Below are 144,179 nucleotides of genomic sequence, written 5' to 3' on the forward strand. Positions count from 1 at the left end.
TTTTGTTGTGTGTTTTATTTTTTATTTTTTAAATGTGTACATTGTTTTAATTAATATTCATTTATGTGAATTTTTTTACGTGGCAAGAAAGAGTATTATTTCTTTTCAGAAAAAAAGATATTTGGAAAAATGTCAGTAACCAAACAGATCTCGCCCCCCATTTACATAAATACTATGTGGGGCGAGATCTGTTTCTATTAGTTACTAACTTTTTTCCAAATATCTTCCTTTGTGTTCAGCAGAACAAAGAAATTCATACAGGTTTGGAACTACTTGAGGGTGAATAAATGATGATACAATTTTCATTTTTGGGTGAACTGTCCCTTTAAGAGAATATTTCAAAACCTTTATAGATGAGGAAGTACACATCATAGGTACAGACAGCAACAGGATTTGAGATGACCATAAAGACCTACTGGTCTGATGGTAAGAAAGAAGATCAGATGTGGTGCCAATCCATTCAAGGACCTTTATACACATAATAAAGTCTTCAACTGGATTCAATACTCAACAGGAAGCCAATGCAAACTAGCTAGTACAGGTGTAATACTTTCCCTCTTTCTTTAGTACCCTGCTAAAAGTCTGGCTGCAACATTTTGGACGAGAAAGTCAATATTGAGAGACTCCTAAATACAATGAATTGCAATAGTCCAGTCTTGATTAAATAAATGCATTTAACAGTTTTTAAGTCCTTGAATGAAAGGAGAGATTTAATTTTGGCAATCGTTGCTTTCTTGAAAACTTACAGTGCTAATTATAGGGCCAAGATTTTTAGAAAGGATATTGGTAAGTTCAGATGGACCAGAGACTACGTGCCCTATTTCATCGATCTAAGTGCATGGTCTGAAGCACACGGCGCAGGTGCACTTAGGGCGTGTCTAAATCCAGTTTAACAGTGGAAAAAATGGTCGGTGTGCCAGGCACATGGTCCAAGAGTAATGGGTGTGTTTTGGATGTAACATACAATAAACCAATCAGAGTCTCATCTCTCATTCCCTTTAAAAGCCAGCTGTGCTTGCACCATGGAGGAATCCTTTTATTTTCAATATTTAAAAATGTTTGTGTGCTGCTGTGCATCCCTGTGCGTGTAACAAGCAGAGTGTACGCACCCTAAAAAGTTACATAAATAAATAAATACTGCGCCATTGATTTTAGAGCAGGTTTCAGTTAGTCAATGGCGCAGTCGTTATCAGTTGCCTCAAAATAGCAACACGCCAACAACGCACCCGAACACACCTCATTTTTAGAACAGCACGCAAATGGGTCAACAAATCAGCATGAGTGCATTTGCTATTTAAACAACTTGGGTGCTGGATGTGAAAATGACAACTGCGTCTAGCTGAAACTAGCAAAAAACACTTGCTTCGCACCTGGCATCGCATTGAGCCGGGTGTATGATAGGGCCCTGAAACTTCAGTTTTGAAGTCATTCAAGTGACGATAATATTCCAACATACCAGCTTTTAAAGAGTCAAACAATGACTGATTTTGACAGAAGCTAGAGCTTAATATCATCTGCATAACCATGATATGAAATCTGATGGTTAAATATTGGCTAATGGAAGCAGATATAAGGAGAAAAAACAGGGCCTAGAACAGAACCCCGTGGCACACCACATGTCCAAGCTACAGAAAAGGAGGAGAAGAAGTTTTCAATAGCTTCTGAAAAATGTTATCCCCTTAAGAGAGGATGAAAACCAATTTAAAGCTGATCTCCTAATGCCAACATGCTCAAAATGTTTCAAAAAAATTTAATGATCAGTCGCGTCGAATGCTGCACTTCGCAAGGAAGACACATTTACCGGAATACTTTATTGAAAGAGCAGATTCTGTACTGTGCTCTAAAAAAACCTGTCTAATATTTTATTTTTCTTTAAAAAGGAGGAGATTTGATTAAAAAAAAAAAAACAACCTTCTCCAGTACCAGTACAAGTGCATGGTCCTTACTGCGTAAACATGCCTCAAACAGGCAAAAAGAGCCAGAGGAAGTCAGAAAGAGCTGCGTAAAAGCCCTGGGCCAATCGTGGCATTTCAGCCCACCGTGATGCAACAGAAAGAGCGACAAAAACAGAAAGGAAGAAAGAGGAAACAGTTGAAAAGGGATGAAGAGAGGGAGAATGAAAAGCTGCACCGCTCTGTCAGGAAAGGTCAATTACGACCCTAAACCACAGGGGACGTGTGTTGCCCAGGAAGTGCCTTCCGACCCCCAGCCCAGGGACGGTGCACCACAACAGTCACACACCTCCCGTTGTCATGGCAGCATGACATTTGTCACCATTCAAATGAGGCCCGGACCTGACTTAAACAAGCCAGGCCAAAAGCCCCGTCTCGTTTTGCCTAAATAAACCTACAGCAGAATTATGAAAACATTAAAGTAACCTGTAACACATTATGATCAGGCAGCAGCAGGTAATGTGCTTACAGGAATGGAAGTGATATTCATAAACTGCCTTCGAATAAAAAGCAATTAGTGAGATTTGTATTGTAAAGTTCAAGCATTTATAGAGCTAACAGACAAAACAAAACCAAACCCACATAGACTCCCAATGAGCCATTAGAGAGGGGCCAGAAACACAGAGACATAAACAAAAGAGTCCGTCAGGTCATAAACACCCAAATTAAACTAATCACTGCAGTAAATATCTCATTACATTGATTATACTAACATTAGATGCCACATAAATATGATTAGTTAAACAAAGGTAAACAATTTGTAGGTCTTCCTTCTTCATGCTAATTGAGCTGGTCGAAGTTTGAATTTATTTTTCAGGTTGTCATTTTATTATGGCATGTTTATGAAGGGTTGTCGAGATGACCATGTATTATCTTTAGTTTGAAATGTTTCAATTAGAATGTTTTAATTCTATACAAATATGCATAACAGGACACAAAACAGTCAGGATTTTACTCGCATGTGATCAAAAAGTGTTCCGAATTCAAATGAAGACCAATTAACAGAAATGTGGTTTGTAAAATTAGACAGAGACAGGTCATGCAAACCCCTGTCCTCACCTTTTATATCAGGACAAAGCAATGTTGCCATCTAGTGGTGAGGAAATATTATTATATTATATATTATATTATATTATATTATATTATATTATATTATATTATATTATATTATATTATATTATATTATATTATATTATATTATATTATATTATATTATATTATATTATAATTTTATATTTAAATACATTCAAATTTGTTATCTCAAAAAAAGGAAAACAAATATAAAGTCAATTCTAAGCCAGTTTTTGCACAGATTTAGTTTTTAATTTGTCCTCAATGGCAAAAATAGCAAAAAAAAAAAAAAACAACAACAAAAAAACATTTTGCAGTTTTGTGCAGTCAGAGAGAAAGAAAGACTTAATAACTTGAACAGATTACATGAATGCAGTAGTATGGTAGATATCCAGTAACATTATGTGATTATAGAAAACAATGAAACCTATATTTGTCCAAAAACATAATCACAGATTTCATACGTGCATATATTACATATATCTGAATATGGAAATGATAAAATGCTAATATGACTATTATGTATTGTATTTTAAAATGTGGGAGTATAATTTACAAAGCTATGAAACCGTAATCACAACATTAGAAAGTTTACATTAGAACTTTTTTTGAAATTTTAAACAGGAATACAATAATGCTCTCCATACTGTAATTGTAAGCTCTTCCAGTAATTCATTCATGTTTTACACAACAGAGATCAGGCCTGCATTAGTCAGTCAGATTGCATGTTATTTGGAGAAGCATTCATGAATGAAAAACCTCATTTGCAGACAAATAAATGCCAGACAAACTGCCAGATGAGGGTTTACTGAAATTTGATCAGAGATGAGGCTGTTTTCCTGATGCTTAAGATTTCTACAAACATGTAATATTAGGTTAGAGCCTGAAAACAAACTGTCACAAAATACTGTTCATGTGAGCATATGTTATGTCTTTTAACTATGAAGAAGTTTAACAACCACATACTTTTAAAGAAACCACACGATGACGCCGCTCATTCACCACTGTTATACATTCAGCATGGACTCAAACTCATCTATTCTCTGCATTGTGTTTCCTTTCTTAATCTTCCTGTAGCAGACAGTGTTGTACCTGCAAACAGGACGGTTGTTTTCATCCTTCTTGTATTCCTGGCCTGACATCTCAACCGAAGGCTGAAAATCATCCTGATGTAATTCAGACAATCCGTCCTCCTCTTCCTCTTTTTCTTCCTCGTCATTCTCATCTGTTTTACTTACACTTATTTCTTCTTCATTCCTGTCTGAATTATTCTCACTTATATTCGCCGGCTCTTCAGATGCCGTTGTCTCTTGAGGTACTTCTTCGGTTTGACCATTCATTTGCTCTGTCTCAGCTCCTAATGTGTCCTTGCCGTTCTGCTCCATTGATGTCACTTCCTGTCCTGTGATTGCAGTAGTTATTGTAAACTGATAAAGGAAAAGATACACAATTCTCTCAGACTTTCAAATCACATGAGCCACTATTTTATTCACAATAGAACATAGATAACATAACAATTGTTTAAACAGAAATTTTACAATTTTATGCACAAAATGAACCCATTCCAAATTTGATGCCTGCTACAGGTCTCAAAAAAGTTGGGACGGGGGCATGTTTACCATGGTGTAGCATCTCCTCTTCTTTTCAAAACAGTTTGAAGATGCCTGGGCAGAGATGCTGGCTTTCGAACTGGACGCTGATAACAAGCTGTAAGGTCTCCCTCCTCTTTAGCCCGGAGGACACGGCATCCGTGATTTCCAACAAGAATGTCAAATTTTACTTTGAAACAGTCCATTTTAAATGAGCCTTGGCCCACAGGACACGACGGCACTTCTGGACCTTGTTCACATATGGCTTCCTTTTTGCATGATAGAGCTTTAGTTGGCATCTGCAGATGGCACAGCGGATTGTGTCTACCGGCAGTGGTTTCTGGAAGTATTCCTGGGCCCATTTAGTAATGTCATTGACACAATCATGCCGATGAGTGATGCAGTGTCGTCTGAGGGCCAGAAGACCACGGGCATCCAGTAAAGGTCTTCGGCCTTGTCCCTTACGCAAAGAGATTTCTCCAGTTTCTCTGAATCTTTTGATGCTGTTATGAACTGTAGATGATGAGATTTGCAAAGCCTTTGCAATTTGACATTGAGGAACGTTGTTTTTCACAATCATTTTACGCACTCTTTCACAGCTCTGCCCATCTTTACTTCTGAGAGACTCTGCCTCTCTAAGACATCCCTTTTATAGCTTATATATAGATGTACTTAATTAGTTGCTAGATGTTCTCTCAGCTGAATCTTTTCAAAATTTCTTGCTTTTTCAGCCTTTTGTTGCCCCCGTCCCAACTTTTTTGAGACCTGTAGCAGGCATCAAATTTGAAATGAGCTCATTTAGTGGATAAAAGTGTAACATTTCTCTGTTTAAACATTTGTTATGTTATCTACAGGTGCTGGTCATATAATTAGAATATCGTGAAAAAGTTCATTTTTTTATTGTAAATTATTTTTAAAAATGAAACTTTCATATATTCTAGATTCCCTACATATAAAGTAAAATATTTCAAAAGTTTTTTTTTTTTTTTTTAATTTTGATGTTTAGAGCGTACAGCTCTTGAAAGTCCAAAATCCAGTATCTCAAAATATTAGAATATTTCCTAAGATCAATCAAAAAATGGATTTGCAAAACAGAAAAGTTCAAGTTCTTTAAAGTATGTTCATTTGTACACTCAATACTTGGTGGGCAGCACATATTACATCAAATGACTTGCTCCTAGCACAAAATACAGCATCAGTGAAGTGTGGCATGGAAGTGATCAGCCTGTGGCACTGCTGAGGCACTATCGAGCCTTCAGATCATCTGTATATTGTTGGATATTGGGATATTGAAAATATCCCATAGATTCAGGGGTCAGGCATGTTGGCTGGCCGATAAAACACAGTAATATCATGGTCAGCAAACCACTTGGAAGTGGTTTTTGCACTGTGGGCAGGTGCTAAAGCCCTGCTGGAAAAGGAAATCAGCATCTCCATAAAGCTTGTCAGCAGATGGAAGCATAAAGTGCTCCAAAATCTCCTGGAAGATGGCTGCATTGACTTTGCACTTGATAAAACACAATGGACCAACACCAGCAGATGTCACGGCCCCCCAAATCATTACTGACTTCAGAAACTTCCCACTAGACTTCAAGCAGCTTGGATTCTGGGTCCCACTTTATATTAAGTGGCCTTAACTACTATGCACTTACATAAAAAAAAAATAAGTACAATATACTTATTGGGTTCATATTGAATTGCAAAAAAACTTTTGCTGCTATTGAGGTGGGATACGGATAAGGTTAGGGAAAGCTTTGGTGGTATGGGCAGGTTTAAGGGTAGGGGTAAGGTGTAAGGGATGGGTTAACAGTGTAATTATAAATGTAATTAAAGAAAATAATTACATATGTAATTACATGCTGTTACAGATCCCTTGTTTCCCTGGACTCCATTTCCCAGTATCCTCCTGTTCTCCACACCTGCACCCACTTCCCTCGTCATCTCCCTATCATCACGGATCACCTGCACCTAGGACTCTATTGTTAGCACTCCCTTTATATGACACTCACTCCCTTCACTCCTGGTCCGTTCTGAATGTTGTTTACTGTATATGTTGGCGTTCCTTACCTTTGTTTGATTAAAGTTCTATGTTCATTGTGGAAATCCGTATCAGCCTCATCTCTACACCAGCATATCATAACAGAAGAACGGACCAGGAAACTTTGGATTTCCACAGTATGGAGACTTCCACCAGCTCCCTGGCTCCTGCTCCTCCAGCGCCTCTCACTCTTCTAACAGCCAGCGAACGCATTATCGGGCTCCTGCAGGTAGGACGTTCGCTGGAGAGGTATGTGGAGGAGTTCGTGGAGCTTGCTTTCTTGTCTGACTGGCCTGATGCTCAGTTGATCTCCTTGTTTTTGGATGGATTGGATGACGACACTATCCGTTTTGATGAACCTGTTTTTTGTTTCTCCTTAAGCGACACTATCAATTTAATTTTGTGGTTGAATGGCTCCAATTTCTTAGTAGAAGAGGTTCAGGATCAGTGTTGTCGTCCGGTCCATCCAGAAACACGGTTGGCCGGGCCAGTCAGTCAACCTCCGGCTTCCTCCGCATACCGCTCCAGCGAACTCCCTGCCTGCCCCAGGCTGGACCCATATTCCGCTACTGGGCCCAGTAAGCGGAGGAGGAGGAAGAAAGCGGCCCCAATGTCTCCAGAGCCCGCTCCAGTATCTCCAGAGCCCGCTCCAGTATCTCCAGAGCCCGCTCCAGTATCTCCAGAGCCCGCTCCAGTATCTCCAGAGCCCGCTCCAGTATCTCCAGAGCCCGCTCCAGGATCTCCAGAGCCCGCTCCAGTATCTCCAGAGCCCGCTCCAGTATCTCCAGAGCCAGCTCCAGTATCTCCAGAGCCAGCTCCAGTATCTCCAGAGCCAGCTCCAGTCCCCACAGAGCCAGCTCCAGTGCCTGTGGGGATTTTAATTGTATTTGAGGGGATGAAATGGCCCTCAACCCCAGTCTCCGCCGAGCCAAGTTCTCCAGTCTCCTCCGAGCCAAGTTCTCCAGTCTCCTCCGAGCCAAGTTCTCCAGTCTCCTCCGAGCCAAGTTCTCCAGTCTCCTCCGAGCCAAGTTCTCCAGTCTCCGCCGCCGAGCAAAGTTCTCCAGTCTCCGCCGCCGAGCAAAGTTCTCCAGTCTCCGCCGCCGAGCAAAGTTCTCCAGTCTCCGCCGCCGAGCAAAGTTCTCCAGTCTCCGCCTCCGAGCCAAGTTCTCCAGTCTCCGCCGCCGAGCCAAGTTCTCCAGTCTCCGCCGCCGAGCAAAGTTCTCCAGTCTCCGCCGCCGAGCAAAGTTCTCCAGTCTCCGCCGCCGAGCAAAGTTCTCCAGTCTCCGCCGCCGAGCAAAGTTCTCCAGTCTCCGCCGCCGAGCAAAGTTCTCCAGTCTCCGCCGCCTACGAGCCCTCAGCTCCAGCCGCCGCCGCCGAGCCCTCAGCTCCAGCCGCCGCCGAGCCTGCCGCTCCAGCCGCCGCCGCCGAGCCTGCCGCTCCAGCCGCCGCCGCCGAGCCAGCCGCTCCAGCCGCCGCCGCCGAGCCAGCCGCTCCAGCCGCCGCCGCCGCCGAGCCAGCCGCTCCAGCCGCCGCCGCCGAGCCAGCCGCTCCAGCCGCCGCCGCCGAGCCAGCCGCTCCAGCCGCCGCCGCCGCCGAACCTACTGCCCCTATGAACTGTGTTTTTGAACCCTCCAGCCCAAAGACTGTTTTCCCTCCCTGCCTCCCTCTACCACCTCCATCCAGTTATGTTTGCACTGAACCTTCACCTCAAGCCCCCTCGCCCAGATCTCCACCTCGGACCTCTGGGCGATTACCTACACCCTGGCTCCAACCTCCCTCTGCTCCACCGTTGCCCATCAGTCCTCCAGCCTCACAAGTCTCCATCCTGCCCCCGTTCACACCTTGGTCCCTTGTCAGCCTGCCCTCCCCTCTGGACTGCACTCCTCCGTCTCCGCTCCGTCCCTCCATCCCTCGTTTCCAGTTGGCTTCCTCACTCCCCCTGGTGTTCACTTTGTTGTCTGTCGTCTGTGTTCAACTGCGGCCTTCTGGAGCACCGGCTGCGCTTCGGTCGGCAGAGCCTTTCGTTCCGCCATCTCCCGCCGGTCCTTCTGCGCCGACTGGGCTTGACGGCGTGAGGACTTCAGCTCCTGACCCACCATGGCGGCCCGCTGCACCTGACCCGCCATGTCTGCCCGCTGCACCTGACCCGCCATGTCTGCCCGCTGCATGTCTGCCCGCTGCACCTGACCCGCCATGGCTGCCCGCTGCACCTGACCCGCCATGGCTGCCTTCAGCCCCTGACCCGCCATGGCTGCCCACGGCTCCTGACCCGCCATGGCTGCCCACGGCTCCTGACCCGCCATGGCTGCCCACGGCTCCTGACCCCCCATGGCTGCCCACGGCTCCTGACCCCCCATGGCTGCCCACGGCTCCTGACCCGCCATGGTTTTTGGACCTGCCCTGGAGACCTCCACTCCAGTTTACTCCTCCCCCTGCTCCGGTTTGAGGTCTCCAGGGCGCCCACCGGGAGGGGGAGGTACTGTTACAGATCCCTTGTTTCCCTGGACTCCATTTCCCAGTATCCTCCTGTTCTCCACACCTGCACCCACTTCCCTCGTCATCTCCCTATCATCACGGATCACCTGCACCTAGGACTCTATTGTTAGCACTCCCTTTATATGACACTCACTCCCTTCACTCCTGGTCCGTTCTGAATGTTGTTTACTGTATATGTTGGCGTTCCTTACCTTTGTTTGATTAAAGTTCTATGTTCATTGTGGAAATCCGTATCAGCCTCATCTCTACACCAGCATATCATAACACATGCAGGTGTTTTTAAAATATAAGTACAATGTAAAAACATGTATGTACACAATAAGTGCATTGTATCAAATGATTAATTTAAATGTAAGTACATAGTAGACAAGGCCACTTAATATAAAGTGGGACCGGATTCTGTGCCTCTCCAGTCTTCTTTCAGACTCTGGGACCATGATTTCAACATGGTCCCACTTTCGACCACTGTTCACTGTCCAGTTCTTTTTCATCTTAGCCCAGGTAAGATGCTTCTGACGTTGTTTCTGTTTCAGAAGTGGCTTGGTAGTCCTTTTCCTGAAGATGTCTGAGTGTGGTGGCTCTTGATGCGCTGACTCCGGCTTCATTTGACTCATTGTGAAGCTCTCCCAAGTGTCTGAATCGGCTTTACTTGACAGTATTCTTAAGCTTGTGGTCATCCCTGTTGCTTGTGCACCTTTGCCTACCCAATTTCTTCCTTCTAGTCAACAATATGCTTTGATACATCACTCTGTAAACAGCCACCCCATTCAGTAATGACCTTCTGTGACTTACTCTCTTTGTGGAGAGTGTCAGTGATTGTCTCCTGGAACATTGCCAAGTCAGCAGTCTTCCCCATTAGTGTGGTTTCAAAGAACAAGAGATACCCGGATTTTATACTGTAAGGATGGTCATTTTAATAAAACTCAAATGTAAATATTCTAATATTTTGAGATACTGGATTTTGGACTTTCATTAGCTGTACGCTCTTATCAACAAATTAAAAAAAAAACTAAATGTTTTACTTTACATGTGAATCTAGTATAAATGAAAGTTTAATTTTTTTTAAATAATTTACAATAAAAAAATGAACTTTTTCACAATATTCTAATTATATGACCAGCACCTGTATATTGTATTGTGAATAAAAAATTGGCTCATGTGATTCGAAAGTCTTTTAGTTTTTATTTTATTCAAATTTAAAAAACATCCCAACATTTCCAGAATTCGGGTTGTAGATCACTTTCTGTATAATTAACAAATAAACAACTTTTCCTGTGCTGTAATTTCACCAGTTCAACCGATATCAGTATTCAGCTGACAATCAGTGTCTGTCTTTTCATTAGTCACTATGGTTTGTCATGTCCAAGTTATGAAAGAACTTGAGACTTGGCAAAAGATGCAAAGTTGTTTTGAGGAATTTTAATTTGATTTGACTAAACAAAGTGACCAACTGCTGGAATGAGAACTGCATGTACAGTCCACAATTCTTCCTGTATGTTTCAACAATGAGAGGCCTTACATAATATGCAAGAATTAGGAAATTGTGCCATGTGGTTACATAAATACAGAAAAATGTTTTAAGTAACCACGTCTAGACTCTTAAAAATTACATTTTTAAAGTACTTTTGCTGTTCTCTTCATTGTTATGTAAATTTATCTTAGTAATACCTTATCAAAACTAGATTTTCCTCAACATAAAACAACATCGAACAAGTAACCAAAACCACCTGAATGTGAAAAGTGAAGTTGTACCTTTCAAAACCAATGAACACGGAAAAGATTTGCATTTTCTGTACAAACGCAGAAACCATTGACACAAACTCTAAAATCTCACTGTACTCATTTAATAATGTATCTTACCTTGTTCTTGTTGGCTCAGCAGTACTGTCTGACTCCGGTTCCTGGGGTTTTTGAAGGAGAGTGGACCCTGAAGGAGGAGGATGCTCAGAAGTAGTCTCTTGTGGCGAGCAGTCTGTGCATGGCTGTGTCCGTGTCCCTCCCTTTACGACTCAGTGGAATCTGTCTGGCATTGGGTGACGCAGCCTCATTCTCATTCCCAGTGGTGGAGCTGATGAGATTCTCATCCCCATTGTTTGGAAAACAGTGTTGTTTCAGTGTTTGGTTTCTAATTCTGGGCGTGACATTCAGTTTGAAAAGTAGCACCCTTTTTTTTTGAGCTTCTTTATTTTGAGATTTCTTGGTTTTCTTCTACTGCAAAGTTGTGTTTAAGGATACACTTTCTAAAAGGGTGGATATTAGTTTTGCACAGTCTAACATCTCACTGAAATGCTAAATAGTCATCCTCCTTGGAAGCTGTTTTTATCTATTCTGATTTTTGCCAGCTTAATTGAATTAAATGGGAACTTGTATATTTAAAAAAACTGTACTTGCAAATAATATAATTAGAAATAAAAGGCCACTTAAGTGTACATTAAAGTATTTTATAAAGTAAACATAAACGTTGCGCGGGGACCACCGTAAAGTGTATTACTTCCCTAATAAGTATTCTTTTTAAAAGTAAGCTAAAGTGTACTTCTTTTCCCACAAGTGTTTATACTCTTAATTCTCTTTAGTCTATGAAAGTACTCAAATAATATCCTAAATCAGCACAGGTAAGTATTCTAAATAAATTAATATTCTAAATAAAGACCCATGATTGGATCAACATTCTTTGGATGATCCAATGAATCTGCAAAATCTTACATTTATAGTGTACATCAGTTTAGGTAAGCTTTATATGATTTCCGTACTGTAAAGACATTGCAACAACTTTACAAAGTCTTTTAAAAAGCTAAAAATGATGTCAAAAACAGAATGAGGCATCAGACAATCAATCAACTGTCAGTTAAGCCTTATAAAAGTGATGAGAAAGCTTAGGTTTTGTCTTTGGGACAGGATGTATCATCAATGACGTGTCATTTCCTGCCAAGCTTAAGATCTATGTGGTGAATGAGAACTGCATCTGGTAATTTACCACTGACAGAGATGATATCTGGGAAACCTATGATCAGCAGAAGCAAACAGCAGACAAATCAACTTAAGCAAACCACATTCATCAAGATTAAGTGTTGGAATTTATACAGTCAAAGCAAAACCAGCTTATGCTACAAAACACCAGTTTATTAAAGAGGCATTCTATAATAAATATAAAAAAAAATAAATATAAAAAAAAATAAATATATCAAATCACTTTGTATACAACAAATACACAAATCATTTAGACAATATATATATTTGATAAAAATACAGTGAATTAAATAAATTGACAACGCTTAATTGTGCAAAATACATAAATACAGTATAGATAATACAAGAATACAAAATAATTAAAATAAATTATTAAATAATTCGATTTCATACATCAATATTTAGCATTTCATGCTTTCAATCCTGTCTTAACAAGGTGTCTTTGACCATATGGCCATACATCTTGTAACTTTAAAATGATTCAGGAGGGTGCCTAGTCTACTTTACTACAGCCCTGCTCTAATGCACCAGCTTGTATTTTTCAAGTGATTAGGTGCATTTGATTATATTGTAAGTGAAACAAAACTATCTATCCATACTGTCAGCAAGCAGTAGCAGAGGATTCTGGAAGAAGGGCACATGGCTTCTGGATGTCTTCCAAGGCACCTGAAAACAAAGGAAAAGTTTAATTTAATCTACTGGCACTAAAGTGTTTTTGTGAGCATAAGAGAAGATCTCTGAAATGAATAACAATGGTTTAACTGAAAATATTTCATTTAGTATAATTTTCTAATGTATTATTACAAATTAGCATTATATATGTAATATTATTTTGGTCTTGTTTAGTCTTGGGGTATGTTTAAAAAAAAAAAAAAGAACTTTCACTGTTGTTAGTTTAACTCAAACCATCCTTGTTCACATTACTTAAAAACTCATGTAACTACATGAACTTAAGTTGTTTCTACTAAAAATTAGTATTGTCAGCTTTACTTAAGTGTTTGTTCAGTCAGTGAGTTATTTTTTAAGTGCATTTTGTAAAGCAAAAAAATAGTTAACATTTTCCAAAAAATAACCAAAAATTATTCAGACATTTTTTATATATTTTTACTAGTGTGTGCAGGACACTATAGTTCATTTCTGTAAGTGAGGATAGCAAAATAAAGTGAACTGTGACATTTTATACCCAAAAATTCTTCATACAGTGGACCACAGGTAAAATTTATAAAAGTTTGGAACCAAAAAGTATTCAGACACTTTGACCTGGCCATGTTTTACTTAAGTGTTATCGGACATAATAAAGATTTCTGACACAGTTTAACTCTGAGATCTTGTCAAATTTTATTACCATTTTTTTTAAACTATAAGTGAATAAACATATTAAGTAAAATGTGCATATAAATATTATGTACCAGATAAATTCAAATGATTTGTATTTACTGAAAGAAATTTTGTCAGCTTTACTTGAATTGATTTTGTTCATACAACTAAATTGTTATTTGTATAAATTACTCAATAAAGTTGTGTGGAACCACTTGACACTGTTTTTTTAAAGTAAATCCAACAATTCATTTTTGAGTGCACGCCAACAATGTGCTAAAACCAGAAAGGTTTTTACAGACGGCAACGTTGTCAAAATGATCCCCGTTCACACGGATCCGCAAAACGACTACAAACGCTCTATTCTGCTGCCAGGCCAGTAGATGGCAATGCCTCTTTGTAAATAAACACTACGCACCAATAGATTCAACATGTGATACACATGCACATGACATCACCGTTTTCACGAATTTGCAATTTTGTAGTTTAAACTGAGATGATAACGGTATCATTTTCAAAATCTGTACTTTGAAAAGTTCACATTTTCAGGTCCCCAAAATCCGTGTACATGAACAGCATAAACGCATAAAAAGTTTTTTGGTTTTAAACGGCCCCTTAGTTTTCTTTGTCACCTTTTGCCTTAGTTCTAGTAACTCATCTATTGTCATGGTTTCTATTTAGTTCCACACCTGTTCCCTGTTCCGTTGATTATCTTCCCTCTGTGTATTTAAGCCCTCCTTCTCCTCTGTTTGTGGTATCGTGTTAATGTTACGTGGCTTGTGTTTGTGAGATCTCTCTCTGTTCATTCTGTGTCATGCATTGTCTTTTGGATTATGCTACAGCTAACCCATTGACATAAGGTTTGTTTCTGTCATGGAGTAAAAAAATAATAAAGGTAATTATGACTTTTTAACTTAGAATTCTGGAATTTTTCTGGAAATTTGAGTTGCAAGAGAATATCTCAAAATTCGAACTGTATAACGCACAACTGTGAGTATATATCTCACAATTCTGAGGAAAAAGTCAGAATTTTGAGATAAAAACATGTAATTCTGAATTTTTTTTTCCAGAATTGAGAAACATAAAATTGCAATTCTGAGAAAAAAGTCAGAATTGTGAAATATAAACTCGCAATTGCCTTTGTTTATTTTTTTTATGTGGCAGAAACTGCTTTCATATACTGTATGTAGTTGATACCACATGATGAACTGACAACATTTTTTTTTTCACAGTGTAGACTCAAAGTTTCACTTCAGAACAGTGATAAGAATTGTCAGCAAAGTATCTTCCGGTAAAAGTAGAATTTCTTTAAGCACACACACACACACACTCCCCACATAGCGCCCACACACACACACACACACAGATATCTTTTGTTGGTGTCTTGAGGTCAGACCGTGGCTTTATGGGGAAATGATGCATTTCTTTTGTGGGTAGTGTAAGCCCACATCTCTCTGCCTCGGTCTCACACACAAACACATATTTACACACCTCCTATTAGACGCACTTCCTCTGAGATGAGTGTCTGAAGCTCTTCGCATTTCTCTGTAAACTGTCTCTGTTGTGTGGTGTAAATGTGAGGGGGAAACACAGAGAAAGAAAAAAAACTGTTAAGCAAGAGGAAACCTACTTTATTCACGATTCAAAACAGTTCCCCAATACAACATAATTACGGTAAATAAGTATTGATACGCAAATTACACAAAACAGCATTAGGACAAGAATGATTATGAAGTGTTATAAAAATACATAATAAGGACACAAATTGACTCATGTTATTAAAAAATCTTCAATATTTTTTGAAGATAATCACCTGCAGGAGATGAAGCTTGTTAAGCAATTGTCTCTGCTTTTCTGTAGCACCTCTGATAATGTCTATCCTACAGTCCACAAAAGAGAAGACAAAGAGATTACATTCAGATCAAAAGGCATTTACAACAAAAACTAGGGTTTCTAGGTTTTAAATGGGATGTTAGAGTCTTTTTTTTTCATGGAATATTGCAATATTTATTATAAATGATATATCTTGAACATCATTTTGTTTAATGTGTCCTCATAATCTTGAATCAAAATAACTTCCGCTCCCTCTTGCACTGACATCTCTTCTCTGATGAAGTGTTTACTGGCATTAGGGTGGGACAACCTGTCACTCACATGAGATCCACCAATAGCAAACCACAATCAATTCCCACTGGACAAAATCACCATTTTTTCTTGTTTGCGAAGCCATTTCACTCGGATATACATCACAATAGGGAAGAAAAGACTACTTCTCTAAGCAATTTCTGTTTCATTCCAACTTTAAGTAATAACAATAAAAGTACAACTATTCATTTAATTACTACTGCTTCTGGATTGTGCCATTATACACCCACTGGTGGCAGCTTTTGTGACAGAATAAATACAAATATTGTAAGATTGTAAAAACATTGTAATACAATCCTGTTGGCTAAAACTATTTAAATAAAATAAAAACTATAATAGCTCAATTAAAACATACAATTCACTTTACATCAAAGGATAATTTAAATAGTTATTTGATCTGTTGAATCTAAATCAATTTTAAATAGATTTTTCGATTTTTCAAATAACAGATTTTAACCATAAATGATGGTGTTTCATACTTTTATTTTACTTAAAACATATATTTTTTACACTGCATATGGTATAATTAAGTTAACAGGTTCTTTTCAATTAAAAATACAATGTATTTAACTTTTATTTAAGGTTGAACATACTGTATAAAAAAAATGTACCAATAGTGTATAGTCTTACATTAAGAGGGAGGACTTCTGAACCAGATCTTTGATCTGCTGATGAGTGAATCCAGCAATGTGCACACTGTTGACTGTGATAATAACATCACCTGAGGTGAGAGACAAAGAGATTTTAGCAATGAGTAAGTATGACACTGGTTCTTTACCGAAAGTGAGTAGGTGTCTTGATAACTCACCTGTCATTAACCCACTACTCTCTGCGAGACTGTTCTCCTTCACCCAACACACACACAAGCCCAAATCCTGCTCAGCGCTGATGCTTCTCTCAACACTGCCTGTCTATGGACAAGGAGTAAAGATCCAATCAATTCATCATCCAAAATCCAATTATACCCTGACAGATAATAAGCCATCGGGCCACAGGCATGTAATGCTTGAATGAATGGAGAAAAAAGGATGAGGAGAGAGAGAGGGATAGACGGCGGGCGGGTAATGAGGTTACCTGGATGTCAAACCCAAAAGTTTCATTTTCTTTTCTTCTTAAAACAACAGTTTTCCTGTTAACCAAGAGAGAGACATGAGTAAGAAAGAGACAGAGATAAACAGTCCAAATCTGAGTTGTGCATGTGGGTTGACTTTGTGTAGGTCTACTTAAAGCGACAGTTCGCCCAAAAAATTATGAGTAAATGTTGACAGAATTTTCATTTTTGGGTGAACTGTCCCTTTAAGATGTAAATCAGGATTATTTATTTATTTATTTTTACCGTATGCACTGCTCCGTTGTCTTGTCTTGGGACGGCACAACCTAAAAAAAATAACACACCACAATTGATAATTATTAAAATAAGTAATTCTCCCACATGAAAAAATACTATAGTAATTTATAGTAAATACTATAGTATTTTTTAACCATACTATAGTAAATTGTAGTATACTGTACAGTATTTACAACACTTTGTTAATGCTACAGCATACTGAAGTATTAATTATAGTGAACTGATAAACTGTAATGAATTAATAATACTAATTATACTACAAATACACTACAGTTTACTGTAATAAAAACTAAAGTAGTGTATTTGTAGTATATACTACAAATGCACTACTTTAGTTTTTATTACAGTAATTATATAATACACCCTATAGTTGTAGAAAACTTAGTACGGTATTGGTTAAAGTAATTTGTTTATATTACAATAGTTGTTATATTATCACAGCAACTATAGAATTACCACGACAAATTAATTTAAGTACTTTACTATAGTATGGTTCAAAAACACTAGTATTTACTATAAATTACTATAGTATTTTTTCATGTGGTTAGATAATAGATTAATATATTATTCATATAGACTAAATATTATAAATCATAATACAAAATGTCAAAAATAAAATGAGAAATAAATCAAATAAAAAATTAATAGTCACTTACGTTTCTTTTATGGCTTTTCCCATCTTTGTTCTTGGTTGTTTTATAATCACTAGTGTTCTTCTGTGTTTTGTGTCCAGTGTTCAGCAGGTTGTTTGTCGCGCAGCTGCTTTTTCCTAACAGCTTTCTGATGTATTGAACAGAAGCTGTCATCTTCAGAGTGTGTGTTGACATCTCTGCTGTTGAGAGCGTCGCTCCTCCGGCTTTTACTCTGAACGGATGTCACGTGACAACAGTAAAGTCCCCGGGGGCTTCACTACAAACTTTTGAATTTACTGTAAGTCTGCCAGCGCGCAATTATGGAGAATCGTGTTTAAAATCACCTCTGCGGTTTGTTTAAAAACAAACTAAATGTTTACATACATTAACATGAAAGGTACATTTTTAAATAAATTAATTAAATGATAAAATTGAACCTGTAAACTAAATAATTTCATTTTATTTTTAATTTTGGCATATGTTTTGCGTGCCATTATCATTTAAAATTGACAGAAAATGTCTTCCATACATTAAAACAGAAATAGATAATTAATAAACATGAAAAACACATTGCAATTCACAAATAAATAACTTAATATAGCTAAATTCAGCTTAAAGGGTTAGTTCACCCCAAAATGTAAATAATGTCATTTATTACTCACCCTCATGTCGTTCTACTCCCGTAAGACCTTCATTCATCTTCGGAGGAATTCACAAATTAAGGTATTTTAATTAAATCCGATGGCTCAGTGAGGCCTGCATTCACAGCAATTACATTTCCTCTCTCAAGATCCATTAATGTACTAAAAGCATATTTAAATCAGTTCATGTGAGTTCAGTAGTTCTACCTTAATATTATAAAGCGATGAGAATATTTTTGTGCGCCAAAAAAACAAAACAAAACAACAAAAAAACGACTTTTCAACAATAGTGATGGGCCGATTTCAAAACACTGCTTCGAAGCTTTACGAATCGAATCAGTGACTCTGAGCGCCAAAGTCACGTGATTTCAACAGTTTAGCCGTTTGATAGGAGATCCGAGTCACTGATTCGATTCATAAAGCTCCGAAGCAGTGTTTTGAAATCACTATAATTGTTGAGAAGTCGGTTTTTTTTTTTTTTTTGGCGCACAAAAATATTCTCGTTGCTTTATAATATTAAGGTAGAACTACTGAACTCGCATGAACTGATTTAAATATGTTTTTAGTACCTTTATGGATCTTGAGAGAGGAAATGTAATTTCTGTGAATGCAGGATGCTAACTAAGCCATCGGATTTAATCAAAAAATATCTTTATTTGTGTTCCGAAGATGAATGAATGTCTTACTGGTGTAGAACGACATGAGGGTGAGTAATAAACGACATTATTTTCATTTTTCGGTGAACTAACCCTTTAAATTATTAATTCATGACCACGGCTTTAAACTGCCTTTAACAAATAAAGAAATAAATGAATGATTTTTTTTTTTTTTTTAAATAATACATTTTATGAAAAACTCATTAAATCAGCTGACATCCCATTACTACATGGGATGTCATTCAAACTCTTGTGTTTCAGACCGTGTGTAGTCCTTCCCGATCCAGTAGGTGGCAGGAAAGGCGCCTCCGTCCCGGTTCAATGCGCAGTTCAGTCTGATGAAGAAGAAGAAGAGAATCTAGGCGTCCCCCTCCTGCGTGCTGCTAGTTAACACGACGTAAGCTTTGTCTTTTCCTCATCTTTTAGTAGCCTCATCTAAATAATAACGATGTAATTTAACATTTAAATATTGCTCTACATTTTATCTTTTATCCGTGATGTCTGTAATTTCTGTTTTTAAAAACTGCGTTGATAATTGGCTTGTCATGTACGTTATATATGATGCTTATGGTGGTCCTGATGCTGCTTTTGTTACTAGGCGACCAGGTTAACTCGCAAGCTAACAGATAAATAAGAATAATCCTAAGATAATTGCCTGAAAAAACCACAGTGTTTAAAATCGTAATATAATAGCCGCGTTTGTTCGCTGTAGATGTCTACACAATGAAGAAATGATTCGCGCTCAATATGTCGAGATGACGCCGATAGTAATTAGCGGTTTATTTGGATGTTTTAAGAATGCGTTAAAGTGTAAAAGTTCAGGTGACCTTCTATTTAGAATAATTCTCAATACTTAAATGTCCTCTTTCTGCAATTGCAGTGCTATCTACCCACCACTGAACACTAAGACACCAGTCATGGCTGCCGAGCCCAACTATCGTCGGACAAAACCGGGTAATGGGCCTTCTGAGCAACACATTATACTGCTGTTATTTATTTATCTACTTTTTACAGACCACTGTAGCGTGTAGGCTTTTGTTACTGTCTCATAATACATATAAATATTGTTGAAGATTAAGGCCTGTAGTTGGAAAGGCTGCTCACTGCAGAGCGTGAAGTCCAGCTCCCCCTATCTGGATGTAATTTGGGCATAATAAATGGAGCTAGAAGCTCTAACCACACCCTAACCCTGCCAATAACTCTGTCCCTCCACCCGATAAATCAACAGAGGTGGACTAGGTCAAACTCAATCCAGGACATCCAGACAGAGGGGTGGGGCAGGATGTCATTTAGCTCTGCATTGAGCACCACTTGAATAATTGTGCAAATATTATAATTTCATTGTAGGTGTTAGATCAACTCAACAATCAGCTTCAAATGGAGCTGCTGGACCTACATCACAGATTCCAGGTTTGTCTCAGACTGCTGACATCACTCCTGAAGAAAGAACTAAAGGACGCCGTGTAGGAATTCAGGCCTCTGACTCGGATTATGTTAAACTTGCAAAACAAGGAGGACAGAAGGGTAAATGTGTCACACCTGTATAGAATATCTTTTATCATCAACCTTGCTGTGGTTCATGACAATAGAATCCTATATACTAGTCTTGCTATTTATGAAAGGAACGAAGTGTAGTGGTTATATGCAGAATGACCTACGGAAAACTTAATAGGCAGGATGTTACCAGTTGATTTGATTTGAAAGATACCAATAATTAGGGCACTGCTAATCTTTAAATTCTCCTGTAGGTTTGCTGCGGCATGATGATCCTGTGGAAGCAAAACCTAATACCTACAAACCCTCTAATTGGTTCTCTGGCTCACCTGATGATGATGAGGAGGAGAGGTGAGAATCTGTCGGCCCAATAGACCAGTTTGGAGCAGACGTCATAGTTACGTCACTTGCAGATGTATAGTGGTGGCAGAAAAATAGCAGTACAAATGGAGGAAAATGGGCAAAATCCACAGAATAAGAGAAAAATGTTTTGTCAGAATCGGAATGCAAAAAATATAGTCTTCATTTTTATAGAATACCGTCATTGAAAACGCCCCTTTAAAGCTAAATGCAGACGTTTATGTTGCAAGTCACAGACTGGACTGATAAAACCTGCAATGATTAATCTACTAATGAAGCATGACTTTGATGTAAACAGTAAGTCTAAATAATATTCATATGCAGTTTAAACCTATAACCCAATTTAAACCTATAACATTTTTATCTCACAATTCTTACTTTTTTCTTGCATTTGTGTTTATATATCCCAGTTCTGACTTTATAACTCACAATTGTGGGTTTATATCACAATTCTAAGGGTCAGAATTGTGCAATATAAACTCACAATATAAGAGTATATCTCACAATTTTGTTTTTCCTTCTAAGAGTTCTTTCTAATGAGATATAAACTTGGATTTGCTAGAAAAAAAAGTCAGAATTGTGAGATATAAACTCGAAATTAGCTATTTTTATTCTTTTATTCCGTGGCTTCATTGCTGTTTGCGAACACAAAATAGGTCTATAAGGTGTTCCAAGGCCTCTGCAATACATAATTATGATTTGAAGAATGATCCCACATGCATTATAAGCAGGGGTTGACATTGACTTTTCTGATCACCACCAGCCAATGTGGCTAGTGGTTTTCCAAAGTTACTAGCCGTTCAGCATTTTCACTGGCCACAATTTTGCTGTTGGAAAATAATGTTTTATATGATTAAAGTTGACTTTGGCATGCTTAAATTACTTGATTTTGAGTCATTTTAATTGATTTACAAGATTTAACACCCTTTCAAACTTTCAAATGCAGATTGACCACCCAATCAATTGTTTATCAAAGTTGTACAGGTGGGCAATATAAGTATAATATGAGAAATTTTATAAGCTGTTTTTGTTAGGCTATATAAAAAAACAAAGAAGCAAATTACAAATAGTAAATAATAACACATTTATTTAATGTGTATACATTTATTTAACATCATTTGTCAATTGATTAACGTTAATGACAGGTATATAATAGGGCTGCTGAATGCATGTATGTAATGTACTGACACATATTTAGTTTTTACCCACCTGTTTACGTAGACTTAAGCCATAGCCACGATGGGCATTTTGACATCTGTGTGTATGTGTGTGTATTTGACTATTCAGGCGCAACGAGAACTGATCGCGCTTCTGTTGTGTGTCATTCAGCGCGATTCTGCTTATCCAGCTTTCGCTAACAGCAAGTTAATCAATAAAGAATTGTGATTGATTTGTAATTTTGTGATACGACGAGCTTGGCTACCTTTCGTTTTGGCTGTAGGCTGAAATTATATTCAACCTGCCAAAGTGGCTAGTGGGAGTGGCTGTCTCACCCGCTACAGCTGAAATCTACCCACATTTGGCGGGTGTTAATGTCAAGCGCTGGTTATAAAAGACCATCACAACTCTGTGGGCTGAAGAAAGTTTTGGTATTTAAGGCTTTCTAAATCTAGCATGGCATGTTCAAGCAGTTCAAGAATATTCTGGTCCATGTCAGTAAGGTGACATGGAGGACCTGCATTCATCTCTCAGAAGAAACATAGGGGTTTGTAGAGACATAAAAGGGTAAACCCCAATCCATCCGCTATGGTGGTGTAAACTGGGGTTCAATCTTGTGATCTTATGCTTGCAGCAGAAGTAAAGCAACTACCCCTGATGGAATCAGCAAGAGTGAGTCTAAAGGGGCCTTACAGCAACTGGAGCCCCCATTTGGAACTGATAACTGTTCAGCCTGGGACAGGGATTCTGATAAAGACAAGGTGAATGGATTAGCACAGACCGTGACAGCCATCATGTATTTAAACCTCCCATACTTCCTCCTGCTGCCATATTATAAACATTTCAGTTGCCATCTTGCCATCTTTTTATTTTATTTTTTTGCCATGCAAAATAAGTTTCTACAAAAACTGAAATCCAATCATTTTTGTTTTCCATTGTTGCGATTATGCTTTTTATTTTCTTGGCTGGTTGACATGATCAGACCTTTCTCTCACAGGAAAACAGGACTTTTGCAAATTACCATCTGTGTTTTCGTGGTGATTTTTTTTTTATGCATGCTCATTTGATAACATTGCTTGATATGTGGCTACTCACTTGGGAACTCTAAATACTGTAAATATTTGAGAATCATTATTTTAAATCATTTGCTTTTAGTAACGGTTGCCTACTATAAAAACAGGTGCTTAAAAGGATTAAGTTTACTGAACAAAGAAACTCCATGGTAAAAACCAGTCGGACATATTTAACTATACAGAACTGGTTCTTTCAGAACGCTGACTCAAATGACTGTTGCTACAGCTGTGTAACATTAGATCTGCGGTTCTGCCCTATCATGTTCATCATATGCACAGGAAACTGAATCATCTTGTTGCATTATTAGTCATTTGTTATTATTGCATGCTTGTGTATGTATGTATGTATATACAATATGCATGATTTTCTTTTTATTAATGATTTGGTATATTTGAGTTATCTTTTTTTATAGCTGGATGTGATTATTAATTGTACATTTTAAATTAATCACTTGTTATGAAATTCATTTGCAGTGTTTATATCATTATATCAAATTGTGAATTAATATTAAAAATCTAATGTCATCACACAGAATGCCAGCCATGCTACATCAGAGATGCAGAAACTCTCCCTAAGCCAAAAAGATATTGACGAGGCCAACAAGTTCAAAAAGACGTATGTGTTTTTAAGCTCCTACATTATTTTCCAGATGCTCATTAAAAATAAAATCTAAACTCTTGAAATGTTTTCAGTCTAATATAAGTATTTGATAATTGTTTCCACACTGCAGTTCCCATGATAAGAAGAAGGCAGCTCCAGTTAGCATGTCCAAACTTCTAAGCTTTGGCTATGCCCAGGATGAGAATAAATCTCCCAATGATGATGATGCTTCAAGTGAGACTTACGTTTTTTTTATTATATCATGAGTAGTTTGAGCTTTGCGTTGTTAACCACATATACAAATTTGAAATGCTTTAAGGTGCGGTAAGCAGTTTCTGACAAACACTGTTAAAGGGATAGTTCACCCAAAAATGAAAATTTGATGTTTATCTGCTTACCCCCAGTGCATCCAAGATGTAGAGGACTTTTTTTCTTTAGTCGAACGCAAATTATGATTTTTAACTGCAACCGCTGCCGTCTGTCAGTCAAATAATAGCAGTGATTGGGAACTTGAACAATAAGAGTCAAAAAAACTTCCATAGACAAATCCAAATTAAACCCTGCGGCTCGTGACGGCACATTGATGTCCTAAGAGACGAAACGATCGGTTTGTGCGAGAAACTGAACAGTATTTATATCATTTTTTACCTCTAATACACCACTATGTCCAACTTCGTTCAGCTTCCGGCTAGTGAGGTCTGATCGCGCTCTGACAACGGAAGTGATGTCTCGCGCTCATTGAAGTATATGGGCGAGACATCACTTCCGTCATCACAACGCGTTTTTTGACCTCACTAACAGGAAGCTGAACGAAGTTGGACATAGTGGTGTATTAGAGGTAAAAATTATATAAATAATGTTCGGTTTCTCGCACAAACCGATCGTTTCGTGTCTTAGGACATTAATGTGTCGTCACGAGCCGCAGGTTTTAATTTTGATTTGTCTAAGCAAGTTTTATTTACTGTTATAGTTGAAGTTCCCATCTACTGCTATTATTTGACTGACAGACGGCAGCGGTTGCAGTTAAAAATCATAATAACGACTGAAGAAAAAAAGTCATCTACATCTTGGATGCACTGGGGGTAAGCAGATAAACATCAAATTTTCATTTTTGGGTGAACTATCCCTTTAATATTTGAAATCAACACCGTAACAAACAACCCTTCGCTTCATTGCTCTGCCCCAAAATAACGAATATGCTATGCAACACAGGCAACTCTACTAACAGCTGGCACATCACACAGCTTACGCACGTATGGATGAATCAGCTGTGATTCAATAAATACAGCAGCAAGTCTTGGTTCTGTGAAACATAGCACAACCAAAGTTATGTATTGAGCAGAAACATAGAAACCTCAGCATCAGTTTTCAGGCCTTCCTGCTCTCTAACATCTCTCCAGGGCTAGTCTCAGCCTCAGACGTCGTGCTCATGGACTGCTGGCTGAACATCTGATGCATAAAAGCCCGTTCACATCAAGAACAATAACGATATAGTTCTAAAAGTCATTCTGAATATACAAGAATATCACTGTCCACACCACAGATATAACAATAACGATATAGAGAAACAATATCGTTGGGATTTTTAGAATGATTTTTTTCCAGTTGTTGAATGATCTAACAGTTAATCAGAATCCATTCTAATTTAAGCGCTCGCACACTTAAAATGGCAGGCGACATTGCGGAGAAGTTCATCATCGAGGTCCAGAAAAATCCACCTCTGTTTGACAATTCAAATCCCATTTTTAAGGATAATTTAAAGAAAATGGATATATGAAAAACAATTGGTCATACCCTCGGTCATCATTATGCCAGGCTAGCAAACAGTGTAACATAAAATTACCTCAGATATCCAGTGCTAGATTCGACAACATTGTCTTGCTTCCTTTGAAGTTGCATTGAAAAAGACTAGGCGTTGTTTTTATTCCACTGTTGACTTCTTCAGCTAAATTCACTGTTAGATCAGATCGATTACACTAGACATTCACTCGAAACAGCATTCTGAGGACATCTGCTGGTTAAAGCCTGTAAATGCAACAAGAACTGCAAAACATGTTGTACACACTTTCAAACCGCAGCGCGTGAGCTTAGAATAAAAGGATCGTTTTCGTTCGTTGGTGTGGATACAACATAGTTATCTTTATAGTTACCATTCTTGATGTGAATGGGCTTTAAAACCTACAAAATGGGAAAAAATTTGGGAGTTTCAAGGTGGTCATCTGATTGATTGAATTCTCCAGGATTGAATTCAGGCGTGTGTGTGCGCCTGAAAACACAGCCAGCATGACGCCAAACCAGAGATGGTCTTATTGTGAGATATGAGGGAACGTGGCTCTACCATTGGAGAAAACGTAACGTAACTTGGATCACGTGTGCATTGATAACCAATCGCATTACAGCCGTGACATCATTGAATTTCGTGCAGAGTTGTGCGACAGTCAATCACTGATTGCAGATACCATAGAAATGTATGAGAAGTGCTGTAAACTGATTCATACCTGTCGCGCAATTGTCCGTGGCTTCTCTTATAAAACAGCTTTTTTTTTTTTGGTGTGAAAATAGATCAATCCAACATGAATGTTAAAGTGGAGTGTTCCTTTATTTTTGAAAATAGGCTAATTTTCCATCTCCCCTAGAGTTAAACAGTTGAGTTTTACCATTTTCGAATCCATTCAGCCGATCTCCGGTTCTGGCGGTACCACTTTTAGCATAGCTTAGCATAGTTCATTGAATCTGATTAGACAGTTAGCATCGCGCTTAAAAATGACCAAAGAGTTTAGATATTTTCCTATTTAAAACTCTACTATACTGTAATTACATCGTGTACTGAGACCGACGGAAAATGAAAAGTTGCGATTTTCTAGGCTGATATGGCTAGGAACTACAATCTCATTCCGGCGTAATAATCAAGGAACTTTGCTGCCTTAGCATGGGTGCAGCAGTGCAATGATATTACGCATCGTCTCTCACAAATGTCTCCATGGTTGCAAGGCACGCTCCCTGTGCAAGCAGGGGGTCACAGACGCTGCGTAATATCAGCCATCTCTTTTTCTCAGTCTTTCTATAAATGTCCCTCTTGTTTACTCTCTCCTCCACCATCATGTGCGCAAATGCCCCCTATTGCCGATTGGCTGCAAGAGTGTTGTGGTGCTCGGTCTAATTGGTCCAATCCACATTGTTTTTTTCTTCTACAGCCAGGACAAACACTATACATGTTTGTATATATATTTCAGCACACACAAAGCAGATATTCACAAAATTGTTTGTTTGTGTGTTGATTTTGTTTTTTAACAGCATTTCTTAAAAATCACTTACTGCACCTTTTTAAAGGGTTAGTTCACCCAAAAATATTTTTTTTTATCATTAATTACTCACCCTCATGTCGTTCCACACTCATAAGACCTTCATTTATCTTCGAAACACAAACTAATATATTTTTGATGAAATCCGTGAAGTTTCTGATCCCCAAGAGAAAGCAACATAATTACCACATTCAAGGTTCAGAAAAGTAGTAAAGATGTCGTTAAAATAGTCCATGTGACTATAATGGTTCAGCCTTAATGTTATGAAGCGACGAGAATACTTTTTTTGCGCAAAAACAAAACAAAAATAACAAGTTTATTCAACAATTTCTTATTCGCAAAAAAAATGATCATCGCTTCATAACATTAAGGTTGAACCACTGTAGTCACATGGACAATTTTAACGAATGTGTAATTGCTTTCTATGGAGAAAAAAAAACCTCGAATTTCATCAAAAATATCTTAATTTGTGTTCCGAAGATGAACGAAGGTCTTACGGTTTGGAATGACACGAGGATGAGTAATTAATGACAGAAATCTATTTTTTGGGTGAACTAACCCTTTAATGCATATCAAATTATGTATATAATTGAAAAATTAATTTGTGTCATTTGATATTTTAGGCATTACCTCTGAGCAGACAAGCACCATTGCACCAGAGGATGAATTGGAATAAAAGACGATGCCCCGCAAAACCCTTCTTCATGAATTGTTGTTCTCTTGTATCCAATAGCTCCTCTGCATCAACCATTCACTCTGCTTTACGCAAAAACACTTTTTTTCTTAATTGACTAGTTTGTGTCAGGCTCACATATTTATGGTGCTTGTGATCAGGATAACTGTAACCCTAGAAGGAAGGAAGTCGTTAAATGAAAACTACAGTTTATGTGCACCACAAAATACATCTTAAGATGCATTGAGCATTGATGCCAAGGTAGAGCTGATTTCATGATATTCAGTTTTCACTTACACATTAGTGCTCATGGCACAATAATGTGCCAAAACCTTAGGAACACTAAAGATAACACACATGTAGGCAGATAGGATGTACTTACTGTATGCCACGTTAAACAGCTCTTTCTCAACTCACAGTGTCAGTGAATATGACAAGTGTAAGCTGCAAACTCTTATTATACACTTCAGCAAATCTCTGATTTGAACACTATAACACGGTATCCTTATGGTCCAGTAGTTAACTAGTTGAGTGCATGGTGAGCACACAAGAAGACCACCTTACAATGAATGATTACATGAAGTAAGGAGATGCTCTTGGGAGGGATTTGAGAACTGGAAGAGGGTTTAGGGAGTTCGTGATTGTGAATGTCTGTTGTTGTTAGAATTAATGTGATGGTAAATAATAATCTCAGTTTTGGTGTTAAATGCTGTATAATTTATGTTTATTCCTTCTAAAACGATGTTTACACTTGCTGTCAGTTCATGTCTATAAATGATAACTGAATAAATTTGCATGTGCATGAAATGCTTGCTGTTTGTGGTCATTGTTTTGAAGGTCATCCTCACAGGATGAATGCACTGTTATCCTTGCAAACATTTTAAAACTAAAAAGAGGATAAAATGGGTAAAAACAACCATATTAATGAATAACATTTCTATTTAATATAATTTGACATACACTAATGATTTAGTATAAATTAGTTAGTGTATACTAATTAATAAATAAGACAGGCTGCGCTACTGTTCAAAAGTCGGGTTGGTTAGATTTTTTTATTTTTTATATGTTTTGAGAAGTATGCGCATTCAAGGCTGCAGTTATTTGATTTAAACTGCAATAAAAACAGTAATATGGTGAAATATTAATACAATTTAAAATGTAATTTCTATTTTAATACATTTTAAGATTTCCTGTGATGGTAAAGCTGAATTTTCAGCATCATTACTCCAGTCTTCAGTGTCACATGATCCTTCAGAACTCATTCTAATAAGCTGATTCGGTGCTCAAGAAACATTTATGATTATTATCAATGTTGAAAAAAAAGTTGTGCTTTTTTTTGTAAACCATGATAGATTTATTTCTGGATTCTTTAATAAATAGACAGTTCAAAAGAACAGCGTTTATTTAAAATAACAATATTTTGTAACATTATAAATGTCTTTACTGTCACTGAAGAAAAAATTATATATATATATATATATATATATATATATATATATATATGTATGTGTGTGTGACCCAGTCATAAGTAACAGGTATATTTGTAGCAATAGCCAACAATACATTGTATGGGTCAAAATGATAGATTTTTCTTTTATGACAAAAATCATTAGGATATTAAGTAAAGATCATGTTCCATGAAGATATTTTGTACATTTCCTACCGTAAATATATATAAAAAATTATTTTTGTAAGTAATATGCATTGCTAAGGACTTCATTTGAACAACTTTAAAGGCGATTTTCTCAATATTTTGATGTTTTTGCACCCTTAAATTCCAGATTTTCAAATAGTTGTATCTCGGCCAAATATTGTCCTATTCTAACAAAATCAAAATTCAGCTTTCAGATTATGTATAAATCAAAAATCTGACCCCTATGACTGGATTTGTGGTGGAGGGTTACACATGTATAGAAATAGGAGTTTCTATGTTTCTGAATTCAAGATGTTTCATTTTAAAATCAAAACAAGTGAAAGTGGGTGAATTAAGGAGCGTTACAGTAAAGACTTCAGGTTCAGTTCCAGGTAGCGCTGACCCAGTACTGCTTATGACAGGCCTACTCAATCATCACACCACCCTTGACTTGGCCATTTAACTTTCAGGCTGTGCAATTAGTCTATTCTGCATGTCAAATGGTTGTTAAACATCTTCTAAATGCCACATGTGGACATTGTTAGAAGCTGAAAAGGATGCACTGCCCTTATATGAGCTGAAGAGATCTGCCTTTTGTACAGAATCACATTTTCTATAAACCCTTCTGTGGATTTTTGCTAATGATTTTGAAATCATATCAGTGCATGCATGATGTGCATATTTTGAATGCATAACACTGGGATCCTTTTGGATGGACTGGATTGGACCTGGAGTGTCCTGAGATACCTGAAAAGTAACTAATAGTCCCACAGGTTTGTAACAGCCCTAGATGTTGAACCAAGACTCAGTATGTGTGACTGGTTGGCAGAACATGAGAGGAGGCTAAAAGATGCGGTCCAAAAACCTGATGGGTGAAGCAGAAGGTGAGCTGAACTGAGCTCAAAAAGGCTTTAGTGCTCCATCTGGCAGAAAGGGTATTTTGCTTACCTTGCACCTCCTTAACTCTTATGTAATTGTGTGGGAATTTATTGTTGTTGTTTTTTATGAATTGTGTAAAAAAAAACAAAAAAAAACTTAATAGCAAAGTCTGTTTTCTTAACCCTCTGCACACATGTTGATTGCACAAAAAAATCAAAATATTCCACATAATGTTTTGGTTCATTTGGGAACATTTTATTGATAAAAAAATGACCCCCTCCCCAACCCCAAAATATTTTGTTGTGCAAAAAATGGTACAGAATCATAGAGAAAATTATCATCAAAATCATAATTTTTAAAAACAAAGATTTAAGAAATCACCAAGTAAAAAGAGAAAAACACTTGAAAGATATTGATATATTGAATTTGTTACATGCATAGGTCTGTATCATGTAGTGCCATATAATGTACTTCATGTAATAAGATTTCACTCCATACAAAGCTTCAAAAAGCACTTCTTCTCTGCTGTGAAATAGAGGCACATGTTACAATTTTTGCACATCACTTTGGGTGTTCCTGCACACCCAGGAACCCTGCATCTTCCCTTCTTATAACACATTATGGCCAATGTGAGGTATTGTCCAAACAAACCCTTGAAAAGTACCCCTTATTGCACAAAGAAAAACTGAATTTCTGAACATGCAAAATAAAATAAAAAACTTCATAAAACCTGACCTTCATACACACACACACACAAATGTACATGTTTTATGTACAGTTCATGTCATATTAAATAAGATTACTAAAGCAAATAATCTTGCCTTTTTCTCACACCATGTGCTCCTGTGACTATTATGTGTCAAAACAGGACGTCCCAGATTGATGATGTGACTCCCACACCTTACTGGACTGTTCTTTGGTACTTTATCAACCTTTCTAATTGGTTGCAATCATTTAAAGAAAAAAAATGACTAAGCATAGGGCTTAATATAATATAATATAATATAATATAATATAATATAATATAATATAATATAATATAATATAATATAATATAATATAATATAATATATGATTGGTAAATGAAACATCATCTGACAGAAGCAGTTAGATCACTCCCAATGGGAGATGTCCTTTTATCCACACGATGGCAATGTTGCCTAATGTTCAATTTGAAAAAGCCTTGAGAAAAACGTCTTTTTATTATCATACAAAATATTTATGACGCGCTGGCTAGTCTTCGCCAAAGTTATGTGGACTTTGTTTAACCCGAATACTAATAAACCCGACCAGTAGAAGACTAAACACATATATAAAGCAATTCAAAGTAACGAATTTGTGGGCGTTAATGCGCACAACGAGCAGATGGTCACTCATGTGACCATTTAGAGGTTGTTGTTTTCGCTCTGTAACCATATTTTCCCCGTGCTACTTCGATGGGAACTCCATTTTTCCGAATCAACTCCTGTTCGACTACATGGCAACACATTCAAATGCCCTGAAACAGCATCTCTCTCTATGTGGAGCGTCTACGTCACGCGCTCTGACCCTCTTGCCCATGGAAGCGCGCGAGACCCAGCCGGAGCCGCCCGTTCATCGCGTGAAAACACCTCTGGAAAGAATGTCATCCTGTGATTCTTTTGCAAATGGATTTGTCGGTGTCCGCGAATAATTTGCATTTCGGCGGTTTTGCGGTAAGTACTGGGGATTTCGCGCAGGTCCAATGGAGCGTTGCTAACATCTGGCGCGCGCACTGGCGGCGGGAATTCATCGCTGCTTTATCGGTAGATCTCGTGCATATCTCCTTCAGTCATTTTCAAAACTGAGCTGTAATAGACGCTGTGGTTAGTGAACAAACTGTTTGCATTTCTGTCGATGCCTGCTTTAAAGCTCATTCCATCTGTCTCTCTTCATTGCAGTGATTAAATGTGCAGACAATATGCATTTGTACTGTAGTTATGCTTACATAAATGGACTGATGGCCTTGTTCAATGCATTACAGCTGAATAACTTGATCAGGTGTAGTGTCGCGTCCACCTCTCTGATCGACATACCTACACCTCCCATCATCATCTCTGGTCCATCATCTGACCCTGCATGGCGCATTTAGACCAGCTGCTCATCAGCTCCTAACCTGGGCAATGCATTGCATGTTGCATTAGTTAGTTGCATTAATTCGAATCCTTGATGACATGTGTTATGGCAGCCCTTCACTGTGAAGTAGGCTGGTCTCCATTATGACTGGTAGATGCTGTCACTGGGACTGAGGCTGGACCACCTTTTAGACACTTTTCTTTTTTGCATAATTGAGCATCCATCTCTGTCCTCGCTCTCAACTCCTGCGCTAATTATCAGAATCGAGAAGAATTCTGTTTCTGTTTTGGACTGTAATGACAGCGTGCATGCAGTTTCAGCTGCCTCATCATATTGACCAGAGTTTAGATTGAATGCAGGTTTGCTGCTGTGCACCATGTAATTGCTGCTGTGCGGTGATTTGCTTTGAGCAGTCCACAATTACAGTATGTAAAGATTGCAGGGACAATGCATCATGATGCAGTAAGACGTGTTCCTCAGAGACTGAGCTGCATGTCTTTACACTGCATTGGCATGTTATGTGGTCTGAAAAAGCATCCCAGGGACTTTTGTGTGTGCGTGTGCATTTAAAATGGCCAAGGCCGAGTTTTGCAATTCATCAGAAGTGGTAGAATGATCTCTCTGACGGAGCTATGTGGTGGTAGTGGTAACTACACAATGTCAGATGATTCCAATAAGTAACAATTTATCATTGTGTTTCTTGGTCATCACACCGTTAATAGGATGTCTCTCCTCTTGTCTGCTCTGTATATAAACCCTGTGCTCTGACTGACAGCAGACTCCTGGTAAATCCAGTGTGGAGGTGGGTGGGGATTTTAAGGACTTCTAAAGTGGATTTTGGATTTTATTCTTGTAAATGCCAGCGCAGTGGGCTACTACCGTTTATGAAGTTTATCAGCTTTAAATGATTGGATTATGTAAGGTTGTGTGTGTTTTGCTCAAGACGGTTCAGTTCCGTGAACCGGTTCCCCTGCCGGTTAGTTTCAATGAAAAAAACAAAAAACATTGTGCAATGACATCACTCTACATATTTAAAAATTTATACTAATATATCAGTTGTTCTTCAAACATGGTTGTGGACAATGCGGGCCTTGAAGTCAAAAACGTTGAGATCCACTAGTAAAATTTATTTACTTCTTGAAAGAAAGGTTTTTGCATTCATTAAAGTTTAACTTATTTTCAACTCACATTGTATTTATACAATTCCGGTGGTATATATAAATTAACAATGTTTAAACTTTATCCTTGTTACCTGAACTGAGAAATTAACATTTATTTTTCAGCGAAAGTCTGATTTGTTTTACGTCATGATTTTGAAAGCTCCAGACCATTTGTGAAAATGACAGATTGTACTTCCTCATTTTTGTATCCCCGCCCACAGGCCGTCAGATTGACAGAGGATTATTAACAACAGTTATTGTAAGGGTAGGTTTATCACCGAAAACACATGGCAACAGTTTTCTTACCTGCATGCGACTGCGTTTTTCTTCTGGGAATTTGGCAGAACTGACAGAGTGGCAGTTTATTTCAGTTTTTTCCTCTGTTTGGCCTAAAACACTGTGCTTTAGTCATCCAGTTTGAAATGTTGACTACAAACATGGAAGTTTGCGGTGTTCTCTCCATATTTACGATTATTTGCAGCCTTTAGCCTACAGTGCACTGGATCCTTCCCCGCTAAACATTTACTCTTTGAATTCTTGCACCTGGGAGAAATAATTATGATTAAAAGTTTGCTATGAAGTATTTCCTACTAAAGCAAGGCGGTATTTGTCTTTGGTCAAGCGTATCCATAGCAAACTGGAAGTGGCTTTGGATGGCAACATGTCCAATGCATTTTGGGTGTTGAAATTGTCCTACCTATTTGGCAAACAGGAAGATAATAGCCTTTTTTTCTCATTTTTTTCTAGTCAGGTAGCACCAATTTCATTTTTCCCCGTCTTTCTATGGAATAGGCAGCAAAGTTTTATTGAATGCCCATTTTGCCAGAGGTAAAGTACCCATGTATATTGAGATAGTTTCTCATAATAATGAGAAACGTTCTCGTAATAATGACTTAACATCACATAATAACGGGAAACGTTCTCTTAATAAATAGAAACTTTCTCGTAATAATGATTTAGTTTCTCATAATAATGAGAAGCTTTCTTGTAATAATGACTTAACATCTCATAATAATGGGAAACTTTTTCATAATAATGAGAAACTTTTGTAATAATGATTTAGTTCCTCATAATAATGAGACATCTTCGTAATAATGATTTATTTCCTTATAATAATGAGAAACTTATTCCACTCGTGCGCAAAGCAGCGGAGCTTGCTTTGTCGAACTTTGTTATTATTTTATAAAGGAAAATTATACAGCAATAATTATCTTTATCGTTTTATCACCCAGTCCTAGTTGAACATGACCAAAATGCTGACTTTCAACTCTGCCTGTAGGTTAAATTTGTTCATTTCGAAGCAGTTTGCCATGAATATTATGTTTTCAAGATGATATCTCGAAACTTTTTGAAAACCCCAAACTCAAAAAAATCCTGTGTTGAGCTTTGTTGTTCTCCATCCAGCTGGTTTTGAACACAGGAACGCCCACAATAAACACAAGAATGATCAGTGTCCGGTGAACCCTTAAAACCGGTTAGTCGACTAGTCAGTTTTAAAATATGTAGTTTTGCACTTCTAATCTTATATTAGATCTATTCTCATTCCGACTAATAATACTCCAAAACATCCTGTCAAAAGGCCACTCTTCAAAAAATCACTTTATGTTATCTGCATGATCTGCTTTTACATTAAAAATGCAGTTAGACCAAGCTGAAGAATAGGCTTGTTCTTTTTATCTTAAAAGCATCCAGGAAGAGAAAAATAAGTGCATCTGCTGATCATACTATTTTTTTGCTGTCAGTTGGGGGAGGGTACTGGAAAGGGAACAGGTTGTCTTGTCATGCTGTTGCATGCTGGGATGCTGGAACACACGTTGGAAAACATCCCTTGTTGCCCTGCCGTAATGCTGCCAAGAACTCCAGGCTTTCTTTGCCAGTCTAAAAAAAGTGCAACGGACAGAGATTTCCATGCAGTTTTCTTATACACCATCAACATGAAATCAAAAGTGTCCCTGTTTGCTCACTTTATATATGTTCTTGGTCCTTGTACACGATTCATCAGTGCACACTATTCCAAAGAAAAAATGTTTGTCTTCATAATATTTCATCAAATTGTAAATGATGATATGTCAAGATGCTCTTGAGGATGAACTTGACTTTCAGCCTCTACATCCCAGTCAAAAAGCCTCCTTAAAAGTGTTCAGCATGCATTTCATGATTAAATGAATTCTCAGTAGATAACATCACGTCCTGCCACATTAAAGAAGTAAAATGTGTACTGATTACTGTTTTATGTTGACTTCAGGGAAGTCACCTTCACTTATATATATCAGCTAAGTCAATTAGCCTACCGATATTTGGTCAATTTGAGGATCTGCATTCTAGTGTCAGTTCCACAAAGTACAGACTCTTTCACATTTTTTAATGTATTTTAATTAAATATTATCTAAAATATGCTCATTAAATTTTATATATTATAATTATTATAATAAATATATAAAATTTAATCAGCATATTTGAGATAATATTTAATTAAATATAATTAATATAATTTAATTTAAATATGATATATTTAAAATAACTGTCATGTTTTATTACCATTTTTAACTATAGTGAATAAACTGTATTAATGACTGAAATGTCTTTGACTACATATGTGTATATATATATATATATATATATATATATATATATATATATATATATATATATATATATATATATATATATATATATATGTATAATACATATGTATAGTCAAACCAAAATTTACGGGTTTTATGATATCTAAATAAATAGTATGATATTGAGTTGATGTTATATTGAACTGTCTTTCCAAAGCAAGATAATAATAGTGTATCAATGATGGTAATAGTTGTGTTTGTGTGTAGGGGGAATGCCTACTCCAAGGCAAAGCCCTGTGGAGGAAAGGGAGGTGCTGAGTGGTGAGGGAAGATCCAACAACAACAACATGGCGACTGATGCCACCACCACCAACCTGCTGGCCTCTGTTAAAGAGCAGGTATACCGCACCGTTTCCATCTGCTTGTGTCTTGCTGTAGGGTAGCTGTATTCTGAATAGCAGCTCGAACATGAGTGGCTGCAGATTGTAGACGTATTAAGTCAACATTATGCTCATTAGTCAAAAGTCATATTTGCATTATTAATTCTTGGGTGGGGAAAGCTTGCTTTGAGGACACAAATATCCAGCCTACACTGAATTTTAGAGCTGATAACCATGTTTACGTGGTTGTGTACAGAGTTATTTTTTTATTTATTTTTTTATTCACATCAGGTTTACACTGAATTTGAGAGCTGACTGATTAAATGATTTAAATTATATTATTTTTCACCATTTTTTGATTGTCTGTTTATATATTTTGTCTGATAAAAAAAAAAAAAAAAAAAAAATATATATATATATATATATATATATATATATATATATATATATATATATATATATATATATATATATATACAGTGGCATGAAAAAGTATGTGAACCCCTTGCAGAATCTATGAAAATAAGAATTATTTTAATAAAATAAGAGGGATAATAAAAAATGCATGTTATTTTTTTAGTACTGTCCTGAGTAAGATATTTTACATGAAAGATGTTTGCATTTAGTTCACAAGACAAAACAATAGCTGAATTTATTAACTCCATTCATAAGTATGTGAACCATTGATTCTCGATACTGTGTGTGGTTACCTGATGATCCACGACTGTTTTTGTGTTTTGTGATGGTTGTTCATGAGTCTCTTGTTTGTCCTGAGCAGTTAAACTGAGCTCTGTTCTTCAGAAAAAATCCTCCAGCTCCTGCAGATTCTTCAGTTTTCAAGCATTTTTGCATATTTGAACCCTTTCCAGCAGTGGCTGTATGATTTTTAGATTCATCTTTTCATACTGAGGACAACTGAGGGACTCAAACTCAACTATTAAAAAAGGTTCAAACATTCACTGATGCTCCAGAAGGAAACACGATGCATTAAGAGTCGAGGGGTGAAAACTTTTGAACAGGATGAAGATGTCACAATTTTTCTTATTTTGTTTAAATATCATTGTTTTTCATTTAGTACTGCCCTTCGGAACCAACAGAATACACTTGCATGTTTCCCGGCAGAAAAATTCAGTACAATTTACCTTGATATTTGAATTCAAAAGTTTTCACCCCTCGGAAAGGGTTCAAATATGCAAAAATGCTTGAAAACTGATGAATGTGCAGGAGCTGGAGGTTTTTTCTGAAGAACAGAGCTCAGTTTAACTGCTCAGGACAAACAAGAGACTCATGAACAACCATCACAAAACATAAAAAAAAAAACAGTCGTGGATCATCAGGTAACCACACACAGTATTGAGAATCAATGCTTCACATACTTATTAATGGGGTTATTTTAATAAATTCAGCTATGATTTTGTCTTGTGAACTAAATGCAAACATCTTTTATGTAAAATATCTTACTCAGGACAGTCCTAAACAAAAAATAACATGCATTTTTTATTATCCCTCTTATTTTATTAAAATAATAATTCTCATTTTCACAGATTCTGCAAGGGGTTCACATACTTTTTCATGCCACTGTATATAAAATATATATATATATATAAAATATATATATATATATATATAGATATATATATATATATATATATATATTTACCAGGCAAGTTTTGTTAAAGGGATAGTTCACTGTTCATCTGCTTACCCCCAGTGCATCCAAGATGTAGGTGACTTTGTTTCTTCAGTAAAACAACAAACATCAAAAAACATGCACAGACAAATCCAAATTAAACCCTGCGGCTCGTGACGACACATTGATGTCCTAAGACAGGAAATGATCGGTTTGTGCGAGAAACCGAACATTATTTATATCATTTTTACCTCTAAAACACCACTATGTCCGTTCTAACAACAGAAGTGATGTCTCGCGCTTATACTTCAATGATTGCCAGACATCACTGCCGTTGTCAGAGCGCGATCAGACCTCACTAAACGAATGCTGAATGCAGTTGGACATAGTGGTGTATTAGAGGTAAAAATGATATAAATAATGTTTGGTTTCTCGCACAAACCGATCGTTTCGTGTCTTAGGACATCAATGTGTCGTCACGAGCCGCAGGGTTTAATTTGGATTTGTCTGTGCATGTTTTTTGACTCTTATAAATTGTGTTACCATTCACTAGCATTATTTGACTGACAAACGGCAGCGGTTGCAGTTAAAAATCATAATTTGTGTTCTACTGAAGAAACAAAGTCACCTACATCTTGGATGCGCTGGGGGTAAGCAGATAAACATCAAATTTTCATTTTTGGGTGAACTATCCCTTTAAGAACAAAATTCTTATTTACGTTTTCTCGCATCAGGTCTGATGCTTCAGCCTTCAAATCTGTCTCACCGCTCAGTGTCATGAAAATTACTAATTAAACTGTTAGCTTAATCATTACAAACCTTGTTAGTGCTGATAGCGTTCATTAATGCTGCGAATCTCCGTTAACCGATTGACCCATTGCCAGGCTTAACGTGTTTCACCAGGACACCAGAAACTGCAGCATGGATTTCATTGCTTTGTGTGTGTGTGAGAGTGCAGTGATTTGTGTGGTCAAGTCTTGTCTTTTCTTTGTGCTCCTCTAGGACAGAATCAGGACATAGGCAAGTATTGTCACTCTGAACAATAGGTTGAATAGAAGATGCCTGGTACAGCTGGTAGCTCACAGCATGGCACAAGGCAGATAGCCATTGCCTGACTTATCTCACCAGGAGAACAACACTCAATAATCTCTCCTATTCATTGGCTACATTAATTGCAACCTCTTCTAGCGGCTTGATACATGCAATACTTTCTGAATTTAATATCTATTTCAGAGCAGATACAATGCTCCAGAATTGTTTCGTTGCAATGTAACAATGGCAGGCAATCATGAAAATACGGGGTGACACAACAGTGATATTTCTTCTCCTCAGAACACCATAACCAATACAGCAGCAGTGTGTGTCTCCTTTAAGGGCAGCTGCATCAACGAGTCTGTCTCTATCAGAGAGAGGCAGGCCAACAGTGCAGCCTTCTCGCCTTCCGCACACACACACATAAACAAACACGCATGCATTGCACACACACACACACGCACATAGGGACCGAGGTTTCAGAGACAGAACACGACGAGGGGAAGAGGCCACAGATTCAGAAGCAAAGAGCAGCGAGACAGGATGGAAGCTGAAAAGAAATGGGATTTAAAAGATGATGCATTTTGACGCTAAATTAACATTGTAACTGGAAACGGGTATGAAGTGTGTACTGCCTTCACGTTATGGATTTGTTTTTGATGATAGAAGACAGTGATGGTGACACTTTTGTCCCTCCTGTCTTTCTGAAGGAGCTCCAGTTCGAACGGCTTACCAGAGAACTCGAAGAAGAGAGACAGATTGTGGCCAATCAGCTGGAGCGATGCAGGTTGGGGGCGGAGTCTCCAGGTGCTGCGAGTGACAGGTAAGAGGCAGCTTTGAAAAATGATAAAACCTAAATTCATGTGCTCTGTGTTCTGTGAGTGGGATTTGAAGGAATAACTCATGATTTAAAGGAATATGTCATTCAAAAAGAAAAATTCTTGATTTCCAAATTGTTCCAAATGTTTTTTTTTTTTCATTTGAAAGTAAAGCCATGCGTCATTTTTGCTGCCGTACGAGCTTGCGGGCGTTTTTTTTCTTTCAGGTTATGATGGAAGTCACGTGGAAATTGTTGATGCTCGTATGGTTGCGGCTCGCATTGTGTGAGAAGAATTACGAGCCGAGCCGAGTACTCCCGATAATGTTAGGGCCTGTTTACACCTGGTCACTTTGTGCATTTTCTCTGATTGGATAGCTATGCGATCGTGAAAAGACAATGTCTAAATGCTCTACGAGACGGATTTAAATCTGATCGCTCAAACCACTTCAGGAGGTGGTCTGGGACGCATTCCAGTCAAAACTGAACAGGTCTAAATGCATCTGGTTGTTGAAACCACATATGTAAATTTAACTCCTCCCAAAAATACTAAAAAATAAACGTGTGAGGGCGTGTTATTGGCTAAATAACATGTTATAGCCAGATATGACAGCGCTTCTGCAGCACGCATCGCTGCATTAGAATAGCTGAGTATCTATTCAGCAAGTCAACGCGCAAACTGCCGCAAATCAAAATGAAAGTAAGTAGCAGGTGCTCAAAACACAATCATCTTCATTAAAAGTAATTAGACTAAATGATCTTACCAGTGCTGTTGCCATGCTCTCTCCTATTGCTGTCTTTGATTTTTAAATTAGCTGATGATCAAAAAAATGCAGCTCATATTTGTTGCTTTCGGTGACGTGAACTCCATGAAATCTGCATATAGTGCGGGAATTGAAGATCGGATTTATATCCGTTTTGCGGAGACACATTTATGTGGCCAAGTGTAAATGCAATCGTTTTTATGAATCAGATAGCACATGTATTGATTTTGACCAGTGTATAGGCTGTCCACTATTTCCAAATCATGCACAACCACGTCACATAGGCTAGATCTATGAATATTATTATTGCCCAGTGCCACACACACACACACACACACACACACACACACATTTATACTCTCTCTAGTTGTTTTTGTTGAAACTGTTCTATGCTTTTCACACTTTTTTAAAATTATTTTCTTTCTTTTTTCTATCCAAAGCTATAACAGCAACATTGAAATCTCCAGTCTCTGTGTTTAGCGCGAAAGCTCACATGATTGCCCCCGGCTCGCCGTGCAGTACAGTCGTGTCGTGTACCAGCTGCTTTGACACAATTATCATGTTAACTGACTCGTAACGCGTGCAATGGCTCACGGCTTCCTGAGTGTCCGGACTCACACAGTGTATGCCCACCTTAAAAGTATCATAAAAGTAACCCATATGGCTTTTTCACACCTCACAATAGCTCTGTGTTTTGGATATTCACAGAGAGTCTTCCATTTTGCTGTTGTTCTTGAAGCTAATTTGTATTCATAGACATTAAAATATGGCGCCTTGAGACGCATTAACCAGGTTTAACATCAGTGACTTCATACATCAGTCATACATGCTAGTCTTGTCATACAAGTTATGATGGCAGAATATATTTATGAAAAGAACATCTGTACTGCTTTTTCATTATTACCATGAGGCCTGCTCAGCATGTTTTTCTCTTCTAAACATGCACATGTTTGTAAATATTTGATCACTGTTGCTGATGCGGGTTTTAACGGCTTAATAGTTGGCAGTTATGGTACTGAAGGAAATGAAAACTGTCTTTTTACACACCTTACACATCATTTGATGTTTCTTTTTAATGGTACACAAAAGCAGATGTTTAAGGCTGAATGTCCAGGGTCTTTCTGCCTTAAACACAAGAACAAAAAGGAGGATACTGAGCAAATGGATAATTTTATATATACAACAAGCTGTATATATTAAATCCTGTATTTACGGCTAATGCTCACTGCTCACCTACCAGCATTCACCTTTATACTAATCAGTCACGGTTAATGTCACTTAAACGATTAGTTCACTTCAGAATTCAAATTTCCTGATAATTTACTCACCCCCATGTCATCCAAGATGTTTATGTCTTTCTTTCTTTAGTTGAAAAGAAATGATGATTTTTGAGGAAAACATTCCAGGATTTTTCTCCATATAGTGGACTTCACTGGGGTTCAACAGGTTGAAGGTCCAAATGTCAATTTCAGTGCAGCTTCAAAGAGCTCTACATGATCCCAGACGAGGAGTCTTAACTAGCGAAACGAATATACTTTTTAACCACTAATGCTCATCTTGCACTGCTCTGCGATGCACCGTGCATTACGTAATCACGTTGGAAAGGTCACGCATGATGTAGGCAAAAGTGATCCAGTGTCTACAAAGCGAATGTGCAAAGACTAAGTCAAACCTCCTTTACAAAAAAAGGTAAAACAAAGATCATTTGTGGTTAACAAGTATATAAATTGTATTTTTTTGAGAAAATGACCAATCGTTTCACTAGATAAGATTCTTATTCCTCGTCTGGGATCATGTAGAGCTCTTTGAAGCTGCACTGAAACTGACTTTTGGACCTTCAACCCGTTGAACCCCAGTGAAGTCCACTATATGGAGAAAAATCCTGGAACGTTTTCCTCAAAAACCTTCATTTCTTTTTGACTGAAGAAAGAAAGACATAAACATCTTGGATGACATGGGGGTGAGTAAATTATCAGGAAATGTTAATTCAAAAGTGAACTAATCCTTTAAGAGAATTATTATTCATGCCATAAACAACCAGAATATGCATTTTTACTTAATTGTCACAAGGAGGTTTTAGGCTTAATTATTAAACTTCTGATGTTTTAAGCTTTCAAATGTATCTCATATGAGTGTATCCGTGGCAACCACGCATTTAACCCCCCTCGCTCCACCCCCCACTTAATGGATCGCTCTTACGCCCCTGCCGACACGTGAAAAACACATTAAACTGCACGGTATATGTTGTCTGCGTACATACTGTACTATACAGGAACACAGCACTCACTGCTCTGTATTTCTCATGGTGTGTGACAGTATGAAGGACAAGTGTGCAGTGATGCACAAACTGTCATCTCTCTTTCCACACTGAATAATTACTTTTATGGAAAGTGGGTGTTTGTCAATTTACACTAAACACATTCAAGCTTTAGGGGTATTGTGAAAGTTTCTCGTTTAATGACTGTCATGGAAAGAGTGCTCCTGATAAATCAGAGTTGTTTGCTACAGCCATCACTTAAGGAAGATTTATTTACAATCTGGTCAAACTGCAGTAGTTCTTACTCATCCCTTGCTTTGCCACATTGAACTCTTTGTGACTGTGTGTGTGCAAGCACATGTCAGCTGCCTTGTTTGTTCTCCTCATCTGTGAAGGAGTGTCTGCTGTTCTGTTTTTTCAGATGGCTTGTGCTGTTTTGCCGCAGTATACAGGACATTTTTTCCTTTTGCTCGAAGAAGGTCCATGTGTGCACTCTTGCTACCATGCCCCTGCAACCCATTACCTTTAACCTTTCTCTATGTGGCATTCCTGCTGTCCCCCTTCAGCTGTCACTGTACCCTGATGACCGGTGTCCTTTGACCCCTCCTCTACAGACAGTTACACATTTTGGCAGGCATTAGCAGACACTCGTCTGCTGCTTTAAGACAGTGGCGTCTACATTCTGACGTTTATTCAGCCTGAACTTCTAATATTCTAAATCCCACCATTCTCTCTCTTTTTCAGTTCCTACAAATGCACAAGTAGGATCATTTCTTGTGTTTAACCCAACTGGATTTTAAAATTTCTGTCAGAGAGATGAACGTGACAGTCAGTAGACTAAGAATGTGATTGATGTTCACTGCTATTGGTTTTCTAATGCCAAGCAAATGGAGCAGATCTTCTTGCTTTTCATTTACTTGTTGGAAGATGAGATGGGTCATTCTACAAAACGGATGCCATTTGTGTCTCTCATAAGCATAAGCGTGAAAAATAACTATAAATATAAATAGCTAATGCCAACAGAATAACAGACCAACAAAACAATAGCATTTTTTAAAATAATTTTTTATGGTTTTTTGCCATGAGGATGCCGTTTGGGCCAAATGCCATATGCATGAAAATGCATGAACATATTTGTGCATTATATAAAGAAAGTAAAGACAACAAACTAGCTTTTAGATTTTAGTTAAATGTATTATTTAAAAGAGAGGCTGTTTCCAGGTTTCTAATTTTTTCAATTGCCCCTATTATTAAAGGGATAGTTCACCCAAAAATGAAAATCTGCTTACCCCCAGTGCATCCAAGATGTAGAGGACTTTTTTTCTTCAGTCGAACGCAAATTATGATTTTTAACTGCAACCGCTGCCGTCTGTCAGTCAAATAATAGCAGTGATTGGGAACTTGAACAATAAGAGTCGAAAAAACTTCCATAGACAAATCCAAATTAAACCCTGCGGCTCGTGACGACACATTGATGTCCTAAGAGACGAAACGATCGGTTTGTGCGAGAAACCGAACAGTATTTATATCATTTTTTACCTCTAATACACCACTATGTCCAACTTCGTTCAACTTCCGGTTAGTGAGGTCTGATCGTGCTCTGACAACGGAAGTGATGTCTCGTGCTCATTGAAGTATATGGGCGAGACATCACTTCCGTCATCACAATGCGTTATTTGACCTCACTAACAGGAAGCTGAACGAAGTTGGACATAGTGGTGTATTAGAGGTAAAAATTATATAAATACTGTTCGGTTTCTCGCACAAACCGATCGTTTCGTGTCTTAGGACATCAATGTGTCGTCACGAGCCGCAGGGTTTAATTTTGATTTGTCTAAGCAAGTTTTATTTACTGTTATAGTTGAAGTTCCCAATCACTGCTATTATTTGACTGACATACGGCAACGGTTGCAGTTAAAAATCATAATTTGCGTTCGACTGAAGAAAAAAAGTCACCTACATCTTGGATGCACTGGGGGTAAGCAGATAAACATCAAATTTTAATTTTTGGGTGAACTATCCCTTTAAGTGCATCCACGGTCAAAAACACTTTCATCACCTCTTTTTTCACAGTGTCTGAAATGGTTTGTTAAAGGATCCAGTCTCTCTAAACCCCTCCTTTTCGAGTGGCTGCTCTGCTCTCATTGGTCAGATGGCCCAGTCTGTTGTGATTGTTCTTAGAGCGGGACCAAACGTCCAGTACCATTTCTGAATTTCAGCTACGGAGGCTTCCTCAGTACTTGAGTGATATAATACCTCCATTTATCGTGCACTTTGATCTTTAAAACCATTTACATTCATAGACGGCTATATTATACACTACACGAAAGGAAAGGTTATATCCAAAAAAGCATAATACGAGCACTTAAAAGCAACAAACAAAAAGTTTACTTATTTAAAGGGATAGTTCACCCAAAAATTAAAATTATCCCATGATTTATTCACCCTCAAGCCATCTTAAGTGTATATGACTATCTTCTTTCAGACGAACACAATCAAAGGTATATTTCAAAATATCCTGGCACGATGTATGATGTAGGAGTAGGGTTGGGAATCGTGAGAAATTTTCCGGTTCCAGTTCCGATTCCAGTTCTGCCTAACGATTCCGGTTCCGGTTCCATTAAAATAATTAAACAAATTTGTCACACAGAAATAATGATAGCCTACTGTGCTTTTGAAAAGACTGTTTGTGAAGCTGTTTATATACACATGACATTACAACTCTCTTCAGATCAACGGCACAAAAAAACGCAGGTTTGAATGTCGCGATTTTACTTTTGTCAAAGGTTTAATATACAGGGGCGATCATGTGGGTGATGAAATCGAGAACGCGATCTTTTAAAGATTAATCGTGCAGGTTTGGGCACGTCTCTCTCTCTCTCTCTCTCTCTATTGAAATCTTGCGTATATGAGTAGCGCCACGCGAGGGCTTTTCAATGCATTCATTGCTATAATATTCATGATGTGAGACGTCTCTATGAAAGGATACGCTCCCCGCACTTCGACCACCCATCACACCAGAACCGTTTTCGGAACCGAAACTTAGAAATCTTGCACGGTTCCGGTTCTTTTCAAAAAACACTACCGGTTCCGGATGAGAACCGGTTCTCGGTTCCCAACCCTATGTAGGAGTATAAGCTTGGATGCCTCTCGCGGTTTAAACACATAGGGCTGGCCAACAAACTCAAGATCCTCTTCTCTCGAAATCCTTCAACATTTTTCATTAAAAATTCTCGTTTTAGACTTGTTTTGCTCTATCCTCTGCGCTTCTGTGTTCGTCATTACATCATGCATCGGGTCAGAGGTCACTCTTCCGACGCAAATCGATGAGTACAGCCGGAAGCTAGTTATTTTAGTTAATAAAGTTTTAAATATGGATATTTTTCTTTCAAAAATGCATCGCTTTGCTTCAGAAGGCTTTTATTAACCCCCTGGAGCCGTATGGATTATTTCTATGATGGATGGATGCACTTTTTTGGGCTTCAAAATTTTGAGCACCATACATTACCATACAAAGCTTGGAAGAGACAGGATATTTTATAAATATATTTCCGATTGTGTTTGTCTGAAAGAAGATAGTCATATACACTTAGGATGGCTTGAGGGTGAGTAAATCATGGGATAATTTTCTTTTTTGGGTGAACTATCCTATCTTTTAATTTAATATATCTTTAAATCTTCAAGAATAAGTTAAAGATGCATTCAGTAGTTTGGTGTCAGTTTAATAAGTTTAACATTTTAAGAAATAAATTGTGTTTTTGTGAAGAGTAATCTGAATGGTGTACAATCACATGAGATGGAGGCTGTACTGTACTTATTATAGTTTTCTATAAAAAGTGTTTAATTATGTATGGTACAGCTCACCCACCTCACTGTATTTTTCCATGTTGAAATGACGTGATCCGTGGTGTTTCAGTGAACATCAAAGAGAACCTCACACTCATTGGCTGCCACCTCTGTAGATACACTAGTAGCCTTGTGTTGTTTGAGATGTGAAGAGTGAAAATTAGACATTGGAACACACTTATTATCATGCTTTACCAGCAGAGAAGCACTTTATTTTACAGTCCTGTTCCACATGTACATTCTATGTACTTAATGCAATAATTACAATAACTGGGTAATAATTAGGTACTAAACCTGAACCTACACCTAAACCTAACCTTAACCCATGTAGTTACCTTATAAGTACACTGTAAGTACAAGTAAGTGAACATACTGTAACCAAACTACTCAATGAAATATCAGTATAAAATTGTCTCTCTAATAAACATCTTGTAGCTTCACAACCGTTGAATTAGAGCACAAGATTTCAAACTGAATTGTAAAAATGTCAACACTCTTACTTTTCTGAAGCCATAATTATACATGTATTAAAATTAATTAAAGGTACAATATGTAAAATTTTTGCAGTAAAATATCCAAAAACCACTAGGCTAGTGTTATATATTTTGTCCAGCTGATTACAAACAATATCTCTAATGTTTTCAACTACTTGTAAATCATGAGAAAATTCCCATTCTAAACAGTGACACGGGGCAGTGCAGTCGCCTGTCAATGACGTCAGTTACCTTTGTTACCGCCTTTACTGACGTAGAAACCACATGACAACAGTGCCGTGGACAAATGCGGAAGTAGTGTCTAGCGTCCAGCAAACCACTAGCTTGCTTCAAGCAGTTCCTTATTTACTTCTTGCACGTTTTATGGTGGATTGTGTTACTTATTTATGGAACATAATTACTGTTTACCATCTGCCGCTGGTTCTGTTCTAGGACAGCTCCCGTAAACTCATGACCGGAAAAGCGGAAGCGGCGCCGGTGACTGTTTCATAATAAAAGTCCCGCTGCTCGTGAGGCGTGTGTTGATCAATCGCTCCAGCTCCTCGTTTAGCTCCCGCAACACTCGGTCCTGCTCTGCTTCATACTACAGTAACGTTAATAATCGCATCCACGAACATGAGTTCTTCCAGACTCCAATCCCTATTCTTTTGCACCGTCCGTTGAGTTAGAGACCACATGTCCCAAGTTTCCGCTCTAAAACTTGGCGTCATCAAACTACGCCTTTGTTTTGAATAGGCTTCTAGCGACCTCTATCGGAAAAAAATATCACAAATTGTACCTTTAATTATACTTGAGATGGCACAATTTATTAACACTTAAACACAATTTTTAAAATAACTTACCAAACAGAAAAAGGCACTCATTTCATAAAATGCCCCAGGTACGTTGTGCACTACTGTGTATGTCTTTGTCCTCCTCTCATTTCATATTTTCTCATGTCTTCATTTTTTCCCCAGCTCCTCTGAGAAGTCTCTTCTGTGGAGATCTGCAGGTATTGTTGTCTATTTCTCTTCATGCTTGCTATTTTCCTTTGTCAACTGTTGTAAATACAAGTAAGCATAACAATGACATTTTAGACAGCTCTGCGGTCACATACGTACAGCACATCACATAGTCTTGCCTGGTACACTATTAGATGGTTGAGCTGGCTGATTTTTGTACTCTAAAGCATTTAGAGGACATTATGCTAAATTTGGTGAATTGACCCTACCTAATAGTACAGTGTATTATGTTCTTGCTGTAGTTACAGTATGCTAAAGTTGCACTGTAACTAATCAGTCCAGTCATGCTCCATTAATAAAACTAAAGTCATTGATGATGAGTTTGGTGACTTCAGTCACCAAAACATTTCCTATAAAAGTCCAATTTAATATCATTGCTCAGTATAATATTGTAATACTTTTAATCAAAAACTGCGGCAAGAGCTCTTTTAGTCTTACCAAGCACTGTGTTGTTGCGGCTTCTGGACATTTTCTTTTTATTCTGCTCTGAATAAGACAACAGACACTGAGGTCTTGTGATCTGCTCACCCAATATAATGAACAACATCCCATGAATTATTCCACTGAACTACACTTAGAATCTCTTTCCATCCCCAAATCCTCACTCGCTTCTCTCGTGGTCTGCTATCTATGGAAGCTTGTTTCCGTCACTAAAATTGCAAGATATAAAGTCGCAATTCTGACTTTTTTCACACAATTGTGAGTTTTTATCACGCAATTCTGACTTTTCTTCTCTGAAATGTGAGTTTATATCTCACAATTCTGACTTTATAACATGCAATTGTGTCATTGTGAAATATAAACACGTCGTAAAAAAAACGTCTGTCTTCTTCCCCCTCAGAATTGGACATTATAAGCACACAATTATGAGTTTATATCTCACAATTCTGAGAAAAAGTCAGATTTAAAGTCAAGATTTAAACTCACAGTTGTGAGTTATAAAGTCAGAATTGCGAGATATAACCTCGTAATTTTGACTTTTGTCTTGCAATTGTGAGTTTATATCATGCAATTCTGACTTTATAACTCAACTGTGAGTTTATATCTCGCAATTCTGAGGAAAAAAAAGTCAAAATTATGAGATTAAAAGTCACAATTCCCTTTTTTATTTTTATTTCATTGCAGAAACGAGCTTCCATAATTATCATAGAGCAGCTAAAATATTTAACTTTTTCTTAAGTTCTAATTCCTATTGTTGTCCCTTATTTTCAGAATGTTTGAAACACAATAGACAAGATACCTTATTTTTTATCTGTCAAAAAGACTGAAAGCATTTTAAATAATCTGTCGTCGTCTTTAAAATTGGGTAAGTGATGGAACATTTGAGGTTAATGAGGTTAAGTATGTATGGGATGAAGGTATCTGTTATCTTGATCATTCTTTTACTGAAATACCTAAACCTGCTCACCGTGTGTTAACCCTTTGGTAACCAGAATCCTCAGGTGCAGGTGTGTCTAAGCCGTCGGATGGTTGCCCCTCGCCCACATTTGGGGTCAGAGGTCAGGGTCCGCTTTACTCCCCTGAATTGGAACAGATCTCCCTGCGTGAAAGTGAGGGTCTGTTCATTCACTCTCCATATTGCTTTTTGGTACCTCTGTGTGAACAATTTACACTAATACTGATGCCTTAATGGAATATTCCAAATTAAACACAACTAAAGATCTATGGGAAGCATCTGCAGCCTGCTTCTCTAGCGTATGTGGCCTGCTGTTGATTACCACAGAAAACAGTGTTGTCTCACAATTTATACACTACTGTTAGAAAGTTTGTAGATGAAGTACAATCTTCAGTGTCACATGATTCTTCAGAAATCCTTCTAATATGCCGATTTGCTGCTTGAGAAACCCTTCTTCTTATTATTATGCTAAGTAAAAGTAAAAAGTGTTTGTGCTCCTACAGTGGAAACCTAGCTAGGTTGCACTTACATTTCATAAGCTAATTATGCTGGTGGACTGCTGTGGATGAAAGTCTGGTTGTGTTACTGATGTAATACTGACGTTTATAAAGTTTTTTTCCATGCAAAAAAATCGTATTATTATAAGTCTTATTACTGTTCATACAGTATGTCAAACAAAAGTAACCAGGTTTACTTTTTATTTTATCTGGTTGAAGGATTGGAGTAGGTAGTACCATGGCATTCTTTTAGATACTTTGGCTGGTCTGGTTTTTATTAGGCTGGTCTGCCTCAGCAGTGTAACAGCACTTGTCAACAAAGTGACTGAGATGGCCAATTAAATCAAAGTAGGCGGGGTTTAAGCGGAAGCGCAAATTCAGTGCAAACTGCGAAGCTTCCATTTTAACGTTGAAAGGGAGCGAGGTAAGATGGAAGTAGCAAAACATTTAATATTTGGTAACTGTTTTACATATTCGTTTTCAACATATTAGGCATACAAATACTTCCCTACTAGAATTAGACCTACCCTTTCCTTCACTGTTCTATTCCTTTATACATTATAAAAAAATGTTCAAGACATGGTTATGGCCTTGGTGTAAATACCATTTTCTTCATGGTATCATTGCATCATGTTACGGCTGCTGTTTGGCCAGGAAACATTTGTAATGTTTAATTGTTATGGCTATACTTAAAATACTATGATTTTGGCACTGCCAGCTGATCTTGTAAGAGCATTACTGTAGGGCTTTCAAGTGAAAACTAACAACTATTACTTCAAAAACTTATAAGCATACTTGTTTATTTAAATAATTAAACATGAATATTAACAAATTAAATTAAAACAATGGCCTGCAGCTTTCAATTATTTTTCAATTAGGTAAACATTACTTTTCAATATTTTCAAATAATTATGCGACTAAACAGTCCGTTTTAAACTACAAATAAGCAGTGATTATTTTTCTCTGATGTTTGATTCAAGTTTGGTGCTCATATTAAAGGGTTAGTTCACCCAAAAATGAAAATTCTGTCATTTATTACTCACCCTCATGCTGTTCCACACCCGTAAGATCTTTGTTAATCTTTGGAATGCAAATTAAGATATTTTTGATGAAATCCGATGGCTCCGTGAGGCCTGAATAGCCAGCAATGACATTTCCTCTCTCAAAATCCATTAATGTACTAAAAACATATCTAAATCAGTTCATGTGAGTATAGTGGTTCAATATTAATATTATAAAATAACGACTTATATAATGATGGCCAATTTCAAAACACTGCTTCAGGAAGCATCGGAGCATTATGAATCAGTGTATCAAATCAGTGGTTTGGAGCGCCAAAGTCACGTGATTTCAGCAGTTTGATGAGCAATCCGAATCATGATTCGACACGCTGATTAACGCTCAGAAGCTTCCTGAAGCAGTGTTTTGAAATCAGACATTTCTATACAAGTTGTTATATTTTTTTGCTGCACCAAAAATATTCTCGTCGCTTTATAATATTAATATTGAACCACTGTACTGTAGATATGTTTTTAGTACATTAATGGATCTTGAGAGAGGAAATGTCATTGCTAGCTATGCAGGCCTCACGGAGCCATTGGATTTCAACTAAAATATCTTAATTTGTGTTCCGAGTCTTACGGGTGTGGAGCGGCATGAGGGTGAGTAATTAATGACAGAATTTTAATTTTTGGGTGAACTAACCCTTTAAAAGTAAGTTATAGACATTAAGACATTAGCTGTATTTTTTGTGAAAAGCCATTCAATGATGTACATTGACATAAGACGAAGACTGTACTCATAATTACTTTAATAATATAAAAAGTGTATATATAAAATAAAATAAATAAAAAGTGTTTTAATCATACATGTTGCGGGCCGCCCCTGTCGATTCCGCCATCTTGAATGTTTCGCGGTGTTTCAGTAAACGTCGGAGAGAATCTTCACGCTCATTGGCTGCGCTGGTAGCGTTGTTTGGTGAGACGAATGCGAAAATAAAACAATGAAACACGCTTATTACAGTCCAAAAGGAGAATCAGTACCTGTACGACTGAAAAAGTAGAAAAGCCAGAAGACAGCAAGACTGACAAAGACAAAAAAGCATCAATAAGGCGTATACAAGATGGAAAGATCATATTTTGGACAGGTAAGTTAAGGGAATTAATTATTGTGCAGACCGCTCTCTAACTCACAAGTACCCGTGTAATTTACATAAACTTAAAAGATCGTGCTGAACCACGTCGATAGATGGCAGTACAGCTTGTAAGACCATTATTGTATCGGTACACGAAGAACAGCAATGCTAATACTAGCCAAATAACTTTTATGTCACATTTAACAACAGTTATGCTTCATTTATGAGCCACTGTTTACATAATGCAACTGTATAAGAACGATACTACAGTAAAACTGGTATCATAACATGTTTAATTTTAGTATTGCCTTAGTACCAAAGTATATTTTTCTCATTCATTTTACATCTTTACAAGTCGTCACTATTTGTTGTGGTAATCGACAACAGGCCACAGATTCATATTTAACCTAGCAATCCAAATGTTTTACCATTTCTGAACAGAAAATCTTTTGCCTGTCTCAGTATTTTTCTGGTTTGCCTTTTCTTGCTGTGTCCTTTGCTCAGGGTCTGCGGCAAACTCACGCAGCTCGACTCAAATGAATTCCTATTCGGACAGTGGATATCAGGAGGTGAGTGGTTACTATAGTAACACAGTGACGCCCAGACGATCAGAAGGGAGGTCTCAGTCGACAAGCTCCGCCCCCAGTGGGAGCCCCACCTTTGCCATGAGTTCTAGGGCTGAAGGACAGGCCTCAGCACAGGTATAAACATTCAAATAAACTGCTTGATTTAACTTTGCATGTTATTTTCGCTTTTTCGAATGTCATTAGTTCTGGATGATATTTGATCAGGGAGGCGGTTTTTCCATGTTTATGCGGATTTCCGCATACTTCTTGAGAAGTATGACGCACGTGAATCGCGAAATAGCCTTAAACAAACTAAACTCTGCGTTTTCAAATACTTCTCATTCACGGAATGCTTCCGACAGCACTGCAAGAGCGAGCGGCGCCATCTAGGGGATGTATGCAGGACACTCTTGGCATATCGGACAGGATCTAAAATTAACACTCGCTAAGCGGCAAATGCTAGTAAATTCAAGTTGTATGGAATACGATACGGTGTTTCTCGCCAGTCGGTGCGATTATCAAATGGCAAAGCATGTGGTTTACAGAGTTATATAGTTAGCATGTTTCAGAGTGAAGAGTGGTGTCCTGTTTGTTACACGTTTCCGGTGTTTTCAGAGCTGTAAAAGCTGCTCCACACGAGCTTGATCTCTGCAACTGTGAGTTTGCGTCGTTTATAACATGTATTTGAAAACGCAACATGCGCCAACCAAGTCCGCAGATTTGTAATGCTAATTATTTATTGTCAACAAAAGAAGCTTTATGAGCTTCCTGTTGTTTTTCGCCAAAATAAAAGCTCTGGTTTAACGTTTGAAAGGAAAGCATTTAAGACAGCCATATGATTGTAATTTTACTGTTAAAATTAAATACTATTAATTTATGTAATATTATTTTTTATTTAATACAGTGTGTTGTGTTTTATAGTATATTATACATATTATTAGCTATAAGAAACATAGCATTTTTATTAATGAGTTTCAGAAGCTTTAAATATGTGACCACAAAACCAGTCATGGTTTGAAAGCTGAATGAATAAGCTTTCCATTGATGTGTGGTTTGTTGGGACAATGTTTGGTCGAGATACAACTATTTGAAAATCTGGAATCTGAGGGTGCAGAAAAACAAAATATTGAGGAAAATCGCCTTTAAAGTTGTTCAAATGAAGTCCTTAGCAGTGCATATCCACTCACAAAAAATACATTTTTGATATATTTACAGTAGGAAATGTACAAAATATCTTAATGGAACATGATCTTTACTTAATATCCTTATGATTTTTGGCATAAAAGAAAAATCGATAATTTTGACCTATACAATGTATTGTTGGCTATTGCTACAAATATACCTGTGTGACTTATGACTGTTTTTTTGGTCCAGGGTCACATATTTTTGTGTGAAGTTGGATCATATCAAGATTGGTTTGACTTTTTGCTGTTGTATGAACATTCTTCAAAATTACATTTTGTGCTTAAAGGGTTAGTTCACCCAAAAATGAAAGTTCTGTCATCATTTACTCTCCCTCATGTCGTTCCAAACCCATAACACTTTCTATTCACTTATACTCTGACAGTTCAAAACGTTAATAAAGAGATCGTATGCGTCTCTTCAGAAGACTTTGATTTAACTGCTTGATTTATAAGGATTTATTTTACAATCTCTTTATGAACATTTGTATAGACTTTTAATGGAGGGACAGGAATATCTCAGATTTTATTAAAATACCTGGTTTGGAAGATGCTCAAAAGTCTTATGGTTTTGAGACAACATGAGAGTGAGTAATTGATAACAGAATTTAAATTTTTGGGTGAACTAACCTCTTTTTATTTTGAGGCTAAATGCCCATATAGGGGTTCAGGTTTTCCTTATTTTTTGTTCTTAGCTGATCACATGCCTAATTCTTCTAGTATTATTAAGAATTAAATGTTTTTTTGAATATTTTGGCGTTTATAACTGTATTATTACAGTGTAGTGTGTACAAATGATGGTTATAGTGTTTGTTTGTAATATGTTTCTCAGGTGGGCAGCAGTGGGCGTGTCATGAGGCGTGTCAGCTCTGTCCCCTCTCGAGCGCCATCCCCACTCTACACCCCGTCCCCACCTGCATCTCGCCAGCCTCTGCGTACTTCCCTTGGAAGCCCCTATGGCTCGCCTATAGTCTCAGAGCCCCGTCCTCTACCAAGCATATTTCCCGGCACCACCTTGCCTCCTTCCTCTAGCCACGCCCCTGAACCAGTTCACTCCAGCTACTTGGGACGGCATGGAAACGGGACGGGGTCGGAGTCTGGGTCGCCGACGCTCCTGCGGGCCGGTATGACCGCTCAGCCTCAGCAGTACGGAACCCTGGGGAAGCATGATACGCGTGCATATGACAGCACTCACTCTTCTTTTGGGTCTCGGGCCTATGACATCTTTGAGAGGATGGTTCTTTCAAGACCGGATAGCCTTACAGGTGGGTTACACATACAGTTGTCCTGTTTTACAGTTATTATTGTCAAGGTTAGGAGTTGTTCTAAAGGCTCAAAAGTGAACAGTAAAGACTTGTACATTTCAAGTAATGCTGTTCTTTTGAACTCCTATTCATCAAACAATCCTGAAAACAATGCATAATCATTAGCAGTACTTTTTCAACTTTGATAATAATAAGAAATGTTTCTTGAGCACCAAATCAGCATATTAAAACACTGGTGTAATGATGCTGAAAATTCAGCAGGAATAAATTTCATTTCACAAGGTTACTTTATTTTTGATTAAAATAAATGTAGAGGTGAACATAAGAGACTTTTAAAAAAATTGAATGATCCTATACTTTTAAGCACTAGTGTAAGTAGCAACCGATGATTTTCTAAACCATAAAACTTTATTCCATAAAGTTTAAATCCATAAAACGATTTTCTCTTCCATCCTGACCAAGCCAGAACTCTATCAAACACAATTTCTACACCACTTTTAAAAAGTTACGGATTTAAGGACACAGGTTTGATATGTGTGAAACTTTCTTAGCATTGTATATATTATACAAGGATTAGTAATGCTGTCACTTATCTGTGTTTGTATGCGTGTTTGGTTTGGATTATAAAATCTTCCCTGGCTTAGGAAGGTATTTCTTTCAGGAAAATCCCCTCATGAGGTGAATTTTCAAAACATGGAAAGAAATGTGAATAATTTAAGCATTTTTCAGTTTAATCTATGACATAGCTAGTGTATATTGTCTGTTAAAATTTCAAGATCCACGGAAAGAAATCTTTACACATTTCACAACATAAATGGGTCCAGAGATGACTCCGTACATGGTGATGGTGTAGGTGCGCACCGCAGTGTGTCTGACACAAATGGGTTCTCATAAAAGTGCAAAAAATGATTCTAGTAATTGCTCCTACCCGAATGATCATAACCCTCTGATTACAAGATGTTGTGCGTATATATGAGATTGTGAATCAAAAGTGCTGAGATTCATTAATATAGGGCCTGTATAGTATATTGTTTCAAAATCGCATTACAGTCTCAGTTCCATTTGCAATAAACATCCACATGAAACTGGAGCTGCATGGATATTGACTCTGTGTGTGTGTGTGTGTGTGTGTGTGTGTGTGTGTGTGTGTGTGTGTGTGTGTGTGTGTGTGTGTGTGTGTACGTACGTTTAGTCTTTATGCTTGTGTGCTCTTGTGTTTTGTAGGATTACTCTGATGATAATCTCACATTCTGACTCTGTGGGATACTTCCTCAGATGTGCCCCACTGCCCCATTTAGGCTGTATTTCTCTGTAGATCATGCATGATGTAAAACCTTTGAAAACGAAGCTTTTAACTCCAGGCTCTTCAGAAAGAACTATTGTTGAATTTGGAGATGTATGAAGTAATTCGAAATTTATGAAAGACAAACTCACTGAATTCTGCATGGCTGTTCCAAGCCAGCGAGCTGTGCAGCTTTTGTTCGGTTCACAGTTTGCTTTATGATATCGCCAGTGTCTGATTGACATGTGAGAAAAGTTTTGTAAGAACCCAGTTGAGGCATTTCTATGCTAATGTTATACTGACTCAACATTCAGTCACTGTATAAAGACAGAATAGAGATAGTTCCTTATTCTTTTAGACAGGAAGCTCAGTACCATGGTACTGTATTTGTTTAAGCCCCTTGGAGTACTACGTAAATTTTATAGTATTTGCATACGGTAATCATTCTTTACCATGGTATCGGGATTCTGATTCACAAGCTCTTCAGATTTAATTGGATTCTTATTCATTTAGTGTATTGCCCATTTTGCTTACATATAAAATAAATGATCTCTTTCCAAATGTAAATTTTACAGCATTGCAGTCTTTGAGACTGATTCAAATTGGTAACTTGTCTTTTTGAAATTCATGAAAAGAACCGGCTTAAAAGAGTCATTTGCTTCAGGAATTAGGCTACACTGGTCACGCTAGGGCTGCCCTCGTCTAAAGATTTTTCTGGTCAACTAGTAGTCGTTCTTTTTAAGCATTAGTCGACTAATCACACGTTTATTAATAAACCATATAAAATCATAATAATATCCTTTAATGCCTACATAGCCTAATCAAGCGCACGCATAATGCTTGCCACAGCACACCGGCAGAAGTAATGATTATGAATGCGTCAGGAAAAAACAGCAAGGAGACTGCTTTAACATTTAATAATTAATTGATAAACTGTTGTTTTCTGTATTATCGGCTGGAGTGATGAAGTTAACGCTGCTGACTCATCATCTCCACAGAAGTCGACACGCCTACATGCACATTTCATATGGATTACATAACCAAAGAATATTTATTTTCCATTTCAATTGGTTCATTTAAAAGTAGACATTTCATTTTCTATAGATATATTTTTCAAGTATGTGAAACAAGTTTACATGGAGTTTCGGTTCTTTCTTCTTCTTTCTTTTTTTGCGCTCTCAGTTCACAATTCACAGAGAGAGATGGCAGAATGCACCCTGTTTGCTTTCATTATTTTACAAAAACACAATGTTTTCTTGTTGTTGTGAGGGCACGCAACAAAAAGTAGACTCTTCACAGATTCCAAATATGTATTACTCTTATCTGTATGACCAAAAATGGAGTATTTTAAGTGCAAATGATCGCACCGGCGCCTCCATATTAGCTGTCTTGCAGCAAGCGCTACTATTTACCTTTCACACTCCGCACAAACACTTGAATAGCCCACATTTTTCTAGGTTAACGTTAAAGTGTATTCAAACTTAAGTTCTGACCGCATCGCGAGCAAAATACAAACACACGTGCTGTGCTGAAGGAAACAGCCTACGGCTCGCGTGTTTGAACGCAGCTAGAGCAGGCAGAGGTAAATGAGCCGTACTTTAGTGACATTTGAATTCTCCGCTGTAATGCGATCTCACGCAAACATATTTTTCATTTGTGCTGGTAGATTACAGCAAAACAATTCACATGCACACAAACCTCTGCTCTGGTCGCATCTCAGGAAAACACATTGTGTTGGAGCACTGAGGAAAGGAACACCAACGATATGTCTCTGAATGACAAGAGACCAAGGTGAGAGAAGTGATACTTCTTAATGCATAATACTGCAATTATAATCTTATGCATACTACAGTGCAGTGATTGGATTAAATTAGCTTATGTCATGAATATATATGTCGAGATTCGCTCGAAACAGTCTAGGTCAGCATGTTCGACCATGCCCATACTTGGGCTGAAAGTACACAATGACGTCAGATTTTGTGACGTTGCTCCATCTCAGCTTTTCAAACCAGAAGACAGAAATCGCTCTGAAAAATGCAAAAATAACTATTTTTCACTTATGAATAACATTAATGAGTACCTTTAGTGTTTTCAAAGATGTGCAGCCTATACATATCTGTTCACATCTCAAAAAAAGTGTTTTGGGGTTTCATGAACCTTTAAGAATAATAAAATCAGCCTACGTTATAGTTTAATGTTAAAGATATTAATATTACTAAAGTGAGTGAGTCTTAGTTTATTTTTATGTTTGTATGAAGGCTAAATGCAAATAAAAGCTGAACATAAATTTATTTGTACTGTTTTTTTATTTCTAAAATATTATATAGTTTTATAGGAAGAGATTTCATAGATTTGGCAAATTCATTTTTCAGACGTTTGTAGGTACAGACATCCGTTGTGGCCGTTCTTGGCAGTTTTTCTGAGGCTATTACACAGTTCATATCGATATCGGAATTATATCGTATCGACCGAAATTAAGAATTATATTGTGATATAAATTTTGGCCATATCGTCCAGCCCTACTCGTAAGAGTCATTTGTTACTGGTTACATTGTTTTTGTATGTAGCCTGCGAAGACCTTTCTATCCATTGATTCACAATACACTGTCCTTTCATTGCATCACTTTCAGCAAAGACTGCAATCCCACATTCACACTCATTCTTTGCCATGGTGCTGAAGATTCAGATTCGGCAGAACTAGATACATTTTTAAGCAGCCAGTGAAAGTATGCAATAAAAGATATTGAAGAATCTGTATCAGGATCATTCAAATGAATATCACGATTGATATTTGTACCCATGCATAGCAAATTATACATTTTGGTACTGACAGATGGAGGCTCTAACACTGTAGACCATGGTTATCAGCTAATGTGATAAACTCACAATGGCCAAATATGCCTCTATCTGACTGGAATTTCTGTTCCAGCAGATAGTTTGAAGGCAAAGATCAAAGTTGGTCTGCTTAGGTTGTGGGTCTGGTCAAATGTGTGCCATTGAAACTTCTGGTTTTGAATGTCAGTCTCACAAGGTTGCATGGGAATACATGCCCTACAGCTCTTAAAACTCTTGTACACTAATGAGCATACTCTACAATGTCAGAATATAAGCATTTTGGTTTGTCAGTAGTTTCAGTAATTATGCTCCAAGAGTTGGGTAATTGGGTATGCAATTTTGGGTAGGCGTTCATGAGCAAATCTATTGTGTCCTGTTTGCCATGAAATTATGTGTGGGAGAGACCTTTGGCTAATTTGTCTAAATTGCACAATTAATTGTATGCGTATCTCTGATTGTGTCAGGCAAACTGACATTCATGTCACCAACAGCAACACAACGTAGTGCCTTCTTTCAGTATAAAACTGCTTTTATCTAGCTGCTGCTGAATACGCCTCATACTTGTTCAAGGTCATTATCTTTCACAGATACATGTGAAGGTGTGAAAGTCCAGTGGAGTGGTTAATTAAAGCAAACCGTTTTTATAGAATACAACTTACATCTCCAGTTGAAGACTTGAGATTCGTTTGCCTAGTGAAGCACAACTTAATTCTTGAATATCTTGTTGTACAGCCCGATTTTGCTGATGAACAACATCTTCACCAGCTGGACTAGGTTCTTTCTTGACATCTATGGTTCCATGAAGAACTTGCCACTGTATAAAAGGTTCTTTATATGAAAAAAGGTTCTTTAGATTATTAAAATGTTCTTCACACTAAGAAAAAAAGGTTCTTTTTAAGAACTATTCAATGAAAACGAAAAGGTTGGCACACCGCAAATCCATAAATAGAATTTTTTTATTGCATGTTCTCACCAAAAGTGATGTTTTGAGCCATATGACTCTTCATCAGACAGTCAAACCATTCACAAGTAGGCCCTTATTTTTATCAGGGTCATGATAGACCACATGACTACATCACATGTTTAAAAAAATTCGACAAGCATACACATGTAGTACCATAATGATTTCAACAATGCCATCTAAACAAAAGAGCAAAAAACAAACAGCCATGAAAACATCAAATAGCTAGAACAGCCAAATCTAACAACAAACATCTAACTGCAACAAATTTACAATACTGCACCCAAACAGAACATCACAAAAAATGAATATCACAGTTTAAAAGGATAGTTCACCCAAAAATGAAAATTCTGTCACCCTCATGTCGTTCTAAACCTGTCAGACCTTCGTTCATCTTCGGAACACAAATTAAGATCTTTTTGATGAAATCCGTGAGCTTTCTGACCTCTCATACACTGCAACGTAAGCACTTTCAAGACCCAGAAAGGCAGTAATATAGTTAAAATAGTCCATGTGACTCCAGTGGTTCAACCTAATGTTATGAAGCGATGAGAATACCTTTTGGGTGTGCAAAAAGCAAAACAAAAATAACAACTTTATTCAACAATTTTTTCAACAGTACTACGTGAAGAGCATAGGAGACGGACAGGGAAGAGAAGAAATTGTTGAATAAAGTCATTATTTTTGTTTTGTTTTTGCACACAAAACCTATTCTCGTTGCTTCGTAAGATCAAGGTTGAACCACTGGAGTCACATGGACTATTTTAACGATGTCTTTACTACCTTTCTGGGCCTTGAAAAGTGGTACTTACGTTGCAGTCTATCGGAGGCCCGAAAGCTCATTGATTTCATCAAAAATATCTTAATTTGTGTTTTGAAGATGAACGAAGGTCTTAAGGTTTGAACGAAATGAGAGTAATTAATGACAGAATTTTCATTTTTGGGTGAACTAACCCTTTAAAGCAGTGGTTCCCAAAGTGGGGGTCGTGAGATGATTTCCAGAAATATATATATATTTTTTTTAATGATTAGAAATAGCAGATATTATCAATAACTGTAACCAAATACTAAAAATAGTAGTTAAATTTAAAAACAAAAACCATGCAAATAAAAAAAAGCCATCAACCTTTCGATTTTCCTTTCCCTCGACCGTGACTCCTGAGGTGATTGCGACAAATTAACAACATAGCAACAGTATCAGTTGCAGCAGGTCAATTTACAGCACCATGTTGAACATTCAGACATGTGTACGTATGCACATGCATGTGGTAATTCTTTAAGCTTTGGATATTATTTTTGTCGAAATGAAACGTTGTTTAATATAGGTTGGTGGTGGTTGAGGAGATTCCTCTTTCAATATGTAAGGTGCTTTGAGTGTCCAGAAAAGCGCTATATAAATGTAAGGAATTATTATTATTATTATCGACCAGAGACAACGCAGGGAGGCCAGCGGAGGAGAGCGGATAAGCACCAGTCATGCCTTTGCAGTAGATATGCGGAGCAGCACGCGCTATTGTGCTTTCACATACGCACTGCCGGACTGCATCCGTGTGCTGCAGTGTGAACACTCTAATCCGTTAATATGGGCACGGAAAAAAAATAAACACTGCATACGCACTGCAAACAGAGTAGGCCAAAAGTTTGGGAACTGTTTTTCTTTAAAGAACTGTTCACAGAAAGTTTCTTTGGGAACCCCAAAATGGTTCCATGGCATCACTGCAAAAAAAAAAAAACTTTATTTTTAAGAGTGTGTTGTAAGCTGATCTTTTCAGTAGAATATAATGTCTTGAGAAATATCGCACCGTTCAAAAGAGTAGATTTGTCAGTTGTTTATTGTTGTATAAACTCATGACATTGACTGACTGTGATCTCTTATGTTCAACTAGGCTTGCAAACCTCTTACAGTCAGAACAGCCAGTTAGGCCAAGAAGCCCGCTCCCCCGACTGCCACGTCACACCAATCTATGAGGACAGAACCTTCCAGAACCCTCTGTACCAGAGCCCTACACACGGCTCCCAGAGTGCTGTCTCCAGAAACAATACAGGTATGTGCCGGATGTCCTTCATGCACCACTGCTGTCTTTACAAACTCAGTGAATGAGGTCTGACGTTTCCACAGTGTTAATCTTAACAATGTCTGTATTGCCAACTCTCTCACTCAGGGTTTGGTACTTTACAAAGGACCACTAGTCAGTGTAGCACTCTGAGGTACCAGCGAGGGTTATTCTCAATGGGCTCCATGGCAACGCACACTGACACCTATCGCCCCGCCCATTACCGCCAAGCTGACTCGAACTACAACAGACACGCAGCTGCCGTCGACAACGCTGTCACACGCTCGCCTTCCATAGACAGTGCTCACAAAGATCCAAGGTGAAAATCCGAGTGATTCCATAAACGTTGCAGAGAGCTTTGAGAAAAGATTTAGAATGAGCTTTGAAATCATTGACATTTAAAACAAGGATAATTTGCTTGTAAATGAAACCCAGCTTGTCTTCCTGCATTATTCTAACTTATTTATTTGTTGATTCTCCACAATGTTTGTGCATATATTTCTTTGTAATCATTTTTCTAGGCATGTTTATTTTGCAGACAGAACATGACCTTGACAGAAAATGTAAACCAGATCGCCTCATATTTGCAGTGCATATTTTAATGACAAATGTGATTGGGGGAAAATAGAAACTGGACCGATTTAATGTATTTAGTTGTTTGCCCTGATGCTAACATGTAAACACTAGTATTTTGAGTGAAAAGATTGGAATATTTTATTAAAATCTGCAAAGATTAATTTGTCAATGTGGGATTTTTTTCATATTTGTTTGTGTGTTTGACATCTATATTCTGCATGCCTGTTAGGGAGTTTGCCTGGAGAGACCCTGAGCTGCCAGAGGTGATCCGGATGCTACAGCATCATTTCCCTTCTGTCCAGGCCAATGCTGCAGCGTACATACAGCACCTCTGCTACGGAGATAACCGCATAAAGGCGGAGGTATGGTTATACACACACACACACACACACACACACACACACACACACTTCTTAGTGAGGACATTGCATAGGCTTCCATTGGTTTTATATCAAGTCAATTATATTTTATGTCACTTAACCCAACCCCTACTCCTAAACCCACCCATCACAGAAACATGTGCAAAACATTTTATTTAGACTTAAATAAAAATGTATTTTGATTGATTTATAAGCCTTTTTAACTAGTGAGGACCGATCAAATACTTTCACATTATAAGTATGGCCAAAACAAGTACGCACGCACGCACGCACACACACACACACACACACACACACACATACACACACAATGCAAATAGGCACTTCCCATTTATGTCTTCCATTGTTCTCAAATAGAGCTGACTTATTATAACCCATAAGAATATAATAAAGCATTATTAGTTGTTTTATGCACATTTAATTGGAAATAAATCTTGGACATCTGTGTAGTGCAGGATGAGGCATCATCATTTATAATAACTGCAAAATTTAAATGTGTGTACACTACTGTTAAAAAGTTTGTGGTCTTTTTGAAAGAAATTTATCTTTTTATTAAGTACATTAATTTGATCAGTGACAGTAAAAACATTTATGATGATTTAAAATAAAAGATGTTCTTTGAACTTTCTATTTAAAAAAAAAAAAAAAAAAACTGAAATGTATCTCAGTTTCCACAAAATATTAAGAAACTGTTTTCAACTGTAATAATCAGAAATGTTTCTTGAACACCAAATCAGCATAATAAAATTATTTCTGTAGGATCACATGGCACTGAAGTCTGGAGTATTGATGCTGAAAATTCAATACAATAAAATGAATATATTTACATTTTAAAATATTAATTATTTTAAATAGTAGTGATGTAGTAGATAAATAGTAGTAGACATTTTTTTCTGTAATTAATCATGATTAAAAACATAGATATGTTTTCATAGTTTTTAATGTTTTTATATTGTAATAATTTCACAGTTACTCTCCAAATTAATGTAGAAAAAACTTAGTGTATTTGAAATTTTGTTTAATGGCATCTTTTTGTGAATGAAGGCCAGTATCACTGATGCTAATACTGCTACTGATGTCTCTATGAAACTCATTTTTTTAATTAATTATAGACATTCAGCATTACAGTACAACTAAAAGCTGTCAATTTCAACATTTATTAGGCTTTAAAAAATTACTTTTAATTTAAGTTAACTTAAAACAATCTTCACATAAACTCATTATAATAAATGTCATAATTACCTGTGGCCTTCTGTCAAATAGGTAGGAAATATACAAAAATTAAATAAAGTTATCAAACACTTTACAGTCTTCACTTAAATTATAAATGAAATATAGATTAATCCTTATTAAAACTACAGTTTTCTCTGTTACCTTTGTTCTTTTGATTAACATTAATGACAGACATCACAGCAACTGGTTTATTAGGCTGCTGTCACTTTAAGAGCTGCCGCTGCCGAACATGACGCGAACACAACTCTATAAGTTCATTTAAGACCTTATTTAACTCATTTAAGACAGCTCTTATGTGGACACTTCAACAAATCAGACATTTTGGCATAATTCTGTGTGTTGTTGTTCAAGCATGAAAGAGAACTTGATACTGGCGCGCGTCACATGTCACAGACATTCACAGAAAGCGTGTTCTCGTTTTTCTTGTGGTGCTTGAATGATTTAAAAGCATTTGCATGAATAAGAGCGTGATCATATAATGTAATGCTAGTCGAATTATGATGAAAAAAATGGATTCTGCATTAATTGCGTTAAATATTTTTAGCGTGTTAAACTGAAAAAAATGAATCATGCGTTAACATGCTAATTTTGCATGCACTAATAAACAGAAAATTGTTATTTTAAATTGTAACAATGTTTCACAATACTACTTTGTACTGTATTTTTATTCAAAGGAAGCCTTTGGGAGCATAAGAAACTTCTTTCACAAACAAAACTGACCCCCAAACATTTAAACGGGTACTGTATATCAGTGTTTAGGAGGACAATAGCATAAAGATGGCTCACAGGGACATCTGTGCATGAACTCAAACCAGTGATTTGGTTCCTTTTTAGTGAATCATTTCATTATCACAGATCATATAATGATTCACATGAATAAATTTCCACTCGGCTACCATGCTGCTTGTGCAGACAATGTGATAAATGTAGCGTTTTTACATTTCTTGTTGAATAATTTACTGGTCATTGCTGGAAAAGCTACAGTTTTTGAAATAGCAGTTAAATTACTAGTATGCTACTAAAAATGTTTCTATTTTCAGTTAGTTGGCAGAAAGAGAAGCACACCTTGGACACGTAAATGTGCACGCATATAAAACCTTGCACACTCTTACTGTATGCTTTCAGGTGTGTCGTCTTGGGGGAATCCGGCACCTGGTGGATCTGCTTGACCACAAAACCCTGGAAGTTCAGCGGAATGCCTGCGGAGCTCTGCGGAACCTAGTGTACGGAAAAGCCACAGATGATAATAAAGTGTGTGTGAGGAATGCCGGTGGAATCCCAGCTTTGGTTCGTCTGTTGAGAAAAACTCCAGACACTGAAGTGCGAGAGCTCGTAACCGGTGAGTGGGTGTGTGGGGTCACATGACTGACATAAGAGAGTCTTTCTTTTTGCTCTTTCATTCCCTCTGTCTGGTTCTTTCTAACTCGCTTTCTTTTGCTCCTGTGGTGAGATCAGTTTGAGCTGTGAAGCTCAGATCAGAGATTACAGTCAATGGAACTCGTGGCTGTGATTAATGTGGAGGAGACATAGTATTTGATTAAAAGCTGAGCTGACACAAACTTGCACGCACACACATTCTCTCCAAGCTGGATATCCTAAGTATCTCTAGATAGATACTGGGAAATTCTACCCTCTCAAGCAGTTTTCCTGGTGCATACAGTGAATTTTCACTGTCATTTCTCAAACAGAGGCAGCAGGTTTGTTCTGCAAAGCCGGATCTCTCTTCTATATGCAACCACAGAGATTATTTGGTGTTAATGATCTCTATCTGCAGGATTTTTCGTTGCACTCCCACTGTCTCTTTACAGTTTTACTGCACACCTCTGAATGTGTCTCTCATGGTTCTAATGAGCTTTGTTAAATGATCAAGTGTGTTTTTAATTACTTATACATAAAGTCGTTCATTAAATTAAACAATTACTTAAGAAATAATGAGTAATTTTACTAATACAAGCGTCTATATAAGTAAATCACTTGCACGTGTGACTAAATTTCACGCTAGGTGACTAAATAATGTCTGTCATTATGATTTCTAAAGGATCATGTGACACTTGAGTAATGTGTACTGATTTGCCATCACAGGAATAAGTACTCGACCGTGACATCGATGATCGATCATGTAAGCAAAGCAATTTATGGAATGGAATCACTTAATAATGTAGATAAAAATAAAGCACAAATCTGCCATAAACATAGCATTATAATGAGAACTTTATAGAAATCTATAGTAAATTCTGTCCTTGCCTGTGTTTTAGCACACTGTCATGAAAGCGGCATCATCACGGCGGGAGCTCTCTCTCTCTCATTCTCACTATAACGCGTAACTTAAAGTTCACTGGCATTTGCATCCTTTTATGCAGATACAAGTTGCAATGTTACGTCTGTTATGTATCTGAGTTATGTGATTAATATCATAGGATGTGTCATAGAATGGGCTTCAGTTTATTGGCATAAATTCACTCTTAACCTCAGGCAGCTATTCCTTTTAGATGCTTCTTAATAACAGCTGCATCATAATCATAATCTAACTGTGTTCTAATCACGTGTTCATGTTTTCATGTCATATTTTTATTTGTAACATTCATTTTCATAAGACTCTTCAGATATTTTCGTTATCTCCATGATGGCCATGCCCCACCCCCTGTACACGCCCCGTCCCCCGAGTACTTGATTACTCATTTTGAAAACTATCGATGATTGAAATGAAAAATTGCGAAAATCCCTTGTCCATATTACTGTGAGAATTTACTGAAAAGGCATGGACACAGTTATTTTTGTGGCTGACCTTATTGCGTATGCATTTGTAGGAGTTTTCCCTTTCAGATGCAAAATTTATCGGAGGAGAGTATTTAAATGATCACGTGCAGAACTTTCCACTCCCATCTGCTCTTTTTTTGGGAATGTAATGTGCTCTCACTAATTTGCCCTGTTTAGTAAATCTGGCCCTTAGTATTTTTTAATTAATAAATTTTTAAGTTTCCTTCATTTTATATTTAATTGGCTCTCCTAGTCTTTCTTATTTAATACTGTACTATTGCATTTTATGTTATTCTACTACATTTTGGGGTCTTGTCTTGACAGGTGTGTTGTGGAACCTGTCGTCATGTGATTCTGTGAAAATGACGATCGCTCGGGACGCTCTCGGGCCACTTACCAACACAGTGATTATCCCTCACTCCGGGTGGGGTGCGGCCCCTCAGCGAGAGGACCAGAAACTTAAACTGCACTCATCTTTGGTGCTGAGGAACACCACTGGATGCCTCAGGTAAGTCTTATGCTAATGTCCCCTTAGAAACGTCCGGTCATGTATACCAGCCTAATTACACAGGGCTTCCTGTTTAGATCGAATAATCAATAGTCGTTCAGATGACCTGCTGACTAGCTGATTTGGAAAAATATAGTTTTGCATATCCTTGGTGGTAGCAGTATCACTCCTCAGAGATGATCACTGTTTTCCATTTCTTTGTGACAATGACTGTATTCATCTAAATTAGATGAACATTGTATTGTTGACCACATGATGCTGATGTGTGTGTGTGTGTGTGTGTGTGTGTGTGTGTGTGTGTGTGTGTGTGTGTGTGTGTGTGTGTGTGTGTGTGTGTGTGTGTGTGTGTGTGTGTGTGTCTCAGGAACCTGAGCTCAGCTGGAGAAGAGGCCAGAAGGCAGATGCGTTGCTGTGAAGGGCTGATTGATTCCCTTCTCTATATAATCAAAACCTGTGTAAACACTTCTGATTATGACAGCAAGGTTAGAGATATTCTTGTGATTGCATACAGAATACATCTAGTTCTGATGTACAACATTATATTGCATTGTTGCTAATATTTAGAACATGTTTGATATATTCTTGCCAGATATTTGACTAATTTTCAGACTGTATATGCGATGACAGCTGGGAACTGGCAGAGGCTCTTGTTGCTTATAAAAAGGTGTTACATGTTTTCTATGCCACTCCTTGAAGGGCCAAACAGTATGGAGTGCCCCTAGTGGTGGACCACAGCATTGTTCAGCTTTGGGTCTTTCTTTACAAAATCTTAGTCATAGCATGCCATCTGCTGGAACAGGAAGCCCGGAAAAGAGTGTTTTTGAAAAAATAAAAATGTTTTTAATTTTATTATTACTTTTATTTACATTTATTATTATGAATAATTATAATTATAAGAAATATAATTATAAAAAATAGCTATTTGTTTATATTTTATTTACTAATTTAATTGAACCCATTTCACTTTCTTTTATACATGGAACACAGAGGGTGATTTTTGAAGAATATCCAGGACACTTTTCAATATAATGAAGATTGGGGCTGTCAAGCTCCAAAATGGCAAAATAGTACCATAAAACTAAATTACTTTTTCCCTTTTTCTCTTTTCCTGTGTTTTCAGATTGTGGAAAACTGTGTGTGCACTTTGAGGAACCTGTCATACCGTCTTGAGTTGGAGATGCCTCCGTCTCGGCTGATGGGAACCCAGGACTTGGACACGCTCCTGGGCCCGGACACCTCCAGTAAGCAGGCCGACTACAGCTGCTGGGGTCTCAGAAAGAAGAAGAAGAAGAGGTCATGGCAGGATCAGCAGGTGAACTGTCCCTACATAAACTAAGCTTGGATTCCATATTCTTAAAAGCTTAAAAAACTGCTTCTGTGCTCTTGAAAAATATCAAATGATAAGGGTTGTTGGGTAGGGAAATTCACTTTGCAAATAGCTTTGCACAATGTTTCATATGAGGCACTAAAAGCCGTACTTTTACAGGAGTTGTTTTTCAGCACAGAGTCATGTAAAACCTGAGAACATAGTGCATTTTAAAATTGAGATTTCCAGCACTGGAAATAATGGAAAGTATTAAAATATTAAAAGGTCATGGAAAGGCCAAGGACGTTTCTATGAGTAATTTTGATTTGCTCAGCTCTAAAATGTTTATAGAGTGCAATATGTATAAAATTAATTTTATAGATTCATTTTATCATTTCAAAATTATTTATAATATTAAATACATGCTATTATTTAAATTATATTTAAATCTGGTAATAATGAACTACTGGAAACAGAAATTTCATTGGTCAAAAAGTGAGTGAACCCATTCAAATATTTATGGATTGTTATTAAATGATTATAATTAGCATTGTAATGAATGATTACAATAAAATAAATAAATAATAAATTAAAATACTGTAAATGGATATTATCATCTAATTTTATGTTTGCTGGGGAGACTGGGAAATGTTGCAGCATGGGGCCAGTCAGTTGGTACACTGTCAGTTTGACAAGTCAGAGAAGAGCTGTGGTGATGCCATCAATATCATACACTTGCATCACCTTTTTGAGCTCACAGGAGAAGTGGCATGTGACTGTAATAACATTGTGCATTTTTTCAAGAAGGAAAGTTAAAAAAAAAATATCAAGAATTTTTTTTTTGCCCAGCAGTCATTGTATTATAGATACAGTTATTTTACTTGCATAATCTAAAGTAGCTGTTTCTCTAGTTTAATATGATGCTTTGCATTACTGCTAACTTCAAACCAAGTGCTATAACAGTTAGCTATTTTATGGCTGTTTGGGGGGGATAGTTGTAACAGTTAATTAAAAATGTTACAGCCAAGCCCTTATGATGATTCCAGATCAATCACAGACAGATTTTGTTAAGACAAAATCATGTGAGTTTTTTGTTGCATTGAGGGATTTGGTAAATATGTGGTAAATATGTTTCCATCATAGTTTATGCGCATGTCTTCTTATTGGATAAAAACCAGATTTTTTTTATATGCACATTTTTTTCCATCCTATAAAAGCTTGTTTCCACCACTGAATAAAAAAAAAGATTATTGTGACTTTTTATCTCACAATTCTGACTTTTTTTCTCAGAATTGCGACATGCAGTCGCGAGTTATAAAGTCAGAATTGTGAGATATAAAGTCAGAACTGCATGATATAAACTCGCAATTCTGAGAGAAAACGCCAGTCTTTTATAACTCGCAATCGTGAGTTTATATCTCACAATTGTGAGAGAAAAAAGTCAGAATTGTGAGAGAAAATTCGCAATTACCTTTTTTATTTTTTATTTAGTGGTGGAAACAAGCTTCCAAAATTCACATAAATTGATGATATTCCAAAATTCACATAAAAATAGGTGTATGGCAACATAGCTAGTGACCGGAATACAGTGCACACACAAACACATGGCAGTTGTTTTTGTGCTAAATTTAAAATCCTTGAAATACAGTACAATGTTTTTTGTCACTTAAAATTGTTCAGTTTATTCAAAACTGATTATTTTTGTTCTTCAATAACATTCTTGTAAAACTTTAGATGTGTGGATCTTATTTCAGCAAATTACCTCTCATTGTTACATTTATCCCCAGCTAGTGTTACAACTCACTCCAGTAGTGGGATAGGTTGTAACGGAACTCTTTGTGTTTGACATTAACTCACATAGTCTGTGATTGTGTTGTACATGTCCAAGTGAGTTATATTTGTAGCAGACAAATGTGGCTACCATGTATCAAAATGAAAGAGATATAACACACAACCACTGAGTTACCAATGCTCAAACAAAAGGTGTTAATTTTAACCCCGGACTTCCCCTATATACAGTATGTATCTATATGTTTGGGTTTTTTTAATGTTTTATTAATATAAGTTCAAAGCTGAAACTAACCTATCATTATTTGTGATTGTGATATCCTATGATGCAGTGGGATGGTGTGGGGCCTATTCCAGGATTTTCTGGAAGTCCAAAGGGGGCAGAAATGCTGTGGCATCCATCTGTGGTGAAGCCGTACCTCACTCTGCTGGCAGAGAGCTCCAACCCAGCCACGCTGGAAGGGGCGGCTGGGTCTCTGCAGAATCTTTCCGCTGGAACCTGGAGGGTAGGCTGCTTGTGGTCACTATACCATAAACTGAATTATACAGCCACAGTGCTCAGAATAGAGCTGAATTATATGAATGCCTATAATTGGCTGGTGGATGAATGATATGTCCTACACACACACACTATCTGACTAGATGTTGCTTCAAGGTTTTAATACAGCAACAGTTTTATTTTATTTAATTAATTTCCTGTCCCTTTTATCATCCTTTTGCATTTTTTCAGTCAAAACTAAGAAAAACGTTTTCATTTCTTTACTGTTTTTAAAAAAAAGGAAATGTTAATGCAACTTCTGGCTGCACTGAAAGGTGATAACCTTCTCTGAAATGTTAACCTTCTTCTTTTTCTCTCTCTCACCATTCAGTTTGCGGCCTACATCCGTGCTGCCGTACGTAAAGAGAAGGGTTTGCCCATTCTGGTGGAGCTACTGAGAATGGATAATGACAGGGTGGTCTGCTCTGTGGCCACTGCTCTACGTAACATGGCTCTGGACGCTAGGAACAAGGAGCTCATTGGTCAGTCACTCAAACTTATTGCTATGAACTCAGTGCGATGCCTTACATTCCGTTTTTATTATACGTCGGTTTTATGTGGCCATTAAAAACTGCATTTCGTCTTCAAAAATAAATGTTCGCTGAATTCGGTTGCTTTGAAAGGAAAATACGCCATGCGGGACCTAGTGACCCGTCTCCCTGGCAATGGGCCCTCCCTGCTGTCGGATGAGACGGTGGCGGCGGTGTGCTGTGCCCTGCACGAGGTCACCAGCAGGAATATGGAGAACGCCCGTGCACTCGCCCAGACAGGCGGCATCGACAAACTGGTTACAATCAGCCGAGGACGTGGGGAGAGGTACATACCTCTTTTTATGGGCTAGTTGAAGTGGGCAGTTTTATGTGTTCATTGGCGTTGCCGCACCGTTTCATAACAGCAACAAAAAAATCTATTGCTTTTCAAGTACATTCAATATGAATATATAGAGAGAGCCTCTGTTTTCCTTGGACCTCCTAGTCCAGGCAGGAGTGTTTGAGCTCTTGTTCTCTGTTGCAGGTACTCCATGAAGGTGGTCAAGGCAGCAGCTCAGGTGCTAAACACTCTGTGGCAGTACAGAGATCTGCGCACCTTCTACAAAAAGGTACATGTTCTCAACCATTGCTCTGTGGTTAGTAGGGGTGTGACGTCAAGGTGAAAAGCTGTCTCTCAATATTGCCATGACAGAGTGTGAGGGTAAAATTAGGATAGAATATGCCACCGCTACATTTACATTATGCCTCCACTGTCGTTTTGCTTTTTATAAAATAAAAACCATTTAATTAAGTTTGATAACGGTTGCTTCAATCCCATCCAGCAGCTTGTCATGTATGTTGTCAGAGAAGCTTGCAAATAGGTATCGACTTTTGTTGCAGTTTGACGGCACGTGTCCCCTGAAACAGAGCGTTATTCATTCCTATGGAAATTGAAAACGCTCGCTCTTCTCCTATTGCTCCATGCCATTTTTTTGACCCGAGGGAGACCAATCACAGCGCTTGTGGTCCACATAGAATTGACGCATTGTTACATTTGTGAAGAGGTGCACGTCAGGCTATGTCGTAGGCTACGCGTGGTACACACAGCCTACGCCATAGCTACGGTGTTCACGCGCCGCATAAGTATAAATCGGCCTTAAGCATCTGACAAATGTCTTATCTTGTAGCTCAGCACTACCGCTCCCCATTCACAGAGTACGTGTGATCAAGGAATCAAAAGCCAAAGTAAAACGCAAGCATGCATTCAAACACGATTTTTAATACCCCGCATTTTGAAAGCGGCTCCCTGATGCATGCAAATATCTCCCAATATGAAAGCTATCTTAGGCTGGGCTGTGTAGTTGTAACCATCTCTCAGCTCTGTATCATGCTTGAAGAAAAATTGGGTCTCTAGTTGCACTTTGAATATTGAGAGAGTGCTTTGATTATGGTTGCACTTACAGTTTGCCAAGAGAAAACTGTTATTCATTTTTATTTATACTGTTTTTATTTTGCGTTTTAGTTTCAATAAATGCAAACACTGCAAAAAATGTCCATAATCAGTTTTTTTGTCTTGCTTTTCAGTAAAAAATATATCTAAACATCCTTAAAACAACATACTTTTATTCAAGAAGAAAAATCGGCTTTCAGACAATATGTCTTGAATTAAGTTTTTAATTTTCTTACCCCATTGTGAAATTATTTTTTTGCTTTTAAACATCAAGCATTAGCATCAGTTTTGGCAGTTCACCTCAGTCAAGCTCGCATCAGCTGACTCCCAGGTGACTCACGTGACGTCTACCTATAAGAATATGACGCCTATCACAGCATCCATATATACGCTCCTCAGTATTATCAGCTATGGCATTTCTCAGGAGCTGATTACCCTCCTCCATCCCCAGCTCCTTCTCTCATCAGTCAGGACTGACCTTGTGATGATTGCTGCTCTCCCTGCTCTTATCAATGCTAGGCTGCATGGTTGCACAGGGAGTTCTTGCCCAGAATTGAACCATACCGCCAATACAAAATTATCAATCATATTTGATGATAGAGGTCCTGACAGAAATAAACTTCTCAATTTTGTTGAATTTATGCTTAAAAAAAGAAAAATATTGTTTAAAACGAATCTATTTTGTGCAGTTTTGCTTTTCAATTAAATGTATCTTGTTTTAGATGTTTAGATTTTTAAGTGGAAAACAAGACATTCTGATTAAGAAAATGCAGAATTTATAGCATCAACAGTGTCCAGAAGCTCTGATCTGATGACTCATTTGGAGGCAATGCATGTTGAAAATGCTGTATATAATTTATAGTGTATACACCAACGCCTTATGGAAAACGGCGAACAATTGCTTGTTCAAAGTACTGTAAATCAATAATTGCACTACAATAACAGTTTTAAACGTAGAAGAGAACAACAATAGGATCTACAAAATTACTTGAAATTGAATTAAATAAAAAAATACTCTGTGTCTGCTGACCACTTGTGATTGGATCACCTGAGACGGATAATAGTAGTAGGTGTAAACAGGGGCCTGTGTGTTCTGTGATTGAACAGGATGGATGGAACCAGAATCACTTTATCACCCCAGTGTCAACACTGGAACGAGACCGCTACCGTTCCCAACCTACTCTGCCAACCAGCAACGTACAGATGTCACCTGTTATCCAATCAGGTGGGTCATCATAACCACAGGGAATTGTAATTCTGTAGAAGCTACAGAGAAATAACTCAACTGCTTATAGGCTCATATTGATATTTATCAATATGGTTGTTTTATTTTTATTTTATTTTTCTTTGTATTCTGAAATGGTTTATGACAAGCGATTATTTGATTTTTTTTCTCCACATTTAGGAGGCAGTGCCACCTCTTCCCCTGCTATGTTGGGTATAAGAGGTCATCGTTTAAATCAGCGGAGGACCCAGTCGTCTATGCAACTTCATAATTATTATGGAGACGCCAACAGAAACACAAGTCAATATACAGGTGAGCTTTCCTAAAATCCACTTCTTAACAGGCAAAAGGCAATATTTTTAAGAAATACCCAAATTCTTATCATGTACACTTCATATTATTTGTAAGAAAAAAGGCTTTCATAATGATCCATCACAATGTAATAGAATTTTCTGCTTCTGAAATGACTTTTCTGTGTGGCCAAGAGTGGTGCAGTCAGGGAAAACAATATTAACCAATAATCTTAAGTTTCTTCTTGCCAGTATTCCGGTGGATGAAATTAAGTTCTTTCTTTCTGAATATTCTGTTTCATTCAGAAATATGCAGCATAGTTGGTAATGATTTATGGCACAGCCCTCTTGCAGAACAACAGAAGGACCTGTCTGCGAATTAGAAGCTAGACTGATGCACTAATAGATATTTCACCCATGCGCTCTTCAACTAATAGAGCAATCAGTTTTACTTCCCTGTCTGGTCGGAAGCCGTAATGGTCATTCATTTAAGAGCACTTGACCTCCGTAGTTACTCTTTATTGATTGGTGGTTCTTCAGCCTGGAGGGTCTGATTATGTCTCTGATTCAGAATGCAGGTTCAGTGTGAGTGAGGTCTTCATTAGGTCTGTTGAACCGTTTCCACCCATCTAACCCTCAGCCCTGCTCACCGTCCCAACTGTGGTTCACAGAAATAGTGTTACCACAGACTGTACTTTTTTTATAAAACATAAATCTAATTTAAACATTTAAAACATCACATTTAAACATCAAATTTTATAACATGGATGATCATAACTATATCTGGTATATACAAGTATTTATTCTACAGAAATCGTGTTGAGGTGTTTTAATATTTGTATTTATGTGTTTAGGGTCTGGAAAGCAGTCAGCCTATTTCATCAGTTCCTATCCCTCTCCTTCAGCAGAGGAGTCTCGCAGATCACAGGTGAGTTTAACTCTTGCTCCCCTCACAGAACAAAAAGGAAGAAATTGCTGAAGCCAGCTGAACATAGATGTATATGCCCACTGCAAATGATAACCATTGACGTAGATTTAATGCGTCTAATCCCAGCAGATAAAGGTTGCATAATCCATTGGCTTTTTCCCTTGACCATTCCTCACTGTGTGTGCCCACAAATATCTGCAGAACAAGCATCTGAGTTTAATGCTGCACTCTATGTGGGTCATTGTATGCAACTACCATATCAAATAATTTTTTTAATATAAAATGTTTGTTAGATTTCAAATCTCTTATTCTAGGTGCTAATAAATTGAATTGTGCCATCTCAAACTAAATGAATATATGTTTGGATATACAAAAGCATTAAGAAAAGAAACAGTTTTACACCTTGAGCTTAAAATCATGACCGTTAATGTTTATTGGAGTTTAAAGACCTGTTCACATCAAGATGAATATTCAGTGTGAAAATTCCGTTTACTAAATTTTGATTCATTTTTATTTTTTTTTTCATTTCAGATGTGTTTTAATCTCTTTTCCATCGCACTGCGAAAAATTCTGGCAAACAATAAAATTTGCACTTTTGGTCACATGCCCAGAGCTGCTCCTGTTACATAAAATTACAACTTTGACTTTCTTTCTTCCCCGTGACAAACGGTTGTCAGAAACTGAATGTTTCCGCAACTCTGCAGTTCTCTGAGGAGACTAATCCCGTCCGAATGTGAATGTCTGTGACTGCTGATCATGTATTATCCTAACGCTCATGCTCATGTGCTTTTTTGTTGTTGTTGTTGTTTTTTTTTTTTTGGTTATTTATATATTTTTGTTATATTTATGGGCTTTTTGTGCCTTTATTTGGAGAGGACAGTAGAGAGCAGACAGGAAAGCATTGGGCAGAGAGAGGGGGGGCAGGATCGGCAAAGGACCTCGAGACGGGACCGTGAACGCATTTGCGCCATATGTCAGCGCACTAACCACTAGGCTATCGGTACCGACCTCATGTGCTTTTTGACCTACATGAGCTATGTGCACCAATCTTCCCTATACTTTTATTTCATTTCAATATAGATAGTATCCGGCGAAACAATACATGATAAAATTACCAAATAGAGCCAAATCGTGGAAATTGTGAAGACTGCCCATTTTAATTTCAGTGTCAGGTAAGATTAAGATAGTTACTAGATTTCGCTGCTCAAAGTAAGATGTTTGTAACCTAGTGTTACCAAAATTTTGACTTTGATACAATACCCAACTTAAATATCACAATACCGATACTTAAACGATACTATGGCAAAAACCTAAAACAGCAGAAAAAGTAAATAACATATGACAGAACTTGTGCAGGCTGATAATTCTGGATTTGAGATTCATTACAATGAAGTTAGAGTTAGATTTAATATATATATTTTTTATTATTTTCATGCTCAATAAAATTGTAAATTATTTTTGGCTTTTTTTTTTGACTAAGATGATTGTAAAAATTATATTACTGTAAATAATTAGAGCAATGTTATTAAAGCATAAATTGGTTTAAAATAACTGTATATACACTTCACATATTTATATATTTTTAAATGAATTTTATTTTTGCAACCAGATATCACTTATTAAACTAAGACTCAATAAGACACCTCTTTGCAGAGTTCTGCTTGCACGAGTAAAATAAATAAAAAACACTCATTTAATGTTTGAGAGCAAAAACATAATGCTGGTATCACTTTCACTAACCCGTCGCTCTTTAATTCTTTGTACAAATCGGGATGTTTGACAGCAAGATGCTTTTGTCTCCCTTCGCTTGCGTTATTTTGTAACATCTTTTGCAGACGGGCTTTGTGGTGTCCGTGGGCTTGCCCTGGCTGTCTGCAATGTAAGCTCAATAATGCCATATTTCGCTTCGTGCATCTGCTTTCTCAACAATTTGTGGACGGTCTGCAAGAACACCTGTTTTTGCAACCACACCTCTCGTTTCGTCACCATAAAAGCCGTTGCGCAGTTGAGAGGAATAAAGACGCACACAATTTGCCTAAGAAGCAGCACGCTGCACACACACTGCCCCCTGCTGTCGCACATTAGGAAATACAGTTGGCACTCAAAGTACTGGTAATACTAATAAAATGAAGAACCGTACCGTTTTTAAAAGCAGGGTATCGCGATACCTTTCTAGTACCGGTATATCATGCAATACTATTGTAACCAAGCAAATCTCTAGTGTTTTTCCCCCTACTAGTCAATGGTGGGCGACATCTGCTTGGTTACAAACATTCTTCCAAATATCTTCCTTTGTGTTCAGCAGAACAAAGAAATTCATACTGGTTTGGAACAAATTGAGGGGGAGAAAATGATGACACAATTTTCATTTTTGGGTGAACTAACCCCGCGCTTAACCCCGGGTTATCGACGTATCAAACACCACTTTTAACCCCGGGTAAAGGAATGCTTTGCAGTTGAGTTAACCCCGCATTGTGTTGCCAAACTTGTACAGTATGAAACGATGCAGTAGAATGTAACAAGTCATTTCACTCGGCGGCCATCTTTGAAATGCCTCTCGGGCTTTCAAGTGCAGCTCCTATCTCTTTGAATGGAGAAACATCAAATTCGCAAACTCTTTGTCAAGTCATCATTGAAATCTGATAACATCTATCTCATAAATTTTGTTTCTAAATGCTCGAATCATGACAAAAAAACTATTTTTCCGGCTGGATCAAGCTCATGTGCAGTCCTAAGTGTCTGTCTCTATAGGAAGCACGCGTCTGACTGTTTCTATAGAAACCGGAGCTTCTAACGGCAGCTGCAGTGACGCGATGACTTTACCAATCGGCGATTGGCTCTTATTTAGAAGGCGGGACTTATTCCACAATATTGCGGGTTGCACTTTCTGCCATTCAAAACAATACAAGCGACTCATCTAGTGTTATTCTATAGTCTTTGACCAATAGCATACTCATATTTGCCTGCTTTGGACAGTCACGGAAACACCTCGCATTGTATATAAATGGTAAATTCAGTGTTTGAGACGAAAAATGTCAAATGCTGACAGAAAACGCAACAATTTGATTGAAGAAGAGATCGTTTCATTCTTACCTTTATAGTCTGAAATGTCCATTCAGTATTCAACTCGATAGTACAGTCAGCAATAGGAGGATGCGCAATGCTAGTGCATATGTAAACAGGTCACATGCTGCGTTCATCTAATCAATGACGCCGACACCGCAAATATGCAAGTAAGAACGTTAACCCAGGGTTAGGAATGTACAATGTGAAACGTCAGATTATGAATATTCAGGATTGATTGTTAACCCCAGGTCAATTATGAGCAGTGTGAAACGTGAAGCAAGATTTGTTGTCATTATTGATACACATGTAAATGATGGATTTCATTTTGTCTCTCTTTCAGCATGGCCGGCTCTACTACCCCGAGGACGCAAATCAAAGCACCTATGACACTTTTGGAATGTACCTGTCGTCTCCGATGGGCTACGAGGATGCCTACCTGGACGAGCCGGTTCGTTATCCCGTGGTGAGCGAGAGGCAGGTGCTCAAACCCAATACCAACTACGTGGACTTCTACTCCACCACACGAAGGCCTTCATACAGAACTCAGCCCTACCCGGCCTCACCTGACTCATGGGTGTAGGCGTGTACGTTTGTGCGTAATTGTTCATGTAACGTGTAGCCATAGATAGAATATTACAAGGACGTGTCACTCCTTAAGACATATCTGGATCAGTGGATTCCAAGACTGTTGTATGGACAAGCTGTTGCATTTGAAGTGACTGGTTCATTTTCATTCGGCAAAATTAATTTGTGTTTTGTGTGTCCGGTGCAGCGACATTCATTTTGATTTGTGTGGGTGTGTGTGTGTGTGTGCAAGTGTGAGTGGGAAAGTGTGCGTGTGTGAATAGATGACAGATTATATGCTCCATTAAATTAACTTGAATTTGACCCGGGATTGAGTGTGAGCCAAAGATTTACTTTTCAGTATCTGCTGTTTTTAAACAGCAAACACGTGTTTAAGGTCTGATTTACTGAGAACTTGAACCATCTTTTTATGATTTTGGTTGCTCATGTTTTGTTTTTTTTATGGCATGTATTATAGTCACCTCAGTTTTTGAGTCAAATGAAAAGGTGTAACTAAATTACATATTGGCTGAAAAGTCTAATAAAGATATAATAGCGGTGTTAAAAAAATATATTTAAAAAAACACTAATAATGTTCTGTGCATTTGGAAACAAAAAAGTCATTTTGTCTGATCTCATTGCTGTAGCCTACTTAATGTAAAGATTAATGTATGTTCCATGGAGTCTTGCACAACTACGTCAGTTTATTGTACAACCGTGATCTGTGCTGCGAAGCACAAAAAACTGTGCCATGATAAATCGCTATGTAGAACTGTGTGTATATGTAAGAGACCTTATGGAGGCAAAAGTTATTACTATCAGAATATTTAGATGTAATAAAGATGACATCTGTTTTTTTAATATTTGATGTTGGATTATGTTGTTTATTTCATAAAGAGCTACAATTCAATTTTATTTTCAAGTGTTCTTCGCACTCCTAACAGCAGCAATAGGACAGATTTCAGCTTTCCAATAGCTTATATTTGGAAGAAACTATTCATCACAACCGCATTATTATCTGCTTATCAAATTTCAGTTCAGAATTACCCATGTTTTTATCATTGGTGTGCATGTTAGCAGACAATGGCCCTAAGCTATTCACGTTGTTATAATGAGAAAGGTGTTCCATTAATAGCCACACGGGGACGCTAAAGAGTCGAATATACTGCACAGGAATGCAGCACTAATTTATATCACTAGATAGGATAGATATTATAGATGGACTAGTGGTTTGTGGGGGTGGAACCCATGATACTTATCAGTATATTTATTTCCTTGTTTCCCGTTGAGCTATTACTGTCGGCACAGATTTATTAGCGGTCAGTTCCTGCTTCACTGTATCATGCAAATAACAGTGTCCTTGTTATTCATAACTTAAATTATACTTCTGGTGTAATGTTGGGAATGTATATCTATAACAGCGTAAATCGAACTTTCAGAAATATGCTTTGGTCAAGCTCTTGCACTTTTTATTAACTTGATTTGTTATTTACACAACAGTAGCTAAGACGATACCTAAAAGGATGGAAATAAAGAGCTAAAGTTAGCCATTGCTCAGAGAGGATATTTAATTTACGTCAGGGTGTTGACTTGAAGTTAAGTTATTTTATTTTTTAGTTTTATCTAACAGGAAGAAATGTTTTTAAGTAAGATAAACAAACTACTTTACAAATACAGTAAGGGAATATTTGGATAAACAACAGCAAACGAAAATAAAGAAATCAAAAGATAACAAAGTTAAAAACATTAAAATCTTTACAAAAATTAAACATTTTACAGCTTAGTTTTCAAATTTATTATTGTTTTCATGTATTGTTGAACTTCTGCCTTTAAAATTAGAATTAAATTTACATTTATGTATACTAAATTTAGCTATAAGTAGCAAATTGATAATAAATGTGAAAATTATTGCTGTTTACTGCTGTTTTCAGCACCAAACACTTCCTCAAAACTCACCCACAACTGAACATTCTGTCATTAATTACTCACCCTCGTGTCGTTCCACATCCGTAAGACCTTCGTTCATCTTCAGAACACAAATTAAGATATTTTTGATGAAATCCGATGGCTCAGTGAGGCCTCCATTGACAACAAGATAATTAACACTTTCAATGCCCAGAAAGCTACTAAAGACGTATTTAAAACAGTTCATGTGACTACAGTGGTTCAAACATAATGTTATGAAGCGACGAGAATACTTTTTGTGTGCCAAAAAAACAAAATAATGAGGATGGGTGATATCAAAACACTGCTTCATGAAGCTTCGAAGCTTTACGAATCTTTCGTTTCAAATCAGTGGTTCGGAGCGTGAATTAAACTGCCAGTCACGCCCCCCAGTGTTGAACCATTGAAATTTCATTGTTTTGAAATCGCCCATCACTAGATATTGTTGAAGAAAGTCTTTTTTTTTTTTTGGGCAAACAAAAAGCATTTTCGTCGCTTCATAACATTAAGGTTGAACCACTGTAGTCACATGAACTGTTTTAAATACATCTTTAGTAGCTTTCTGGGCATTGAAAGTGTTAATTATCTCGCTGTCAACGACTTGGGTAAAGTTGGTTTTATATTCGCATATTCGGACATCTGTATTCAATCACACTACATTGGACATTCAGTGGACATTCACAAGTAAATATGCCATTAAAACAATACTTGCCTATTTTGATCGACTGTGAAAAATGTTGTAAGTTGACAATTGTTGGTTGTCAATATCATGTCGCTGCTTAAAATTCGCAAACATTAATTTATTGCACATTTATTGGAAAGTGAATTTATCAGAATGTGTGAATATAAAACCAACTTTACCCAAGTTTGTCAACGGAGGCCTCACTGAGCCATCGGATTTTATCAAAAATATCTTAATTTGTGTTCTGAAGATGAACGAAGGTCTTGCGGGTGAGTGATTAATGACAGAATTTTCATTTTTGGGTGAACTAACCCTTTAATTAAAGGAATGTATTATTAGTACATATTAGGAAATTATAAGTAAAGATTAAATATTTAAAAAAAAAAAAAAAAAAAAAAAAATATATATATATATATATATATATATATATATATATATATATATATATATATATATATATATATATATATATATATATATATTCACAAGAAAACATTGTTTTGTTGTCTATAATATTTCTTTGCCAGGTTTTCATAGAAGTTACAACAGCTCCCAGCAAATGGCATAAAAATTGCTCAAACAAAAGTTATTACAATTATTTATTAAAATGTATTAAAGTTATTTTATCAAATTAATATTCAGTCAGTTAAATTAATAACAAATAATTCAATTATTAAAGATAATTATTGTCATCTTGTGAAAATGAGTTTGAGATATTTGAAGGGGACATGATTTTGACATTATAAATACGATTTTATATTTATCTAAAAATACTTGAGAGAAAGTTTTCTCAGGTTTTTCACTCAGAGATGTGGGAGGCGCGTCACTGTTCTGATTGAGGGAATCGCGAGAGGGAGGAGTTGATGGGAACGCGCTTCACTCACTTCACTTCACTCACTCACTCCAGTTATGAAGTTATACTGAGAGAAAAACGCGTGTGCAAGGCAGAGTCTGAGCGGTATCTATCTTAAAACAGGTAAGTTTCCTACAAGCTTTAATTCTGAAACATCTGTGTACATGAAACACAGTAATATCTGACAGCATTCGCAAGTTTTGGTCTTGTGAAGTCGCTTCATTGAGGCTCTGGAAAAACACTGCAGCGTTTGTGTTAATTGATGTCAAACATGCGCGTTTGAGATCATGTTATTTATTTCACAGTTGTTTTATAAGGTGTTTTTATTGGATAGATTAAGTTTACCTTTCCAGACTCAACACTAGTGATTGAGAGGACTGTCATGCTGTGATGTTTCTGTTGTCACGTGCAACACTGCTCATAATTTGTACACTAAATAGTTCAGTAATTAATATTTGCTTGCTGATCTTTTATTTTATAAGTCAACCAAACAAGGAACTGTTTTCTTTTTTGCACACTAAGTATGTAACAGCTGCTTTTTTGCACACTGAATGGAAAAGAGGTAAGCATCACATGTGGATATTTTGTGTTGCAAATACTCGCCATATTGAACTTTGGACCTTTAAATCAACTCTTGAAGCCTGAAAAGCCACTTAAAAGTTTCTTTTCCTCTTTAAACATACTAATTTTGAGAAAGGAAAAAAAAAGTGATGTACCTGAGACTTTCAAGCCAGGGTCATCATGAGCCAACTGACACTGAACAGGTGTGTACACACACACACACACACACACACACACACACACATATGTTATACTAGATTTGACAAAGTAATGGAATGTGTTTGTTCTTGCATTTGTAAAGGTCAGCTGAACCAAGACTGTGGCCTTTCCTCCATGCCTGCTTGTCATTAAAACCTTGCATTTCATCTCTCTTTTCCACACTGTACCCTGAAGCCTCTTGATTCAGTTAGTTAATGTTTTCAGTTCAGTAGACATCTGTTATTGCTGCCCTCGGCCAGAAAGTAATCAGATCACTTGCGGTAAGCAGAGTAGGATTTCATTTTTAAAGCTTGCTGCCATTGTCCTGATCACCGAATCTGTTGTTCCACGCTCTATTGAACCCTATCAAATTATATTGAATTTTGCAAAAGCAAGAGTATGGACCACATGCCTTGTGGGTTTTTCTGAAAGAAGATATTGTCCTTATCCCGCAGCTTAATACGTATGGTTCCTTCAGTGTGAGCTTCTACTGTGAGCATTCCTAGCACTGTTTCCATAACAGCTTTATGAAGAGGTCACGATACTCGCAATGATATGTGCCATCTTCATTTAGGATAACTGTTGGCTATGAAAGCATTGTTTCACAACAGTCAGGTTCCGTAAGTAAAAAATTTGTTTTCTCCATAGGGATATTGATTTTTAATAATAACAATAAACCTTATAACTTATTGTGAGCTTTGAGACTGATAATTGAAGGTATATGCTTTAATTGAATCCATCTGTTAGCATTATTTCAACTAAAATAATCGCGTTTAACAGCGAAACCATGATTACCCATGATTCTGTACAGAAAAGTCCAAAATCCGTTGCCTCAAGCAAATCGTGCCAAAGGAACTGGTAGGGACAACGTCAGTCGGTCTTCCTACACTCACAAAATGTATGCTTATTTTGTTTTTAATTAAAGTTGCTTTTCTATAGATAGAATCAACAAGTTTAGAATAGTTTAATTTGATTTTTAATTAAATTGTCATTTGCAGTGCTTCATGGGATTGTAGTTCTTTTCCTCACTATCCATTAGTCTTGTACATTTGTCTTTCTTAGTTTCAATCAAAAGTTTCACCTCATAGCTGGTTGGCTCAGATCATTGCTTAAAAAGTCCCCTTTCACACAGAGATTCCGAAAAATACACGGATATGATTTGATTTTGGTTCATTCACACTGCCATTGATTTTCTGGATCTGTGAAAATCACACACATCCCGCAAAGATCCCGTAAAGACACATGATATCAGGATGTGATGTGTAATGTCCCCATAGCGTCTTAAGTTTGCTTATGATCTCTTGAGAAACCATGCTTGTGCATTTTTTTCTGATTCGATCATAATGTAGCGCTTCGCTTACTGTTCCACTTAGCTGGTGAACGATCTCGGCTTGAGCGTCATCACTACATTCTAAAAAATGCTGAGTTGTTTCAACCCAAGTTTGGGTCAAAAATGGACAAACTCAACCATTGGGTTAAATTTTTGAATGCATTTTTTAACCCAACGGTTGGGTTTGTCCATATTTGTCCCAAATTTGGGTTGAAACAACCCAGCATTTTTTACGGGCACGTTATGATACTTTAACAAAGTTGTGTCTGTGAAGTTTCGGCTCAAAATACCCCACAGATAATTTATTATAGCTTGTCAAATTTGCCCCATTTGGGTGTGAACAAACGTTGTTTTTGTGTGTGTGTCCCTTTAAATGTAAATAAGCTGCTGCTCCCGGTCCCCTTTCCAGAAGAGGGCGGAGTTTTAACAGCTTGCGCTTTGGTTGCTCAACAACAACAAAGCTGGAGAATCTCACGCAGCCAAAATGAGGATTGTCAGTAACGGTGTTCAGCCTTACATTGTTCAAACCGACACTGGAGAGACTCAGGAAGAAGTTACAACTTTTAGAATGAAACTGGACGTTTCTGAATGGTTAGTGGATAAATTTATGTAGTTGCTGTGGAGTTGATTCAACTCATCCACTAGCATGTGCCGTCATGTTAATCTTTTGTGCAAATCCAGCCCGGCCTAAAATGATGGCATGGCAACAACACTCTACTACACCAACTCCTCCTCTTCTCTAAAGCAGACCAACATTGCCTCACTCCCTTTATGTGTTCCCGGGGGTGGGGTTTATGTCAATTTTGGGGTTTGTGAAGTCACCAACCTGGGAAGAAGCTTGTAGTCCCTACCAGTCATTTGTTGTGGTTCTTAAACGGTGAATTGTTTAAAAGAAAATATCTCCCTTTGCATTGAACTTTGATTGTCATAACTTTGCAGATGTTGTTTATGCTCAAATAGCAACATTACACGCTAACTAAAGTTAAAAAAAGTGAAATCATAATCAAGGACCCCTTTAAATCCCTATGGGATAAATAAATGGGAAAACATACATTGAAAAAGTGGGTGGGTACTATTATGCTGAAAAATACTTAAAAATATTGCAATCAAAAATAGCTTGATTTGCTCATTATGTACTTTGTGATTCTTGTTATGGTAAAATTGTGCCATTTTTAATAAGAACTTAAGATCACTGCTTAACTGTGTTGGACATGCATTACTTGATGTCTTAGGAGTTGCACGAATACTGATTTCTCCTAGTCTGAAAATAATACCTGAGTTACTTGAGTACTTTGTCACTGTTTAAAAAAAAAACAAAAAATAATAGTCAACTAGTGTTTATTAATTGTCAGCCCAATGCTTGCAACAATTACATCTCTTGTAGGCCTATATTGTAAAAAATAATTAAAATAATGGGTTTCTTTTGGTATATAACATGTAAATTGACAAGCAACATTATAACCTTAATTATAATAACCATCAGCGTCTTTGACGTCGAACAATATGTGCATAAATATATTATAATACAATTCATTTTAACCATTAGCCTAGAGGTATCATTGAAAATTAGCCTCCTCATAACATTTCACAGGTCTTAAACCATAAAAACAATAACAGATCTGTATCACTTAAATCTTCACTCAACTGATTCAAAGTAGTTTATAATAGAATAAGACAATTTTATTCAATGTCATCATCTTCATATTCTCTTTGGTTGCAGTCATGGCTCGCATTGTATGGTAATTGCACGCTCGAGGACTCATACCCGACTAGTCCGTGCAGCCCTAATGTCTTCTATAGTTCCTCAGAAGCTGTAATAAAATGAAAAGTGATGGTTGTTTTCGTACAGAGAATTCTGGCAGCTGAAGAGAGAGTGTCACCGATATAGTTCTGACTGGAAAAATCATAAAATCCTAAGAACTGCTAATTTAATCAGCAATTCCCTCTCTGAGTTCCAGAAGGGATCCAGTGAGTGATACACACTCTCCGTTTTAGTACTTGTTTGGAAGTTGCGAACACTAGCTTTCCATCTCCCTGTCAACACCTTTAGAGCATTTCCCATGTTTACTCATTAATGGAAGTACAGGCTTGCACAGTCCTGCTGTTCTTTAAGTCGCTCTAGTGTTTTTATGGAAGACTAATGGTTTAATTGACTGTGTTTAACTCAGCGGGAGAGAATGAGCTAATGTTTGACCTGAAAAGAGCTGGCGTGAAAGGGTAGGCTGGTTAATGTCCACAGAGTGTCTATAGGTTAGTGAAATGAAGTGTGGATTGTTACACTGCCATTCATACAGATTCAAATAGACACTTTTGAACATCCGTCTCTTTTTCATAAACACAACACACATGTTGATGGCAAGATTTCGCTTTGGTTAGTGGCTGTATTGAAGTGGGATCTGAAATAGGAACATTTTGCCTTGCAATGTTTAATTTACTTCAGATGTCAAAAGTACTAGCAAATCAGTTAGGTCATCAGATCTACAGTATAAGTTTAGGTTAGTTATTGCATGTCATCGTGGTGACCTCATGTTCTCGCACCATGATGTCCTTTTACAGTAAATAAAAACCCATTGGAAGAGTGGAGAAAACAGATGTCGTGGTGGTTCTTGGGATAGATTGCCTCTCGTCCTTACAATCACATGGGCCACACAATCATGACCGCACTCCTTGTACAGTTTCAGGTTCCAGGTCAATCTCGTGAAATCCGAAATCTGTATTTTACCTCAAAACTAAAAGAAATATAACAATTGTAAATTGATAATATTTCACAAAAAAAAAATAAAAAATAAAAAAAAATAATCTATTATTAGGACCCTTTGAATTTTTTTTTTTTCAGGACAATTAGGCATTTATTACCTAGCAATTCTCTACAGTATTGCCTCCAGTAATGTCTTTGAAATTACTTTTTAATAAAAGAAATTGTTAAATATTTAATTTCCCGTTAAACACATTTAAAACAGGTTTGAGGCAGTACAACAAATGCTGCCATATAGAGAGAGATTTTATATTGATCGCTCAAGCCGATTATAGATACTAGGTTAAAAAAGAAAATTAAACATGCACTTTTAAAGGAAAAGCATTCTTGAAGAGATCTTTAATGGTTTAATATTATCTTTTTAAATTGATGCTATGATTTGATTTAGGGTTTTTTCACACCTGCAGATCATTAGCTTTGTTACAATGTTGTGATTTCTTCTCGGTTTGCTTCACATTCACAAGGCAACATTTCTAAATGGACCAGAATTACTTAAAATGAGTCAAGTGTGAGTAAACTCTCCTCTCATTGGTCAAAATGCTCCTGTTTATGTTCCAGGATTCGGCTCATCCGTTGGCTGATTGTGGCTTTCTTTGTAGCTGTCATTATTTTATCATTTTTAGCAAGAATCGAGGCTTCATCTGTATTTTTATGTGTTCTGGACAGTTCAGTTCTGAAATAAGTTTGTCCGACCAAATTTCAATAAGGCATTTCACTTCGTTTTTGCTCCAGGTTAACTCATGATTCATTTTAAGAGTCATTACCAAAAAAAACCCTGCTGCTGCACATAATTAGCCATCATATATTGTGATACAGCCTGGTTCGTTAGTCCGATGGGTCGGATTTCTTTCTCACCACAAGCGAACCGCTCCAGAGTTCATTTGCAGTCGGGCCAAGACCACCTCGTTCAAGAAATCTCAGACCGATTATTTTAGTGCGATTCCCGTGTTCACATATGCCTAAATGAACCGAACTAAGGGAGAAAACACACCAGGTTCCAAAAAGCAGACGCTCCAAACGAGATAGGTGTGAAAACGCCCTTTGATTTTATTTTCTTAATGCAAAGTATTATTTCTTGTTTTTTCTTTTGATATTTTTGGGGCCTGGGAGAGATCCAGCCTTTTACGGAATCTATAAAGCGTATGCTAACACTGATCTGCTGGAGGATCACGGAAACTAGTTCTTGCATAATTGCAAAACCAGTAACCTTCTGTATGAAAATGTGCTCTTGTTAGTCCTGAAAAGCTTGACGGCTTTTGATGTGAGGGCTGCACATTTGTATAAGACCCCCATGTGTCATATGTCTTATTCAAATGGTAAAGTGGGGAGGAGATATAGGCCAGATTGTCCATAAAAGGAAACAAGGCCATTTTCCCTTAGGTTTCAGCCATAAAAACCCATTTAGAAAAAGCTGTCCTCATTTCCCACTCAGTGAACGAGCACCGCCAATTCTGAAACGCTTAAGACGAGTCGTTCACTACGAATGTATTTCTGAATGTGTCATTTGAATGAAAAGTTCCCATTCAGCTGTTTTATATTGTCATATGCTGTAGCTCTACAGCTTTGTGACTAAATGTGTTTCTGTGTTTCCTAAATGCATGGTTTTCTATGCTTGTTTTAGCCATGTTTTGCCTTCATCCCTCAGTATCCACCCAAGTTGCCACCTTATTTCTTGTCATCCTCTATTTTCCCTCCAGCCTTTGATATATCTCAGCTTTCATCCAATTAAACTCACATTTATGCTGCTGTCATGGCCCACAGAAACCTGCTATTACTAGAAAGTACAACTTAAAACGTTATTCACGGTGGAGGGCCAGCGGTGGTCAAACCAGAGCTTTCCAGTTGCTTGGTTCCAAGTCTGTTGAAGCTCTAATGCACTTTTCTGGAGTCTGTAATTTGATTTTCAGTCACGCGCAAGGATGATTTGGTCGGGTCTTTTTTAGCTTCTAGAAATCAATTATTTTAAAAGAAGAACGACCATTATATGGTACATAGTTAGCCAATATTTATGATCTATTGAGGGTTTTTGTCATAATCCTTTCAAAAGTGAAAAATCCCATACTTGCATTGAAAGAAGATCTGAACATTTCTGCCAGTATGTGCTTTGTCTTAGTAAGGCACAAGGCCTTGTATCCAGCACTATCCAGATGAAGTTAGTTATGTGACCTCATCTCTGTGACATCAGTGTATCTGCAAATCTGTGCAGTATGTGGCCTGAAAAGCCAGGCGTTGTGTGACCCTGCTTCATGTTCCTGGGGTGCACATGTGCCTATGTATAGGAGGAGAGGAAATAATGGCTGATGAGAAAATGAGATAGTCTTTGGATGGGCACAATGTCTGTGATGTGTTTTTCATGATGTCATTTAGGCTTGTGTTTCAAAACCCACGTCTCTGAACGACAGGATGTGGCTCCTTTTAAATCCAGGCAATTGGTATTGAATCCACTGAACCAGTTTTGTGCTGCTTTTTAGGCTTGGTGACAGTTAATTTTAACCTTTAACCGAACACAATCAAATTAATTCCAGAGTTTGTCTCCAAAACAAAAACACATTGTAGTACTATAAGTGCACAACTGTGATCCATCACATTATTTATTAGACATAATTAGCTGCTTTAATAATTTCATGATTTTCCCTTATATTGCATTGTTTCATTTCCACTCATTTGTTCTTTTCTATTTGATTGCTTCTGGTTGGTTGTGGCCAGCAGTCCTGTGGCTGAGGGAAAGAATCAGCAAAATTGGTTGCTGATGGTGACAGTTTTTAAGCCCAAACCAACAGTCAGAACCATTTCTTAATACCCCCAAGTCATTTCCCCACAAAAAATATATTGCACACTGCTACTCTATTTTCTTTCTTTCTTTTTTTCCCCTGATTTTCTGCATAAACAATCATTTTTCTTTTTTTCCTTTTTGGAACATCACAGAAAACAAAGCATTAGTCAGTCCATCACTCATTTGGGCTTTTCATATTTGACCCAGGGTCATTTTTAAACGTTTGAACCATGTTTTTCCATGTGTCTTTCTGTTCAGACTTTACCCTGGGTTATTATTTAAAGTGTTAGTTCATTTTAAAATGAAAATTACCCCAAGATTTAATCACCGTCAAGCCATCCTAGGTGTATATGACTTTCATCTTTCTGATGAACACAATCTCCTGATGCATCCAAACTTTATAATGACTATGGGTCTCATTCATGAAACACGAGCAGAACGAATTTTTGTGTAAATCGTGTGTAAAGTGGTTCTGGTGTAAATTTTCGGATTCATTAAAATATTCGTATTTTCCAAATGTTAGTTGGTACGAAAGAAATCTACACCTGCTCCCAGCCACGCGTAAATAGTGCGTTTAACATCCGAACGTTTTGCTCATTAATAAGGCTGCATTTTAATTCACCTTAATAAGGTACATATTTACACAGCATTTTGAAAAAAATATTATATATAGTAATTACATACTTTTTTTTTTCTTTTTACTTTTATTGTGAGAGCCAGTCATAGCATCTGCAAACGGAGCACTTTAATCAAATAATTAATTATTTCAATAGGGCTGGGCAAACTAATGGCCCTTTAATTGTTATGGAAATTGTTTCCTATAAAATGGCCAAAATCCTTCGTTTGGTGTCATAATATGATGCCCATATATAGTTGTCAGTCGGATTTAATGGGCGGGATTTATGGTAATTGAAAATAAGCGTGCACGCGCGTCCCATTTACGACTGAATGGAATTCATTAACACACACACACATTTCACTATCACTTCTGACGTTTACAAAATATTTGTGAATCAGGAGAAGAGTTTTCGGGAAGGTCTCTTTACGCGCAAATCACTCACATATTTACTTGTATATTTACGAATGTTTCATGAATGAGACCCAATGAGTTTGAAGTTCAAAACTGTGCATCCGTCCATCATAAATGTAATCCACATGGCTCCGGAGGGTTAATAAAGGCCTTCTGAAGTGAAGCGATGCGTTTATTTAGGAAAAATATCCATATAGTTATAAAGTAAAATATCTAACTTCCACCAGACACAACGTCAGTTACGCTTTTTTCGTAAAATTAATACAGAAGGCATAGTCTAAGTGTTTTGAACTGCAAGAGGCCTTACATTTTACAAGTTGAATATGGAAGGTGGTCGATTAATCAGAAACGATTCATTCATGTAGGTTTCTTTTCTTTTTACTTTTTTGATTATTTGTTTGACGTCATAATTTTTAATCCAAATGATTCTCTGGTGATGTATGCACATCTTTTCCACTCATTTAGTGTGGTTAAACCCCGCCCCTGCAATCTCAAAATACAATACAATCTACATTTTTTTTTTTTTGATGGTCAGATATACATCACAATATGGAAAGAAATGATATGTCGCCATTTCTGTTTCATTGTGACTTTAATCCAGGGTATAAAGTTTGCCGTAACCTGGGGTTTAAAAAGATATTAAAGTTGCAGTAGGTGATCTGGGAAATGTTAACATGAAAACGTTAGCATTGAAAGCCTATGATCACACCGTTCTTGCAAATCGCTGTCTAAAGCCACGCCTCCTCCAAAACACATGAACGCACGCACACACACTCAGCTGCTCTTGGCGAGGTGGTGCTAAATTACCTCATGTCTCAAAGCACATAACATTGCAATAGAGTCCCTCAGGGATGACGCATTTTTGTAGGCAAAACCCGGAAGCGAGTTAGCATTTTAGGACTTCAGGTTCCAACGCCGTAAAGTCTATGGGTTTTTTGAATGGGTTTTTGCTAAATCGCCTGAAATAAGGTCTGTGGTTAACAAAGCCTCTAAATACTTTCACGTTTTGATCTACGACATAAAACACACCAGTTATAACCCACTTGTGATTTTTTTTAAACTTTTATTGTGTCTTAAAATCGGTGGATGCTAACAAATTGCTAAAAGGGACTACTTCCTTTGGCAGGGACTTTAGACATCATCATTAAAAACGGGACATTTAGGCAGCATTTCTCATGAAAAAGTGGATAAGTATTCATACACAGCACAGATCTTTATTTAGGCTTCAAAATCTATAAATGTTGTTAACTTGTAAAGATCATCTTGAAAGACAAAATGTGTAAGTGTCATTACCCCTTTGTTAAACACAGAGCTTATTTTCTGAGATTTTCCAAAAGTCTATGGGAAAAATTAATAGGCTTTCAATTGAGGGAACCCGTGCGCCGCTAACTTCCGGGTTGGCCTACAAAAACATGTCATCCCTGGGGTACTCTATAATAATGAACGTAAACAGCTTGTACCTGACTGCTGCAGATTCATTTTGGTGTTGATACATTATTACACATAATTCTGAGTCTAACCGAACAGGTCCGGTTAGAACATCACGGGTTGCCGTTTCTTAATTTCGTTAGTTATGGTGTGAACGCAGCATAAGCTCGTTGTTTTGATTTGGTAGAAACTGTAAAAGGTGGCTGCTGTCTGTTTGCGGTGCTCTGTGACTGACGTCTGTCTGTATAATCTCTGCATAGCATGAAACGTTTGATTTCTGCACAAACAGGGTGCGTGAGGGTATTTAAAAACATACATTGACAGGCAGGTAGGACATTGTATTATTTAATTTGGACCAAATGTAATAGTTGGATGAACATTTTATGGTCCTACTCCTTCCACAGATAGTATATTTATAAAAATACGTTTAGACCATTTAACATAGTGATTGCTATCAGGATATGAGGAGACTTTCAACCAGTATAACAAAAAAAAATGTCTGTAGAGAATCACCTATTGCACATTTTAATTAGCAAAAAATCCACCTCTGACCTGAGAGACCAGCCTGCAGGCCTGGATACTCAGATAAGCTGACACATCCATTCTGCTATTTTAGAATCAAGTGGAGGTTTGGTAGACGGGCTGGTATTTCCTTCCATTGTCTGAGAGACGTGTCAGTGTGGACAGCTGCCGTGTGGACACATGGAATGGACTCATGAAGGACAGTGGCACACTAGTTTCCCTCTTATTTTGAGTGGTTTATAGCAACTGTTCTTTCCTTGCCTACTAAGATCTTTCAGCTTTTCTTCAGTTTGTGCTGTTAAATGTATTTTTATTTCACATTTAATGGATTGTGTGAGTGGCGTGCAACACTTTACAGTGTGTGGGTACTGCTGGCACTCACTGTTTCTTTATTTATTTGTTTATATGCCTAAGACCAGGCAGCAGAGCGTTAATTAGATGTGGAATGTGGGAATTTCATCAACCAATTCCTCCCGTCACGAGGTGGCAACACACACATACATGAAATGAATAGGGAGATTTGTTTTCCATTGTGTTGTCAAGTTGTTGGTGACTCGTTTAAATTACTCTTCCAAAGCATTGTGTTATTATACAGATCTTCTTCTTTTAACAATTGCTGTATGTTACCATACATTGTGTGTCTAAATGTGCTGCTCTTTGATATAACTTTGTGTTTCTGCAGGAACAAAAGAACGCAGTAAAGGTGGGAATTGTACCATGTTTAAGGCAGTGCTGAAGAAAGGTCGAGAGGGAGGAGGAAGAGCTGGAAAAAGAGATGCAGGTATGCTTCTTTATGGCCAGAAGGAATGAAAATTTTAATAAACTGTTGCTGACACCTATTGAACTGTGGCTATTGTATGTACGCTTAATTTAATTGCATAATTGGCTTATGGCCTCCAAAGAGATTTAAGGAGAGGTCGCCTGGATTGGCTAAATGAGATTTTAGTGTTTTTTCTTATTCCAGCTCAGGATGTGTCATTGCTTTCTACTCAAGTGAAAATGATCTTGACCGATAATTCCAGATCAAAATGCAATCGTAATCACTAATGTTAGAATCTCACAGTTAGAATAATAGTCACCCAAAAATAAACCCATATAGCTTTTTCTCTAAGGAACTCAAAAGAAGGAATTTTGAATAATAAATGTTGATTAGAGCTTTCAAAAATCATGCAAAAGCATCATAAAAATATCATCCACGTAGTCCATATGACCAGTTCGCTATATTACATGTTTTTAAAAGCCATATGATACCTGTGTGAAAGTTTAAAGGTACACTGTGTAACTTTTGGCCCTCTAGCAGTTAAAAAAAACAAAACTGCATGCATTTTGCGGAAGAACATTATTTTGGATGTGCTTCAGCTTTGCGTGACTGTGTGGATGAATATTCTACTGCTCATAAAACTCACTACTAGGCTTAAGAGATAGAACCAGTTTAGATGGAAAGGATCTCAAGCTGACTAGCTGAAGATGTTACTGTAGCTTTACTCATTAATAGGAACGGTACTTCCTTGAAAATAAATTCCAGCACAGTGCCACAACAGCCACAATGAAATGACCCTTCACAGTAGATAATGCTTTACATTGAACTCTCTCTTTTAGAGAGCTACATATGGCAATTTATCTGTTCAATAAAATACCTTTCTCACTTATGTAGTAATAAAAACTCCATCTCTGCGTTGCTTTTTCAACATTTTAAATCTCTCCGTTTTTGCCATGTCCGAAAAGGCAAGCCAATGTTGATTCTTGTTTTATTACGAGCTCTGTTGCGTATTTTTTTTTTGCCAGGAAAAAGACTCTCCTCTGTTTGCTGTTTTTTTCCAAACGGGTGATTTCCCCGTGGTTTCGAGATTTAGCTGCTCCATTTCAACCTTTCTCTCTCATTCTAACAACTAACTAATGACACTCCCACACCAGAGCAAATTTTCTTTATTTACGGATATGTTGAAACATGCACAGGCGAGTGAAGTATGTACGCAATTACCCCCGAAAACCATCCCGACAGGTCTAAAATATAAACACTTATAATAGGCCTTCATGAATTGGACATTGGTCATCAAAAATCAACTTTTCTCATTAATGCATCCAGGAGAGCTAAGGATATAACTCCATTTTCAGTGAATAAGGACTTGAATCAAATAAAAGAAGTGTTGAAATATAGGGCCCTATTTTTATCTAAGTGCATGGTCTATAGGGCTAGTTTAACAGCGGGAAAAATGGTCGGCATGCCAGGCGCATGGTCCAAAAGGGTTGTCCCTGTTATCTTAATGAGTAATGGGTGTGTTTTGGGCTTAACGTGCAATAAACCATCTCATCTCCCATTCCCTTTAAAAGCCAGTTGCGCTTACGCCAAGGCGGATTCGCTATTTACATGGCAGATTTTGCAAGCAGAAAAACTGAACGCTAGCGAGGATCTGGATCTGCTTATGTGCGAGGTTAAAGCGGCAAGCAGACCATCTACAGGACAAGCCGGATTCCACCAAAGCATTTTTATCTTTATGCACACAAAATAATTTTTTACATTGTAATCCTTTTATTTTTAATATTTGGCATGTTTGTGTGCTGCTGCGTGTCCCTGTGAGTGTGACAAGCAGAGTGTACACGCTTTGTGTACCCACCTATGGTCGCATATTACTAACACGCTTTTTAAATAACTAAAAAAAAAAAAAAATACTGCACTATTGACTTTAGAGCAGGTTTCAGTTGGTCAAAGGCGCAGTCTATTTGCCTTAAAGGATTAGTTCACTTTTAAATAAACTTTTCCTGATAATTTACTCACCCCCATGTCATCCAAGATGTCCATGTCTTTCTTTCTTCAGTTGAAAAGAAATTAAAGTTTTTTTATGAAAGCATTCCAGGATTTTTCTCCATATAGTGGACTTCAATGGGCACCAGAACAGTTGAAGGTCAAAATTAGTTTCACTGCAGCTTCAAATTGTTCAAAACAATCCCAGATGAGAGATAAGGGTCTTATCTAGTGAAACCATCGCTCATTTTCTGAAAAAAAGTTTTAACCAGAAATGCTCATCTTGAACTAGCTCTCTTCTTCTTCTCCTCTATTAGAATTTCAGCAGTGTAGACGCTGCTAAGTGTAATACTGCCCTCCACAGGTCAAAGTATGAACTCATTTTTATATGCAATATGCTAGTGCAAGTATATAACAATTAGCTCAAACTTTGACCTGTGGAGGGCAGTATTACACTTAGCAGCGTCTACACTGCTATTTTTAAAATTTTATTTTCCTAACCCAATTCCCCATTCACTTTCATTATATTAAAATGATTAGGCAGGATGTTGACACAAATGACATTGTCTTCCACGAAAGCTATATGGACTTTAAATGAGATGAGCAGGAGTAAATGACTGAATGTTTAATTTTGGGTGTATATTCATTTGAGAGTCTTTCACTCTTATGCCACTCTCTTGGAAACGTCAACCACTGCGACAAATATAAGTCATTACTTCATTGATGTCATCATGTTACCATGATACCCACTTCCACAAGATCGCACTGGTTTCCGCTTGGGCTTCTTGCTGAATTCAGCACCATCGCTGGCCCGATACCTCTCTCCCAACGGAGCATCTCAATGGAGCCGTGTTCCAATTAACCTCATTCATCTCTGCTTCACTCACTCACTTAAGTATGTCAAGATAAGTTTGAGAGCTGCCAAACAAACACTACCTGACCCACATACAAGAAACTTTTCATCTGCTAATCTAACTCAAAGTCTTGTTTCTAAGGAAGAAGACTGCAAATAAATTATTTCCTTGTATATCCTCCTCTCTTGAATGTAGTTGATTGTCACTTTGTTCATTCTCTGATGTGCAAATCTGCTCTACTAATATCAGTGAACTCCCTCTGGTTTTCATACTGACAGCCAATGAAGTCTCTGTCGGTTAGAGACAACACTTGTGTGTCCTCTGAAGAGGCATATTGCTCATGAAGTATTCACAACACCTTATGTTAGCTGCAGGGGGATGGAGGGAGTTATCCAGCACACATGACAGATCAGACGCCACTAATACACTCTGCAGTGCTACTTTTTGAGGCGGATCATCTGCCTGTGAGCTCTGTTCTCAGTCACAATAGTCATAAAAAGCAACAAATACGCAATTAGTGAGGTCATGAGCCTTTCTGATGTCCAATATGACAATTTTTATTCAGTAAAATCTGGATTTCAGAAAGCAGCGTACATGTGATTATTGTTTCTCAATTTCTAAGGCACAAACAGTATAACACATTTTTCAAAACTATAGAAAACGCAATTTTACAAACTATCACACTATTTGAAAAGGTTATCTTTAATCTAATTAACTTTGCCTTCGAATGACTCGCTTGAAAGTGCAGATAAAAAATAACTTATTGCATTATGTGAGATGTACAGTATTATACGTTTTTCAGAGCAACTGTTGTACTTTTTAACTTTACATTGCAACACACTACTATGATTGACACTACCGTTCAAAAGTTTAGGGTACTTAGATTTTGTTTGTTTTTGAAAGAAAGTATCTTGTTGTATAAGGCTGCATTTATTTAATCAAGAATACAATAATATTGTGAAATATTATTAGCTGTTTTGTAATTTATTCTAGTGACGTCAAAGCTGAATTTTCAGCAGTCATTATTACAGTCTTCAGTGTCACATGATCCTTCAGAAATCATTATAGTGTGGCCCTGTTTACACTTGGTACTAAAGGGTTAGTTCAACTAAAAATGAAAATTATCCCATGATTTACTCACCCTCAAGCCATCCTAGGTGTATATGGGTGTATCTTTTTTCAGTCGAAAACAATCTGAGTTATATTATAAAATATCCTGGCTCTTCTAAGCTTTATAATGGTACTGAATGATTGATTTTGAAGTTCAAAAAAATGCATCCATCCATCATAAAAGATATCCACATGGCTCCAGGGGGTTAATAAAGGCCTTCTGAAGCGAAGTGATGGGTTTTTTTGTAAGAAAAAATCATTATAAACTAAAATAACTAGTTTCCGACAGACGGCCAACACAAGTCGGTTTACGCCTAAAGAGTCACTTCTGAACCGACGCATGACATATTGATGAACACGGAAGCTCCGAGGATGGAGCAAATCAAAACACCGGTCACGAAGTAGAAGTCTAAAACAATAATTTTTTTAAAGATAAATATTGGAGTATTTCGATATAAGAGAAGAGGAGCTTGAGTTTGTTTGAAGACGTGTCCAAGCTTACATCCTACGTCATACTTCGTGTCACAAGTTACTCTTTTGGCCCAAGTCGACTTGTGTGGCCTGTCTGCCTGAAGCTAGTTATTTTAATTTTTAAAGTTTTAAATATGGATATTTTCCTTAAAAAAATCCATTGCTTTTCTTCAGAAGGCCTTTATTAACCCCCTGGAGCCATATGGATTACTTTTATGATGGATGGATGAACTTTTGGGCTTCAAAATAATTAATTACGATTTTGGATTAAAAATAACTTTCAGCATAATTAACATGCCTAAAATGACATCTTAAAGTAGTTGTTTAACAAACACATTTTTCAGACACATATTGCATAGAGGAGATTTCACAGTGGAGATGGTTTATGGATCACTCTTTGTTGGATTTAAACCTGTGACCAGCTTGGATGTCTATCTGCTACTCTAGTTTGTTTGTCTGCTACCAGTAAAGATGGAACCAGCATCTTAGTAGAAAAAAAAACAAACTTTTTTTCTCAAACAGTGATGGAATAAAACCTCCTAAAATCAGTTTATCAATGAGCACATTCTACTGTTTTATAGTCTATCTCTGTTTTTGTCTTTTCTTTCTCTTTTTTTCCTCTCTCTCGCTCCTTTTTGTTGGTTTGAGCTCTTTAATCCCCAAGAAACAGACTTTGGTGGAGATTTCTGCTTTCATGGATTGACCCTTTTTCATTTGGAATGTCAGATTGAAGTATTCTCCTGCCTTTGAACCAAGGCCTTGTAAAGGTCGGATCAGGAAGGATTTAGCTTTAAAAACAGGGCCCTGTTTGATGCTGGGTTACACAGCAGAGTGATATAGCATGACTCTGGCCTGAGATGTTGAGTTTACAACATGTGTGGGGGTTTTTACTGTCCTCAGGTATAAATCTACAGGAGTAGATTGACGTTCAGAAAGTTGATCCATCTGCATTGTGTGTGTCAGCATCAGGGTTTATGTTTTGAGGCCAGTTGTGTGTGTGTGTGTGTGTGTGTACATGTTTCATAAGGGTTCTCGGTGTTATCTCAGCTGCTCTGGTGTCAAGTTTCTCCTTACTCAGCAGGGGCTCCTCATGTTATTTAGAAGAATCAGACTGTTTATATAGAGACACAAAAGATTGTCTATCCACCTATTAGAAACACTTGCATCCAGATTTTAATTAATTTTAAATTAAGGAGTTTTAACTAACTGAAAATTTACAGTTACAGCTTTTTCATTTTTGCAAACCCAAAAATTACAATTATTTAACTTTAATGCAAACATTTATGACTTGCCTCGTTCTGTGGAACTTATTTTCCCCTATAAGGAAGGGGGGGGGGGGGGGGAGAACAGCATTTATTTGAAATCTAAAGAAATCTTTTGGAACATTATAAATGTCTTTACTGTCATTTTTGGTCAATTTAATGCCTCCTTGCCGAATAAAAGTGTTATTTTCTTGAGGAAAAGACAAAGGTGTAAATAGCATTCACTGAAAATCTTGCACTCAACTGTAGTTTTTAAATCTCTTTCTCAGAGGGAATTTATAACAAACCTGAAAACTTTTGGTCATCAGCCCAAATCTTTTACCATAAAAATAGACCAATAAAAATATATTAGCAATCATGTGCCATCTTTTTTTAAATGATTTTTGAGAAATGTTAGCTAATTAAAAACTGCTGTCTTCTAAACTGTATCAAAAAGGAAGTGTATTACTTGATAGTGATCTTCTCTGAGATTGTATGTTTGAATTCCAGTAACACAAGGCTTAATCTCATTACCAAAAACACAGCTGGCCATGCTTTCAGATGTGAGCTAATCATGGATAACATTCTTTCAAATGCTTAAGCAGTTCCAGCGGTGATAGGTCACCATGTGAATTTCAGACTAATCTGACATTTATACCATGGCCTACATGTCAGGTAAACACAACAGGCACACTGAATGGGTTCTGGAGTCAGCAACCTCCTGGAATTCTGCTGTCAGGTGGAGAATTAGGATATAGGAAATGTAGAAAATGTGAGAGCAAAAGATAAAAGTGAAGCTAAATTACAAAAGGATGATGATGCTGAGTCATTTAACAGTTAAAGTTGCTGTAGGTTAGGGATGATTGATTTTATCTGGCTAATAACTCCAAGATGTTGTCATCCATCTGTGTTTTTGCATGTCTTGGTTTAGGGACAAATGCTCTTGTCAACAATTTCCTTCTCTGAATTTAAGAGTCTGCATTATATTAGTCATCAGCCAATCTGTTCTCGCTCAGTATAGAGTATTTTTTTTTTTTTTTTTTTTTCCAGAAAATGTTGTTTAATTTATATTTTATTTATGTTGAATAGGGAAAAAAGCCCGCTCCCCCTAACGCTTAGAAATCTTAAATGTATGTTGTTGTTTTTTCTTCAGATTTCATTTTTTTCAATTCTTTTAAAATTCAAAATTCGGAAATTATTTTCAAATTTCAATAAATTTTTTTTATAACTTTTTTTAATATATTTATATAATTTTATTCCTGTGACCAAAGCTGAATTTTCAGCATCATTACTCCAGTCTTCAGTGTCACATGATCCTTCAGAAATCATTCTAATATTATGATTTGCTGCTCAAGAAACATTTCTGATTATTATCAATGTTAAAAACATTTGTGCTGCTTAATATTTTCGGAGTGTCTATTTACACTGTGCAAATAGTGTCCCTTGTTGGCGAACACTATTCACACTAGCTCCAACCATCAATGTCTTCAGTGTTTGCAGCAGTAAAGAGTAAGGCTTGCAGACCTGACTTTTAAAGCGATCGATGCGGGTTCGAATCCGCCGATCTTGCCGATCTTGCATTTATTTTCAATAAAAATTAAAATAATGTTCTAAAAGTGGATAAACTACAAACGAGTGTTTAATAATATTAAAAGTATTTATTGGGTAGGGTTAAGGGAAGGTGTAGGGAGGGGTTTTATTCTCCTAATAAGGCAGCATTCATTTAATAATTTTAATAAATATAATTTACACTCTATGATATTATTGCATCCTCTTGATATACAAAAATACTGGTGTGCAAATAGTATCTGCCAATATAAAGTATAGATAGCATCTGATAGAACTGATACTTCTGCATGGTGTAAATAGAATGCAGCGCTATTTTCACTTAGTGTAACTTTCATTTAGCATTTTTTTTTTTTCTCTCCTTTGGATGGATAGTTCAAAGAATGGCATTTATTTATTTGAGTTTTTTTTTTTTTTTTTTTTTTGGTAAAAATTTAAGTCTTAATTTTTGTTTAAATTATTTTGTCATTTAATGCATCCTTGCCAAATAGAAGTTAATTTCTTAAAAAAACTTAATGACCACAAACTTCTGAATGACAGTGTATATAAATCAAGCGTGCCATATGAGTCCTGAAAAGTGAACGTGTCTCGATCGCCCCCAGGAGGCTGGAAGCAGTATAGGTCATAAACCCTGCCCTCTCCGTGAAATAAAATGGGACATAAGACAAAATAAACAATCAAATTACACTTCAAATATTTTTTTAATATCCAAAAAAAAAAAAGAATTTCTGTCATTTAGGCAGTTTATTTCATATTAGTTCAAGTTTTATTTATGTTTTTGGTTTTAGTTAGTTATTTGATGCTATAAAAACAGGGGTGTGACGTGATGATTGACAGCTGAGATTGACAGCTTCTTTGAGTGAAGTAGTCACTCAGGCTGATTGAGGTGATTGGAGCTTTAACTTTAATCTCTACTTTTCCATAACTGTTTATTTCTCACCGACATAATGAGTTGTTCCCGGGACCTTGATATCGTGGCTCCACTTCGTGCTCTCTATGTGCAGACTCGGGCTCCACATTCACTATGTGCAGACTTGAGACTCAAGATGTCAGAGCCATATTGGCACACTGGCGGCTTCAGTTACTACAATGGAAGAGAGTGAAGGTGTGTCGTCTATCTTTTTTTACAGTCTATGATATAAATATGTAAATTTGCCATTTAAACAAAAACAATAAAAATGTTTGTTTACCACCTCTCCTTTATAATCAGTACTATACTATATTTTGATAAAGTATTCAATCACGTAGAGACACAAGACTACATTTCCCTGTTTAGTCTCATACTGTATCTGCTTAATTGTCATGAAAATAGTATTGGAGTAAAATCTGATCTGGATATTTCTTTGCGAAACCATAACCTTGTTTCTCTTCCTTCCTTATTGTTGTCTTCCTACTTCTGTCCTTGCCTGCATGTGGTGTTTTTTTTGTTTTTTTTTGTTTAATTTTACTGTCTGAAGAGATGTTCTTTGTGTTTCTAGGTGGTAACATCTGGGGTTTAAGTTTATTGTCTTTGTTTTTCTCTACTGTACATTTTCGATCCCTCTACATTTATTTATTTTTTTTCCTCTTAATTTTCTCCAAAAGTTGAGCATTTGCCACTTCAGTCATTGGCTGTTTCTTATGGAGATGCTGAACTCATGAAAACACCAGTATACCTGATTTACGCCACATGCACATTAAGAGTTCATTTTCAGCATGAATGTTTTTTCCCCTCTCTGGTTCAGTCTGTCCACATTTGACTAAATATAGGACTCAGCAAGGCCTCCGTCCAGCTCCAAACCCTCATTTCGACTGAATTTATATTCTGATAAATATTTGATGTCTGATGAATGGAGTCTCTGGTTGGTATTTTGGTCAGGCCTTAGTGTTATGAATGCAGGGCTGTAATTATATCAGAGCTCTCTGGAGTAGACTGTCATTAGTCAGACTTGATTTGCTGGGCTGCATTAAGAGGCGACCGACCACGGTTCTCCAATAAAAGGGAAGAAGAAAGCCATGCCGGCAAATTTTCCACCCTTTGGCCAATGTCACACAGTCTCAATACTAGAGTGAAACTTTATGCTCAGGTCAAGTATCATTTGAATGCTGTTTTGAACTGCAGTGAAAAACATCTCTTTTTAAGAAATAAAATGCAAACAAAATGTGTAAAAAGAAAACTCTTTCTACAACAGAAGTTTAATTATCAACAAAGCTATGTATGAAATACTAATAATCTAAACTTAATGAGACATCAAAACATCTTATTTCTTATATGTATTTTGTTTTCCCTAGTGTAAAAAACTATATTAAGTATACTTCAAATCCATTAACACATTTTTTGACACATCACTTAAGACTTACTGATATAAAATTATAATTAAACTTTATTTGGAGTATTTATTTATTGCACAATGCACATTTCTTAATATTAACCTTAAAATGTGTTTTAATGCAAATATTGATCATGATTGTAATCAATTGCAAGATATTTAAAGCATACCTAAAGTACACTTACAATAGTTCCACTTTAGCACAATCAAATATACTTCAGTATGTCTTTAGTTGGATCTCAGCACTACTTCTGCACAATTAAAGTGCATTAAGAACAAAAATAGTTGTTCCAGTTTAAGTATGCCAGGTAATATACCAATTGCAGGATATTTTTATTAAGCACATAAATATGTAAATGTACTTGTAGTATACTTAACACAAAATAAATGTATTTCAAATACATTTTAGTGTATTTTTTTCACTAGGGTTATTTATATTTTTTAAAATTTTAATTGAATTAATTAAAACTGAATGCTCTGAATTTCAAAGTAAGAAATACAGTATATAGACCTATTTAGAGGCAAATTTTTGTACTTTCAAAATTTGAGGAATCATGGTCGTCTATAAAATGTCAAAATGAATCGTGATTTAATTTGTTTTTATTTATTAACAGCCACAAGCATGTAATAGAAGTAGTAGTAGGGGATTCACAATATATCAGTATCTTTATTATTAAAACTCGAATTCTGGAAAAGTTGGGATGGTTTTTTTTACATTTGAAAATTGAATGTTGAAACTAAAAGACTTTTAAAATCACATGAGCCAATATTTTATTCACAATAGAACATAGATAACATAACAAATGTTTAAACTGAGAAATTTTGTAATTTTATGCCCATTCTTGCCTGATATAGGTTTCCAGCTGCTGAAGAGTTCATGGTATTTTTTTGTTTAATGTTGCGCCAAATATTCTCTATAGGTGAAAGATCTGGACTGTAGGCAGGCCAATTCAGCAAAATGACTATTCTATGACGAAGCCATGCTGTTGAAATAACTGCAGTATGTGGTTTTGCATTGTCCTGCTGAAATACACAAGGCCTTCCCTGAAATAGATGTCGTCTTTTGATGATGTTATGCACTGTAGATGATGAGATTTGCAAAGCCTATGCAATTTGACGTTGAGGAACATTGTTTTTAAAGTTTTCCACAATCTTTTTACGCACTCTTTCACAGCTCTGCCCATCTTTACTTCTGAGCGACTCTGCCTTTCTAAGATGTCCCTTTTGTAGCTAACCATGTCACAGACCTGATATCAATTAACTTAATTAGTTGCTAGATGTTCTCCCAGCTGAATCTTTTTGCAAATTCTTGTTTTTCATCAATTTGTTGACATTGTGCCAACTTTTTTGAGACCTGTAACAGGCATCATTTTTTAAATGAGCTCATTTAGTGGATAAAAGTGTAAAATTTCTCAGTTTAAACATTTATTATGTTATCTAATATTGGCTCATGTGATTTGAAATTCTTTTAGTTTTCATTTTATTCAAATAAAAAAAAAAAACGTCCCAACATTTCTGGAATTCGGGTTGTATTATTATTTGATACTAGTCCATATTAAATTTCATTGTGCATGCTCATTACCTTTTCTTTAAATTGCTATTAAATGTAATCTTCATGTCTCAGAATGAAGATCCATATTTTATACTGTACATAATTCAGTTTTTTTTTTTTTTTTTTTAAGCTATATTTACAACAGCTAAAATTTTAATTCCATGTATCCCGAAAAATAAATGTTTTAAACGGCCATTCTGAATTTTTAAAGAACGGCAGTCATGAACGTGTATGCAGTATGCATTACTGTGTGTTATAAATGTTCATTAGAAATTAAACTAATTGTTTTACAAAGTAAATATCCCCCACAAAGATTGCAATATCCAAAATCCTTGTCCTTGTGGGGACATTTTTTGTCCCCATAAGGAGAACGGCTTATAAATCATACTAAGTGATGTTGTTCTTTTTGTTTTTTTTTAAAGTAAACATGCAGAATGTTTTCTGTGATGGGTAGGTTTAGGGTTGAGGATAGAATATATAGTTTGTACAATACAAACCCAAAAAAGCTGGGACACTGTACAAATTGTGAATAAAAAAGGAATGCAATCATTTACAAATCTCATAAACTTATATTTTATTCACCATAGAATATAGATAACATATCAAATGTTGAAAGTGAGACATTTTGAAATGTCATGCCAAATATTGGCTCACTTTGGATTTCATGAGGGCTACACATTCCAAAAAAGTTGGGACAGGTAGCAATAAGAGGCCGGAAAAGTTAAATGTACATATAAGGAACAGCTGGAGGACCAATTTGCAACTTATTAGGTCAATTGGCAACATGATTGGGTATAAAAAGAGCCTCTCAGAGTGGCAGTGTCTCTCAGAAGTCAAGATGGGCAGATGATCACCAATTCCCTCAATGCTGCAGCGAAAAATAGTGGAGCAATATCAGAAAGGAGTTTCTCAGAGAAAAATTGCAAAGAGTTTGAAGTTATCACCATCAACAGTGCATAATATCATCCAAAGATTCAGAGAATCTGGAACAATCTCTGTACGTAAGGGGGTCAAGGCCGGAAAACCATACTGGATGCCCGTGATCTTCGGGCCCTTAGACGGCACTGCATCACATACACGAATGCTACTGTAATAAAATTACAACATGGGCTCAGGAATACTTCCAGAAAACATTGTCGGTGAACACAATCAACCGTGCCATTCGCTGTTGCCGGCTAAAACTCTATAGGTCAAAAAAGAGGCCATATCTAAACATGATCCAGAAGCGCAGGCGTTTTCTCTGGACCAAGGCTCATTTAAAATGGACTGTGGCAAAGTGGAAAACTGTTCTGTGGTCAGACGAATCAAAATTTGAGGTTCATTTTGGAAAACTGGGACGCCATGTCATCCGGACTGAAGAGAACAAGGACAACCCAAGTTGTTATCAGCGCTCAGTTCAGAAGCCTGCATCTCTGATGGTATGGGGTTGCATGAGTGCTTGTGGCATGGGCAACTTACACTTCTGGAAAGGCACCATCAATGCTGAAAGGTATATCCAAGTTCTGGAACAACATATGCTCCCATCCAGACGTCGTCTCTTTCAGGGAAGACCTTGCATTTTCAAACATGACAATGCCAGACCACATACTGCATCAAATACAACATCATGACTGCGTAGAAGGAGGATCTGGGTACTGAAATGGCCAGTCTGCAGTCCAGATCTTTCACCCATAGAAAACATTTGGCGCATCATAAAGAGGAAGATGTGACAAAGAAGACCTAAGACATTTGAGCAACTAGAAGCCTGTATTAGACAAGAATGGGACAACATTCCTATTCCTAAACTTGAGCAACTTGTCTCCTCAGTGCCCAAACATTTGCAGACTGTTATAAAAAGAAGAGGGGATGCCACACAGTGGTAAACATGGCCTTGTCCCAACTTTTTTGAGATGTGTTGATGCCATGAAATTTAATACATTTTCTCAGTTTAAACATTTGATATGTCATCTATGTTGTATTCTGAATAAAATATTGAAATTTGAAACTTCCACATCATTGCATTCTGTTTTTATTCACAATTTGTACAGTGTCCCAACTTTTTTGGAATTAGGTTTGTATAAAAATCATTGTCTATATGGAAAGTCCCCATAAAACATGGAAACGTGTGTTAGAGGGACACATGCAAATCTATAACCTCTTACATAACTGTAACTAACCATTATAAGAATGTACTAATGCAGGTATTTCTAAAACTAAGTAGGATTTAGTTTTCAGGAGGAAAAACTTGATCTCATGTCATCAAGTTACCTTTTTTTTACAGTTTTGTATTATGTCGGATTTTTCAGTAAAGCTGTGAATTAATATCCAGCCTGTTTCTTTAACTTTCATGTGCAGTCAATAGTTTACATTTTGTCTCTGTCCATCAATCTTTCTCCTGAATGACTGCAAGGATGTCCTCCTCATAATATGGCAGGCTGTACTGTGAAAAGCTGCATTTCTGTTGGCATTTTGTTTAAAACCAGCCTAGTTTTGGCAAGGTCAACAGTAAACCCTGTTGCGGTGAGAGGAACATCAGGCCTTGTATGTTTGCTTTGGAATGTTAAAAGGGCTTAAATTATTCTCAGCTTTCTTCGAAAGGGCTTATTATAGGAGGAGAATGATGTATAGTGTTACTGTTGGTCATAAGACGGTCTTAGTAGTTTGTCTGTATGTTTTTATAGTGGTTTTGAAGGCTTGGATACAAAGAGCCATTGGTAATGATATCTAGCTAATTAGGTTTCTGACGTCCAGCTGGAAAGCACACAGAGCTGTTTTTTTATAGTGAGAGGTTCACCACGCATACAGTAAATAAATCTGATTTAAAGAGTTTAAGAGACTCAAAAGGTCTTAAATGTTCAGTGTTTATTATTATGGTTGAATAAGTGACTCATGTTGAACGGATCACTCATATAGGATTCTGGGATAAAGGGGTCATGAATTGAGAAATAAAATTTTCCTTGATCTTTTGTTTTGACATATAACAGGTCACTGAACTATAAAAAATATCCTTTACATTTCAGAACTCAAACCTTCCTCGTTAGTCCAAAAACTAGGCCTAGTTTTTATTGAAACCAAGCTGCCAAAATGACTCGTCTCGGATTTTGTCACATGATTACGTCATAGTGTGAAAAAAATCAATTCCTACTTCTACATCATTGCCTCTTTAGCCCCTCCCACCGATTCACACATGTCATGTAGTAGTAAAAACAAGAGCATTACAATATTACTCCAGAAACAAATGAATAGAGATGCCTCTGAAGATTATAAGACGTTGTCTAAAGTACTGACTTCGGTACCTAGTGGGTACTGAAATTTAAAAAAAGTGACGCTTTGAGCACTGTTGAGCGGATTCGTAAACGCCTCTGATTGGCCATTGTGTTGACGCACTCGCCGGATATGTCTGTGATTGGCTTCAATGATCAATTCTGTAAAAATGTTGTAAATAGTCATTGATGATGCTCTTCACCAAGCGCTTACACAGATACACACAGGAGAGTTTGAAAGCAGGCGTCTATCATGGACCAGTCCGCTGATAGACGTCTGCTTTATAATGCTTTCGCTCCCGTGCGTTGATCATTGTAGCCAATCGCAGACATATCCAATGATATGTCAACACAATGGCCAATCACTATGGCCATTTTTAAAATTTCAGTACCGATTGATACCAAAGTCAGTACTTTTGAAGTGAAGTTGTGGAAAAATAAAGTCTTTGCATTGCCTTCCTTGTGATCCTAACATTAAGAAAACTTGGATGAACTTTATTTTTAATGAAGTTTCAGATGGCACCAGTAAGACTGCAGATTAGTTTTCAAATGACACCTTTGGGCACAAGCTTTTCAGAGAGACCAAAAATAATATGATGCAGTGCTGACTATATCCAACAGCAATATCGCAACATACAAGTGTGAGTAATAATGTTTTTACCATGTGTCACTATTGCTTTGTCTGTTGTAGATGTCTAGAATGTGATACGCCTATAAAAACTAAGTGTTTCAAAGAGAGGGTCAAAAACGGGATAGAAAATAGTCTTTTACTTCTAGATTAGGTTGTTTTTCGATGTACTTCTTAATTAGGATGTTTTTTTTGTTCTATGAGTGAACCTCATAGAAAAAAATCATATTCTGTTTTATTTAAAGTGCCCCTATTATGCTATTTTAAAGGTTCCTAATTTTGTTTTGGATGTCTCCTACAATAGGTTTACATGCATCCAAGTAGGGTTTTCAAAAGTACAGACTTTGGTAGCAAGTCGGAATTTAAATTTTACATTACAATTATGGCAATACCAGCATTTCCCCCTAGCATTTTGAACCCTGTTGAGCAGATTCTTAAAAACCTCTGTTTGGCCATTGTGTTCACATGCTCAACAGATATTTCTGTGATTGGCTACAATTATCAATGCTTCAAAAACATGTTGTAAATAGACATCTTTGACACTCTTCACTGAGCACTTACACAGATACACATGGGAGCGTTTGAAAGCAGGCATCAATCAGTGGATCTGTCCATCAGAGGATATATTAGGGATAAACGCCTGCTTTCAAATGCTCCCGTGTGTATCTGTGTAAGCACTTGGTGAAGAGCATCACAGATGTCTGTTTACAACATGTTTTTGAAGCGTTGATCATTGTAGCCAATCGCAGACATATCTGAGTGCGTGAACACAATGGCCAATCAGAGGTGTTTATGAATCCACTCAACAGCTTAATGTTAGGGGGAAGTGCTAGTAGTTGCTACTTTTGACAACCCCACATCCAAGGTAAAAAATAAATAAATAATAATTTTTGTAACATACATTGCAATATCACCTCTTTTCTCAGTGTCTGAAATGATTAGATGAAGTATCTGGTCTCTCAAAATCCCAAACAGTAATGATGGCTACGGTTTTAACATATCAATTCGAGCTTGAGTGCTCATCCTTCGGAAGTTCATGCAAAGTGGATTTCCGTTCACAGCACTGAAAACAGTATCTTCTCGATATGTGGACAACATAAGTGATATGTGAACTAAACTCTTCTAGGCCTTTTTAGGGTGGGTCAAAATAAACGTCGTTCGCAAACAAATAGTGAAGACCATAGCTTGGCATTATGCAAATTTGTTACAAACCTGTTGTACACAAGTTCCTGCTGGAAGAAATGCTGCGTTCACGTCACCTCGTATTTACCGGATTCTTGAAATTACAACACGTGATGTTATATTCGGAGCTGTTCACGTCCTCGGACTGGGAATTATGCGTTTCCATGGCACCACTATCAACGCCTAAATGAATCTACAGCGGTCAGGTGGTACAGCTGCCACGTGGTACATGTGGGAGCTTTCAGAAAACTCCCAGCTTACAAGCTGTAATTACGATCTGTATGAGGACGTGAATGCTTTTTACAAGCTAGAATCTCGTAACTACAGGAATTACGAGGCCACGTGAACGCACCTTAAGACTGGAATTACTGACTACTCGTTTCAGGCAGTTCAGAATCGGACAATAACTCTATTTGTAATACACTTTGGTCTTTAAAAACATTTACATTCAAAAACAGCTGTACATGAAAGGTAACGTCTAAAAAAGAATAATAGGGGCATCAAAAAATATTTCTAATAAAAAAAATTCTAATCAAGAATTTTGCCTTTCTCATTTTTGTTTAGGAAGTCAGTCTCTCAGCCCCAGTTTCCATCACAGAGTTCAGGAAGAGGGGATTGTGGTTCTTCAGAATCATGGCAGTGGGCCACTCCCGGTGCAGCCGTACCCTGCAGAGGAGGTGCTGAGGCCGAGTTTGACCAGAGGCGTGTCCGTCTCCCTCCCTTCCTCCCCACTGCTCCCTCCCCGCCAACCCTATCTTTCCCCCGTCCGGTCCAACAAGTCACCAGGTGCGTACGAGAGTCACTTTTTACCATGAAATATCACCTAAGCAATTTCAGTTTAGTCAGGTTTATGTTACATACAGTACACATGCATTCAGAGTTGATGAAATGCGAATGTGAGATAAAATTAAAGGTAAACAATAAAAGTAATCATATATTTACAATAATACAAAGAGGAAAATAATGGGTGACTTCATAATATCTTTCATAATGAGTGCATCTGGCAGGTTGATATAGTTTAAGCAGTACTCCATATATCATACAGATGCATCAGTCAAGAGTTCTGCAGCCGTGATTTATGTAATGCACAAACTGTGCCATCTATTGGTGCTGATTTCACAGTGTAGACCAATGGTTCTCAAACTGTTTGACCTCCATTGTCTAACATTTGAAGATAATTGATAATTAATTCTGCTTTAATTATGACAAAGCTGCTTGTTTTCAACCTGTTCTTTATATATATATATATATTATATATATATATATATGTATGTATGTATGTATGTATGTATGTATGTATGTATGTATGTATGTATGTATGTATGTATGTATGTATGTATGTATGTATGTATGTATGTATGTATGTATGTATGTATGTATGTATGTATGTATGTATGTATGTATATATGCATGTATGTATGTATGTATGTATGTATGTATGTATGTATGTATGTATGTATGTATGTATGTATGTATGTATGTATGTATGTATGTATGTATGTATGTATGTACGTACGTACGTACGTACGTACGTATGTATGTATGTATGTATGTATGTATGTGTAATTATTACAATTGGTTTTATGTCTTTCTTTAATTTAATTTTAATTAAGTTAGATTAAATATTCTCAATTAGTGGCTCATAGGTTTGTTCTGGTTGTAGAAAAATACTAAATGCAAATATTAAAATATGACTATCCATATAATTAGGTATTGTTAATAATAAAATGAAATAAACTTTATTTCAGCTTGTTACCAAGACAATATTTCTCATTTTGGTTTAGTTTAAGTACAGTACTAAAATAACTACAACTAAAAAAACAGAAACTTAACTACATGGACACTAAAACTTACTGAAACATTTAAATTAAAATGGAACTGAATATATATATAATTTTTATTTAAAATATTAACAAAATCTCGATACTTAAACATGACTGCAAAATATGTAGATTTAAAAACTAGCCCTTTAAATGCATTCTTTTCCAAATGTGTGATTAGATAAACTGTATATATTTAGCTAGCTGCTATAGATTATTTGAGAGCTGATGAATGAATCTGTATCATATACGGTGTATTATGTGTTACGTTATCGGTGTGGTATACAGCTCTTTACTAATTCATACTGATAGCTGAACTGAGCGCTGCCAATCACATGGGAAGAGAAAAACTTGAAACTCGCTCATTATTCTGGGCTGGCTATAGCGATCGTTCTTCCCACAGTCTTGCACCTCAGGTTGTGTGATTATACCAGCCCTATGTGCTGCTGAATTAAATCTGTACTTAATTAGAATGATTTATAGAGCACAACATTTTCTGTAAAAAACATTGAGAAATGTAACAAACGTTAACATTAATCAACATGATTGATTTCTGATTGACCTATTCTAATGTTTAAGGAGCAATTTGCAGCATTCACAATCTTGCTTTCATAATATTTTATTTTATGTCATGTCATTACGTTTCCCCAAAGCATCTTAAAGTTTAAAAATTTTTTTTTCTTTCTTTTTTCCCTCTCACCTGCTATAAGCATTTCTAATGTTTGGTAATGTTATTAGCAGCATTCCTGTGCTTGCAATACTGCGTTTGTTCCTGTAGGTGGCGGTATACACCACATTTCAACAAGTCGACATGAATTCAAAATTTGCCTATTCCAGGTCTTATTGTACACTTCATTCACATTATTCCAAAAAACGTTTGTCTTTTAAATTTTTCATCAAAATAGAATAATTTTCACTGATGTCAATCAAGTCATTGTCACATTTTTTTTTTTTCTATAAATATTATGTCACTTCATGGAACTCATATGCTGCGTCATGTTTATTTTAATACAGAGAGAAAGCATTTAACAGACCAAACCTTTTATGTACTTTCCTTGTAGAAAACACTTTTTATCCACAGCATCACACTGAATACTACATGTAATTTTTTTTATTTATTTATTTTTTTTTTAATTGATACAACAGTAGGGGAATACAAATACATTTGAATATATAAAACAAATCAAAATTCTGTATCTTATCACAAATCAATCATGTTTCTATTCGATTAAGTATCCTTTTCAACAGTTTAGATGTCTTAACAGCTTTACGATTGTTCTGTATTGATGTTAGAGAGTCATAAAAAATCTTCAAATCAGTGGAAAATAGTCTACTATTTGGTACAGTCGATATACATTTTGCTTTATGTATGTGATATTGTCCTAATAGAATAAGAAGTTTAACTATATTATCCATTTCCAATAAACCAGTATCACAATCCATAAACAAGACCATTACATCAGTTATAGTGACAAACTTGTAAAATAAGTCAAGAAGAAAAATAGAAACTTGGGACCAAAATAATTTTGTATAATTACAATTGAAAAATAAGTGTACAATTGTTTCAGTTTCTTCTTCACAAAAACTGCATAGTGGCGAAAACCCTTCTTTAAATGTACTAATAAAATTGTTACATGGATACTACATGTAATTACTGTACATGACAGTCCCCATTTGGAAACATGTTGTTAAAGGTATAGTTCACCCAAAAATGAAAATTGTCGTCATTTTACTGACCTTGAAGTTGTTCCAAACCTGTATTAATTTATTTCTTCTACTGAACACAAAAGCGCATATTTTGAAGAATGTTTGGAACCAAACAGTTCATGGGCCCATTGACTTCCATAGTAGAAAAAAAAATAAAAAATACTTTCAAAATCAAACAGTTTGTTTACTGATATTCTTCAAAATATCATCTTTTGTGTTCAGCAGAAGAAAGAAATTCATACAGGTTTGGAACAACTTCAGGGTCAGTAAATGGCAGAATTTTCATTTTTCGGTGAACTGTCCCTTTAAGTGCCCAGCTCCAGAATGTGGTACTGGTAGAGTTGTGATCGTGCTAAGAGTCCAGTTCCTGAGTCAGACTTACCTTGATTTGATCCTACAACCCTATAACCTCACAGATCGTTCATGTTTTCTTCCAAACAATCATTATATGTGATGCAGTATTACCAGAGGTGCAAGAATAATCTGAAAAGTTGTGGCGACACATTATAAATCTTCATTTCAGCTCATGAACACTAATACTTTTTATTGTGGGCAAACAAAACAGCATTCTTAAAATATAAAGATTATTTCTCAACAAGTATGTGGGGGATGAACTTAATTTCTGAAAGTGGGGAAGACGTGTCAGTTCTAATGGTTGACATAGCCCTGAATATTACTGCCAAATCTGTGTGCCGGTGGAGATGTCTGTCCTTATTCACGTTTCAGACTCCTGTCTGATGTTTGAGGCTTTGTATGAGGAACCGCTGTGAAGTTAAATGGAACAAATGTTCTTGCAGAGCGAGCGAGGGCTGTGAATGAGCCGATTCAGCTGAATTAACCCTGAGACAGTATTTTCTATTATATTTTGTTATTTGGTCTAGTATTATAGATCAAATTATAAACTATAATTCTAGTTTGGGGTCAGTAAGAAATTAATACTTTTATTCAGCAAGGATGCATTAAATTGATAAAACGTGACAGTAAAGACTTTTACATTGCTGCAAAATTTCAAATAAATGCTGTTCTTATAAACTCTATTTATTCACGATTTCCACAAAAATATGATTAAGTAAAGTTTCTTGAGCATCAAATCAGTATATTAGAATGATTTCTGAAGGATCATGTGACACTGAAGACTGGATTAATGATGCTGAAAATTCAGCTTTGACCATTTAGAATGTAATTTATTCATGTGCACATGAATAAATTACATTCTAAAATATATTAAAAAAGAAAACAGTTATTTTAAATTGCAATCATATTTGATAATATTACAGTTTTTACTGTATTTTTTGATCAAATAAATGTAGCCATGGTGAGTATAAGAGACATTTTTTTACGACCCAAAACTTTTGAACTGTAGTATATTTACTTTGTCCCTTTTTATTTTTCTCTTTATTTAATTTCTTTATTTACTTGCATATATTCTTTATTGTCTATTTCGGTACTTTGTTTTTTTTTTTATGCTTTGGAAATATTGTATATGTCGACAATCGTGCCAATAAAGCTCGACTCTGACTCAGCTGACACAGGAGGAACTGCTCAGGGAGATTAACATCATTACAGACTCCTCGTTTATACTGGAATCTCTCTGGGAGTACAGGACAGCCGATCACAACCATCACACACACACACACACACACACACACACACACACACACACACACACACACACACACACACACACACACACACACACACACACAAGCAGATCCACACGCAGCTCTGCCCGGAGATTCAGATCACCAGCCTCACAATCCCATCTGGAAAGACTTAACTGTCTCTGTGTGTGTATGTGTGTCTCTCTCGCTCTCTCTCTCCTCGCTCTCTTTCTCCTCCCTCCCTCTGTCTCTCTCTCTCTCTGTCTTTCTCTCATTTTTGCTCTGTCTCCAGGTTCAATCAGGACACCCAAATATGTGGAGAATCCTCGTGCTCCTGGAGATCCTGTCACCTGTGCTCTGAGGAACCGGAGGAAGAACAACACTGGTGAGTACTTCTGTGTGTGTGTGTGTATACTTTTGTATGAATGCTTGTATTTGTATATTCATTGATCTTTGTGTGTGGGTCATATTTTGACCAGATGTCCCCACAAGAATAGTAAAGAGATAACCAGACATGTATAAATAAAGGCTGTGTGATGGTTACGTTTAGGGGTAGATTTAGGGAATATAAAATATAATTTCCTCAATATAAAAACCATAGAATTCAATGGAAAGTCTCTGCAGTCTTTGAGTGAGGTTTGCCCTTGTTGTACGCTGAGGGATGGAGTTTTTAAGATGTGGGGAGTTACATGAATTTACAGCTGAGAGTTCAGTAAATCCAACAGTCCATTAAACCACATTCCTCCCTCCCTCCCTCCCTCCGTCTCTCTGTTTTACTTGGTATACCTCTGTCTTCTAGGGTCAATCTTTCTCCTTTCTCCTGCTTGCATTCTTTGTCACTTTTTAATGCTGCCTTGTGTTTATAAAGTATAAAGTGTTGGTGCGTTCATTGATTTGATCTGTCGGTCATTTTAGTGTTGTGATGCTAGGATGGCAAAATTCAACTCTGCATCGTTAAATCTAATTGATCTCTGGAATGTGTGCGTGACATTTGGAGGGTTACAGGTGAACGCACAAAAATCTTGTTTAATGCACTCAATTGAGTGTTGGAAGTGTTGGACCACTAGTTAAATTTTTTTTCCTAATGTAGCACCATTTTGTTACAAATTATATTATTAGCATAAAGTATTAATAAATAAAACAACATAAAGTTAAAAAGTTTAAGAGTTATATTTGGTAGTGCACTGTATGTGCAAGTTTTGTCTTAATGACAGCACCCGAGTTACATGAAGTATGAAACCTGATGTTCTCCAGCATGATTTGAGAATAATCCAGAGAGCGTCTTTTGCTTTATTGGAAGCAAGAATATCTAACATCTGAACAAAAATCACATGTTCAATGTCACAATGTTTTTATTTGATCATACAACCTAAAATATTTCTTCATATTTCTTCGTTGGTAAGATTTTTAGACTCTTATACTCACCAAAGCTGCACTGAAAAAAGTACAGAATAATGTATTTTAAAATGTAATTGTTTAATGTAATGTTTATTCCTGTGATGACAAAGCTAAATTTTCAGCATCATTACTCCAGTCTTCAGTGTCACATGATCCTTACAGAAATCATTTTAATATGATGATTTGTTGCTCAATAAACATTTCTTATTATTATCATTTTTTTTTTTTTTTTTTGAAAACCATGATACATTTTTCTGGAATCTATGATTTAAAGGTAGGGTAGGCAACTTCAGAGTGGCTAGCAATAGCAAGCTAGCTTTGAAAGCTGAAGATCCAAAGCACTCCCTAAAGCCACACCACCAGAGCAGAGTCTGCAAAGTGTCACGAGAGACTCATTTCTAGAACGTCACAGGTTGCCATCTTGTAATTATGGTTACGACATGGCGTGAACGCAGCATAAACTCATTGTTTTTGTTCAGGAGGAACTGTAAAATGCGGCTGCTGTTTGTTTGTGGCGCTCTGTGACTGATGTCTGTCTAACTCTGCATAGCATGAAACACGCTGATGACGTGTGATGTCTGCGCGGAAATACAGATTGACAGGCAGGTAGGACATCCCATGATTGGACAAACATTTTTTTTTTTTTGGTCCTGAGGCTTCCTCAGATATTGTACATTTTTATTTTTTTATATTTAGACTGTTTCTATTATTGATTCCTATGAGGATGTGAAGAGTTTCAACCAGTATAACAAAAAGTGTTTATGAAAAGTAGGACTGCATGATTAATCAAAATTAAACCACTCACGATTTGGCAAAAGCTGCCAAATTTTATTTTTTTTTTAATTTATGTGCAGCTTCTCAGTGCAGCACTGCTCTGTGATCAGCAGTAAATGCTGTAACATCTAAAAGCTAGAGGGCGCTCTCTCACAGAAACTCCAAATATGCCCTACAGAAGTATGACATAACGCATGTCATTCCAGGAAATCCCTAGGGGCATCTTACTATCGCTGTAGCTGAATAAACAGAAGATTGAAATGCTTTGAATGATTAGACATGACTAATAAACACACGACTACAACAATATATGGTTTAACATTTTGTCCCTAATGTAGTTCTATTTTCTTACAAATTATATTATTAGCCTATATGGTTTATTTGAGTTCAAGCCTTCTCGGGTATTTTCATGATAATAAAGTATATTTATACTTAAACGCTAATCGACATAGCCTTTATCACAGTATAGAATACTATGAAATAATGTTGTATGCCTTATTCTGAGTAAGAAGCCACATCATCTCACGGAAGGAAGTTTTCAAACACCCAACTGATGGTTTGAAGTTAGTTTGGAGTAAAAACATTATTAAATTGTGTCTTTTGCTTGATACGAGATATGTAAATGCTTCTCACGTTTGGAAAGATGCTTGACGCGTGTTGCTTTTTCAAATGCATGATACAAGCAAATTTGTAGTGCTTTCAAATGTGCATTTACTACTGATCACAGAGCCTAATCTAAAGTTGTTATTTTTGGCCCATGTCCCGAGACACCTCTGTTCCATTTCAGGGAATCATTATGGTTGCTCTGGCATTGCACTAATTTTATACATCTACAACACTGGTGCATCTACAAATTATTAATTATGAAGCAGTTACACCTCCACCGTTTGATGATGCAGATCGTGAGAGTGCACCAGATGCGGTAGCCCACTCCAGATGAACCTGCTATACATGCAAATGAATGATCTCCATGTCATTGATGGCCCAGATGACTTTGACTTTCAGCTCAAGGTTCATTGTCCTGACAGGTGTTCTATAAATGCATACTTGCTTTTCTTTCTCTCCCTCCACACCTGTGTGGACTACAAAACGGGCTCAAAATGGACTCTGGGTCACATTGATTTTTCTTAATAGATCAAAGAACCGAGAATCATGGGAGACTGAGTAAATCAGGCTTTAGAAATACACGCCACACACCCACCGTTTGCCACTGAAACAGATGACTATGAAATGCTTTAGAGTCTGACTCTTTCTGTGTAAAAGGCAATTATCATCTCTGTGTGCTCACTTACTGTTTCCTGAAAGGACGAAAACTACCTTTGTGATGTCATTACAGCTGCCAGCACATCCACCTGTGATTGGGCAAAGTGCTGTAATGATTTCATCCTGTGATGTAATTACATCTGGTGGATTGGAGTGTTTCTCACAGATGCTGGGCATTTTATCTCCTGATCTCTGTTCTTTCTCTATAAATAGAGGGCGAGTGTACAGTTACATTTGACAGTCAGCTGGATTGCTGGTATTAGTTCACTTCCTTTGTAAAGTCTTAGGCCAGAAACATGCTCTACACAAGTATGCAGATGAAAATATTTGGCATGCATTACAAGTGTACAGTCCTATTATCCATACTTAATGTGCATTCTTGCATTACTTTGGCAGTTACATAAGCCTTGAACCTTACACCAATCCACCACCTAAAACCAATGCGCACACAAACACACACACATCTAGCTTTATAATAAACCTGGAATTCTATACTGCAAATATTTTTGGCTCTGTGACTATTTGCTTATGTCTCTCTATTGTATTGATAAGTGTCATCTAAATGCATACATGTAAGGCCCTTTTTACACCTGGTATTAATATGCATTTTGTTCCATCGGATTACAAGGGAGACACATACCAGTTTACACTTCTCTTTTGCCCACTTTCGACCACTTCTTTGACTGTAGAAACAAATGCATTTTCAACTACCTCTGGAAGTGAAAGTGGACAAGCGTAAAATGTTTTAGACCTTGTTTACACCTGTTTTTACCGTTGTCCACTTGTGATTGGATTAACAAAAATGCTTTTTAGTACTAGATGTAAACGGGGCCCAAACTTTGTACTAAAGCAATAGAGCTACTTTAAAATTGTACATAGGCAGTGGTATTTTTTAGGGTTGTCAAAAGTACTGACTTCGGTACTGTAATTTTAAAATGTTATGATACCGGCATCTCCCCCCTAGCATTTGAGCGCTATGAGAAGCTCCTTTAAAGGTGCTATAGAAAATAAAGTTATTATTATTTTGAGTGCTGTTGAGTGGATTCTTAAACACCTCTGATTGGCCATTGTGTTCACATGCTCAACAGATATGTCTGTGATTTGGCTGCAATGATCAATGCTTCAAAAACATGTTGTAAATGGACATCTTTGATGCTCTTCACCAAATGCTTACACAGATAAACACAGGAGTGTTTGAAAGCAGGCGTCTATGAGCGGGTCCCTAATATATCCATTGATAAATGGATCCGCTAATAGATGTTTTTGAAGCGTTGATCATTGCAGCCAATCAGAGACATATCTGTTGAGTGCGGGAACACTGTGGCCAATCAGAGGCATTTAAGAATCCGCACAAAATGCTAGGGGGAAATGCTGGTATCGTCACATTTCTAAAATTTCATATATATAAGCTCAAATATCTTGAGCTTGTGTTAACCGGAGACCTTATTTCAGACATTTAATCAAACGCGCACAACACCAGAAAGTGCTAAAATGGTACTTTCTGAGTTTTGGCCTACAAAAATACATCATTCTTGCAGCACACTATACAGTATGTGTTGTGTTCTGAATTTTGTTCTGACATGTTTGTGTTTCCATTAACATGTTTTGTTCATTAAGCGGTGTTCACACTAGCTGTGTTTGCATGAACTTAATTAGGGTTATCATAATAGATTATCAGCTGATATTAGAGATTTTCCTTTATTTATCGGTATCGCTACCATATATCAGCCAATTTTAGATATTTAATTTAATAATGCTATTAAATAATGTTGATTGCCTCACTAACTTAAGTCCCAAAGTTAATAACATATAAATGTAATAACTTATATAACTATAAATGTAATATTTAGCACATCTCAAAATAAATATTTAATATTCATGAAATATTTTGCATATGTATTATAATGTTGTGATGTCTAAATTCAGCATTTACAACCATTCTTTTTTTTTTTTTTTTTTTTACAAAGTAGTGATTAAAATTGATAGAAAATATTTAATATTGGCCATAACATGAAAATAATTATTAGCTTAACAGTCAGAATTTTATCAGTACATCTCTAACACTAATAATCAGTTATTAATTGAACTAGTAGTACCATCCGAAGAAAAAAAAAAAAAGGTCTCATGTAACCATGTCAGTTGGAATAAACTGGTCAAATCCGATTAAAATTAAATTTGGGTGGTTTAAACCTTTAATAATCTTGTTAGGAAAATATTAGCGTATCAGTTTCCTGTAGGAAATTGCTGTTTTAAAATAACAAAAGGTTGCACAGGGACAAGGTTGACTAGCAGAGACCACTGGCAAGTGCAATGCCATGTACAGTTAAAGCATAGTCAAAATCCACTTTTTAAACGAGACCAAGCAATACTCAAATTTGTACAGTTACCCTAGACACATCCTAAAGCACACAGCCCATAGTGTAGACTAATGCTGAGCTCTCGAATATTAGAGTTGCAGCCTTTCATTTTGATTGAGCTGGCAAATCTCTATGGCAACATTGTGTCTGTTCACTCTGAGCCATGACCAGCGTTTTCCACTGATTTCTTCAGAGCATAATCTCCATGATTCAATTCTAATGAGCACTAATGATTTACCCAGCACAGATCTTTCATCACAGGCCGATAATACCGCACCGCATCCCGCCGTTTACGCCACACTGCCGCTCGCTGCCTTCCTGATCCGTGCTTTCTCCCCTGTTACATGTGTTTCAGCCATTAGCAGCAAAAATAAACCTTGGATCGACAGGGCTATAATTTAGATGTCACTTTGCAGGAAAAACTTTTGACTCGTTTGACCGAAAAATCGCCAGACTTAGCCAGGTTGAATTATGCCAGTTGCTATGGTTGTCTGAAAAAAGACGCTTGGCCAAAGCAAATGTAATAAAGTTTAATGGGCCCTTCTTTTAATGACAAGTGTGCATTGGCTCAAACAATTGCTAGCATGGAGGCGTGCGTGCTTTGTATAAAATTAACAAATAAGATTAATGTCACCCATGATTTATTGAATGAATCATTTGTTTTTGCTACTTATCACGACATCACACATTCTGGCATCTACACACTGAAATTAATAAATTAAATGAACATTTACAACAAATAGTTGCTCTAAGGATCCGTGGGTGCAGTTGCTGTCAGTGTTGTAGGAACATGTTTAATTTGAACTTTTCAATGGTGGCACTGGGATAACATCAAAGTTAGAGCTACAAGATATAGCCTGTTATTACCCATGTGTGGGATCGTTTTTGAAAAACCCATAATCAAAGTTTGATGACAGTTTTATTAATAAGCGCTATCGCCGGAGATAAAAAGGCTACGCATTGTCTAACTGATATGAAAGGATCTTAAATTCATGTGGCATATAAACATTTATTTTTGACAAATAACGATTATGACTAAGCGCTGGCTGCTAGGAACTGCAAGAGCAGAGTGAACGTTCAGCATATGTTCAGTTAATTTTAGCATTATAGTTGAGTCCATAGTTGCTGATGTACAACCAGGAAGGATATGTTAAATTTAAGGGGTACATGTTTTTCTGGTCCTTTCATGTTGTCTGTCTCGTGTTTGTCTCATTCATTATCATATTAGCAAGACACACATTTGTCTTAGGTGAATTTAGGCAGCCTCAGCACTGAAGATCACTGGAAAAGTGCATCCCTCTGGTCTTATGATAAAATTCAGCAGATCTCAGTTCTTAAACCCTTAATCCTCTGATTATTTCTTTGGTCTGATCCATTACAACAAGGGTCATTAAAATGTTACAACTAATTGTATTTGTTGGCCAGATTTGGCAAATTGCTAAGAATAGAGCTGCGCGATTTATTTCACTATAGAAAAAAACAAAACATTGAAATCGCACTTAAACACGATTCTTGTCAATGAAGTTTGGCTCCAAATGCTAATTCATCTGAATTCACTGTGAATTTGAGTCACTTATAATCGGGTGTGCCTCATACGTCCTGAAAAGTGAAGCTGCGGGCTCTTTGATCGCTCCCTGGAGGCTGGATGCAGTACAGGTCATAAACCCCACCCGCTCAATGCAGACGAATGAGACTTAAGTTAAAACATAAAAATAAATTGTGCTTCAAATAAAATTTTCCGAAAGATGGTTCTGGTCATTTAAGGTAGTTGTTATCACGCTTCGTTTTTGTGATTAAGTTTGATTTTAGCTGGCAGTTTGGTGCTATAGAAACGGGGTGTGTCGTCATGATTCACAGTTGATTGACAGCTTGTCTGAGGACTGTTGGGGCTTCGAGGGGAGAGTGAAGATAAATAAATAACTATTAATTTTCAGTTTCTGTGTTATTTCACACCGACAAAATGAGCTGTTCAGCAGTAAACTGTACTAACTGACCTACAGGATCTGACAGATATCTGAGCTTTTCTCGGTAACTTTAAAAGTGGGCTTCGTAAGCTAATTAATAAACGTTATTAGTTAAGATAACATAACGTTAGCCATGATGGAAAAAAGCAGGTGATCGTTATCTGGCAGTTACTTATTATTTTTATGGGTATAAAATAATAATTAGCAGGATAAAACTAATGATAGCCTACTCTAATTAATTATAGAGCACTGTCTACAGCAGTTGATCTCCTGTAACGTTAGTTTAAACCTTTTATTTAAAATGGCAGGACTGTTTCTGACATTTTAGAGTTGTTTCTAGTGGCATATTATATTGAGTTTATCTACTGAATTTGTGGTTTCAAAAATATTATTGCTCTAGATACAGAATAGCCTATTATTTTATAGGTAGAATTTTAAATTACATACAATTAATATAGCCTATTTAAAATACATCAATGATGACGCAGTCATCTGGGCGGAAGTTTGATACCACGACTCCGCCTGCAGGCTCCACTGAGGATTCCTTCTGCGCATGCCCTGGTCCCAAACTGACGTTTTTGCGTAACGTGTCAGCGCCCATCGGCGTCCGTTATGGCTTCAGTTCAATACAATGGAAGGAAGCGGCGTCGCGTCGTCCATCTTTTTTTACAGTCTATGCTTATAATGTACATTTGAAAAAGCAACACGTCAAACATCTTTCCAAACATGAGAAGCATTTATTAACATTTTTGTCCAACAAAAGACAAGATTTAATAACATGTTTTTACTCCAAACTCACTTGAGCAGTTGAGCATCCTGTGAGATGATGTGGCTTCTTACACAGAATAAGGCAGTCGTGTGTTTTATCAATCATGTTTAATCAATCAAAGCATATCAGTCTTCTGTTAATTCAGCCACAGCAATAGTATGATGCCCATAGGGATTTCCATAGGGGTTATCTACTTCTGCAGCAGGGCATATTTGGAGTTTCTGTGCAAGAGCGCCCTCTGGCTTTCAGATGGAGAAGCATTTACTACTGATCACAGAGCCGTACACCTCTGACAAACTGCGTATAAAATAATTGCAGCCTTTGCCAAATCGTGTGCGATTTAAAATTTGCGATTGAATCGTGATATATATATCGTGCAGCCCCAATAAAGAATGTTTTTGTAAACGGTGTTGGGGGTAACGAACTACAAGTAATGCAAGTTATGTAATCAGATTACTTTTTTCAAGTACCTAGTAAAATAACTCATTACTTTTACAAAAAAGTATTTAAGTTACTTTTTCAGAAAGTGACGAGTTACTTTGTTTTCCCATGTATTGACTGACAGCACTGCTGTCCCCATTTTGAGAAAAAATTGGGAGTAAGATGCAGAGCTGTTGAGATCATTGAAAGGTCATTTCACTTTTGGTGTGAAGGGGACTTGACGTCTGCCAAAAATATTTAAAAAAAAAATTAAAATATTAAAATACAAACAAGAAACCCCAGCCCAGGTGAGAAAAAGTTACGCAAAAGTAACATAACATTACTTTCCATAAAGTAATGGAAGTAACTAAGTGCCACAATTAGTTACTTTTTGTAGGGAGTAATGCAATATAGTAACACATTACAATAAAATTTAAAAATGACTTTCCCCAACACTGGTTGTAAAGCATCTTAGTTAAAAGTGAGAAATATTGTAGACCTCCTGTTTGTTTGTTTGTATTTATTTATTTATTTATTGTTTTGGTTTAATTTATTTGGATGTATTTATTTAATTAATTATTATTTTGGTTTTATTTATTTATGTTTACATTAATGGTTTTATTTACTCATGTTTTTGTTTTATTTAAAATTGACTTCACAAGATAATAGGGCCTATCATACACCTGGCACAATGCAACACCCGGCACGACGCAAGTGTTTTTTGCTAGTTTCAGACTGACACAGTTATCATTTTCACGTCCAGTGCCACGTTGTTTAAATAGCAAATTAACTTGTGCTGATCTGTTCGCCCATGGGCGTGCTGGTCTGAAAACAAGGTGTGTTTAGGCGCATTGTTGGCGTGTTGCTATTTTGAAGCAACTGAACACGACTGCACCATTGACCAACAAAAACCTGGTCTAAAGTCAGTGGTGCAGTATATATATTTTTTTATTATTTAATGGGTGCGTTGGTAAAATGCGCCTATAGGCAAGTGTACAACGTGCATACACTCTGCTTGTTACACACACAGGGACACGCAGCAGCACACAAACATGCCAAATATTAAAAATAAAAGGATTACAATGTAAAAGATTATTATTATTATTGCATACATGAAGATAAAAATGCCTACATGCCATTATGGATAGTCATTGCATGTACCAGAATTACCTTTTTGCTGTAATGATGAATGAATTTGGCTAATTATGACCAATCGCGGCAATACACACTTGTGTTTAAACTGACTCATCAGGTTGAGCGTGTCTTTATTCCGCCATGTAAATAGCGAATACACCATGGTGCAAGCGCACCTGGCTTTTAAAGGGAATGGGAGATGACACTCTGATTGGTTTATTGCACGTTATGCCCAGAACACACCCATGACTCATTAAGAGACTAGGTACAACCCTTTTGGACTGCTGACCATTTTTTCTGTCGTTAAACTAGCAAAAGAGCCTGTGCCGTGTGCTTCAGACCATGCGCTTTGATCATTAAAATAGGGCCGATAGAGCTGATATGTAAACTAAGGTTAATAGGCAGCTTATCTCCCACTGGATTGTAGTTTACTATGGCTGGACCCCTGAATTGACCCCTTAGCTTCCAGGATCAGAGCTGTCTGTGGAACTCCTTCCTCCACCCTGTCTGTCTCTCTTTCTGTCTGGGTGAATGACACACTCTCTCTTCTCTGTGGCTACTGTTCAGTCATATTATTTTCCTTGTATATTACTCCATGTCCGACGTCCTCTTCTCCACCTCCCCCTCTTTTTTCTCACTCCTCCATACATCGATGCATTCTCCTTCTCTCATATCTCTCACCATCTATCTTTTCAGGCTGTTTCTCTGTCTGTCACTCACACACACACATACATACATGCACCATGATACTGATGAAGAGCATGAGTTTGTGTACTAAAGGTATTTCCTTTTATTTCATAAGCTGTATGTGGAAGAACAAGGTCATTTGGTGAAAAGAGATAGAGTGGAGATGGAAGTGTGGACAGGGGGAGGGGGAATGGTGTTCTCGAGCTTTTTAGCATGCAAATAGATTTTAGCGTCTAGAAAATGGAAACGACAAGAGCTGAATAAGATTATGGCTGTTTCACAGTCTGAGCGACGGGATTGATATGAAGACTGGAGAATTTAAAGAGGAAATGGAGAGAAATGAGATGCAGAGAAATGAAGAGTTTTTGTGTCTGAATTACTCCAATATTTTATTTTATTTATTTATTTTTTTACCTGGTTCTCAAACTGTATACATGGATAAAATGATTTGATGAGGAAATTTACATTAAAAAATAAATATATTTTATTTAAATTTGTATTGTATTGAAATCTGACCATTGGACATAAAAAAAAACATGCTAAAAACTAAAATCTTAAAAGTCAATTTAGGCTTAACATCATTAAATTGCACAGAATTAAAGATGGATAACTATAGACAAATGCACAGCAACACCCTCAGACATAATCTAAAAGGGAAAGCCCTCTTCAATTTGTGTTCAAGTTTGTTTTTGGCATAATAAATTACTATCCCTTTGTGCTAGAGTGCCAAAGGCAAACACAGTTTGAATCTTAAAGAAAAAAAAAAATTGCCCAATAAACATCAAGTATGGTACATCCATACAACAAAAAAAGCTGATATTTTTGCTCACTAAAGTAAGGATCTGGATGTTGGTTTAATGAAGGCAATGCTTAGTTTTGATCATGGTGTCCAGATTTCTATGTGCTTGTGGCAGATTGGAGAACTTTAAAACTCAAATTCCAATCATATTCAAAATATTTCTAATATCAATGTGCTCACAAAATTTCTTCAATGCTAAAAACATTGGTGGACCTGGTGGTTGACCTGTCATGATCATAAATTTGTTTTTGCTGATGATTAATTGTCATACAAATAATTTTGATTTAACCTTTTAATTCTGTTTTGTTCATGTCACTTATAGTGTAAGCCTAATATATTCTTTTACTTGGAATTGCATAGAATATAATGATAAAAATTATAATTAAGTAGGCTGACATAGAATAGGATAATATTTGGTCGAGATACAAGTATTGGAATCTGAGGGTGCAAAAAAATCTAAATATTGAGAAAATAGCCTTTAAAGTTGTCCACATGAAGTCCTTAGCAATGCATATCCACTCACAAAAATAGGAAATTTACAAAATGTCTTCATGGAACATGATTTTTACTTAATATCTTAATGATTTTTGGCATAAAAGAAAAGTCGATAATTTTGATCCATACAATGTATTGTTGGCTATTGCTACAAATATACCCATGTGACATGATTTTGTGGTCCAGGGTTACACATAACATAACACAACACAACATATAACACAACACAACATACAACACAACATACAACACAACACAACACAACACAACACACAACACAACACACAACACACAACACACAACACAACACAACACAACACAACACACAACACAACACAACACAACACAACACAACACAACACAACACAACACAACACAACACAACACAACACAACACAACACAACACAACACAACACAACACAACACAACACAACACAACACAACACAACACAACACAACACAACACAGTCTGATTAACCCCACAAACCATCATGTACGTTGCAGTTTTCCCATTTTTGAGTAACATCTGATGCTGTAAATGGTGTTGCTGCTTATATTTCTATGATATCAAATTCATTACACGAGTTTATTCCTGTGCTTTTCTGTACCTCACAAGTTTAGAATTTAGATTTACACATTCACTCAAACAATCAGGAGGGACTCTGGCAACAGTTCGGAAATGATTTTCACACACACGCACACACACACACACACACACACACGCACGCACGCGTGTTACTAGACTCCTAGATTTCTGCCCTGCCAAAATGAGCAGGCACCACTACAATACTGCTTGAGTGCTCTGCAAAAACAAGCCATGTCTAACTTTGTGTGTATGCGTGTGCGGAGGAAATGGTTCAGTGTACATAGTCTTCATACGTAAAAGGAGAGTGAAATGTGTGAACTCATTGGGAGGTCTGTGTCCTTTTGGCAAACATAGATCAACTGGAGACCAGCTGAGAGAGGAGCTGGCTGCAGACATGTGGACTTCAAAACAATCCACATTAATTTCACTGTCTGAATGTCTGGAAAAGCAGGATAAATGATGTTTAATTAGGGAACATTTATCTGGATTAGCACGTGCCTTTTATACGCCTTCGAATGTAGACCCGGAGGATGAGCGTGCATATGCCGCATTTCATTGCTCGCTAATAAATGTTTTATGAACGATGTATTAAATATGGATTCTGCCTCGGGTTTGCCTGTGAATTCTGCTGTCAATTGAAAGCAAACAACACTAGCTGACCAGCAGCATCGATCGATCGTGAAGTGATTTGTGTAAAGCCAGATTGATGGCAGGAGATGTTAACAAGGGAGGGGGGTTGAGAGGAGGAGCAGGACAGAGTGTTGCTGACAGAGTGCAGTATGCTAATGAAGTGTGGCCTGTTGCCCTGTCATCCCCTCAGGGATGCTACATAAGACTTCTCTGCTCATTTACATATCGTAATTGTGTAAATATGTCAGACTGCATATTTAACTTTTTTTGTTCAAATGTGCATTTGTGTCTTGGTATGTACATGGTAAGAAAACATCCATGAAATCAGCATTGGAGTTTTTCATCCATTAGTTCTTTGAGAACTCCCTGACCTATATAGACCTATCTTTTCTCTTTTTTTTTCTCTGTGGTGGTCGGTAGCAGAAATAAGCTTTTCATTAAGGGACAGTGTTTGCCACCTTAAATAGATTTCCTGGAGCATTTTCACCTTTTTATAAGGGCATCTTTTTCTAACCTTATTAGACCCTTACCTCTAAGTATTGAACGTAGGTTATCTCAAACAATTTGTGCTACAGACATGATTGATGCCTAGCATGCAGAGAAGGGTGCTGCTATTACTCTTCTATGCAATCAGTTTTTCACCTAGTGGACAATAAAATGGTTGAAAAAAAAATTGCAGGGAGTGAACCAAGAGATCAGAACATGAAAGAGATTTAAAAGTGGGTTCTTTGCTCTTGTAATTAACCACCTAGTTAATGCATAGAAAATCACCTCTCATAAAATTTTAGTAGCCATATAACAACACCCGCCCAGAATATCCTAGCAACTTGTTTTGCATAAAAAAACACCAAAAATGTAAAATAAATGTATATATTTTTTATTTTAATTAATCCATAAATATGTGATACGACATATTTCCTTTTTGTTTTTCATAAGATTTTTCAAAATGCATTTAAAAATATAGCTGTGAGCAACAATTATCGGGGTTCAAGCGCTTTAAGGCATTTAAGCACATGTGTAAAAAGGTATTGTTTTAATTAGCAAACCTGTAACCATCTCGATCATAGATGGAAAAGACCATTTACAACCAATACAGGCAATTTACCATAGGAACTATATGGTTTTTAAAGCTTTTTAACAGTTATCGAGGTTGAGCCGAAAACCTAGGACTAGTTTGCCAAAGTTGGTTTTTGAAATAATTTCCAAAATTTAATGAACGAGTCGACGGACAGTGGCTGCCCTAGAGGAAAAGTTGCTCAGAATGAGGCGTTCTACCATGCAGTACGAATGTCGTGGCCGTGTGCAAAAAATCAATTTCTTTCGAATTTCTCACAGGCACATTGAGTTTTGTTCCGATTGGCCTCCGATAACCTTGTCTGATAGCTGCTCAAACGTCATTGGCTGATGGTGGACATGTTTTTTGAGATAGGTCAATGTTCTCTTAGACAATCCTCAAAGACACCCGCATGCCAATTTTCAAGTCAATCAGACTAACGGTGAAGTAGTTATAGCCATTTTCATGCTTTTTTTCCCTATTATAGCACCACCAAGTGGCCAGTTGCCACATCCATTTTCACGCGACCACAGAATGAGCTCTTACGTATGTGTGCCAAGTTTGGTGAAAATATCTAATTCTGTTCACGAGTTATAGCCATTTTAGTAAAAGTGGCTAGTTTAGTTTTGGCGGCCCTTAGGGACCGTGAATCGAAATTTTGCCTGTTTAAGAGTTATGAGCCATTTCATACTTTTGACCGCTGTAGCGCCACCATCAGGCCAATCGGGGCGAGACTTGGTGACGTTGTAGATGGTGCGAGTAATACTAGCCCTCAAAGTTTGAAGTCTCTACAAAGTAAGGTTTGGTCTGCCTGATCACTTTTAGGGGAGAATGCTGATTTTTGGAAATGTTAACAGTTACAATAGGGTTTCAGCGCTATGCGCTTGATCCCTTAATTCAATGATTTTCCATTGATGATCTGTTCTATTTTAAACAACATTCACATTGAATTTAATGACTGAACACTATATTATATTTCTAAGTGAGACTGACTATTTTGCTGGAAATGGTGTCATGCAGAACCAGATTTTGAGATTTGATTGGATGATCAAAAAAAAAAAAAAAAATGTTAGTGGTTTATATTTTCCCCACCTAAAGGGTTACATCATTACACATTTTGTCTTTTCATTAAAATTCTCACGAATCATGTGCAGCAAAACCAGAGACATTAAAGAAGAAAGTAATTTTAATTTCATGTTGTCATAATGTTTATCCAACTGGTCTCTTTTTCCAAATATAACAGGTTTTAACTCAATGAGCATCACTTAATTAATTTCCTAAACTGTCAGTATCTAACATTAAATTAGCGCAGAATTGTTTTTCCTATTGTATCTGTGCAGAATCGCAGGATGGTTTTGTGCACGTAAGAAAGGGAGAGAATGAATGAGTGTGTGTGTGTGTGTGTGTGTGTGTGTGTGTGTGTGTCTAGCCAGTCGTATTCTGAGAATGAGAGCTAGCCTAGTGATTGCAGCGAGCACGATCTCTGTTCATTCACATTCACACCCTGTCCTCTCTGTCTCTCACACACACTGCCTCTGAATGGATGGAAACTTGGTTGTCATAATAACCGCATCTCAAACGTAGGCTTTCTGAAGCTGTGCGGAGCACTGTAAAGACAGTGTGTTGTACTACAGAGCGAGAGATACAGGGCAACAGAGAGGAGGGGGAGAGAGGGAGGGATTGAGACTAAAAGAGAGAGAACAGTTGTGAGAGAGAGAGAGAGATGTGAGAGGGAGGGACGGAGATTGCGAGAGAGCAGAGGAGACAGTGAAAGACAGCGAGAGGAGAGGAAAGGAGAGCACAGGAAGTGCCACACCGGTCCTTTGGATCTTGGTGAGTTGGGACAGGTTCGCCGTACGTCCTGGAGGAATAGCGTTGAATACGTAATTAGACTGAATGTAGTGTTTGAATGTACGTGTGGTCAAGTAGATGTTTTGTCAATGTGAATGCGTCCTTTGTGTGTTTGGTTACCTGTAGACATGTTGCTTTTGGGTGTGGGCTTTTTTTGTACATCCTTCCCTAACCTTTTAATGTGTGTGTGTGTGTGTGTGTGTGTGTGTGTGTGCAGAGCTTCTCTCGCCGGCTGAGTCTGGCTCCTCCCCGGCTGTCCAGGAGCTCATGACACGGTTGGGCTTCCTGCTGGGAGACGCCATCCCCACCTCATCACAAACAAACATGGAGGACAAACAGGTAAACATGAACCCTACATGTCTGAACACCCAAACTCCGACAGACGTGCAATCTAATAAACAAACAACCTGCCTGCTGCATCATGTTTCTGAAGATTGTAAGATTAGGACGATAACATCCATGGAAAGAGGAAACGGCCTCTGAATTTTCTTTTCAGTCAGGTTACACCGAATCAGCCTGAGATAGCAGAGGTCATTTATCTGAGAGATTGATTATGTTGCTGGAGCTGTTCTGCTTTCAGAAACACACTTTCACTCTTGACACTTTTGGAAGAGCTTTGTTTTTAAAAAAAAAGCTTGTTCGTACCCTTAAAGGGGTCATTTACCATTGGCAAGATGGGCTTTTAATTAAATTTTACTGTCTGTGAAGTAGAAACACATTTTTTTTTAGAATCGGTGCAATATGACTAGATAAAATTGAGAACAAGGATTCTGCCTTTCTCTTTTGCAAAAATCGTAGGAAAACTTCAACACCATAATGCACTGGGCTCAATCAGACAGTTGATTTAGCCCAGGATCAGTGGGGATCCAAAAATGTGGAAGTACGATCACAAAAGCCCTGGAGCTATATATATATATATATATATATATATATATATTATATTATTATTATTATTCTTATTATTATTCTTATTATTCTTATTATTCTTATTATTATTATTTTTTTTTTTTTTTTTGACAGCTCCAGGGCTTTTATTTATATATATATACTTTTTTTTTTAATTGTTATATTTTCTGTTTTCATTTTGATTTTAGTTAGTTTTAGTAATTTCGTTTTTTGTTTTTGTCATTTAAAAAAAAAAAAATACAGTGTCTCTGTAGTTTTTAGTAATTTCTGTCTCAGTTTTAGTTATTTTAGTACATCAAGATAGAATAAATGAAAATGTCTCTGCAACTAGATGAAATAAAATACGTTTTTTTATATTCAGATATCATTTATTTTATTTCAAGCTACAAAAATGTATTTTATGGTTTTAGTTTCCTGCTGATTTCTTAGACTCATACTTTGTGTTTTCCACTGTATAGCTGTAATATACTTTCTTCATTCAGTCTCTTTTTCAATTTTTTTTTTTTTTAACATTTAAATCTCTTTGTTTTGGTGTGTCCAAATCATCATACAGTAGGTACATCATACAGCGTTTTATCTGGGATCTAAGTCACTCTTAAGAGGCTTACGTAGCGTTTTTATGGATTGCTGCACACAAAGCTCCTAGTTGCTGAATTTATCCACAAATGTGTTTCATCAGTCATGAGAATGTGCTTTCGGATTGGCCAGTTTCTGATCTTCCCTTTGAGCTTTTCAAACACAGAGCATTAAGTATGAATGCGTGTTTGGTGCCGTGTACGTGCACAGCTGCTTTTATAAGAATTGAAACCGTCTAGATGTGGAGAAGCACCCTGGAGATGTTGCTGCCGGTGAGTAATGCAGTTTCTCCGCGGGAAAGCGAATGATGCGGGTGGAGCAACAGTGTCCCTCTTACTCATGCTTCTCTAACTCAACTGCAGTGCTGTGGAAATTATTGAACAGGTGCGTGGAGCTGTACCTGAAAGCTTGAGCTGTGCTTTACTCTGATGTGTGTTTGTGTGTGTGGAGAGATGAGAATCCTTCATTGGTGAGCGGCTGGCAGGCAACAGATCTCTGGGGACCAGGGCTCCGGTACACTGATTCCCCTCTCACACACACACACACACCATCACTCTCCCTGACCTATATAGAGTGTGGAGAGAGGTAAGAGGAGAGGACAGAGTAGTATCTAGGATTTGATGTACTCTGTATAGTATGAAAACAGAAGTCATACAGACATTTTCAGTCTGTTGGTTTATGCTTTGTAAGCACTTCCTCCAGATATGCAGTAGGTAGATTACCCATAATTTCTCACACCCTCTCTAATTTCTCTTTTAAAGTAGTGGTTCTCCACCATGGGCCAACTTCCAAGGGGGCCGAGGATGACTTAAAAGTATTAAATGGATGAATTTCTGTAAATATATTACCCTAACCTAACCAAACTGAAATGCTGAAACAAAGGCTACGTTCACACTGTCAGTCCAAATCTGATTATTTGTGTATTCGATTGGTATCTGATCTAAAATTATTGACGTCCACATTGTGTATCTCAGCAGTCAGACTGAAACGGATTTCCAGAAATGTGATTCGAATAGGATTTCAAACCACATATGAATGTAGCTCGAAATGATTTTTTGGCCGTTCACACTTGCTAAATCTTGCTAAATTTGATTGGATTTTTCAGAAATGCACAAAAATCGGATTTGGACTGACAGTCTGAACGTAGCCAAAATGTTTTTGGTAACACTTTAGTATGGAGAGCAATTCTCACTTTTAACTAGTTGCTCATTAGCTTGCATATTGGCTGTTTATTAGTACTTATAAAGCAGATATTAATGCCTTATTCTGCAGGGCAATATTCTACATTCCTAAATCCTACCCCATACCTAAACATAAACGCTACAATAACTACTTCATTAACTATTAATAAGCAGTGACTTAAGAGTTTGAGGCAAAAGTCATAGTTAATAATGAAAATGTGTTTCCCATACCAAAGTGTTACCATGTTTTTATTAATAAACATAAATATCTTATCTTCTGGAGTCACAAAATGAATCATTAATTTAATATATTAATACTTCCTATTTGTGTTAATAAAAATAGTTTGAAAACAAGCTGCTTTGTCACAGTTACAACACAAATACTGAAAATATCTTGGTTAATATTATCTTTGAATATTGTGTCAGAGAATGAAGGGCCTTCCAGTCAAAAAGGTTGAGATCCGCTGTTTTAAAGTCAACATGAAACTGTCCACAACCCATTTTATTTCTGTAATGTGATGCATTTGCAAGTGAATGTGACGAAAATATAGATTGGGACTTAATTATTTCCATCTTGATTGGACTCAAAAATGAATTTTTCACAATAAGACCAGGATTAAGAAACTTTTATGTCTCAAAACCTTAAACCTCTCTCTCTCTCTCTCTCTATACCTTTACTTCTTGGCTTTTTTCTCCCCAGACTTGCAGATTTATACTTTATCCCTAACCAAAGCATTGCCATTGTAAACACTGGTAAAATGCGGATGTACATTTGTCTGTGTGTTGGTTACTGTCGCCATTGCAGCCTAAATCTGTTTCCAGAAGCATCGTATTGGTTGCTTATATTGGAACAAAAACAGACTGGAGGGCTTGGAGTATTTTTGGCCTTGCCCTTGTATGGACATAAGAGCTGAGTTTAACAGTTTCCATCTATCACTTTATCTCCTCGCTCCTTTTTTTATGTTTCCTCTGCTGTCTCTTTTTTCCTTTTTGCAATGTTTATTTACTTTTTTTTTTCTGTTTGTTTCTCTTTTTCATTCCTCTGTCTCTCTCCCTCTCTCACTCTGTAGTGTATAGTGTCCAGTCAGGGCGTGAGTCCTTGCTCCACTCTGACCAGCAGTACGGCGTCTCCCAGCGCAGAGAGCCCCTGTTCCACCTTACCTGAGAGCTCCTCCAGCAGCAGGCCTCCTGTTATCTGCTCTAGCACCTGCTCCACTGCCACCTCCACCATCATCACCACACCCAGCTCCACCCTGGAGAGCAAGGACAGTGGAATCATAGGTAACATCTACCGCCCTCCATATCAAAGTCCCCTTTATTTAAAAGTCCTCCTTTATTTGCTACCTTTTTTTGCATTGTATTAAAAAAATAATTGCTTACAGCATTCTTAACGTATAGACTCCATTCAAATGTTGTTTTGTAGATCATTTGAATTTTAAGGCTCTTTCAAGCTGAGCACAAAATGAAAAAGAAACAACCCACTGATGAATGATCTATTCACGCCAAGCTTGAAAGCATATCTGTCGGGCTGAATTAAAAGCTGGTCTGACATCCAGCTGTCAGAAGCACAAGAGAAAAATGTTCAATACTTTGTTTCATTTTTATTGCTGAAATGACGGAAATGACATTTAACTAAATTGAAGTCATTTGCGTTTTTTGTTTGGTTGAATTTAATCATCGAAATTCTGCAGCAAAAACATTTGTATAGATAAAGGAAGATGAAGTCCATAAAGTGTTGGTGTATTTTTCATTCCTTGACAGCCCCATTTTTTGTTTTATTTATAGTAGGGCTGTACGATTATTCGAAATTAAACCACATGTGATGTGGTTTAGAAAGATGAAAGCCATCTGAAAGCCAGTGGGCGCTCTCATGCTGAAACTCCAAATATGCCCCGCAGATGTACGATACAACACACGTCATTCCAGGAAATCTAATATGTGCATCTTACTATCGCTGTAGCTGAATAATCAGAAGTTTGAAACGCTTTGATTGATTAAACATGACTAATAAACACATGACTATGACGATATATGGTTTATCTGAGTTCTTCAAGCCTTCTTTGGTATTTTCATGATGATAAAGTATATTTATACTTCAATGCTAATCGACATAGACTTTATCACTGTATAGAATACTATTAAATATTGCGTGTTGCTTTTTCAAATGCACGTTATAAGTCACTCAAACTCAGTGCTTTCAGATGGAGCAGCCTTAACTACTGATCACAGAGCTGTGCTTTACTAACAAGCTGTGCATAAAAAATAATCGCAATAAGCCAAATCAGTTTAAGCTAAGTTTAAGTTAATTTCGATTAATCATGAAGCCCTAATTTAAAAGTATTTGATGCATAAGTATGATTGATTGTGGAATAATATATGCAAACAGTTTGCTAATCATGCAGTATGACTGTAATTCAAAAAGTTTGTTAGTTACAAATAATTTACTTAGAGTATTAGAGTAAGCTGAATCTCATGCAAGTAACACGGAAACTCACTTCACGTGAGTTTCAAATTGCGATTGCATTACGTTTCTCAACAATCTGATGTTTATGTCAAGCGCAAACTTATGAACCTGCATATGACAGTTGGCTGGAAGCAATGGTTTATAGTTTAAAAACCTTATAATGTTAGTATTTTTCTTACACCTATTTTTTTAAGCTTCAAACATCATTGGTTCTTCAACTGGAGTCATATGGATTACCATTGTGTTCACTGTGTGTGAATTTTTATTTCATTTTATTATTTTTTTTGGAAGCATCAGCTTTCACTTCTGTATACTTGTTGCTCCAAAAGCGCAAATCTTATTTGTCGGTATGTCTTCATTGCTAAAAAATAAAGAAAAGGAAAAAATAATTTGACGTACTGGTCACTGGTCACAACTAGTTGTTGTTGTTGACAAGTAAATGTTCATCTCCAGTGTGAATGGCTCCATGAAACTGCTAGTGATTATGTCATTGTAATATTTGCATACAGAATTGTGATTAGTCTATATTCAGATTGCATAGTTTATTAATGGAAGGTGGTAAACACTGGTATTTATTATAGGAAATACTGTGCAAGTCTAGATTTGTGTGTAGAGTACTTCATTTTATTATTTTAGTTGTATTTATAGTGGCGAATAAAGTCAGAGTTCTTTATTTTAGATGGGGTGCTCTTATTCTGTGTCTCTGAGTTTTTTGAGTTTTCAGCATCTCTAATGTGTTACGGCACATTTGAAGATGCTGACAGAGGTGTTTAGGTTCATGCACAACTGACTTATCTGCACCACCAAAAAACGGCACCAGGATTGCGATCAAGAGAGAAAGCAAACTCTAAGTCCTGAGACATGACTTATCAAAGCTGTTTATTGTCTGTTAACTTTCTGGAATTGTTTTTGTTGGCCTGTGCTGGTGATGCTCTTAAGTCTGAGATACGCTCTATCAAAACTAGGACAGTGTTGTGTCTTTATTTCAGGTCTGCTGGAGGTTTCTTGAAGTAGGACATCAGAAGGTTTTTTTAAAGCCCCAAAATAGTGTTTTTCTATTTGGTTGCGGTAAAGAAAGGTCAAAGACAGCTGCATTAAAGCAAAATGCCTGACAGCAATTACTTAAACAAGTCCTATTTGATGTCCTCATGCTTGAAGATCATTGTTTGTTAATCATCTCTCAAAAACAGCCTTTGATAGTTAATTCCTGTTTTCTTTTCCCTGATGTTCTGTTTTGTCCCCCTGTGTCATTCTCTCCTCTTGTGTCCTTCCCATTAATATCTGGTCCCTCCCCCCATACCTCACTCACCTTCATCTCTCTCTCTGTTTCTCTCCATCCTGCAGCAACAGTCACCAGCTCCAGTGAGAATGAAGAACGCTGTGGCTCTAGTCTGGAGTGGGCGAAAGATGGCGGTGCAGGTGTGAGGGCCGAGAGCGGGCGTAGCGCTCATCAGTCCTGCACTCCCATCACTTCGGAAGAGCCGGTGGTGTCTGGTGAAGCCCAGCTGGGGACAGGCACCACAGGAGGGGTGGTACCCGTTGTGACATCACCTGTGGATGGACCAATCACGTACCATAGCACTTCTTTGGTTATGCCACGGCCAAATTCTGTGGCAGGTGAGTAATGAGAGTTCACATGCTGTATTATGTTTTTTTTTTTTTTTTTGCACATTATAAAATTTGGATCTGGGGTTTGGTACCTCCAGTGTTTCTACCACTATTCATCATTCCACCCCTTGCTAAAAAAAGTTGCATTTTACCCAAGTTGTGAGGTTGCAGTCTTGAATGTGATTTTAGATAAAAATGCTGTGTACAGCAAAATAATGTTAAGGCAATATGTCTTTCTGTTGCTTTGTCTTCGTTGGCTGCACTCAAACAAAAGTGCAGTGTAACTAAATTAGTCACAAATGAATGACTTATAGGGGCCTTTTTGTAATGCATTGCTCAAAAAGTTTTCAAAAGTTTTCTGTTTGAATCAGTCTTATGAATTCTTCACTGAATAAACTCACTAGGGCTTTTTACACTGGGCTTAACCCTGGGTTATCGCGTTCTGAACTGCTTTTAACCCAGGTAAAGGAATGTTTCACACTTGTAATTTAGAAGCAGAGTTAGCACCACTTTTTACCTGGGGTTATGAAACCCTGCCAAACTTGTACAGTGTGAAATGATGCAGTTTTAGAATGTTACAGCTAGACGCTTACCAATCGCATACTCATATTTGCCTGCTTTTCATGGAAACACTGCACATTGTATATGAACAGTAAATTTAGTGAAAAAGAGACTGTTTCATTCTTTCCTTTATAGTCGAAAAATGTCCATGCAGTATAAACTTGATAGTACAGTCGGCAATATGAAATATGTAAACAGGTCCCATGCTGCGTATATCAGTGACACTGACAATACAATGTGAAACGTCAGATTAATTGTTAACCCTGAGTAAATTATGAGCCGTGTGAAATGGGAAGCAAGATAAACCAGGATTCTGTTTACCTGGGGTTTAGAATGAGCGAGGCTTAACTATTTCAAGTGTGAAAAGCCTATGAATCAGGCACATTAACATAACATTTTAAAAACATTAAAATGTTACCTAATACATATATATATATATATATATATATATATATATATATATATATATATTATAATGTAATATAATATAATATAATATAATATAATATAATATAATATAATATATTATAATATTATATAATATAATATAATTTTTTTTTTTTTTTTTTTTTTTTTTTTTTTACACATGTACTTCGGACCACAAATAGGTAACGGTGTTCTACTTAATAGATTATAAAGCTAAACTGCTGTTCAAACGTTTGGGGTTGGTTCATTTTTTTAATGATTTGCAGTCTTTTATGCTCACCAAGGCTGCATTTATTTGATCAAAACCACAGTAATGGCAGTAAAATTATGAAATGTTACAATTTTAAATAACTGTTTTCTATTTTAAAATGTCATTTATGCAGTGTGAAACTCCTTGCCGACTAAAAGTATTAATTTCTTCCCAAAATATCTTACTGACCCCAAACTCTTGAACTGTATTTGTGTGTGCCTTTCAAGCTGTATTGTGTGTGCATTTCAAGCTAGCTGCAAAAGTATAAAGGTTTTCAGAGAAGGCAGATCAGGACGTTTTCACACTTGGTTTGTTTGGAGCATTTGTTTCAGGACCTGGTGCATTTTCTCCCTTAGTACGGTTCATTTAGGGATATATGAACACGGCGATCATCACATTCGGACCGCGCGAAAAAAAAAAAGGTCTGAGATTGCCTGAAAGAGGGGGTCTCGGGCCTGATTTCAAACTAACTTGCAATCCGACCCAACAGACCAACGAAACAGGCAATGTATGATAGATGATAATCATCGCCATTGAAAACCATTTCAAAATGCCACTTGAATGCTCTTCTCCAAAATAGGTACATGGTAAGAATGTTGTGCTGATGAACTAAACCATGAGGAAATAACAACATTTTAACAAATTTAATCCCTGTTTTAGAACAAAACAAATAATCTACAGGTCTGAAAATGCCCTTAGTGCCATTAGCTGTCTACTGTGCATGTGTGTGTGTGTGTTTTCATTGTATTTGAATGCACAGTGCACTGAACAGCCTGGCTGCCTCTCCTCCTGCGGTTTGTAGAAAGCTTTGCAAACGTGTGGCTTTGATTTCCTCTTGCTGTAAAGCTAAATGGGGAAATTGCTGTCAGATATACAGAATGACTCCAAAAAGAAAAATGTCACGCCAAGTGCCTGTCTGTGGTGATCTTTGTCGTACGGAGCAGTGAAAAGGAAGTTAATGTATTTATATCTTTGCAGCTTGAAAGGGCTGGATCATGGTTTCACATCCGAGACCCTTCACAAGCAAATGCAACGTGACAAATGACAATCATCATCCCTGTGTTTATACCCATCTGCAGAGATTATGGGTTTCAAGCAGATTAGATTATGGGACAGGATGGGAGATTGTACAGGGATGAGTGGAAAGGGAGGTGTGTAGTGAAGAAAAGATGAATGAAATGAGCGATTGATTGAATGAATAAATGGATGAATTATGAGTGGGTAATACAAGTCATGTACAGTATGTGTCTGTAAATAAGAGAGAGTGGGGTAAGATGTGCCATCCATTAATCTAAAAACCTCGTTTTTGCCACGTGATCCATTCATATACTACTACTGTACTTTTGATTGAGAAAATTGAGAAGCAAACATTTCCAGCAGTAAAATATATATATATATATGTTGGTGAATAGCCCATGCATATTTTTTTTGGCTAAACATTAGTCATGAATTATTAAATGAATAATTTCTCCAAAAATGGTAGCAGTGGGGATGCTGCAGGGTAAATTATTCAAGTAGAATATGGATGGTAAGCTTTGCTTTACAAATACTAAAAGATGCAATAACAAAATGTTGAAATCCAAATATTCTGAATATTAAACTGCCTCATTGTCATTGGACCACTATTTTGAGTCATGTTTTTATGTAATAGATGTTTTCTTGTAACTGCAGTGTACAGCAGACATCCTTGAACATATTTACGTCTATAAAAAAAAAAAAAAAAATTCTTGCCTGGAGGAAGTAAAAAGTATCACAGCTTCCCTCACTCTCCTCATATACTTATTTTGTATGTTTTACCTCTCTCTAAACAGTGTGTGTGTGTGTTGAATTGGGGTGGGTGGGGGTGTTGGGTACACGTGTTCTTCCAAACACAGCAGCAGATTGTGTTTGTTCTTCATAGAGATCACAGAGGTGGCATGTAATCTCTCCGCTGTCTGTGAGCCAAACACAACCCTAAATGACTCTCTTTCTCTCATTCCGTCTCTTTCCCTGCAGCCACTGGCAGTACTAAACTGGAGGAGCTGCGGTATCTGGATGAACAGAGAAATGCTCCCCAGCGCTCTTCCATGCGTTTGCCCTGGCATGGAGCTCACACAGGGGGCCGCAGTCAAGAGAATAAAGGTGCTGACTAACTGCTATGACTAACTTACCAAATGATATGCAAACAGAACACTATAAAAACTTTTTTTTTAGTACATTTTATGTACAGATGCTATCTGCCTTATTTTGCAACGTGGAAGTAAGCAATTTTCTGTGAATGTGCAAAACTTTGAATTATTTGCTGCTATAGGCAAATAACTAGAAGAATAACAAAGTGCAGTAAATGGTAAAACTATTCGTGCTATGAACCAGTGTTTATAATTATGACAATACATTCAAATAATATTAGAAATACCAGTTTTCGATATCAAGCAGCATAGTGAGCTGTTTTGTACAGCTAAAAAAACTGGAAGTGAATGACACCAGAAACATTCAATTTACAAATGGCCGCTCCCGCTCTAACGTAAAAAAAAAAGAGGATATAATGCTGTTACATAATACAACAGATCAGTTCTTCAAATATGAGAAATTACAAGAGGGTAATTTCTAGTTATTTCAGTTTATTTGAAAGAACATAAACAACCATTATTATTGAATTATAATCTAATGATTGACGATCAGTGTGTGTGTGTGTGTGTGTTTATTATATTATATTATATTATATTATATTATATTATATTATATTATATTATATTATATTATATTATATTATATTATATTATATTATATTATATTATATTATATTATATTATATTATATTATATTATATTATATTATATTATACTATATTATACTATATTATATTATACTATATTATTAAATATATTATTATTTTATTATTAATAATACGCATCCGTTTTTTTCTCCGTGACGCAAGTAGCATTACATTATATAATCATGCTCATTCATGGAAATGACTTTTTCGTGCTTAAATTAAAAATACAAAATTATGCCAAAATGTCAGGGTTTTTTTTCTATTATCCTCGTAAGCACAATCTTAAATGAGAGTATTAAATGAAAGAGTTATGAAAATGGGATGCGCATCAGATTTTAAAGTGTCATTAATATAATCAAAGAACAAAAGCAAAAGAGAAAAACCCTCACTGCTCTTGACTGAATAACTTTTGTAGCTTTAATAAGTATGAATCTATATCTAATTTCTATATCTAAAACTGTGAAATGGTTGAAAACTATTCAGTTTCTGTAGATATCATATTATTTTATGATGTATATTTTCATAATCATAAATTAATTTTATTTTATCATTAATATACAATAATTACGTTTTTCCCTGCACATTTTAGTTTTTACATTTTGATAAAAAAAATGAAAATAAGCATCTTTTTCTCTTTACAAAGACAGTAAAATTGTACAGTATGTCTATGAAAAGTCCCCATAAAACCATTAAACCAAGTGTGTGAGTGTAGTTTATTTTAACACCCATGTTATTTGAATCCTGTAGCTCGTCTCACACCCTACAAACCAGTGGACATCATGCTCAAACCCCTGCTGTTTGAGGTACCCAGTGTCTCTTTGGATGCTGTGTTTGTGGGCCGTGATTGGCTGTTTCAGCGAATGGAGGATGTGATAATGGGGGGAGGAGATGCCGGTGAGGGTAAAGGGGCCGTCATCACTGGTAACGTGGGTTTCGGAAAGACGGCAGTGATATCACGGCTAGTGGCTCTCAGCTGTCATGGTGGACGAATGAGGCAGATCGCCTCCAACAGTCCTGAAGCTACACCCCAGAGTAAGAGTTAAACATTTAGTCATTATTTACTCACTCACTCTTGTCTTTCCAAAACTGTTTGAAACAAAAGTCAAAATTCTGAAGATTTTCAGCCAATCAGACATGCAATAACATTCAGCACTTGTATTTGTGTGCAGTAACACCTTGAATTTATGTGAAATAATAGGGAATTGTGTGTGTTTGTAGATCGAGGGGCTGATGCTCATCAAACCAATCAGCTGAACCCCCCTTCACAGAGTCCCCTCCGCAGCAACAGCTGCCCCCCCACCCCAGACACACACCGGCACAGAGAGGGAGCAGTCAAACGCCTGGCTAACAAGGTACACATTTTACCCCTATTCGGACAGGACTAGTTTTCTCTGAGAAGGTCCGATAAATCTGTGCTTCACTGATATACTTGTTTAATCAGCGGCAGATGACAAAACTGCAGAGCGCCCTTAGAATAAACTGTCCGCTGGTGTGGACGCTAATATAGTCTCCTCCACATAGGTATGTCTGCCATTTGTGATATATACATTTTCTCACAGCAAATTTTTGACCTTCCCCTGAATACCGCTGCTAAAGATGAATTACTTGTTACAATGCCTTTTAATACTTCTTTAAAGGTGCCCTCGAATTAAAAATTGAATTTATCTTGGCATAGTTGAAAAACAAGAGTTCAGTACATGAAAATGACATACAGTGAGTCTCAAACTCCATTGTTTTCTCCTTCTTATATACATCTAATTTGTTTAAAAGACCTCCGAAGAACAGGCAAATCTCAACATAACACTGACTGTTACGTAACAGTCGGGATCATTAATATGTACGCCCCCAATATTT

General features: G+C 36.9%; 5 protein-coding genes across 10 annotated transcripts in view; 3 read left to right on the plus strand and 2 right to left on the minus strand.

Annotated features, from left to right (window-relative positions):
- Positions 1-3,286: 3,286 nt before the first annotated feature.
- LOC137011517 (ermin-like) lies at positions 3,287-11,114 on the minus strand. Its single transcript, XM_067374411.1, has 2 exons — positions 11,007-11,114; positions 3,287-4,425 (listed from the first exon to the last, which is right to left on the minus strand). Exon 2 carries the CDS (start codon positions 4,406-4,408, stop codon positions 4,031-4,033), a length of 378 nt encoding a protein of 125 aa, XP_067230512.1. The 5' UTR covers positions 4,409-4,425; positions 11,007-11,114; the 3' UTR covers positions 3,287-4,030.
- A 1,198-nt stretch (positions 11,115-12,312) lies between these two features.
- Positions 12,313-17,742, minus strand: si:dkey-276j7.2 (cytohesin-interacting protein). The gene is made up of 8 exons (XM_067373732.1): positions 17,580-17,742; positions 16,912-16,952; positions 16,650-16,704; positions 16,384-16,486; positions 16,206-16,296; positions 15,244-15,310; positions 14,922-14,988; positions 12,313-12,779 (listed from the first exon to the last, which is right to left on the minus strand). The coding sequence occupies exons 1-8, from the start codon at positions 17,727-17,729 to the stop codon at positions 12,715-12,717; spliced, it is 639 nt and encodes a 212-aa protein (XP_067229833.1). The 5' UTR covers positions 17,730-17,742; the 3' UTR covers positions 12,313-12,714.
- Positions 17,743-19,165: 1,423 nt separating this feature from the next.
- On the plus strand, positions 19,166-28,312 carry c21h7orf57 (chromosome 21 C7orf57 homolog). Of its 4 annotated transcripts, none has more exons than XM_067373294.1 (8): positions 19,166-19,249; positions 19,733-19,806; positions 20,200-20,376; positions 20,601-20,697; positions 22,502-22,625; positions 23,471-23,553; positions 23,669-23,772; positions 27,464-28,312. In XM_067373294.1, exons 2-8 carry the CDS (start codon positions 19,770-19,772, stop codon positions 27,514-27,516), a joined length of 675 nt encoding a protein of 224 aa, XP_067229395.1. In that variant the 5' UTR covers positions 19,166-19,249; positions 19,733-19,769; the 3' UTR covers positions 27,517-28,312. The 4 variants fall into 4 exon arrangements, with proteins under 4 accessions (XP_067229395.1, XP_067229394.1, XP_067229396.1 ...); XM_067373293.1 differs by having other exon boundaries at positions 19,167-19,249; positions 22,499-22,625; XM_067373295.1 differs by having other exon boundaries at positions 19,167-19,249; positions 20,200-20,262; positions 22,499-22,625.
- A 3,172-nt stretch (positions 28,313-31,484) lies between these two features.
- pkp4 (plakophilin 4) lies at positions 31,485-80,150 on the plus strand. Of its 3 annotated transcripts, XM_067373372.1 has the most exons (22): positions 31,485-31,719; positions 36,111-36,241; positions 39,596-39,708; positions 48,020-48,054; positions 49,498-49,614; positions 52,596-52,792; positions 54,671-55,103; positions 62,068-62,226; positions 62,344-62,554; positions 63,041-63,173; positions 65,550-65,763; positions 67,506-67,689; positions 68,054-68,171; positions 68,810-69,001; positions 71,116-71,289; positions 71,653-71,803; positions 71,945-72,137; positions 72,336-72,420; positions 74,349-74,466; positions 74,647-74,778; positions 75,611-75,684; positions 79,091-80,150. In XM_067373372.1, exons 2-22 carry the CDS (start codon positions 36,116-36,118, stop codon positions 79,328-79,330), a joined length of 3,399 nt encoding a protein of 1,132 aa, XP_067229473.1. In that variant the 5' UTR covers positions 31,485-31,719; positions 36,111-36,115; the 3' UTR covers positions 79,331-80,150. The 3 variants fall into 3 exon arrangements, with proteins under 3 accessions (XP_067229473.1, XP_067229472.1, XP_067229471.1); XM_067373371.1 differs by lacking the exons at positions 31,485-31,719; positions 36,111-36,241; positions 39,596-39,708; ... (1 more) ...; positions 49,498-49,614; positions 52,596-52,792 and adding an exon at positions 52,804-53,313; XM_067373370.1 differs by lacking the exons at positions 31,485-31,719; positions 36,111-36,241; positions 39,596-39,708; ... (1 more) ...; positions 49,498-49,614; positions 52,596-52,792 and adding an exon at positions 52,804-53,119.
- A 2,686-nt stretch (positions 80,151-82,836) lies between these two features.
- Positions 82,837-144,179, plus strand: part of tanc1a (tetratricopeptide repeat, ankyrin repeat and coiled-coil containing 1a) — a 93,311-nt gene continuing 31,968 nt past the window's right edge. The window contains exons 1-10 of the mRNA XM_067373054.1: positions 82,837-82,916; positions 94,073-94,171; positions 110,853-111,074; positions 115,709-115,801; positions 131,816-131,937; positions 135,332-135,542; positions 138,070-138,342; positions 141,566-141,691; positions 143,073-143,357; positions 143,544-143,677. Of these exons, the coding sequence (XP_067229155.1) occupies positions 94,108-94,171; positions 110,853-111,074; positions 115,709-115,801; positions 131,816-131,937; positions 135,332-135,542; positions 138,070-138,342; positions 141,566-141,691; positions 143,073-143,357; positions 143,544-143,677 (1,530 nt within the window). The 5' untranslated portion in view covers positions 82,837-82,916; positions 94,073-94,107. The remainder of the gene's footprint in view (positions 82,917-94,072; positions 94,172-110,852; positions 111,075-115,708; positions 115,802-131,815; positions 131,938-135,331; positions 135,543-138,069; positions 138,343-141,565; positions 141,692-143,072; positions 143,358-143,543; positions 143,678-144,179) is intronic.

This window comes from Chanodichthys erythropterus, chromosome 21 (genome assembly GCF_024489055.1).
Source record: "Chanodichthys erythropterus isolate Z2021 chromosome 21, ASM2448905v1, whole genome shotgun sequence".
Taxonomy (NCBI): Eukaryota; Metazoa; Chordata; class Actinopteri; order Cypriniformes; family Xenocyprididae; genus Chanodichthys; species Chanodichthys erythropterus.

What these genes read in the sequence shown, in the direction of transcription:
- LOC137011517 (XM_067374411.1), bottom strand. Translation starts at nt 4,408, where the DNA reads ATGGAGCAGAACGGCAAGGACACATTAGGAGCTGAGACAGAGCAAATG.
- si:dkey-276j7.2 (XM_067373732.1), bottom strand. Translation starts at nt 17,729, where the DNA reads ATGACAGCTTCTGTTCAATACATCAGAAAGCTGTTAGGAAAAAGCAGC. An exon ending in GAGTAGTGGGTTAATGACAG is followed by an intron (nt 16,297 to 16,383) that starts GTGAGTTATCAA and finishes CTCTCACCTCAG; the next exon opens with GTGATGTTATTATCACAGTC. An exon ending in GGAAGTGCGTCTAATAGGAG is followed by an intron (nt 12,780 to 14,921) that starts GTGTGTAAATAT and finishes CTTTGTTTTCAG; the next exon opens with GTGCCTTGGAAGACATCCAG.
- c21h7orf57 (XM_067373293.1), top strand. Translation starts at nt 19,770, where the DNA reads ATGGCTGCCGAGCCCAACTATCGTCGGACAAAACCGG. An exon ending in CTATCGTCGGACAAAACCGG is followed by an intron (nt 19,807 to 20,199) that starts GTAATGGGCCTT and finishes ATTTCATTGTAG; the next exon opens with GTGTTAGATCAACTCAACAA. An exon ending in CAATGATGATGATGCTTCAA is followed by an intron (nt 23,773 to 27,463) that starts GTGAGACTTACG and finishes TTGATATTTTAG; the next exon opens with GCATTACCTCTGAGCAGACA.
- pkp4 (XM_067373372.1), top strand. Translation starts at nt 36,116, where the DNA reads ATGCCTACTCCAAGGCAAAGCCCTGTGGAGGAAAGGGAGGTGCTGAGT. An exon ending in TAGGAACAAGGAGCTCATTG is followed by an intron (nt 71,804 to 71,944) that starts GTCAGTCACTCA and finishes TTGCTTTGAAAG; the next exon opens with GAAAATACGCCATGCGGGAC. An exon ending in AGGAGTCTCGCAGATCACAG is followed by an intron (nt 75,685 to 79,090) that starts GTGAGTTTAACT and finishes TCTCTCTTTCAG; the next exon opens with CATGGCCGGCTCTACTACCC.